The 125,420-nt window shown below is 43.8% G+C and overlaps 13 protein-coding genes across 18 annotated transcripts; 11 read left to right on the forward strand and 2 right to left on the reverse strand.

Moving 5' to 3' along the window:
• The first annotated feature begins 5,677 nt into the window (after positions 1-5,677).
• Positions 5,678-10,204, forward strand: matn1 (matrilin 1). Its single transcript, XM_069681437.1, has 10 exons — positions 5,678-5,804; positions 7,022-7,206; positions 7,292-7,456; positions 7,541-7,763; positions 8,598-8,720; positions 8,805-8,977; positions 9,060-9,291; positions 9,393-9,545; positions 9,655-9,735; positions 9,824-10,204. Exons 1-10 carry the CDS (start codon positions 5,717-5,719, stop codon positions 9,871-9,873), a joined length of 1,473 nt encoding a protein of 490 aa, XP_069537538.1. The 5' UTR covers positions 5,678-5,716; the 3' UTR covers positions 9,874-10,204.
• Positions 10,205-11,519: 1,315 nt separating this feature from the next.
• On the forward strand, positions 11,520-20,371 carry sesn2 (sestrin 2). Of its 2 annotated transcripts, none has more exons than XM_069681327.1 (11): positions 11,520-12,307; positions 13,310-13,375; positions 13,879-14,067; positions 16,997-17,179; positions 17,673-17,900; positions 18,010-18,151; positions 18,246-18,361; positions 18,954-19,037; positions 19,225-19,331; positions 19,420-19,564; positions 19,813-20,371. In XM_069681327.1, the coding sequence occupies exons 1-11, from the start codon at positions 11,966-11,968 to the stop codon at positions 19,897-19,899; spliced, it is 1,689 nt and encodes a 562-aa protein (XP_069537428.1). In that variant the 5' UTR covers positions 11,520-11,965; the 3' UTR covers positions 19,900-20,371. The 2 variants fall into 2 exon arrangements, with proteins under 2 accessions (XP_069537428.1, XP_069537429.1); XM_069681328.1 differs by lacking the exon at positions 11,520-12,307 and adding an exon at positions 12,690-12,774.
• Positions 20,372-20,950: 579 nt separating this feature from the next.
• On the forward strand, positions 20,951-41,598 carry yrk (Yes-related kinase). Of its 4 annotated transcripts, XM_069682002.1 has the most exons (14): positions 20,951-21,130; positions 29,805-29,848; positions 31,484-31,738; positions 33,168-33,270; positions 33,833-33,931; positions 34,122-34,225; positions 34,336-34,485; positions 35,444-35,608; positions 36,158-36,313; positions 37,476-37,655; positions 38,845-38,921; positions 39,009-39,162; positions 39,337-39,468; positions 40,479-41,598. In XM_069682002.1, exons 3-14 carry the CDS (start codon positions 31,507-31,509, stop codon positions 40,685-40,687), a joined length of 1,761 nt encoding a protein of 586 aa, XP_069538103.1. In that variant the 5' UTR covers positions 20,951-21,130; positions 29,805-29,848; positions 31,484-31,506; the 3' UTR covers positions 40,688-41,598. The 4 variants fall into 4 exon arrangements, with proteins under 4 accessions (XP_069538103.1, XP_069538100.1, XP_069538102.1 ...); XM_069681999.1 differs by lacking the exon at positions 36,158-36,313 and having other exon boundaries at positions 20,952-21,130; XM_069682001.1 differs by lacking the exon at positions 35,444-35,608 and having other exon boundaries at positions 20,953-21,130.
• An 11,150-nt stretch (positions 41,599-52,748) lies between these two features.
• Positions 52,749-61,117, forward strand: ahdc1 (AT hook, DNA binding motif, containing 1). The gene is made up of 5 exons (XM_069682143.1): positions 52,749-52,910; positions 53,171-54,504; positions 54,634-56,357; positions 56,505-58,230; positions 59,832-61,117. The coding sequence occupies exons 2-4, from the start codon at positions 53,296-53,298 to the stop codon at positions 58,222-58,224; spliced, it is 4,653 nt and encodes a 1,550-aa protein (XP_069538244.1). The 5' UTR covers positions 52,749-52,910; positions 53,171-53,295; the 3' UTR covers positions 58,225-58,230; positions 59,832-61,117.
• Positions 61,118-62,920: 1,803 nt separating this feature from the next.
• Positions 62,921-68,497, forward strand: LOC138609154 (probable methyltransferase-like protein 24). The gene is made up of 5 exons (XM_069681788.1): positions 62,921-63,374; positions 64,520-64,618; positions 66,441-66,577; positions 66,729-66,996; positions 67,378-68,497. Exons 1-5 carry the CDS (start codon positions 63,033-63,035, stop codon positions 67,681-67,683), a joined length of 1,152 nt encoding a protein of 383 aa, XP_069537889.1. The 5' UTR covers positions 62,921-63,032; the 3' UTR covers positions 67,684-68,497.
• A 726-nt stretch (positions 68,498-69,223) lies between these two features.
• wasf2 (WASP family member 2) lies at positions 69,224-79,057 on the forward strand. The gene is made up of 9 exons (XM_069682154.1): positions 69,224-69,318; positions 70,589-70,753; positions 70,961-71,095; positions 71,295-71,448; positions 72,945-73,062; positions 73,158-73,279; positions 75,123-75,281; positions 75,521-75,999; positions 77,696-79,057. Exons 2-9 carry the CDS (start codon positions 70,621-70,623, stop codon positions 77,851-77,853), a joined length of 1,458 nt encoding a protein of 485 aa, XP_069538255.1. The 5' UTR covers positions 69,224-69,318; positions 70,589-70,620; the 3' UTR covers positions 77,854-79,057.
• A 454-nt stretch (positions 79,058-79,511) lies between these two features.
• On the reverse strand, positions 79,512-82,517 carry gpr3 (G protein-coupled receptor 3). Its single transcript, XM_069681870.1, has 2 exons — positions 82,314-82,517; positions 79,512-81,119 (listed from the first exon to the last, which is right to left on the reverse strand). The coding sequence occupies exon 2, from the start codon at positions 81,089-81,091 to the stop codon at positions 80,099-80,101; it is 993 nt and encodes a 330-aa protein (XP_069537971.1). The 5' UTR covers positions 81,092-81,119; positions 82,314-82,517; the 3' UTR covers positions 79,512-80,098.
• A 3,936-nt stretch (positions 82,518-86,453) lies between these two features.
• On the forward strand, positions 86,454-88,939 carry cd164l2 (CD164 sialomucin-like 2). The gene is made up of 6 exons (XM_069682015.1): positions 86,454-86,532; positions 86,974-87,060; positions 87,234-87,326; positions 87,405-87,446; positions 87,651-87,804; positions 88,025-88,939. The coding sequence occupies exons 1-6, from the start codon at positions 86,454-86,456 to the stop codon at positions 88,041-88,043; spliced, it is 474 nt and encodes a 157-aa protein (XP_069538116.1). The 3' UTR covers positions 88,044-88,939.
• A 1,273-nt stretch (positions 88,940-90,212) lies between these two features.
• On the forward strand, positions 90,213-98,526 carry sytl1 (synaptotagmin-like 1). Of its 2 annotated transcripts, none has more exons than XM_069681577.1 (16): positions 90,213-90,298; positions 90,664-90,765; positions 91,233-91,382; positions 92,138-92,289; positions 92,401-92,518; positions 92,598-92,655; positions 92,737-92,773; positions 92,844-92,881; positions 93,458-93,568; positions 93,741-93,907; positions 93,998-94,100; positions 94,362-94,523; positions 94,845-94,923; positions 95,009-95,108; positions 96,282-96,487; positions 98,064-98,526. In XM_069681577.1, the coding sequence occupies exons 3-16, from the start codon at positions 91,258-91,260 to the stop codon at positions 98,204-98,206; spliced, it is 1,599 nt and encodes a 532-aa protein (XP_069537678.1). In that variant the 5' UTR covers positions 90,213-90,298; positions 90,664-90,765; positions 91,233-91,257; the 3' UTR covers positions 98,207-98,526. The 2 variants fall into 2 exon arrangements, with proteins under 2 accessions (XP_069537678.1, XP_069537679.1); XM_069681578.1 differs by having other exon boundaries at positions 91,256-91,382.
• Positions 98,527-99,629: 1,103 nt separating this feature from the next.
• LOC138609364 (zinc finger protein 8-like) lies at positions 99,630-101,270 on the forward strand. Its single transcript, XM_069682012.1, has 2 exons — positions 99,630-99,841; positions 100,300-101,270. Exons 1-2 carry the CDS (start codon positions 99,679-99,681, stop codon positions 101,103-101,105), a joined length of 969 nt encoding a protein of 322 aa, XP_069538113.1. The 5' UTR covers positions 99,630-99,678; the 3' UTR covers positions 101,106-101,270.
• Positions 101,271-102,025: 755 nt separating this feature from the next.
• On the forward strand, positions 102,026-103,311 carry clxn (calaxin). The gene is made up of 6 exons (XM_069681649.1): positions 102,026-102,101; positions 102,269-102,427; positions 102,605-102,709; positions 102,800-102,951; positions 103,044-103,148; positions 103,234-103,311. Exons 1-6 carry the CDS (start codon positions 102,026-102,028, stop codon positions 103,282-103,284), a joined length of 648 nt encoding a protein of 215 aa, XP_069537750.1. The 3' UTR covers positions 103,285-103,311.
• Positions 103,266-105,032, reverse strand: rbm48 (RNA binding motif protein 48). Its single transcript, XM_069681650.1, has 5 exons — positions 104,883-105,032; positions 104,512-104,702; positions 104,272-104,417; positions 103,559-104,112; positions 103,266-103,472 (listed from the first exon to the last, which is right to left on the reverse strand). Exons 1-5 carry the CDS (start codon positions 105,009-105,011, stop codon positions 103,410-103,412), a joined length of 1,083 nt encoding a protein of 360 aa, XP_069537751.1. The 5' UTR covers positions 105,012-105,032; the 3' UTR covers positions 103,266-103,409.
• Positions 105,033-105,186: 154 nt separating this feature from the next.
• On the forward strand, positions 105,187-114,769 carry pex1 (peroxisomal biogenesis factor 1). Its single transcript, XM_069681580.1, has 24 exons — positions 105,187-105,360; positions 106,242-106,388; positions 106,490-106,573; positions 106,678-106,792; positions 107,021-107,691; positions 107,779-107,898; positions 108,034-108,154; positions 108,290-108,396; positions 108,515-108,606; positions 108,688-108,820; positions 108,942-109,038; positions 109,120-109,290; positions 109,402-109,556; positions 109,642-109,828; positions 109,925-110,091; positions 111,542-111,676; positions 111,780-111,844; positions 111,974-112,116; positions 112,463-112,566; positions 112,699-112,875; positions 113,082-113,324; positions 113,541-113,735; positions 113,822-113,952; positions 114,565-114,769. The coding sequence occupies exons 1-24, from the start codon at positions 105,253-105,255 to the stop codon at positions 114,647-114,649; spliced, it is 3,753 nt and encodes a 1,250-aa protein (XP_069537681.1). The 5' UTR covers positions 105,187-105,252; the 3' UTR covers positions 114,650-114,769.
• The last annotated feature ends 10,651 nt before the right edge of the window (positions 114,770-125,420 follow it).

Raw genomic sequence — 125,420 nt, forward strand, 5'->3', positions numbered from 1 at the left:
GAGGTGGCAGGGACCGGGGGAGCAGATAAAGGAGAGGGGGGGGCGAAGGAGCGAGGCAGCGTGATGGTCTGGGAACGAGGGAGGAGAGCTGAGATGAGCTGTTGCTATGGGAGGAGGAGAGGATGATGGGTGGGCTCTGCCAGCAGGCGTGGGAGGGAGAAGGAGACGGGGATGAGGAGGGAGGAGGAGGAGTGTGATGGGAGCACAGGGGGTTCTGGGACGAACAGAACTGTTGGTTATGTAACTGCTGTATTCGGGTTTTAATGAACCTCTCTCTTCCTGCTCACTGGCTACTGAGCTGTTACTGTTGGCAGGAGCAGTGCAGCATAAACACACACGCACACACACAAAAAGTTCTTTTGCAGAGCAGAAATTTTTGTGAAACTCTCCTGCACACAAAACACATTCATCTCAGGAATAAAACCCCCAGTGTTCGGCTCTTTTCAAACTTAGTCTAGCAAAGTTTGTCTGCTCACTTTTAGTTTTATCCAGTTATAGTTGTGTGTTTGAAAAGCTGATTACTTTGTGTAAACGTCTCTCTGTGTCTCACGTTTCTACTTGCATGTGTGACTGAGGAGGGTTTCATGTAGGTTTAACTGTGTAATTAATTTTTCCAAGACTTCCCTGATGTGAACAGAGAGGGCTCAGAGCACAGCTGGAAGAGGTGTGTGTGTGTAGGCATATATACGTCTGTGTGTGTGTGTGTGTGTGGATGTATGTGCACATGTGAGAGGGTGTAAGTACAGGTATGGGATGCTTCAGTCCACCCCGATTCCACCGTGTCAATATTTGCTCAGTATTCTGAGATTTGAAGAAAGGGAACTTGTTTCAATATTTATGGATGTGGTCGAACACGAAATCCTCGCAGTCTTTCCGAGCAAGCACACACACACACTTCGAAAAGTGAAGGAACACCTCGCGCCGCTCGGACACAGTCAAGTCGCAGAGTTTATTGATATTAGTGGATCATGTTTATTGATGTAACTGATTGAGAGTAGTGATGTTTGTTGTTTAACAAAGCTGAGACACGGTTTGGAGATCCTCCAGTCCCTTTGGTTCTCTGGCTCTGAGGCCGTCAGGTTGTTGATCTTTGGTTTGTTTTGAAACGATACAACAAACAGACTTGTGTTGGGTTTGGAAAAACAGGGAACGCGGTGGAAAGTGGCTGTGGAAAACAACTTTATGGATCGATTTACAAACAGTTGAAGATAAAATATCTCACCTCACCATGTGTACAGTAAACATTCTCTGGACGGCGTGTTGTTTGAATGTGGCCCGGATAAAAATGCCTAATAATATGCATTGTGGCTAATGTGGAGGTATTTGTTTGTTTTAGACGTGTTTTCATTTACTTTTTGGTTCTGGCAGAACAATTGTGATGAATAGTTTCTAAATTGAGCCCCCTGAGGTGGCTCTGCTGTTGGCAGTGACGGAGCATTTACAGGAACATTTCCATTTTCAGTAGAAGAGCAAATATGCCGTCTTCATATCAGATGTATGTTTAGCGTCTGGAAAAGGAAACGGACAGAGAAAAGAGAAAGTAAAAGATGGCAAATCTTTGTGGCTAGAGTAGATTTTCTACTGGTTTGTGAAGGACACTATTGATGCTATTGATGAGTATTGAGTAGTAAAAAAATCATTGAATAAGTGTCGAAAAATGATATGAATCAACAATTTTGATGAGCAATGCATCTCGGGCCGCAATTCATACTTTTTTCATTATTATTGATTAAATATGTATTTTTTTTTCTGAATTGATAGTTTGTTTGGTTTGTAGAACATCAGTAAAACATTTTCTCAGAGCTCATATTCATGTCATTAAATTCTCCAACCAATTATCTAAACACAAATGCATCTAAATAACTAATCTCATCTCAATAAAGAAGAATACCAGTAGAAAATTCACGTGTGACATAGGGATGCATGATATCAACGCGTTATCGGTTATCGGTGCAGATTATATCTTGAAAATGACATATCAGCATCGACAGATATATCATTTTTCTGACGATATATTCAGCTGATAAAACAACACTTTAATTCTGCAGTGCTCGTTGATTCCCTAAAAAAGCTTGACGTAATGCTACAACATGAACTCGGCGCGAGTGTGCGCGCAATGCCTCCACCTCGCCTCTTCTGTCAAGCGTGAAGAAGGGTGCAAGATGTCTGATTTATGGCAGGCTTTGGCCACTACAATAAGAGCTCCACTGCAGCAATTCCACTGCAGGGGATACTTGATGTCCTCTGCAATTATGTGCCTAACAAATTGGTGTCCCAATTGGCAAAAAGGGTTGGAAAATATCGGCATATTGGATATTGGCAAATAATCCAATATCGTGCATCTCTACTTTGAGAAGCTCTAACCAGTAAAGTTCTGGTATTTTCTTGTGGTATGATAAAGTTTCATTTTTAAATGATTGCTTGTGCCAATAATGACAAACAGTCACTATTTTAAGATTCTCAGATGAGAGCAGTTGCTGCTTTCTCTGTTTTACGTGACTGTAAATGAAACCTGTTTCATTATTGGGCTGTTGCCAGTGAAATCGTCTGTGTGTCTGCTGTGTGATCAGAGGTACCAGCTTAATTAATGTCGACATACACCGTCTGCTGTAATGTTAATTAACAGTATTCAGAACACCTGGCTGAGGCGGAGTGATACACAGAGTGAAAAGTCCCAGTGATGTCATGGAATGCCTCTTATCCAATCAGATTACTTGGTCGGAACGAACTGTTGTATTTATAAATCATTTATAGAAACATTTTGTAGACTAAATACATAATTAAAAAATGAGTTGTAGCTTTAACATATGAACTGAACAATAGTGATTTTGGGAGCTCCACCTGTCTTATAGGATTTGGCCGTTCATCGTTTAGCTTCCACTGTTTCCACCTTCTTTTTAAATTTCAGAGTCACATTACACACCTGTATCAGCCTACCTGAGTGTAATGTTTTACACATAGACCAAACTGCTGGAGTAGTTAGGTCGATGTTTTTAATATATAACGTTTAACCGGATGAAGAGAGTTTGTCGTTGACCGTCTGGATCTTATGTTATCAGAAAAACAAGCTGAGCTAAAGCTAGCGGCAATTCAGCCAACAGGCACCAAAGCTTCGCCAAAAAGCATTAGAGAGGCTCTGAATTTTAGTGTGAATTTCCTTCATTACGTGTTTTATATTGCCAATTATTTTGCAGAGCAGTAGACCAATTAATTGGCTCCTGGTTACCTGGTGAATGACGTACACTGAAGGCTCATTTTGAGAATGTTTTTGTGAAGTTTACAGCCAGCCGTGCTGCTGCTGCTCTGTTACTCTGTACAATGACGCAGCTACGACACAAAAGTGCAGAAATTCAACTGTCAACGTTTAGGATGCCACCCTAAATATTTTATACGCACAGACTCTCTAGTATTGTAACAGCATGTTGAATTCACAGAGCAGCTTGTGATTCGTATCAGTTTCGACACATTCGGGCCTTTTTTCTGAACACTCACACCTCAACAGTCGTCGTCTATCACTCTGACACTCTCATCGAAAGTAAACACAGGATGAGAAATTAGTGAATTTATATGAAACAGTCGCCCAAATGCTGATGGATGTAGGGAAAGCTCATCCAGCTCCCCGCTTATGTTTGTGTTTGTCCTGCCTGCCAAGCAGACGAGGTTGCATAACCTGTGTGTGTATGTTTGTGAATGTGCTGTATATGCTTGTGCGTGGATGTGTGTGTGTGTGTACGTGTCTCCTCTTATAAGCCAAATGGCCCACTCCCAGAGATGACACGCTGTCCAGGAATAACATCTCCAAACTTTCATCTTCACCCCATCAACAACATAACGCACACACACACACACACATACTGTTGATTTTACAGCTTGTTCAGTTCAGTAGGAAATCTGTCTGGTTAGTTACTGTACAGCCCGAGCCCCAACTCCTCCCCCCTCCCTCCCAGACTGCCCCCTCAATTGCGGCTTGTTCAGGTCGTGTGTGGACGGAGGTGTGTGTGTGTGGAGGAGGAGGAGGAAGGGGAGGTGTAGAGGAATGCAGGGTTGGGTCGGGTGGAGCGGGATGTTGGAGGGAAAAAGAGGGGTCTCTATGCGGGTCTGTATGTGGACCCTTTACAGAGATTAAAGATGTGTATGTGAGCGTGTTGATGAAAGCGTGTTTACTCCGCTGGGGCCCGCTGCCTACCTGACAGCGGAGAAACAGGCGGGAAGAAGATCAGGGTGAAAGGAAATGGTTTCATTTTTGATCTGGTCGCAATTAAGGAATCTTAAGTTTTAATTTCAAGTTTTTATGATCTGTTCTTCGGAAAATTTGATCTAGACTATATAAAAGTCAAGTGTGAGGTTTAAAAAAATCTTTAAAAATGTTACATATAAGTAGAGTTGTTCCGATACAGATTCCAGTATTAGTATGAGTAGCGATATCGGTAACGGATACTGTCAACACAGTGATCCGATACCATTATTTATTATCCCTACAATAAATCAACTGGTTTCAGGTAAATTATCATGTGACGATAACAAACAACAACATACCGATGCTAACAGAGAGTATAATGTCAGTCAGAGCTAGCTAAATGTTAGCAAACACTGTTTTTCCGTCAATTAAATGGATATTTTTTTATCACACTCCTATCAGGTGTCGGCCAATAGTCATGTCTCGGTATCGGGATCGTAACATATCTACTCAAACTATATATTGAGTTGTGGTACCGGTTTAGCTGAGCGGCTAAGGCATGTACCCCATGTACATAGGCTTAGTCCTCGATGCAGCGGCTTTGGACCAACTCTGACCCTTGGCTGAATGCCATCCCCACTCTCTTCCTGTTTCCACTCTACTCATGTCCTATCTAATAAAGGCAAAAAAAGCCAAAAAAATATCTAAAATAAAAATACTTAAATAAACGTTAGGTTTTAAAAATCTACTAAATGGAGTTGACAAAGTTTTAGATTTGGGATTGGACTGATAAATGTTTCATATAATTCAGGAGCACTGAACTGAGCTGAACTTCAGAATCCAGGAATTGGCTTGTATACTTTCAGGTTATACAGAAATGCATGCTTATGCAAAAACACACACGCACACATCCCAACGTGCAGAGCAGCAGGAACACTGCGGGCTGTGTACGGCAGCCCTCCTTCACTTCCGCACCATAAATGTGTGTTTGCTATACGAGGGAACACGGAGGAGAAAAGAGGAATTCATGTTGGTGTTTATTTGAGCTTTGGCCAAATCCAACCTGGGGCGGCTGCGTTGGCGCGCACTCTGCACCAAACCCCAGCCGCTCCTGTACCCCCAGCCAGACACACACATACTGTACACACTCAGGTACTGGAGCGCACACACATCTTACTTCTCTCTCTTACACACACACTCATACCTGTCCATCCTAGCCATATCAAGGTGTGTTTGTCTTTCCCTGCCCACCATTTTAGGTCCTCCCAGAGCAGGTATTTCCCTCTCTTTCCCACAGACACACACACATTTACACACACACTGCAGCTACAGAGGGGGGCTGTCTGTGGGCCGAGTGTGTGAAGCAGTTGCATTGATAACCTGCAGCTCAGAGTCACTCAGTCTCACTTTGTGGCTGTACCCCTCGCGTGGAACTCCCTTCGCCTCTGCTCTGTCTCCCCTCCGGCTTCTCACTCTAGGACCGTCTGCGGACGCGCTTGGACCCCCGTGTGCACTCGTCACCCCTCTGTCGCCGTCGCCATGACGCCCTCCCCGCTGTTGTTCCTGCTGCTGCTCGGCCTTGTAGGTGCTCAAGCCCCCGTGGACCTCCGCACGGCCGCCGCCATGGGTGAGAATGATGACCTTTAACCCTTAAAGCTGATCCTAACTCCAGTGTCTGATGATTTTGAGTTTTTACTCCTTATACTCTGAACACATGATCAAAATGATGAGTACTTGACTACATGCAGCAGTAACAAAATTCAAGAGACATATTCCTCTAAATGTCTAAATGAAAAGTCAAATATTTCTTTAGTGTAATAAACTTTTAATTTGAAATTGGTTTCAAATCTGTGATTATTTTGTTTAACATGAAAGAATATAATCCTGCAATTAAATCGATTCCTATATTTTTTGGCGTCTTTGGGTATTTAATAATTAGAGGTAATGATTAGAAGTTATTAGTCAGGCAGTTTGAAAGGCAGCAGAAGTTTTTTGTGTTGCTTTGTGGTCGTTGGATGTTGGTGTACGTGCACAGTCACAGGCAGTTGGTACTCTCTGTGTGTGTAATGTGTGTGTGTTTGTGTGTGTGTGTGATGGAGAAGTTAGTTGAAGGGAGGGAGAGAGGTGAAGGGTGAGAAGGGAGAACAAGGATGTTATAATGAAATGTTATGACTGTAACTTCTGTTCCGTGAAGGAGAGGAAGGAGGCACGACACATAAAGTAAGGGTGTGATATCCCGTACTTAACGTGTTGTACTGAGCGACTGAAAGGGAACATTTGAAGTTTAAACATTTACAAGGCCACAGATGCCTGGACCATCACTGATAATTCAAAACATCCTCTCTCTTACAAACTGTCGATCTTTATTATTAATATTATTAGTATTGATACCAGATTCTAACACAGACTCTTCTACATACATTAAACCCATCAGATGAACAGTTGTTCAGCAAAAACATTTGAATCAAGATGATAATAGTCGCCATTCTAATAATAGCATATTAATATTATGATGTGAAGTGTTTTTCTCAGTTGGCGACTTCTCATTTGATCTCTCTGCCCTTCATCTTTGTTTTTCTGGCCAAGCATTTCTCCATCTCTCTGAGCCCTGCATCCTGTTTTTCAGTTGCCTCCCACTTTCTCAGCAGCCTCCATCCTCTCCGCCCTCCCTCTTTCTCTCAATACCTCCGTTCACCCCGTGCTCCTCCCACCCTCCCCCTTTCTCCCCCGTCTTCATCAACGTTATCCATCTGCATTTCCTGATAATTTTATGGATGTGCATTTGTTATGAAAACTGTTAGGCATGATTACATAATAATCCACTTCCTGTCTCTTCATGTGCAGCGGCTGGTTTGTGCAAAACACGTCCCACAGACATTGTGTTCATCATCGACAGCAGCCGGAGCGTTCGCCCTTCAGAGTTCGAGCAGGTCAAGGTCTTCCTCGCTAAGGTCATTGAGGGGCTGGACGTCGGACCCAATGCCACCCGTGTGGGTGTCGTCAACTACGCCAGCCGCGTCAAGAACGAGGTATGTGGCCCGGACATTCTGCAACAGCACTGAGTTAAGTTTGTCAGACTTCAATATCACTAACGATGCTATTATGCAACTGCAGGTGTCTCTGAAGACGCACCGCACCAAAGCTGGACTGGTGAAGGCTGTGACAAAGATCGAGCCCCTGTCCACTGGAACCATGACCGGTCTGGCCATCCAGTTTGCCCTCAATGTGGCGTTCAGCGAGGGCGAGGGTGCTCGCGTAAAATCTCCTGACATCAGCAAGGTCAAACACTTCAAACACACAATTCAACATGCTTTATAATTCTGATGAGGATTTTTCACTAACTTTCCTCCCTTTCCTTCACAGGTTGCCATTATTGTGACAGACGGGCGTCCCCAAGACAACGTGAAGGAAGTGGCTCAGCGCGCTCGGGATGCTGGTATTGAGATCTTTGCCATCGGTGTGGGCCGCGTGGACATGAGCACCCTGCGGCAGATGGCCAGTGATCCTCTGGACGACCACGTGGACTACGTAGAGAGCTACAGCGTCATCGAGAAGCTCACCAAGAAGTTCCAGGAGGCCTTCTGTGGTAAGATAGGAGGGTAGAGGAAGGAAAAAGGTTTATTTTAATAAAATTAGAGGGAGAGATGAATAAAACATGGGTTAGTCGGTGGTTATGGAAATTTTTGTCATCATAATCCGTCATCCCTGTGGAGAAAGCCGTCTGCTGCCCCCCTATACCGAGGGTAAGGTGTCAGGACTGTCATCTTTTCATTCCAACACAGTTTCCTCCCTTTTGTCCTCAACAATACGACAATATGTTCACTCATTCAAACATTCATTAAATATCCCCAGAGCACGAGGACATCAGGGCAGGAACAACCTCTTGGAAGGAAATTCGCTCCTGTTCTTGAGTCGGGAGGCGAGACTGATCTCTGTGTAATTACCGATCCATTAGTGACAATCATTAAACTTCTAATTAGCGACGCCCTTTGGCTCTCCCGGTCTGCGGCAGTTTGTGACTGCTGTCTGCCACGCGCTTTCAGCAGCCAATCACGCTGCAGATGTGTTCTCTGAGGGCAGAGCTGCATGATGGCAGTGTTGGATTGTTATTGGACGAGCCTGTGCCTCACTTTTAAAACCAGACAAAGGGACGTTGCTTATCGAGGCTTCTCCAATCTTTTCCACCTGTTTGTTTTAAGGATCCACTGGATTCATGCATCATACACACATAAAAACAAGTTTAAAGTGCAGGTCACAGTGGATCATTAAAAAATAATGCTAGTTCATCCCATATTAAACTGACATAGATTTATTCTCTCCTCCTAACCCCAACCACCCTCCCCCCTTCTGTGCGTGTGTGTGCCTCTACATATAATCTACTGTGTGCACGTGTGTGTTCTGCATGCACACACACACACAGTGTCGGACCTGTGTGCCACTGGGGATCACGACTGTGAGCAGGTATGCATCAGCAGCCCCGGATCATACAAGTGTGCCTGCAAAGAAGGCTTTACCCTCATGGACAATGGTCGCAGCTGCAGTGGTGAGTGTGTGTGTAGGTGTTAGTTCATGTGTGGTCACCGTGCTCTCAAAGTAACACACTCCGTTGTGCATCTGACAAAACCAGCTTGCAGCAACTCTGCGACAGACGTGGTGTTCCTGATCGATGGCTCTAAGAGCGTCCGTCCTGAGAACTTCGAGCTGGTCAAGAAGTGGATTAACCAGATCGTCGACAAACTGGACGTATCTGACAGCAAGGCCCACGTGGGACTGGTGCAGTACTCCAGCTCAGTCAGACAGGTACGAGTCTGTGAAGTCTCACCCGATAATCACTTTCCTCCTCTTCCACATCAAACATAATCTTCCAATCTCCCTCCTGCAGGAGTTCCCCCTGGGTCGCTTCAACAACAAGAAGGACCTGAAGGACGCTGTGAAAAAGATGGCCTACATGGAGAGGGGAACCATGACAGGTCAGGCTCTGCGCTACCTGTCAGACAGCAGCTTCAGCCCCGGTCACGGCGCACGACCTGGAGTCACCAAGGTGGGCATCGTCTTCACTGACGGACGCAGCCAGGACTACATTGGAGATGCTGCCAAGAAGGCAAAGGAGAACGGTAAGACAAAGACTGATAACTTCTTAAAGCATGTGTGTAGTAGATACAATAAATAGACTACTTCTACCAGTCAGATGAACCTGCGAGCGTTTGTGTTACAGGTTTCAAGATGTACGCTGTGGGAGTTGGCAACGCAGTGGAGGATGAGCTGAAAGAGATTGCCTCCGAGCCGACTGGAGAGCACTACTTCTACACTGCCGACTTCAAGGCGATGACCCAGATCGCCAAGAAGCTGCAGATTAACATCTGTCAAGGTCACACATGATGATTAGACACGTTTATATTATGTGATATAACTGTTTATTATTCCTTGTATACTGGTACAAAAACTCAAACATGAACTTGTGCTTTCTGTTCCCACAGAGGAGGATCCTTGTGAATGCGACTCCCTTGTAAAGTTCCAAAAGAAAGTAGAAGATGCCCTCCAGGCGCTAACAAAAAAATATATCCTTTACAACACGTGAATCTTTGATGTTTTAATGTTTTTGTTGTGTTTTCTGTCTCATTGTTGCTGTCCTTGACAAACTCTTACTAGATAGTATGTCAAAGAGGATCGCCTTGCTGGAGAACAAAATCGTCTGAGGACTCACATCCCACTCCTCACTAAACATCTACACACACACCCATGTACACACACAAACACACACACACACAAACACTCTTTTTACTTCCTGCAAAATATTGAAGAGGAACCTCGGTTGTGCGTGTGTGTGTGACCCCTGACCTCTGCTTGCATCTTGGGCTCCGCCCCCCTCCTCACTCTAACCCGGCTCCTCCACCCTTGGGTCTCCTGGGACACGAAGCGCTGGTTGCCATGGGGACCACGCCTTTGTGTGTGCGCGCTCCGAAGGTCATCCTCCATAGCCAGCCTGTGTGTTTGTTAATAAAAGTCTTCCCTCATAGGGAAACGGTACGCTGAAGGGTTTTTTCTTTGTTGCTGCCAGTGTGTGTCTGTGTCTCGTCATGTCTAACGGAGCAGCACATCATCCTCACTTTGTCTGTTTATATCTGTCATCTTTTTTTCTCTCATCACATATCTGAAGACTCTCTTCTTTAACCCCCACACAAAGGTATCTAATATTTTATATGGTATATATTTAAATATATACAGTTAATTTAACATGAGATATATGTTTGATCAGGGTACACCATTGATGTTTTTATTTTCCTAAATAAAGGTGATTCAGGAAGTACAATTTAAACATTGTGAAACAATTGTATGCCAAATTAACATCACAGACACAAATGAACATAAGGAAATTCTTACTTTTACACTGTTAGTCAATAATTAAAGACAAATAAATATAAAAAGTATATAGAATATTCCTGTGGCCTTCACTTCAAAATGTGGGCTCAAAGGACCACAAGGCCTTCACAGGTGATTGCAGCAAAATGGTAAACAGTTTCAGTTCATTGTCATAGCTATCAACAGGGGTAGTCCTTTTACCTTTCAACTGTATCCTCAATCTGCATACAGTCTGTTAAGTAGTAACATTTATGGAGAGCAGTGAAAAGAACTATCAGAACTGGATTCATACTCGAGTGGATTTGTGAGCTACCTTGTCAAGGAAAAGTGTACACTTGCTTCAGATAGCAGAGAAAGAACAGTAATAATTTATTTGACTGAAACAAAATGAATAAGTTATCCCTTAATGTTGGTGATTTTTTTTCTAAGCAGACAAAAACAAAAGTCTGCTGTTAAAAGCATTATAAATGCTCAATATGCAGCTGTGCTGCTGTTTCGTATTGAAAAATGAAGGCCGGAGTAAGTTTAATTGCCTTGGGCTCTGGTAAGTGTTGACATTTTCACACTAAAATTAATTGATTAAAGAATAGATTAATGGGCTTTAGAAGTAAACACCATAGCTAATGTCATCTGAACCAGAAGGCTGTTTTTGATAAATATTGTAGACATCCAAGTATATGTACAGTTTATACATTAAATTACCAAGTTTTTATAGCCGAAGTTTTAACATGACATTTACATACAACTTAATGCTGAAGGCGATAACAAAGTAAAATATAAGTAAGTCCGAAAATTAACACTCTTACTATATTTTTCAAATAAGTAATTTTAATGCTGCTAATGTGTATTATTTACTGTTTAAATAGAAATGAATGAATGCACCCTGCGTTGCAGCAGCTCGAGCTCGTTAGTGAAAAGTTTTATATACGTCACGTTACGTCATACAGGAAGCGAAAATGCTGCCCAATTCAGAACAGCTGAACGAAACCAGTGTGTCTAGCTGTATTCTTGTCGCAGTAGCTCATGAAAGCTGGTTTTGAACTTGAAATAGGTTGTCCTCTAGTCTGGGAGTCCAGTCAAAACACAAACCACTGGCTTACAGTGTTTTTTGAACCGAGCCATCGTCTAAATACGCTGCTAGAACAGTTTGCAGCATCTGCTAACAGCAGCTAAGCTAACTCTCTCGCTACCCGGCAGACTTTCTTTCTATCAGGAAGCCGGAGTGAGAAGGCTTTGAAGGTGGTCCGACGGTGTTAATGATTAGCGGAACCGATAACTGCGCAGTGAATGAAGACAGGCAACAGACACCTCCAGTGTTTGGCAGTTGAGAAACCCAACGTTCACATCAAGCTAACGGTTACGTTAATTCGGCTAACAGGAGTTAGCAGAAGATAATTCAATCCAGGTGCTTCGGGACCAGAGCAAGAGATGGCGAATAATCCCCCGGCAAGTGTTACCCGCAAGGCTAATGGAGAAAACACTCCGGGACGAGTGTCCGGTTCTGGCCGAGCGGGACGGCACCAGTCCGAGTCAGAATCCGAGCTGAACCCGGCTGTTAAAAGTTTAGCTCGGCTGTGCAGCAGGGACGAAGAGGAGCGAGCAGCGGCTCTGGAGGAGCTGAGCCAAGAAGTCCGGATGTGCTTACAACTGGACCGACCCGGTTCGGCACGGCTGAGTAAACAAACACTCCTACATCTGCTTCGCCTGTCACGGTCGTGTCCGCTGCAGGAGGTGCGAGGGAGAGCAACCGAGCTGCTGCGAACCGCACAGGTAATCTTTAAAGATTCATGGTCCTCTCTGTTTCATAATGTCTGCAGACCACCGAGTAAAGATCACGCTATCTCTACTATAATGGTTAAACTTAATATATATTTAGTGGGTGAATGATTGATTATTTATATTGATAACCCTGTAGCATATCAGCCGTGGCTATCGGCTGATTACTTTTTCTGTCAGATTGCTGGATGTTTCATCAGACGTTGAACTGTCGGAGGTGATGCAAGACTCCGCTGCGGTGTGCACAAAAACAAGCAGGCCGGACACGCCCCCTCCCGGCGCTGTGAAAAACACACGGGGACACACCCCCGGGTCTTCATTTCACTGCCCACTGTAGCTTCTAGAAACAAATAACAGTCAGGCTACGAGTGGCGCATATTCAGTTTATTTTTCTGATCTGTTGGAAATATAAAGCGGTGACTTGGTGGTGGTGTTGTGCTGCCGGCCTGCCGATGATGTCGGTGAGTTTCTACGCACGGCTTGGTTACAGATTTTATGGGCTGCAAGTTATGAAACGGGTCTCTCCTGTTACAGTACAGCTGCTACACTAAGTAGGTCTGGTCAAGTTCAAGGAGGTTGAAGCTGGCTGCAGATATCCCTAATTTTGCTCCTAATAATCATTCTGATCATCTGAGGTTTAAAGAGAAATACATGGTTGAATAATTGATACTAACCATTAAGTGTGTTTCTGAAAGCATTTTTAAAAAATTGGGTCAAAGGTCATGTGTTTTATCTAAAAAAAGTTAGGCCTTTTTAAAAGAGGTTGGCATTTTAGTGCCAAACGTGTTAGTTGTCATCACTCAGTTGTGAGAATTCGCTGCTGTTTGTTGTTACGATTTTGAATGTTGATCAGAGAATACAAGCTATTTAATGACTAATGTGATGAGCATGTTTCACAATTTTTGCACGTTTAATAGATTGAATCATTTGAATCATCAAGTAAGGAAATGTATGTTATGTCACTGTATCATAATGTGTCCTTCTTGTTTACACTAGGAACAGGGAGTTCAAGTCCCTCGGGCTCTGGCCTTAGGTCCAAGTGGCTTCATCCATGCAAAAGAGGTGTGTACGTCTTGTTTTTAAAGTCTATTTATTCACAAATAGTAAAGGGGCTCAATCATTAAATATATTAACTGCTATATTTGATTAACAATAAGAATCTACTCAATTTAGCATCACAAATCTGGCCTCTATGTCTAATCCCAAGATATTACTGGGCTTGTTGCAGTGTCGCTCACTTTTCTGCTGCAATACTGAGGTGCCTTTGCTTCATTATATGAAGAGAAGCAACAGCAGACATGTGTTGCCAAAGCTGATGGCTGAAAATGCCGATTTAATTTGTGACTCACTCCAAGATTTCCACTGGAGAAATTGGGAGTGTTAAGTCAACTCTTCAAGCCTGATTATATGAGGCAATAAGTGAAATATTTTTAAGTGAATCCTGGCCAATGTGTCCTCAAGCCCACTAAAAATATGTTTGTAGTTCAGTTGTATGAATAATATTTGACTTGAGCTGACCGGGTTGCTTGGTTTTGAACCTGTGCTGTCTCACTCTTCCTCTTTAGATGTTGAAAGAAGGCCCGGACAAGGACATCCTCATCGAATCTTTTCTTTCATCCGGTCGCGTGGACCACATCACCACGGTGATGGCGCTGCACCCTGCTTACCTCAGCTGCTTCCTGAGGACCCAGCATGCTTTGCTGGAGCTGGACGGCCCCTTGCCTCGTCACTGGAGGCATTACATTGCTGTTATGGTAAGAAACCTTTATATACAGTGTCATCAATCAAAACCTGTTCCTCTTTTAAGTATACGTTAACACGTTTTTAAATAGAAGGTCTGTGAAAGTTCTGTAGACGATTTTGGAATCAAGTGTATATAAGATAGAGTCAGCAGTTTCCAAAACACGACCAATGTGCAGCATCTGCAGGAACAATGAACCCTGTGTCTGTGTCGAGGCTACATAACATTCTTTGATTACTTACTTAAGTTTTCTTTCGTCTCTCTGCAAACATTATACAAGACAAAAGTAGAGTACAGCACAAATTACTAAACGGCAACAAAACAAATTTGCAAACAATCCAAAAAGACAGCTTATATAGAGACATGATTGTGTGGTTTTGAGCCATTTCACACAGTTTTTGTAATCCTGAGGTTTTCTATTTTTAGTATCAGTAGATGATGAATTCCATTGTCTGAATGTTTGTGCAAAGGGAGGTTAGTCTCAGCATGTTTTCCTAACTGTAGCCACACAATAACCTCCCAATGAGGCTGTCGTCCTTTTATCACTAACTGTAGCTGCATAGCTTGTAACAAATCGGTGTTGACTAAGCGGTTAGTCAACATAAAACCTGGACAGAACTTTATGTGATGCAGCTATTGGATGTTTTTGCGTTGATTGGTGTATTGTTCTGCAAAGTCTTTTTTAACACGTTTATTTCCTCATATTTACATTTAACATTATGTGGGAGTAAATTATATAACGCATACTAGTGTTACCTTAACAGTGGCCTTTTTGATTTGCAGTGAAGACTAAAACACTTTTTCTTAAGTAAGTACTATAACGTCAAAGTATTTTATTAAACAGGTGATGTTGTTGGTCATGTAGGAATTAACATTGCACGGCTTTCTGATCTAATTTGTAAGCCTGTGAGTAAAGTGTGTAAGTATTACTAATATATTAAGTGTTAAGTATAAAGTGAGGCATTCAAAATAATGGCAGATTAGGCATTTATTAGTTCCTGTTTTTGTGACCAATTATGAGTGCCAAAGTGTTTTTATGATTTCTTTTTATACACACATCTAATCATTTTGGCTTTAAACGGTAGCAGTGTTCCTGGCTCCATTTTAAGTTGGACAAAACCAATATTACAGATTTAAACTTATATTAATATTGACATAATGCTGTTTCCACTGCAGCTAAAAGCCTTTACAGCCGGAGTCAGTTCAACTTCTCTGAACAATAAATCATTGGCCAAAACATCTCAGAGTGAGGTGATTCCAAAATAACTTCGCAGTGTCACAGCTGGGTGAGCACAGCTGCAGCTCTTACACACTGCCCGGCCCAAAAAAAAGTCACACACTCTAATGTTTCATTGAACCGCCGCTGGTCGGTCATTCAGTATATTCAGGTAGTCAGTTGACCTCATTTTTTTGGGCACATAACGTTGAAGCAACTGAAGCAACCCCAGATCATAACACTGCCCCCACAGGCGTGTACGGTAGGCACTAGGAATGATGGGTGCGTCACATCCGCCTCTCTTCTTACCCTGATGCGCCCATCACTCTGGAACAGGGTAAATCTGGCCTCATCAGATCAGATGACCTTTACCTTTGCTCCAGAGTCCAAACTTTATGCTCCCTAGCAAATTGAAGCCTTCTCTTCGCATTGTGCTTGTTGAAATGCTCTTACTTTCACTATTAAACACAGCCGTGAGTTCTACTGTTGATTTTTTTACCATTTGATTTCTCCAAACGTTTGTTCGATCATTCAAGATTTTTTTTGAAGATGATGGTTCACCACTGTCCTTCCAGGTTTTAATAATGCGTTGGACAGTTCTTAACGCAGTGTTAGTCATTTCAGCATCTCCTTAGTTTTTTTCTTTGCTTGGTACAGGCCAACAATTTCACCCCTCTGAAACAGAGTCACATCTTTTCCACGACCTCAGGATATGTCTTCTGACATGGTTGTTTAAGAAATGAGAAGCTGCTCACTGCATCAGTCAGGGTTAGATAACTTGTTGCCAGCTGAAACATATTCATCACTGCAGTAAATTTCCAAAGGAAGGCTCTTACCTATTTGCTTAGTTAAATTCAGGTGGTGACTTTTTTTGTATAAGTTGTATGAGGTACTTATCAAAAGTGAATGTCCTCCGTAATTTAGATAACAGTCAGCACGGCCCCTGTTTGGAGAAGCCGGCCAGAGTTCCTACACAGAAGCTAAGCTAAGCACCGCTGCAGATTGTATCAGGAGTACCACGTGCTTTAGCCACTTAAAAGAGTCCTACTTAGAAACAAACATTTTCAGTTTCAGTGTACGCAGTATTTTTATTTTGGTCACTGCTTCACCTAGGTGTCAGACAGCCCTTTCCCTCAGCACTACTTCTTACTCCGCACAAAGGTCGTGTATATCTACAGGTGAAGCGCACGGTATCAGAGCATTTAAGAGTCTTGTATGTATCAATAATAATTCTGTAGATACCCCTTTTAATAGTTGTAACTGCATATAAGGATACTACAGTGGTTAAAGTTAAGTTATGCACATAAGAGTAAATTTTTACTACATTAGAAAAGTCACACCTTAATATTGTATTTTTAGGTTTTAAGTCGTAGAACTTGTGCAAATGTTGTTGTAAAGAGAAAAGAGACGGATGCAAACGGCACTTGGCAGGTCATTCTGTTCTTGAGGGTCGTCCAGCTCCTGAGAGCTTCTAACAGTTCTGCCAAAGACTGTGGTCCTCTCATTAACATTTAACGACTCATCGCTCGTATAACGACTCATTAGCCTTCAGTTTTACTTCAGAAATGCCAACATTAGACTAATTGAGTTGCTTTAACCTCTAACCCCTTTATATTAATAAGTACAGACAGGTGTATTATATAGTTGAGCATTGATTGAGCTGTTATTTCTGTTCAGTGCTGCCGTGTTTGTTTCCTCTCGTTGACCCTTCCCGATGTTTCCGCAGGCTGCGGCTCGGCACCACTGCCCGTACCTGGTGCAGCAGCACAGCGCGGGCTTCCTGGAGGCCGGAGGAGAGGAGAGCTGGCTGAGCGACCTCGAGCGCGCTCCCACCAAACTCCGCAGCCTGCAGACACTCAACAAGCTGCTGGCACACAGACCCTGGCTCATCACACAGCAGCACATCCAGGTCAGACACACCACCCACGCACTCCCTGTCTCTTACTCTGCTGCTCTCTTTAAGAAAAACGATTCAATACACTGGATTTAGACTCACTGATTGACTCACTCACTACTCCCCATGTAATAGTTTAATCTTTATTTAGCAATACATTAATATTTGGGAATCAGCGTCAGCATGTGCGTCACCACTTACAGGTTTAGGTTTGCCTTTATTAGAGGCTATTGTTTGCACTATTCTAATGTTATTTAAGTGGACTGTGAAGGCCTTGAGGGCATTTTAAAGTGGAATAATTTACATACTCAGATTGTGGACATGGTTGGTGAACAACACTTAAAAAAATTTTAAAAAATGATTATAGAACCTGTTGTTTTTTACAGCAATCCATCCTTTAATTGTCGAGGTATTTCAGTCTGAATGAAAGTGGTGACCTCCAAATATTTAACTGGCATCACCATCAAACAAGCCCCACTTACCCAGCCCCCTCCCCTCTGCCCTGCAGGAGCTGGTGTACCCCGGAGCTGATCCTCGCTGGTCGCTGGCTGAACTCATACACGCTGTGGTCCTGATGGCACACGCTCACTCGCTCTGCTCGTTTGTGTGGGCCTGCGGCTTAAACCCCGAACCCGACCACATCGGAGGTTACACCTTCCAACCTCCGTCACCCGGGCACCTTCCTTGCAGCCCTCACAGCCCTCACAGCCCCGCTCATGAGGACGGCAGGCAAGAGGTGGGTCCAACAGTCATTTCTTTCACCTCAGGTCCAAACTTAACAATGTGACACAGGAATGAAGAGTTTGTCACGTGGTTTAAAAGACCCTCTCTCTTTTGTTCTGTAGCTGGTTGATGGAGCGATGGAGGTGGAGGTGTTAATGAAGAGGATGGCGGAGCTGCAGCAGCAGCAGCAGGAGGAGGAGGAGTGCACGCAGGAGGAGATGGTTACTCGCTTTGAGAGGGAGAGGAGCGAGAGCATACCAACCGGTGCGAACACGCCTCATTACATCACCTTTGGCTCGAATCATGCTCCTGGCTGCCATTTCCTTATTCACTACTTCCTGTTTATTGTTTTGTTTAGCTGTGGTTCGAGGAGCACCACCTGACCTGGTGCTGCATCTGGTGGAGGATCCAGAGTTCAGATATGAAGACTTTGCTCCCAGAGGAGAGCAGTCACCGCCCACCATGAGAGCCCAGGTAGAGCCTTTCAACCGTATTCATATTTTACAGACAGAGTTCCAGAGTTAGTTCTTCATGCTTCTTTACGGATTGATACAGGGACCAGTACTTAATTAGAACTGGTTCCTGACTGGTAATACTCAAACGGTGCTGCTATCGTTATTTCTGTAACATTCAAATGCAGCCAAATGTCGCTGACAAATATTCCTTACAGCCTGCCATGCACTTGCTCCTGTATTTCTGTGTGCATAGACGAAGATAAACAGTTCATAGATTTAAGTGACTGCAGTTATTAACTCAGGACACAGTTTGCATCGGGTTAAGCTCTCCTCATTTATCTTCCTAAATGATTCCAACAAAGTCAGTCGAGCAGCACAGCCACTGCTAAATTAACTTTTGTCGTGAGTGAAATTTCATCAATTAACTTTTCATAATTTTTCATATCATGACTTTCTAATTATAAATGTATCATTAAGAGTATAGATAATTATCAAAGCGATAAGAAGTATTGATATTATCCAAATGATACCTATATCTATATTTTTTTTTTACAGTGCGTGTACATTGATTCATCGTGCTCTTTGTTTATGTCTGTGTGTCACCTGTGCAGGACTACTCATGGGAGGACCACGGCTACTCTCTGGTCAACAGACTACTGCCAGACATGGGCCAGCTCCTGGATGAAAAATTTCAGGTACCCTCAACTTTTAAACAAGAACAAGTAAACTCATAATCAACAACTAATGTACATGTTGCACATGTTTGTAGCTTAAACTAGGATCTGCAGAAGATAACGTGGGCCTACATATCTCATTAGTGGTTGGTGACTATAAACTATTTTTTGTGCTACATATGTGTGAGATTAAATGTTGTCTCTGCAGGTTGTCAGCAACTTGACGTACCACAGGATGGCCATGCACGAAGGTGTGGACACTCACACTCTGAGAAAAGCTCTGTGGAACTACATCCACTGTCTGTACGGGATCCGGTCAGTGTAACTCGCTGATACACATCTGTTCAAAGTGTTTCCTGTCGTCTCTGTGGTCTCTAACCTTTTTAATCTGGTTCCTGTGTAGATACGATGATTACGACTACGGTGGCGTGAATGTGCTGCTGGAGCGCTCTCTGAAGGTGTTTGTCAAAACCATGGCCTGTCACCCCGAGCAGACCACCGCACGCATTTACCACGCCTTCTGGAGACACTTCAGACACTCTGAAAAGGTAAGAGCGAGTTCAAACAGCACCTGACCTGGCCTTTTGAAGCCACGGTGAATGAAACATTTGACATTTTGACATGTCGCGTTCTTAAGCAGCTTCCAGAAAGGGAAATAATCCTTTGACATTTGAGCGTGTCCTCTGGTTTCCTTCCTTTTTAAATGCCTTTAAAAAGAAATCATTACAGACAGGACTTAAAAGTGTGTCATCTAGTAACCTGAAAGTAGTGACATCCCTTTTTTCTTTTCTTGCAGGTTCATGCAAACCTAATAGTGATGGAAGCCCGCCTACAAGCAGCTCTCCTTTACACCTTACGAGCCATCACTCACTACATGAGATGACTCACTCACTCCCACGTTTTTTGCAGATGCTGAGCCAGCTGTGATGCACCACAGCCCAATGCACAACAACATGGATAGACAATCTTGCACACACATACACATACACACAAATACACACGCACACACACTACAGTGAATGTTTGTATATGCATCTCTTATGTTTCAGTGTTAACGTTTCTTGATGCTGCTTTGCACCTGGTATATCTGATATTTAGAATTTGTTACTTATTTTGCACTGAAGTTTATCAGATTTATTTTGCCCACTTGAGCCTCAAGTGTTCTGAATATCTTGCACACGTTATCAGTCCCACGCAGACATATCTCCATGCCAGGTATGCAGGTCAAATTACACCTGGCATGGCTAGCTAATCATCATGATTCAAGTGTTTCCTTTGCAGTTTTTAGCTGTTCACACCGTGACTACTCTTGCCTCAGTCCTCTGTGTCTGCAGCACACAGAGGCTGAGATCAATAAAGACAAATTAACTTGTATTTTTATATACAATAAAAAGTTACTTTGTTATCTAAACTAAACAACGTGTTGAGAATGTTTTGTTGTCTTTAGATGTTGCCATACAGTCCTAGCTCTAAGACTGATTTTAGAGAGGGGAGCCCAGACCTTTGGATGTGTTGCTGCAGGAAGTGCACTGACTCGCCGCTAGATGGAGACAAAGACCCGAAGAAAATGCGAAGTGACGCCACAGATCTCTCCATCAAGTCAACTTAGTCATCAAGGGGAAGTGTGAACTGTGAGACGACTAGTTTCTCCTCTCTCTTGATCTACAGCTGGTCCATGTTATTTTACTGATGCTAACTTTGATTAAATTGTTTTTTTAAAACGGTAGAAAGCGACATGTCGTGTCATCACCGAGTAGTGACATGTCTCCTCATGTTCGGCTCGTACACTTCTAACTGAACGCGGATGTCACACATTTCATTCAGTCTTCCTGTAGTTCACACCAGGGGAGGGATTGTGTCACAGTTGCACTTGCAACAGAAACACGGGCTTGTCTGATAATATTACCAACAGGTCCTTTTTCAGCTGTCCACTGCACGCGCGCGTTCCTCTTGGGTGGACACCTCTTTGAGCGCGTGAAGTCCGTTCCTCAAGCCTTCAGGGCGAGGCGCGCGCTCTCTTCTTCTCACTTGCTCTTTGCAGTAGCGCCCCGCGAGTCACCGGACACTCAGCTCTGCTCCAGGATTCCCCGGGATAACTTCGGACTTTGTGTCAGGTATGTCCGCTCAGTTCATTACATAATGTCTGAAGTGTAATTTACTTTAAAGGTAGTTTAAGTTTTTATGTTTGAAGAACTTTTTATGGGAGTTTAACGTCAATTAAAATACATACGGACGTACTGCGTTTCTGAATAAGTGAGTTTAGTCAGAACTTTTTCATTGTTTAATTCGCATTTAGTTGACACCTCTTTAAAATCAACTCTGTCCTATGTAACCAGGTGCTTTTTAGTTGTTTCTGCTTCTTTAATAGTTTTAATAATGTAAAGTGACTTTGAGTGCCATGAAAAGTGCTATATAAATAAAAAGTATTATTATTATTATTTTTTATTATTATTATTATTATTATGTAAAAGGACACTAAAGTAGCCAACCAAACAAACTTAGCTATGTACCAAATTTTCAGCAGCCCACCACCAAAGAGCCATCTCTTCCTTCTCATATTAATACAGTCTGCACTCTGTAGACTGTTTGTGAAATTGGGTAACTTTGGAGTGCGTACTGTAAGATAAAAGGAAGTATATCTGAGAAGTTAATAAAGTGCACTTCCACTCTTAATGCTAGTCGATACCACAGAGGATGATATTTAGAAATCAAACAGCTGACATTGCAACACTGAAAGAGAGGAATTTATAGAGAATGTAGTCAGCGTCTTTAAAAGTAGGGCGTCTTCCTATCATATACTTATTAATTATAGACAAAGAAGAGCAGTTATTGATAAAACAAATAGGTCAGAGGGTCAAACAACACCTTATCATGGCAAAAAAACTGACTGCATCGTCTGGGATCAACTGGATGTCTTCTAGTGTATCAAAATCCCTGTTTCACTGATTTCTAAACTTCATTTAGACTCAAGGATGTTTGTTAAATGTGCTCCAGAGACAGCTTATTCCTTAATTAAAAGTGACAGTGATTTATTTTGAAATCCACATACAGGAAACCAGCTTGAGGAAAAGGCAGGGCTAGATGTTTCCTTTACACGTCCATCTATCTGAGGTGCTTCTGTGATGAAGGTGTTTATTCCTCCATCGCGTGGCGGGCAGAATGGCCGTTGCATTATCACACCTCCACCTTCCTTTTACCTAATCAACATCTTTCATAATAGTTTCATTTCTGATTTGAACGCATGGTGGAGTTTTCGTGGAATTTTGAGGTGAAAAAACGCGATTAGGCTGTCCAAGGCCGGACTTCGTCATCACTTCCTGTTTCTTTACGAGGTCAGTTCCTGTCTTTAGCCTCGGGGTTAGGCAGGCAGGAAGGAAGGGGGCGTGGAGATGTTGTTGAGTTTGGGGGGTTACAAATGGACATCGTCATGCAGCTTTCCCATCAAACAGGGACAGTTAGATGTTTGTCTGCCATGCATGATTTGAGCACCCTTGGACATCCCGCCGTGGAGGGTGCTGAATTTGTCATTTCAAGGACAGGTTTTGGACTGTTGAGCAACTGGAACAACCTGATTAAGACTTCCCCCCCCCACCCCAAACTCTTAAAAAAACAGGAACACTGTTTAACTTCACTCAAATCATGTAAATGTTCACGTACGCCCTCCTCCAAGCCACCTCAGTCCCTCTGTATCTGGAGGATATGGTGACTTCATGTGGAAACAGGACGTCCCGATGACCGAGACACCTTACTTTTCCATTGCCTCTCCCCCTCCCCTTCAGTCGCTCTCCCGCTCCTTTCACACTGTGTTCGTACTACTATGAGTGTGTGTGTGTTGTGCATGTGTAGGTTCGGTGACAGCTTGCTTCCCATTGTCCTATCATTCCTGCTGCACTCACACTCTGCATCCTGTGGGGCTTCCTGCTAACGAGGGAGAGGAGAAGGCAAAGGTAAGAGAAGAGATGGAGGTTGGAGAAAGCTGGTGTAAAAGTACAGAAAGTCAGATTTCAGCAACTTTATATGTGTGTGTGCGAGTGTGTGCGTGTCGCCCTGTGTTCCCTGTGCAATGAGTTTTCCCGCTGGGAGCAGCTTATCTGCAGTCCGCTGTGCAGGAAAGGGTGTGTCATTTGGATTTGGATGTTTGCGGGCTTGACGATGGAGGGTGAGGTTATTGTGATTTTATAAGAGTGCACTGGATGCGTGCTAATGCTTTGTAGGTCAGAATATTTCTACTTCCCAATATTGATATGAAGTAAAGACCTGCACTTAACCTTACTGTTCTGCTGTTCTGCACATGTGGAAAGTATATACAATTTAAACTGACTAAACTACATCTTGAGTATTTTCTATTTTATGCTCCCACATTGAGATATATTGTGCTTCTTTCTACATTCATGTCACAATTAATGGTATAGGTGGCCTTTCAAAGTAAGATTTTACATCTAAACCAATGAACGGTACATGTAATATGATGAATGTTATAGAATAAAGCCGTAATATTAATGCATCAGTTATAACCGTCCTATAATGATACAATACTGAAAGAGGCGGTTTACTTTCACATATTAGCAATTTTAAAGATAGTATCTGTTTCATAAGATGGTTGCGAAACTGACATTAATTATTTATCGTGCCTCTATATGACCTACTAAAGCAAACTAGATCAACAGGAAGGGCCATTTCTATATATTTATTTTTAATATCAGTCACTGTCGGTAACAGACGCGGCCGTTTAAAGTCTGCTGCTTAAAGGGCGTTTGTTTACACTTTCAGCTGCAAAGTTTCACTCTGAGTTGTAACAAGTAACAAGGAGAAAGGATGAGAGTTTTCAATAGAGGATACAAAACCAATGTATGATCAGCAGAGAGAGATGTGCAGCTTCGACACATTGAAGTTTATCACAGTTGCTTTAAGTTAGAGCCCGACCGATACTGGATTTTTGGGGCCGATACTGACATATGATCTGCATATGGCATATGTTGGTAATTGTCATTTTTGTGCTGGTTTATAGTTGTAACCACGAGTGAGGTGAGTGTTACATTTCTTACACAGCTGTATTTGTATGAAGACCTATGGGTCGGGCCCACATGTGGAAAAATTAATATAGCGGCCACTGTTTGTTAACAGATATAATGACAGTACCTTATTGTCCAGGCATCTGTTTACATTTTATATTCTGCAATCATATATTAATATCGCTATATCTGTGATATGCTAATATCGGCTGATAAAATCGGCTGACCGATATATATCGGTCAGGCTCTACTTAAAGTTAAATTTTGAATGCACAACTTGTAATAGAGGCATTAAAGCCCAAACAGTATGGGATTCTTGAGACTGATATAATAAATAGCCAATCACCAATATGGTGACCGATATCATCAATTAGAGATTTAATTGAAATGTGACTCTAAGCAATTAAATGTTAGTATGCAAAGTTAAGTTAAGAAACTTTATGAAACAAAAAAAAATTATTCAATATAGTGATGAATTGTCCACCAGTCGTATAGTACAGACCACCGTCTGATTAGTTTGAATCTCTACTACATGTGCTGCAGACTGTGTGGAGAATATAATCAGTCAGAGAGCGCTCTGCTGCTACGTGATGACACCATTTCTAAATCACCCCTTGCATTGTTTTCCGCAATACATGCTATGTTAAAATAAAGTTGGAAGATAATTCTTATCTTTAATAACTTTGGCCGATAATATCCATCCATTATTTATACCGCTGATCCTGTTCAGGGTAGCAGGGGGGCTGGGGCCTATCCCAGCTGTCAGTGGGCGAGAGGCGGGGTTACACCCTGGACTGATCGCCAGTCAATCACAGGGCTGCCACATGAAGACAGACCAACTTTCACACTTTATAGCAATTTAGAGTCACCATTGAAGCTAACGAGCACGTCTTTGGACTGTGGGAGGAAGTACCCGGAGAGAACCCACGCATGCACAGGGAGAACATGCAGACTCCACACAGAAAGGCGCCCTACGTCCGAACCAAGAAACATCTAGCTGTGAGGCGACAGCGCTAACCACTGCACCAGCAGGCAGCCCCATTGGAACATTGGAAAATTAATATTTTCTTAATTTTGGTGAAACAAAACGACACAAACACAGCGGCTTAATATCTACTAAATATAAAGTATAAGTCTGAGCAGTAAAGGGCCTCTTGTTACTGACAGACTCATCAGAAACCACACTTCTCCAAACCAGAGGAAGCGGCTTCTGTTTCACAGTTTAATTCTAATTACAGAATTTCTTCTGTGTTTAACAGCGGCTATAAAAAAATCTGATGTGAAACTGTCAGTAAAGTGAAGTTTCGACACAGCAAACAGAATTAATGCACGTGTTTTTCGGGAATGAATATGATTAAAAAGTAGTTGTTTTGGGCTGAACTGTGGCTGGAGGCGAGCTGTAATGTTCGTTGCATCATGTAGAAACAATGACTGTTTTTTTTGTTACACCATATGCAGGTTTTGCAACTGGCAGCTGAAGGTAAAACTGTGTCAGTTTGAACTCATTATGTTGAAAACGTACATAATACAAAGTGTGGATCCTTTCACAGCTGAATTCTTGGTTTCAAGAAGCAATGAGGAACTCAAACTGTTCTTAAATTACTGTGGCATGCTCTTGTTACACATACACACACTTTCAAGGCAGCAAGGTGCAATCAAACATACCACCCACTGCGACGATGCACCCACAGACCTACACACTTTACTCCAGTACCTTACTCGTCTGTGACTGGTTGAAAGACACACAGAAAAAAGGAAGAAATGAACGCATCTATGTTCTTTTTCTGCGTGCACTGTTGCATGTTCTAACTCTACGTGCATGCTTGACTGGTGAAGCCTTGGTCCTGTTTATCTGCTGCGTGACTTTCTGTTTTCATCCTAGAGCTTCCTTTTTGTATAAACACCTCGGATTAACTGAATTATCAGGTGGCCTTTCTGAATGATCCCAGCTTGTGTGCAGAGAGGAAGAGAGCGAGAAAAATTTGGACAAACAGGAACCCCAGCGGAGAACAATGACTGTCCGGCAAACAGTCCTCTGTGTGTGCGTGTTTGTGTGAGAATATACACACACACACATTGTTATCTTCCTCAAACTGTCTGTGGCAGAAACAGAAGAGATGAGAGACAGGGCAGAGGAGAGATAAAGATGAAAGGGAGGAGGCTTCTTCTTCTTCTTCTTCTACTTCCCCTTTTTGAGCTGGAGGGAATATGAAAGGTTATTGTTGGAGGGGTGTGGGCACAGAGCAGAGAATAACAGTAACAGAGAGGAAGGTGTGTGTGTGTGTGTGTTTGCGGCCCTGCAGCTGCTTTGTGTGTGTGTGTGTGTGTGTGTGTGTGTACGGACTGTGTCCTGAGTTTCCAGGAAAAGGGGGGAGCCATCAGAGGGGTGGACAGGAAACTCAAACAGGGCTAACTTCCTTTAGCTCTCCTGATGGCCGGCCTGATAGTGTGTGTGTGTGTTTGCGTGTGTGCATGATTGAGCGCACGTTAAATTTCTGCATATTTTGTCTCCTCTGGATGTAGCCTGTAATATCTTTTGTTTGTTTAAAGCCTGAGAGGAATTTCTGGGAGTTTGTGCTGTGATGGGACGAACCTGACACTGATCACTGGGAGCTCTGGTGGGTTTTTTTTATAATGAAAGTGAGTCACCTTCGTTGGGTTTTGTTGTCGCTCCCTACCATAACCTGTACTGTTCTTCCTGTGTGTGACTTCCCTCACATTCCTCCGTAGGTGGGACGTGCGGCAGGAGAGTTTAGACGACTTGAAGGTTGCCACTTTGAATCCCAGGGCCTCTTTACACTCAGTTGCCAGTTTGTTCTTCTATAGTGTTATGCAACGGCCCTGCACTAAATCCTTCAGGCATAATAGTAAAAGCTTCATCGGAGTCATCAGGTGGGCACCCTCCTTCCCTGGTGTTTCAATGATAGGTGCCACCCTCTGCTTTTACCCCTCTATCCCTGATGCCAAAGGTGTTATTTCGGGGCAGGAGGTGTCTTTCCTCTTAACCCAGAGCCACCGACTTGCCTGTTCGGCTGCACTGGAGATGGCTTACCGTTGGGCTTGGCCTTGGATTCCCATGTCCTTAAACAACCTTGTAGTTGACTTACCCACGAAGCCTCTGCAGCCGACTTCGACTGGGCAGGCCTTAGCTTTCCAGTCGCTTTGTTCAGCGTGAGCTGCCAGCTTGCGTTCATAGGCCTACTCAACAGCATCCTCCCAGGGCACAGTAAGCTCAATGATGTAAACGGTTTGATGTGAGGAGGACGAAAGCACGAGATCCAGTCTGAGGTTAGTAGTGGCGATGTCAGATGGAAAGCAGGGCCTTTGATTCAGATCCACCAATAACCTCCAGCCTCGTGCCCCTCCCAGCTGGCCAGATTCTGCTGTATAGACCGTGGGTTGCTTCGCTCCCTCGCGGACAAACTCTCTTGCAGATGTGGGATGAAATAATGGAGGAGGTAGGGCATTGATGGATACCCGACTGGTCTCCAGAGCAGCTGCTAGGCAATTCAACAGCTGCTTGTACCGCCAGGTGTAACGGCCTCGTGTCAGGCTCGTCTTGCAGCCAACCAGAATGTGTTTCAGATTTGCTGGAGATGGACAGACGGGGCACGTAGGGTAGGTTCCTTGGAGATGGCAGGATGTCATAGGTGGCTTCCATGCCCCACATCTCCCTCCAAGAGAAGAGTATATCATTGACTTTAAACTAAATATTAGACCCCAAATTTAATATGAAGTTTAAAGTAGAGCTGCATTAGAAGATTAGTGTGATAACTGACATTTAAACAAATGTTTACATTTAGTTTAAAAAATCGATTTTTTGTATTTCAATCAAATTAGCAACCAACCTATTGTTTTAGCTGAAGTTGAATCTGAACATTTTAGCATTCATGTCTTGCGCACTTACATTATCCCATTTCAACAATGTTTGAACCCATAAAAATCTGATATTGTATTCAAGGGAATGTCACGTTTTATTTGGTCACCTGTCTTCTGGAGAAACAGAGAAAACTTTGTTAGGCCTCACAGAGTGGGAATGGAAGCTAGCTAACTGTTAGCTAACTCTGCTTGTGGCTACTTCATTTGAATGATTTTGATCGAAAGACCTCTGGTGGCAGAAAACTGTGCATTTAGATAGTTAGCCAGTTCGTGTCCACAAAGGCTTAACAACAACCACCAGGAATGAAACAACTGCCCATCCCTCCATTGCCAAACGGCTTATACTACAAAGGCCGTTAAATGGAAGCAGTCGGGCTAACGTTAGCTTGTTCTCAATGCGGCTGCTGTTCAGCGTTTCATAGCTGTGTGGCTGAAAATATCTCTGTGAAGTGCCCAGGCAGTGTTACTGTCTCGGACTTTCTCCTGATAGTTCTGCGTGCCTGTGCTCTCACGGCTAAATGTTCACAGCATCAGTGTGTTACTGCTTGGTTGGCACACCAGCAACAAGTGCTGGTGGTTTTGCCACTGGTTTGATGTGCATCTGTTTCTATAGTGTTGCTGATGTAATACGTTTGCGGTTGTTGTCATTTCTTGTTTTTACCGGAGTGTCTGAGATGTATATCTGGCTCCTTAAGTTGCTGTGGTTAATAGCCTGCACACTCATGATAGCCTCCTCTGCAGGGAGGGCTTTGGAGGCAGGACTGAGCGCCGCAGAGAGAGGGGGACCTGGATGTTGTAATCTTCCATGTTTTGAAGCAAAGACCACTCTCTTCTCCATCTTACCTACTGCAGCTTTAAAGGTGCTGGGAGCTGGCTTTTGTTGCAGTTGACAGCAGCCCAGATAGCTGTTTCCCCTGCCTTCAAGTGTTGGTGCTAAGCTAGGCTAATTGGCTTTAGCTTAACATTTTTATAATTATTTTTTGGGCCGGTTTTTGCCTTAAGGACAGCTGAAGAGAGGCAGGAAATGTTGGGAGAAGAGAGTGGGGGATGACATACAGCAAGGTACCAAGGACAGGAGTCCCTGTGGCCGCTGCATCGAGGACTGTTACCTCTACACATGGTGCGCCTTTAGCTCTACTGAGCTAAGCCAGCGCCCCGCTTTGGCTTCATATTTACTGTACAGACAAAAGAGTGTTATCACTTTTCTCAGAGAGCAAATAGAAGTATATCCCAAAATGTTAGACTTTTGTTTAAGCTTGATACAACTTCCTGATGTTGATGACTACGTGCAGGCGTCTGTTCACACCATTAAAATGTTTTACAGTGCTCTCTGTGTGTTATTTCCTCTCGATACTGGCTCAAGCTTTCACTTTGTCAACGTGCGTTCTGTTCAAACAAAGCAGCTCACTCAAAACTGGAAGTCAGGATTGCGTTTACATGTTCACTTTGTGAAACACATTTCACGTTGTCAGTGGCTGTCACTGTGTATCTGTTGGGCCTGTTTAATGATGACATTTACAGGTAGCTTTCACCACTAACCCAACTGACACGCACATGCACACACACACACACACACGCACGCACACACACATACACACACACACAGCTGTTGACCGGAGCAGACTGGGTACTCTCTCGAAACTGCAAAGCAGAAAGGGAAGTGGCTAACCTCACATCTCTCTTTGTCTTTCCCTGTCTCGAGCGGTCTGTGTTTTCTAACTTCTCTGTCTCCTCGCGTCTCCCCTCACGCGTCTCTTTATTCACGCTTTACTGCTCCTCAGCCTTTCTCTCACACTCTCTATCACCTCCTCCGTCTCCAGTTCCCTGCCACTCATCCTCTCTCGCCCCGCTCTCTCATTCCTCCCCTTGTCACTCACCTCTTCCCTCTTTTTTTCAGTGGCGATGGTGATTGACAGATGATCTGACAGAGGAAGACATCAGGTGAGAAAAAAGTTAGCTTCTTCCCGCCTTAACTTCAACCCCCCCACCACCCCCCTGCCTCTCCCTCCTCCCTCCTCCCCTTCCTCCTCCTCCTCCTCTTCTTGTCAAGGGAAGTGAAGTTTTTTTTATTTAAAGTTAGTAACTTCTCTCTTCACAGTTCATTTTTTTTCACCGGGGTGACCTCATGTATGTTGTCGATGTGTTTCTTTCAGTTTCTGCAAGCTTATGTTTCAAGTGTCAGACTGCTTAGACAGTAATTAGGGGACATTTATTACTATAGTGTCTATATTAGGGCTCTTTGAGAGAGGTTAAACTGTTGTCATTAAGAAGTGGGTAATTGCTTTAGCCAAATTAAGAAGACACAGATTTTGTGATTTGTGATTTTACACGTAAAAGTTAGCAGAAATGACCCTGATGATGTTGTTGTGATGTCATCAGGGTTATCCCTTTTATGACTTAAAGAAGACATTTCAACAAACTTGACATGCGGACTTTAAAAGGCGATTTTGTAGATTTTCAACCTCGGTCCTATCATGCTATCATGGGGAGCTGATGCCAGTATGGTAGAAAAAGAAATAGCTCTGTGCCTTTGGAGGACGATATCCGCTTCTCCAATGGGCCCTGGAAAACCTCCACCAGACTGCGTAAAACGGGTGATCTGGCAGAGGCCAGGGAGCTCGCTAAACTACACTTCCTCAATCTAGGACGCCCGCCTCCGATGTCACGTCTCGTTCAAAATCGTCAGGTTTGAAATGTAGACTGCAGACCTGAAGACTTTTTAGACGATCCACCGGTATATTCTTGTTGTATTTCGGATTCTGTACCGCTCTGAGCCGTTGCCTGCAGTTAAAAACGGTAGTATTTTACTCCAGCGTCTCTCGCTGGGCTGTTCCTTTCAGAAGGCGGGGTGCAATGCACGCTGGGTGTTGTAGGAATGTAGAATGGGCAAAACAACGAGCTGTTTGTACAACTTTCTCCACAGCTATGGTGCTAGGTTAAAATATTATTGCTTCAATCGATTACAGAGAACACCAACTTTGACTAAGAGTGGCTTTTTCCAGGGGTGAACTGCTCCTTTAAAATAAATTGCAATTAATTAGGACTTTATAACACGTTAACTAACACAATATATTATAATAATAATTAATCTAATATTATAATAACCAGCAATTTTACACACAAAGCTCAGTTTACTTGGAATGAACAGTATTGCTTAGCTTGAAAAACCGTTGATGAACGTCTTCTGTGACGGGAGGAGCTTGATGATGTCATAGTGGTGTCATCAGAGTTATCAACGCTAGGTCTTGGGACTTAAGAATTATTAAATGTTTGGTGTGGAGTTAGAAAGATGTGGCTGTTTGTCAGGCAGTAATAAGGAAAGATGTTGTCGAGTTGCATTGTGGGAAATGTAGGATCTGGCCTTCCTGCGGTGTGGCTCAACTTTTTGACAATATACCTCATTTATTTCTTTAAACTAACCTTTGTTGTCATGCCTGTGAACTAACACATTCATAGCATACATTCTGACACTGTACAGCTAATATAACATCCTGTAGAAAAAAAGAGAAGTAAAATAGACAGTGACACATTGAAAAAAAAGGGGAAATGTCTCTTTAACTCTGCCTGCTTTCACAGACGTCGTCTCCGCGCTGGTTATTATGGGGTGTGTCTGTTGCAAGCAGAAAAAGTCCGCCAAAGAAGCTGCAACATCCTTAGCAGCAGACATCGCCGATCTGTCTCCTAGCAACATAGATGGGTCGTCCACGGGCTTGACTCAGGGCCGTTACTGCCCCGACCCCACTCAGACCATCCCCGACTTCAACAAGGGCTTCTCATCGAGTGCCATCTTCCACAACAGCAACACACACCAGCGGCCCGGAGGCATAATAAGTAGGACTCTGCGTGTGTGTGTGTGTGTGTGTGTGTGTGTGTGTGTGTGTGTGAAATGGTGTGATATTATTACTTGTTATTTATAATTAGAAAATCAATAAACCTCTATCCAACTACAGTTTGCCATAAACTAAGAATAGAGCAAAGTAAACCCACATTTGAAGTGATGGTGTCTGTTGAAGCTCTTTCTCAGGCCTGGACCTGCCCTCAAAGCTTCTCTCTTGTCAAGGTGAGAGATTGGAGACAAAATCTTTCACTGGAATAAATACACAAAAATCCATTACTATGCAAGGTGGTAACATATTTGTATTAAGGAAATATCAGCAGGATTACACACGAGAGCTTTGAGGAACTCTTATTTTGAAAGGGACAGAATTGGACCCTGATAATCCAAACCAGGATACTCACCCATGAAATATACATATATTATCTTTTTTAAAAGGTCTGATCTTTTCATATTTTAAGTGCATCTTTGATGTACTTCTATGATTATGTTTGAAGGATCCAATAGAAGCCTATACCTAACCTTGCGTTCTTGCATTTCGACAGATTAGGCTCCAAACAAACAAACACATTAGCATCTTTGTCAAACAGATTGAATTGAAAATGCTTCCCCTTAGCATAAATATCTGTGTTATCCCCTTTATATTTTAATTTCTTATATCAGCTGATGCCATTTGCCAGATTCCAGAAGTGAAATGCTTCAGAAATCATATGTGGACAATATCATATTAAGCATCTGTGTCCTTTAAAGGTTCTAGATATCTGACAAAAAGACAAACGTATATACCATTAGCATACAATTTTTTCGGGTGTTTAGAGCTTGTTTTGTGCAAAAAAGCTTTTAAAATTCAGTTGAGGGTAATATGATGTTTCAGCTGTCTCATAGCTGTCTAGACAAGTCTAATGGGTGATCTTTTAATATGAGCATAAGATTCTTTTTCACCTGTATTTGAGAGAGAGGACAGCGCACAGTGTCAGAAACAGGGGAAGAGAGAGTGGGGATGACAAGTGACAGAGGGCCGAGGGTGGGAGTCGAACCCATCGAGGACTGTGGCTTTTGTGGATGGGACGTGCGACTACACCTTTGAGCTAAACCGACGCCCCATAAGATTCTTTATAGCACAAGATTGTCTCTTTGTTTCCTTATTGAGATGCAGTAAAGGGCCTTATACATGCCCTTACGCTGGGATTATGTCTGTTAGTATGAATGAGAGGAATACATACTGCAGTAGCTTTACATTACACACATTACATTACACATGAGTATTTGAGTAATGACAGACTTGTAAAAATGTCAGCCTTTCTTTTACATCTTTTCTAACGGTAAAAATAACCCTACGTGATGGTAACAGGAAACATATAACACATCTATTATCTTTTGATGTGTGCGTGTATTTATGTTACCTCTGTGTGAACACATATGCAGGTGGCGGAGTGACCCTCTTTATAGCTCTGTATGACTACGACGCTCGCACTGAAGATGACCTCACCTTTCAGAAAGGAGAGAAATTCCAGATCATCAACAACACGTATGTACAAATGGACTTGAACGCACCTTTCTGAAAATGATTCCAGTTATATTAAGGGGGAGATATAAATGTTAACGACATGTGATCAGAGTTAAATGTGTTAAATGAGATGAGTTAAGACTCTCAAAGGATAATTTATTTTGTTTGCATACTTTGAATGCCATAGGCTGCAATTAAATGCCTCCCATTAACACTGTGAACCCCCGCTGATGATTTTTAACAACTAATTTTCTCGAACAATGAGTTTTTCCATTTTTAAAATCTATAATCAGTTTAAACGATGAGTTTTAAATTTTGCTTTCCTGCCTCCTGAGGTGTTCGGAGCTACTTTACTCCTGCCAGGTGCACACTTTTGATTTGGATCTTGTTTGTCATCATGACAACTTTTATTTCTGGCATACTTTAATGCAGATAAAGGGCATTTTGCACTTGAATATTAATAAGCACAATATTTTTTTATATTTTAAACAAAGTAGGAGGAATAAAGAAGTAGTTTTGAATAGTTTAAATTACAAATATCAGAGTACTGGACTGTGAACACATCTCTGTGTGTTTTTTGCAGAGAGGGTGACTGGTGGGAGGCTCGCTCTTTGGACACAGGCAACTCAGGTTACATCCCCTCCAATTACGTAGCTCCTGTCGACTCCATACAGGCTGAAGAGTGAGTACAAGCACACACACACACACACACACAGGATAACACACAGCGGTGAAGCTATCTACGTTACAATATAAGCACCCCAGGCTAACTATAAAAGATTTCCTCAATAACTGACACGAAGTTTGAGGGTTGAGGTCAAATGATGGGGGATGTTGCTGTGGTGACCTCTGTGTTGTCGTCATGGCGACAGGTGGTATTTTGGGAAGATGGGGAGGAAGGATGCGGAGAGACAGCTGCTGGGCCAGGGCAACCAGAGGGGAACTTTCCTCATACGAGAGAGCGAGACCACCAAGGGTGAGAAGGAAACGCACGCAACACCTCTTATAGAGCGTATTGCTCTAAATATTTGAAAGCTTTTTGTTTTCCTCCCCTTTCTGTTCATCCTCCTCAAATTCTCTGTTCAGGTGCTTACTCTCTGTCTATCCGCGACTGGGACGACAACAAGGGCGACCACGTCAAGCATTATAAGATCCGCAAACTAGACAACGGTGGCTACTACATCACCACAAGATCTCAGTTTGACACTGTGCAGCAGCTGGTGGAGCACTACACAGGTAACACACACTCAGACACAATCACGTGGACTCTGACTCGTCCTCTTTTTTTCTGTGTGACCTTTCTCTGTTCGGCCTTCAAGCGCCTGCTTGCTTTGACTTGCTCTGTAAAGCTGCAAGAGATAATGTAATCATGTCTCTACTCTATTCATGTTATGACTCTTTATAATAAGTACTTTTACTGTACATAAGTGCAATTTTGAGGTACTTTGGGTATTTCCATTTGATACTACTGTCTTTTTTGTTAAATTTCAGGAATAGATTTGTACATTCATATTTTACTTTAAAAAAAGTATATGATCAGCTTATAAAATATGATGCATTGCTATTAAACTATCCAACTACCCAGCTTCAACTTTAAAATAAGGCTCACATATCAATGCACCAAAATGAAACCTCTGAGAGCGGCCTTTCTTCTTCATAAATATTTTCACTTTTGATATTCTGCGTACATTTTTATTGTACACATACCTTTACTTGAGTGAGGCTTAACACTGACTGTGTGAAAGTGTGAAACTTTTGAAGCCTGATTTAGAGTCGTTATAAAAAGTTGGGTTCACACCCTTCACTTCCTCTGCTCTCTGCCGGTGTGACTCTGCCCCCTAGTGGCCTGTGTTGAAATAACACACACCCTGCAGTTTGTGACTTTGCATGACACAATAAGTAAAAGCGGCCTCATTGACTTCTCTTTGCTTGTGTTTCTGTTTTCCCTGTGTTGTATTTTTATGTGTCTGTAGATGAAGCTGCTGCTCATTGTGTATTTTTGTCTGTTTCTCTGAATTTCCTTTGTGCTTTTGTTTTGCAGTTTTTGGTTAACTTGTCAGTTGCACAGGCGCATAAGCAACCTTGTCTTGTTCTTTCTTTATCTCTGCGTTTGCTACTTCTGCTCTGTTTTCCCTCTCTCTCTCTTGTTTCCCTTTTTCTTCGCCTGTCTGTTCGTCTCTCCTCTCTCTCTTAGAGAGAGCGGCGGGACTGTGCTGCCGTTTGATTGGCAGCTGTAAGCGGGGCATGCCTAAGCTGGCTGACTTATCAGTGAAGACCAAGGATATGTGGGAGATTCCCCGCGAATCCCTGCAGCTGATTAAGAAACTTGGCAACGGGCAGTTTGGAGAAGTCTGGATGGGTAGGAACGGTGGGACTGTGTTAGAGGGTGGGGAGGTGACATCTGGAGCACACCTGGATGAAATGAAGTATTAAAAGATGAGCAGGTGCTTTTAAGTTTCTGTGTACAAGAACGTCAGTGAATGCTTTCGGTGTAAAGACGCACAAACATCACACAAACACACAGTAAAGCCCTGTTTATCTTCCTGAGTCTGCCTACCTGCAAGAAATACACCTAAAGGATTTTTACACACACACACAAACACACACACAGCTGATAGATGGACCAGTTGTAAATGCTGTGTGTGGAATAGAAACAAATCCTTAATAAATCCCTGTATGTGATAACAATTACACAGAGGCAGCAGCTTATGAATAAAAATGCGTCTTTATTTTACCTCCAGGTGTGCCGAGTTTTGCACCTCCTCCCCTGTTGTTGCATGTGCATGTTTCATCATCTCACCTCACCTCTTTTTCATCCCCCTCACCCATCTTTTCACCATCTATTACACCCTTTTCTCCCATTCTTCATCACCCATTTCCTCCGCTATGACTCACCCCCCACCAATAGGCAGCAATGACGGGCTGTGTTATTACCTGACCAAGGCCTGTATCAACAACACCCCGCTCACCATGGGCCTCGGGCGGGACGCCTGGGAGGTGTCCAGGGAGACGCTGTCCATGCAAACCAAGCTGGGACAGGGCTGCTTCGGGGACGTATGGATGGGTGAGGATGACGCCCTCTGGTGCCCTCTACGGGCTCGGAGGGAGAACTGTGTGTCCAGTTTCGTCCTGCGCAGTGTTTGTTACCGTCCTGTAGCAAAGACATTTGTTATACCTGTATTTCTGGCTGTGGCTGAACATTTATGTCAGTGTGTTAAAGAGGGGGTATTATGCTGTGTCACATTATAAGACATATATATAATGTTACAATGTTGGATGTCCAGACTAAACGTGGGTGAAGTTTCAAATCTGTAGGTTAAAGTATGTTGAAGTAATCCCCGGGCTTCTCAGCTCAGTCTGCAGGCTGCTGTGAACGCTTGCTTTCAGACAGACTCCCCCAGACGCTTAACTTTGTGATGTCACAAAGTGGAGGCATCTGCCGGAGACACAGCAGAACTTCCTACCCCTGGCACAGTTCAAGGACATGCCCACCCAGCAACTCAGTCTGCCTTTCATTCCACCGCTCTGCTCATCATGTTGGCCAATCAGAAGAAAGCGGGTTTGTAGGGGCGGGGTTTCTTAAAGGGACAGAGCTGACTGAGTTGTTTCAGGCAGAGGCTGTATGAGGGCCTGCACAGAGCACCAGTGTGAGAAACTGTAAATTATGCTAAGCTACTCCACAGGTATCACAGAGTAAAATATGAAGCTTGAAATTAGCATAATACCCCCCCTTTAAAGTTTGATGTTTTCCCGACGCCATTCAGTATATGACCAAATAATGTTTACAAGAGAAAATAAGAGTGGGTTTCTTCCACCAAAATATAGATTCTTGGTCTTATTTTCTTTGACAGTTTCAGTTTCAAGAAATGGCTCCTGAGACGAGCCCGTCAAGCTTTGTGTGTGTCCGTGTAATTCAGGTGCTGCAGGGGTTAACGTAAGACCTGTAAACCTCCCCCTCCCTCCCTCCCTCCGAACATCACCCATCTCACGTCATGCATGCTCTCAAAAATAACATATGCATGCACCAGAAGTTTGACCCCACATGTGTTACCGCCTACATATTGTGTGCCTCCTTTCTTTGATATATATGTGTGTGGGTGTTCGTGTTCGGTACGTACATGCATGTATATATAGCATTTAACTTGTCAGTGTGTAAGAGAATATGTCTCTGTGTGCGTCCATGCTCTTTGCGTGTGTGCATTCACACCCTCTTGTCTGTATGCCAGGCATGTGGAACGGTACCACCAAGGTAGCGGTGAAGACTCTGAAGCCGGGCACCATGTCCCCCGAGGCCTTCCTGGAGGAGGCTCAGATCATGAAGAGACTCCGCCATGACAAGCTGGTGCAGCTTTACGCCGTCGTGTCTGAGGAGCCGATCTACATCATCACAGAGTTCATGAGCCAAGGTATCAGGCTGAGTACACTGTCATGGATGTGAGGTACCGCAGATACAGTATGAATCAGAGGATTAAAATAAAAATAGAATTTTCCCATTTTTAATTTGCATCTGGATTATATTTAAATACAAACTAATAATAAATTCAGAGTTTTGACCCACAGTAAACATTTTTACTCGGCTCCTGTCCAAACTTTCAGTCATTCTTTGAAACTACAAACTTTCACGATATCCCTCTCAGGACCAAACACACAAACAAACAATCAAACTCCACAACTTCAACATTCAAGACATTTACCCGACATTTAAATTTGGCAGCAGGATGGTGCAGTGATCAGGGAGACTTCTCATAATTTGGTAGAGCAGAGTTCAGGCCCTCTCGCCTCCCTGTTGGGCAAAACTCTGACTTCCTTCCAAATCTGGGGATTCTTTTCCTTCCACTGAGCGTGACCTTTGACCTGCCTGTGGAGGTGGCCCGAGGGCAGGTGAAACACTCCCTCAATATCCACTACAATCTAAACAGAAGGAGAATAAAGTTGGCATCAAGATGTATATTTAAAAAAAATTAAAATGTATCCATCTTTATTTGAAGATATAATAAGTAGGATTTTTCCTGCATTTAGTCAACAACACATTCAAACTGGGCCCCTCCTCCTGGGCTCTTCGTCACCAGAAGCTTACTCTCTCGTGCGAGAACACGCCCACCCCGCCAAGCTAACACCGACAGCATCATGGTTACCATTGCGCTAGCATGCTAACCGCCGGTTAGCTTATCTTACCCGGTTTGAGGCGCCTACCTGTCCAACAGAAAGAAGGCCAACTCTGCGTCGCTCTTTCGCCGTGTTCGCCGGTCTGAATGGGGCCCAGTTGCTAATTTGAACCACTCCCACACTCATTTGTACGCTGTGATTGGCTCAGGGAACCACAACAGCGCCCCTCCTGAACGTACCGTGCAAAGCAACAGAATAGATGCAAAGGGAAGGGTCTCACAAGGGTCTGCACACACACTCACCAACACACACGTATAGAGGCCCATAAGTGATGATTTATATTATATTACATTTGTAAAAGTCTGTATTTTAATTTCCAAGAAAATTCTTCTTATTATACCTTTAAGATGCGAATGATGCACAGCAGATGTGAGTTAACTACAGGAAGCATGAAGGGCCAATCATGATGCATCCATCTTGACTTTTCAGGGAGTTTGTTGGACTTCCTAAAAGACGGTGAGGGTCAGAACCTGAAGCTGCCTCAGCTGGTGGACATGGCTGCACAGGTGAGTCAAACACAAGCACACAGACACACAATGACACACTTTCACTTTCTACCTGACCTCTTGTGTTTTGCCTCTTTGTGTTCACAGATCGCATCAGGAATGGCGTACATCGAGAGGATGAACTACATCCATCGAGACCTGCGAGCGGCTAACATCCTCGTTGGAGACAATCTGGTGTGCAAGATCGCTGACTTTGGCCTGGCTCGGCTCATCGAGGACAACGAGTACACAGCCAGACAAGGTAACAGCATGTTATATTAAGAAAGTGTGCCTGTGTATGTGAGCGCGGAGGAGAGGCACGCTTGCACAATGCGATGATTAAGAGCGTCTGCCTCTGCCTCCATGCCTATATTTTTATCCATAACCTCTCCTAATTATATGATTATGCGTCTTCACCGTGTTGCCTTGGTTTCAGGGGCGAAGTTCCCCATCAAGTGGACGGCTCCAGAAGCGGCGCTGTACGGACGCTTTACCATCAAGTCTGACGTCTGGAGCTTTGGCATCCTGCTAACTGAGCTCATCACTAAGGGACGGGTGCCATACCCAGGTACTTACTGCTGATACCTTTAGATATTTCTCAGGTAATCGTTGTCAAAACCTGGACAAGACCAAATGTTGGCTGTTGAATATAATAACAGAAGTTTAACTTTAGGGTCTTGCTGCCTGGATGAAAAGTATATGTGTAGGAAGAAGAGCTGTTCTTAAGCAACTGCTGCCATTCTGTGCAAATTGTAATTCAGGTCATGCTGTTCCCTGAATGTATCCTTTCTTTACAACATGCATTTTAAATGTAGGACTGTTGTCATGTAATTATAAAACCCTACAAGGAAATTAAATGACTTTAACAGTAGTTTCGTGTCTCAGCCAGCAGCACCCGTATACGACAAAAGGAACAGAGGATAAAACAAGACAGACTCACAATGAATGAGATAATAAATAAAACGAACAATAAAGGAGCAAAAATCACATGAAGTCAGGATAATGCAAGAATGACTAGATAACAGCAATGAATATAACGTAACAAATAATAAAAAACACTCGCATGTACAGGATGTACAGTACAGCTTTAAAGACATAATCTCAAACTTTTTCGTGTATATAAATGTCTGTTAAGACACCATCTATCGCCGAATGAGGTAACACAATGGTGATTGAGCCTGTGGCCCACTGATGAAAGCCTTTGCATTTGCAGTATTACAGACTGGGTGTCTGTGGCGAATTCCGTGGGAAAAAAATCACAAGCGGTGCCCAGATAGTGACGCGTTTTCCATCAGCCAGCAGTGGTTGGTCTGCCAGAGAGGGTAGGCGGAGCTTAGCGGCTGCTTTTCCGCTCTCTGCAAGTGCTGCGAGTAAACAGTAATCTACTATGGCTGAACAAACAAAGAAAAGATCGATGACTACAGATACAACACTTTAGATTAGCACTTTAAAAGACTTTTAATGCATACTAGCCAGATCCTGTTTGACCCTTTCTCTTTTCCCCTTTTCTCCATATCCAATATTGGTGTTTTTTATTGTGTTTTTAATCCTTTCCCCCACCCTCCTCCCTCCCTCTAGGCATGAACAACCGTGAAGTTCTGGAGCAGGTGGAGAGGGGCTACAGGATGCCCTGCGCCCCAGGGTGCCCCGCCTCGCTCCATGAACTGATGGTGCAGTGCTGGAGGCGGGAGGCCGACGAGAGGCACACCTTTGAGTACCTGCAGTCCTTCCTGGAGGATTACTTCACCGCCACAGAGCCGCAGTATCAGCCCGGAGAAAACCTGTGACCACACAAACACACACATGTGGGACAGAAAGCACACACACACACACACACACATACACACACACACACACACACACAAGCGAACATTACACACATATTAAAATACATATCATTGCCTTGTTTAATCTTTACAACAGTTTCCTCCTTTTGGTCATCATCCACTGCAGCCCGTTCAGGACACATCACTCAACCATGTTGCAGAGTCGGAGCTCTGCTCGTCAGGCCTTGCAGTAATGTTGCTTTCCTCTGTAACCATGACAACAAGGAACTGAAAGAAGATGTAGATGGTGGTGTTGAGGTGGGGGAAGTGGGATTGGTACATGATGTGTTCAGCTGCCATATATGTTCAGATCCTTTGATTTCTGTGTCCGAGGGGAGCGATTAGATACGCAGGGTGTTCACCTGAGATAAAAATGTCGGTTAAGAAATGATAAAAGGTGCAACAAGTTTCAGGCAACAAACTACAGAACTGTCTTTGAAAAAAATGTCACAATAAACCTGGTGAACCTGCGTGGTAACCGAGCAGAATATCCTCACAGACACATGCATCACCTGAGAGGGGGAACTGATTCAAACAAAGCACCAACATGTGCCTTAAAGAGGTCAAATAAAGGGCTGTTTTAGATTTAAAGTAACATTTAATACTGTGTCTCAGAGATGGTTAGCAGTGCCTTTTGTTTGACAATTTTGTATGAACTGTCTCTTTTGTTTTTAATTTAACTCAGACATATCTGTGCATCACAAAGACTTCTATATCTAGTTAGCATGTAAACAGTTTTCATCCGTTGGGAGGGGAGAAAATGTTGCACACAAAGGAAAAGATCAGTGTCTTTGAAAGGAGAGTGTTTTAAATATATGTGTAACCTTTACGTTGAGATTCCCCTGTCATATAATTGTAATAAAGATATCTTTTCTGGGTATAGACATGTCTCTTTTTTTATGTGTCACTGGGCATCTACGGTTTGTTTGGTGCTTCATAGGTAATATCCAAGGCAGGTGTCGCATGCAAAATAATCAAATATACAGGCAAGGATGAGAATTTCTTTTGGTCTGACTTTAAAATCTAATTCATTTTCCTGAAGTTAACTCTTAAGACTCAGACAGATTTCTGTATTTTACAGCAAAATTATTTTACAGACAAATTAGCTGATTAAAAAACAATTCGGTAAAGCTATGAGAGGAACACTGGCTTAAATAAATCTAAAATGAAATTGCCTTAGAGCAGGCCTGCAGTATTGCCAAGTAAACTGAGCTTTAGGTTTTATTATAAAATATCATACGCTATTTTTTTGTGTTATTGGCATTCCTAGCACTAGCAACTATTGTCACACCTCTAAAATTCCTTCCTTTCTTGTCTGTCTCTCTCTTTCATCCTCACTCACGATCGAGCTCTCAGTCTCTAGTAAACTACTGTTCCCATAGTTCCAGAGGTGTGAAGTGAGGCCAACTACGGGTGCCTGAACGGCTTTGACAGTCAGGCACGTTGGAGAGGCACAGCGGAGACTGGGGCGCACGAGAGACAGAGAGCTGGAATTGCAGAGGCAGAGACGCACGGGCGCACGGTCGATTTTCGCCTCCCGCATACTGGGGAGTCCCGTGCCTGTCACCAAAACCTGAGCACAGGGCTCGAGCGCGGTTGTGTCAGCACCTTATTTGGGGACAAGACTTTGAAGCAACATTCCTCATCCCTATTTTTATTTTTTTTTTCTCTTTCTTTTGTGTTTTTGCTTCCCATCTCTGTGGGTGCAGATATTGCTGTGAGCCAGAGGAGCGGTTTTTCCGTTGAGCGGCACGAGACGGTGGCGCGCGACGGCAGGAGGAGACAGCGTTTACATTGATGTGGGAGGACTGTCTCCCTCCGACGCGGGGAGCCCAGATGAACGGGAAATGCTGCTCGCTGACGGCTGCAGCCGACGAGGCAACTGCTCCGTGACCCGCGCGAGAAGAGGAGCAAAGCACCGCCACCGACAGCCGCGCGAGCCAGCGTTGACACCGCAACAGCTCCAGCTGCCAGCGCGAGCCCCCAGACTCTCTCTCTCTCTCCCTTGGTGAGTGCGCGTGCAGCGTCTTGTGTACACAACACCAAAAATTTGCTTAGGCTACTGTCCGCGCAGCCAGTTGTGCTGCGCACCTCTGGCTACGTTTCTTTCTGAGTGTTTTACATTAACCTCATCGCTGCCAATGACGGATCCAGCTCTGCATTCGTGCTGCTGGTGCTGCTGGGTCAATTGGGCTTCACTGTTGGTATGCAGCGTGTGTGGTGAGATCTTTAATGATGATGTTCAGACACACACAAACATGTCGTAAATGTGGTTGAATGTGCGCACATTGAACTCTGCGTTCCCACCTGTTTTTACCACCTTCTCACCTATTAGCCTCATTATCTATACATTTATATACAGTGTAGGCAGGGCAACAGTATCGCCCCAGGCATTGTCACACACACACACACTTATAGTGTTGTCTTGTTTATTTGCTGCCTCCATAGACTGTGGGTGAGTTTGACTGGACTTTTCTGATACTGAATTCTCATGCCAGGGACACATACCAGAGGTTTGACTGCGAGCCCAGCTCCTGATGATGGACAGATGTTTGCTTTACATATAAACAGGAGACACAGAGAGTCCTGGAGAGCATCCGTCCAGCCTCCCCCCCTCCCCCCGGGGTTTCCATCCCGGCAGGCAGCCCCCCTGAGTTGTCAGGGCAGTTGTAGGCAGGACACAGCAGCAGCAGCAGCTCATCCTGCAGTGGCAGCAGGCCCGGTGTGCTGAGGAGACACGGCGTACTCATGGTGGTGATTATCAGCTCTTGTCTGTGCTTAGTGAGGGAGGAAGAAGGGGGGAGGAAGAATGGGGGAGGGAGGGGTACAAAGGAAGAAAGAGGAAGAAAGAGTGCATGAGACGGAGAGAGTATGAGAGGGAGCGGGGAGTCAATGTCGATGTCTGGGAAGTGACAGTTCGTTATTTAAGGGCCCCTCAGAGACGTGCACAGGCTGCCCTGGTGCAGGTGCAGTTAGTATGCAGAGGGATGCTCTGTCTGTCTGTCTGACTGTCTGTCTGTCTGTCTCCCACTCACTCCGTCTCACTCCCTCAGTCGCTCCTCAAAGAGTGAGTTCTCTCGTTTGACATAATGAATAATTTCCACCCTCTGAATACTGGAATGAAAAGGAAATGGCGTTACCTTGGCACGCAGCCGCTGTCTGTCAGACTTGTCTTGAGTGTGTGTGTGTTCTTGTGTGTGTGTGTCTGTGTGACAAACAGAGAATGTGAACATATAACAGCTTAGGCCCATTGTGCTTCCTACCTGTGTGAGCGGGGCTAGTTGTCATGGCAACGGCCTTGTAGCTCCGTTGATGTTCCTCCTGTCCTCATTGGCGGGGTCAGTGCACCTAACACACCACATCTCGTCTCAAAGCCTTGTGTGTGAGTGTGTGTGCGTGTGTGTGTGTGTGTATGCATGCACATGTGTACTTCCAAGTGTGTGTGTGTGTGTACCTTTTGTTTGCACCTTGCTGCAGTTCGTAGGCGTGTGGGTTGATGGCACACACAAGCATCTGTGTGTGTGTGTGTGTGCGTGCGTGTTTGTGTGTTGCAGTGTCACAAAGATACACCCTGCTGATGTGACAGCCGACAGCTCAACCAATCACCTGTTTCCTCTCTCGGCCTATCAGCATGTGAGGTTGCCATAGTCAGACGTCCTCTTGATATGGAGGTCGTCATGGAGATGGAGAAGGAATGGACACACACATATATGTATGCGTGCACACACATGCTCAATCACACATAGAATATTGAAACATGAAGCAGATCAGTGTAATTATCTTTCAGTGATTTCCTCGTGTTTCTGGGAAGTTTTGACGGCGGTGCAACCTGTTGAATGGATCAGTGTAGGTGTAGAGGAGTGGCAGTTTATTTTGAAAGAGGTTCAAACAGGAAGTAGTCTTATAGCCCTGTTATTAATATTTTCACTCTAAGCTACAGACCAGTGAAGTTTTCCCACCAGACAGAGCTTCAGTGACTGAATCAGAAAGAAAATCCTACCAGAGATCGAGTCTGTTCCAGAAACAATCACGACTACAAAGTGTCTCATTCCATGAATCCGGCTTCTCGCTGTGCGCAGGATTAATCAAACACCACAAATACATTTTTTTTTTCATACAGATGTTTCTGTAAAAGTCATCTGAAGATCATTCCTGCACGTCCCTTTAAACTCTTCACAATAAAACTGCCATGCATTACGAGGGAATTTACAGCAGCATCATGAATGAGTCAGGCCATTATTAATCAGCACTTGAAATCCCTCCCAAAATACACGAGACGTTAATTTCAGGGCTCAGAGTCACATGAACAATTCTTTTCACTGTGACAGAATCCAGTTGGAAAGAGCTCGGAGCGTTTTTCTGTAACATTTAGATGCAAATTATAAGAATGTTTCTTCTGCTGTTCTTTCAAAATAAGAGCGTTTACTCTGCAGTGCAATGTTTCCCATGCCTGTTTTTAAAATCTATTTTCCACAAGAAGTCTATACAATACACGTCTTATTTTAATATTGAGTAATAGAATTTTTTACAACTTTTAACATTTCCCACTTTCCAATGAGCTACTGGCCAAAAAAATAATTAGTCATCACTTTGTCCTTGGAGTGAAGGGTCCTGTCTTTTATGACTCCTATTAATCTAATCGTCACCTGAAGTGAAATAGCTTTTGCCACAGGCAGGTGAATGTGGTTCAACTCCCACACACACACACACACACACGCGCACAGAGAGGCATACACACACACACAGTTGCACCCACACACACAGCAACCATTTAACATTAGTGTAAGCAGTGTTTGTATGCTCCATTCTGTCACCTCCCACACAATACATTCATAAAAGCTCCTCCGCGCCAAAGCCACTGACTCAATACAAGACATCTCCCCTTCTCTTTTCTCCCCCCCCCCATGTATCTGTCTCTCCTCTCCTCCCTTCCCTCCTTTCCTCTCAGTCCATCCTCACCTACCTTCCTCATTCTCCTCGTCTCCCTTACACCACCTCCACCCCCCTCGCAGGGCTGGTTGCAGCCGGTTTGAGTCTGACAGTAGAGAGGAAGCGTCGACCTCTCACCTCCGGAGGATAGAGGGAGGGAGAGGAGAGGGATGATGGAGGGCAGCGGGGTTGAGGGGGGTGTGTGTGGGGGGGGTGAAACTGCAAGAGAGGCGAGGGAGAGGTCAAAGAACAGGAGGGATTTACGAAGAAGGGGGAGAGGAGGAGGAGAGCTGGGGGTGGGGGGGAAGGGGCCGAGAGACGAGAGGGAAGGAGAAAGGACGGAGGGGTCAGGGAGGAGAAGATGTGATAAATGAAGGGGAGAGCGGCAAGATGGATGGATGAAGGAGGGAGAGATGGAGCGCATGAGAGGATGAGGAGGAGAGGAAGACAGAGTGTGAAGCTGCTGTGTACCTCCCTAACAAGCTGGACAGAATCAGCTCAATTATTAAAGAGGAGCGAGAGATGGGGAAAACACGCAGACGTGCACACACACACACAACAGCATCTCTCTGTCTGGCACACAACACACACGCACACACGCATTATCTGTAGATCGACATACTAACACATGTACAGTATGTCTGATTCTCTCATCCTCGTGCGTCAGCGTGTTGTTTTTAGCCGCGTGTGCGTGTGTATACATGTGTCTGGGTTTGTGTGTTAAAAACAGTGAGTCAGAGGATAAGCAGAGACTTGTTAGTGATTCTCCTCAACACCCCCCCACCTCCCCCACCCCCACTCCTCAATTTGGCTTCGTCTCAATGTTCCACCAGCGTGGCTTCAATGTCGTCCCATCAATATGAACAGATAATCAGAGCACTGAGGGGTCTGTCTATAAATCCCCGCCGCAAATATAGTTCTCACCTTCTTCCCTTCCTTTCTTCTCTCCCTCCTCTCCTCCCTCCTCTTCCTCTCCTGCCCGTTCCACCCTTGTTTCTAGTTCTCTTTCTTCTTCCCTTTTTTCCCTCCTTCTCTGAGGAAGTGTATGCCCCCAAGGGACGAAAAGATTCGCTACCTTCCAGGAGAGAAAGAGATTGTGCGTGTGCCTGAGTGAGTGTGTGCGTGCCAGGATGATAGTGTGTGTGCGTGAGAGTGAGAACACACACTTCCTGAGACAGGGAGGGAAAAGAGAGAGAGAGAGAAGCAGGGATGAGCAAGTGAAGAGCGAGTGAGAGAGTGAAATCAGGAGGCTGTGGAGGGGGAGGAGAGAGGAAGAGATAAGAGAGAAAGACAGAGAGGAGTCGGGAAGAAGGGGGAAGATGGATGAATGCACTGCGCACGAAGTGTGTGCGTGTCTGAGTGTGTGAAGAGAGAGAGAAAGGGGGAGATGGAGAGAAGCAGGTAGACAGAGAGGGACGGAAGGGTTTCTTATCCTCTCAGCAGAAGTCATAATTTCTTAGAGCGTGCACAGATGTGTGTGTGTCTGTGTGTGTGCGTGTGAGAGTGTTACCTCGCTCAGGCTCCAGGCCAAGACTCTGAGAGGTACAGCGGTGTATCGTCGGTGTGTAGTGTGAGCAGCATGTGTGTGTATGTTGAGCGAGGCTATGGCTGATGAGCTGTCAGTACCTACAGTTGAAATGTTCACAAGGCGGCCATTGTTGTTCAAACAGCCAGCAGCCTTCTCCTTGGCAACGGGCGCTGCAGCAGCGTCTCCCACAGCAACTGTGGAGCAGGAGTATGGAGGGAGGAAGAGGAGGAGGAGTCAGGAAGTCAGGGCCGCAGCACGGAGGCCCCTCTCCAAAACACTGGCCTCAAGGTCTGAGAGTGTGCCGGGGTCCAAGCATCTGGTTTGTGTGTCTTCTGAGTGTGAGCTATAAGAGCCTGACTGCGTTTAAGTGTGTCGGTATGTGTGCTTTTAAAGTGTGCTGAGTGCGAGCGTGCATCTTTGCTCGAACTTTCTCCCAGCATGTGTGTACATGTCATCTTTGTGTGTGCGTGAATCTGCGTGACGAGTATGTGGGAGCATTTCTGTGTTTGCACCTAAGTGGTGGGTTTCATCCTCCTGTATTTGCATGTGTTCTTGTGTGTGCTTCCAGACGTTTCCAAGTGTGTCCTTGTTTGTGTGTAACATGTGCACACTCCTAGCTGTTCCCAGCTGGCGTGGTTGGTCACATGACCCGAGTGAGGGGCGGCCATCAGCAGCGCCAGGAAAGTGCCTGCAGGAGAGAGAGAGAGAGAGAGTGTCAGGCTGAGTTGAGGATGAGGGAGGGGTGTTGGGGAGTGGGAGCGTGTGTGTTGTGGGAGAGAGAGTGGGAGATCAGAGAGGGAACAGTGAGGAGAAGCGAGGAGGGGAGTGATGGAGGAAGAGGAAGGGGTAATACAGTCCTCCTCGTCTTAAAATAACTTCAACAGTCAGATCAGGAGACAGTCAGATGGGGGTGGGGGGTCCTGGTTTTTGTGTCGACTAACGTTTCCAGCGACTTCTCCCTCAGTCCCGTGTGTGCATCCTTGGCTGAGCCGCCACTGTATCTGCTCTGTGTGAAGTCTGTTTACGTTAGATGTGTGTCTGTCTGCCTTTTTGTTTGTCTGCACATATGGTTTATGCGTTACTCTCTCTGTTCATTTGTATGCTTTGTGTGCCTGTTTGCTGTGTGTGTGTGTGTGTGTTTGCGTGCGTGTGCTCGCTCTTGGCAGGAGATACAGCACGCACTCTGATGATGGAGATCATTAGGAATTTCCTGCAGCTGGGGAGGAGGTGGTGGTGGTGGGGTTTTTTTTTTTTTGGAGGGAGGCGGGCAGGACGGGTGGGATGTGAGTGGGTGAGAAAGAGAGGAGAGGTCAGAGTGAAGGAGAGTGTGAGTGGGAGGGAGGGAGGGTCAGCATGTGAGTGTGTTTGACTGACATGTGTGCAAAGCCTAAAGTTTTGAGGGTCTTTGGTGTTAGTTTGTGCGCAACATGTTGGCCCCAGTGATGCGATATGAGTGTCTAACATTCCTCGGCCTCTTTGGCAAACTAACACACACCTCAAAGCCTCCGAAAAAGTTGTGTTGATTGATAAAGTTTGGAAGTGCTTAAATTTGACTCGTTTATTGTTACTGCCTATTGGGCCACAGTGCGCTGCAGTCAAGGCCAGACCTTACAACTTAAAGCTGTTTTTTCATTAGGTTGAACAGAAACTTTGTGCGAGTGTTGAAAACTTTTTTATCCCACAATGGGAAGAAAATTAAAGCCTTTAAATCCAACATGTCAATCGTTCAATTTAAGAGGATCTCTAGGATGTGCTCATCTTGTCCTCTGATACCCCTTTCCCACCGAAGTTAGTGCGATGACACAGGTTTTTTAGACCCTGCTTATAGATGCAGATTGTCTCTTTTCCCATTGCCAGTGAAGTATCCTGCTCTCTTTTCTGCTGTGTCACCGTCTGATGTCACAAAAGTGCCTGAAACAGGGTTAGTAAACAGTGAAGGTGTTACGGTGGTTAGGTCTTTGTTGTATGTATTACTCATTCAGTCTGTTTACGAAACTCGGCACCGACAAATTTGGAACGATGTTCAAGCGCTGCTCGGACAGAGATGGGCAGAATTTGTAGCTGAGATGACGAGGTGTTACAGAAGTTACAGATGGATCATAGCATCGCACCGAAAAGGGGGCGGAGATTAACGTGTCGACACAGGTTTTGTGTTTCCCATCAATGCCGATCGGAGCCGAGGCGATAATTACCCGGGTCTACTGGCGAGTCATTTGACCTGATTGTAGCCTTTACCATGAAGCAAAAAAGCCGTGTGTTAGCGTGTTTTTGACCAGTTGGAAACGGGCCTGATATTCTTCTGAAGTTGAATAAAGTTTCTTCCTGTCACCCTTTTATAAAATTACATCAATATGCATTTAAAATATTCATTTAAGTTTCCATTTAATCTATTTAAGCTCCAGATAATCTTTAATTAAGTGATTGATTTGATTACTTCATATAGTGCGAGTTTTACTACAGTTAATTGGCCACTTAAAATTGATGATGTGTAATGTCATGCAATATATAATGGTCTATAAATGAAGTCACACAGATGTTTATGATCTGGATTACAACATGACACACTAAAAACGTCTCATTGAGGACTTGATAATAGTTCGGCATCAAGTTGTGTAATAGTTTCATCGACTGCATCTCGATTCGATTGATGACTTTTGTGTAGAATAAGTTATTCATGTCCTGTTCTGTATGTAGGTCTGCGGCTGGTGGAGCTGCAGGTCGAGGTTGCGTCAGGGTTGAGGTTGTGAGGAGGAACGAGTGGCTGATGGTAGCTGAGTTTCTGCACGGTGTCACTCAGTCTCTGTGGACCCACTCCCCCCCCTCCCCCTCCTCTCTCTCTCTCCTGCCCTCACATACACTTTCTCCATCTTCCCCTCTCTGTGTTTTATCCCTCCTTCTTCTTATCTGTCTAAACCTCTCTGTGGAGCTCCCCCCTCCTCCTCCCCCTCACCACCTCTCTCTCTCACTACCTCTCTCCCTCCCCTCCATGCCCCCCCCCCCCCCCCCCCCCCATCCCTTTACACCCCCCCATGCTGTTTCGGTGCTGCTGCCTGTCTCTTAGCAACAACTGCACACCCGTTAGAGCTCAGTGAGTGCTTTTACAAACACACCCAGGAAGACACACTCATACACGCGCACGCTTGCAGGCACACACACACACATTTGTGCGAGCGCAAACACATCCACTTTCACACACACACACACACACACACACACACACACAAGGTCTAGTTCCTCATTGAGGGTTGCTGCTGGCAGGCCTGTGAGTCTGCAAGCCTTTGTGGCAGTGAGATAGATGGGAAGAGAATAGATATGCTGTACAGCTACCATGTACAGAATGATTGTTGCTCTCAGACTGTGCACAACAGGGCAACTGTCCAAACTGGAAAATGACAGGTTCTCATCTCACACTGGCATGTGTGCGCGTACTTCCTGTTGTTTTATTGCCTCTCTGTAAGCACACAAAAACTTTTATATGCAGATGAAAAACTGCACAGGATGAAACATTTCCAGACACCCATATGAGAGCTGCTCTTTGTGGAACAGATTCAACAGATCATCATGTGGGAGCAGCGCACGCCATCGGCTGTTTTCACCGAGACAATACTACGCCACTGTGTGTTGCAAAGCTCCAGAGCCATTCACACTAAAATGCACCAAAACGCCACGTATGACGATGAATATATTGAAACGGCGGCTGATAGATGCCAGGAATGTTTGCTTAAACAATGAATCATGGTGGGAGCGTTTGATTGGCTGGCATCTAAGCCCTGTCAGAATGCCCCCCGCAGAGCACAGTAGAGGGATATTTGCATGTGTGTCTTTGTTTTGTGTGTGAATGTGTATGTGCGTGTGAGTACCATGTATGTCTTTATGTGCAAATCGATGTGTGAGTGCGTGGGAGGATGAAGCTGTGGGGGCATATTTGACTGTGTCTTTGTGTGTTGGTATGTGTCGTGTCGCTGGGTGTGTGCGTCTGTGAGTGGCAGCACGTGTGTATGTGTGTTTGTGAGCACATGTGCAGCTATGTTTAATTAAAGCATGTGTTCGTCTCCTTCTCTCGCACACCGGTCAGATGGAGCCTTAATTAATGAATGCTGTTAATTAGACGACAGAGAAAGTGAGAATGGGAAAGAAGAGAAGGAGACAGGGAGGGAATGAGTGGGGGGGGTTAAGAAAGTATATGTGTGTGCTTGTGTTTGTGTTCATCTCAATATTTGTCTGTCCCAGTTGTGTCATTCCTCAGAGCCGCACAACATTGAGCCTGGTCTGCTCCATGTGTGCAGCCCCAAACTCTGCTACAGCAAAACTCTCCCCCTCCTTCTCTTCCTCCTCTCGCCTCCCTCAACTTTTTCTCCCTCCCTCTTTTTAATCTGCCTCTGTCTGTCTCTCCACGTACCACCCTTCCCCTGTCTCAATCATGTCTTTCACCTCCCCGTTCTTCTTCTGTCTCTCGCCCCGTGTCATACTTTCTCACCAATTCACGCACTCATTCTCGTGTCTTTCACCCCCTCCCTCCCTCCCTCTCTCTCTGTACTCCTCCTCCTCTCTCTGTCCTCTTCCTCTCTCCTAATCAAAGCCATATGTTGGAGAGGGAGGCAGGGAGATCTGAGGATGGATGGGATTGTATTGTATGAGGAGAGTGTGGTACAGTGTTGGAGCCAGCAGTGCCTGTATATGCGTGCAAGCTTGTTTTTGTGTTTGAATGTGTGCATGCATGGCGTCACGTGCGAGTCTGTTAGCACGTGTGGTCCAGATTTTGTAAGACTTGTTTGTGTTTCTGGCTGTCTTTACTCCCTTTTCTCCTCTGCTCTTGGGTTCTATAATCCCTCCATCGCTCCTGTCTTCCTGTCACCTTCATCTCTCCATCCTCTTAACACCTCTCTATTCATCACCTCTCTGCTTCCCCCTGGTGGCTGCGATTATTCACACATTCTCATTCTTGTTGCACCTTCCAAGTCTAGTGCTTTGTAATGCATTTGAATAGTTTTGGTGAAATGTGACAAGCAGTGTGAATGTGTGTGTGTGTGTGTGTGTGTGTTTCACTACTCAATTGTTTATTATAATTTATGGATTTTTACATCTACTCACTCAAATTTGGTGAGATGGAAAAATACGACACTCCATCCCATACACGATACACAATCCTGTGATTCTGCTCATCATCATGTGGTGTTGATCCTCAGTGTGTGTTAGAATTTAATAGAAAAAGTGGCACTGGCTTACATGCGTTCCCACAATCTGCTGCTGTGTATCGAAATGAAATATTAACTACAATTAGAGAGTTAAAAATTTATACTGCAAGTCATTCCACAATAATTGCGTCTGATGTGAGACGGTGCAGCCCCCACCAAAATACTGATTCTCGTCTGGTCTGATGCGTGCTCTGACATCATGTACTAATCTCTTATTCTCTTTTTCTTTCTGCTCCACCCTCCTCCACACTCATTTCTTTTTTCCCCCACCTTCTTCAACTCCCCGTCCCTTCTTCTGTCTGTCTCTCTGTCTGTCTCTCTCCTTCTCTCACTCCAGCAACCATGGGCAGAAGACAGGAGCAGAGGGGAGAGAGAGAAGTATGTGAGCTCTCCACTGCAGTATTGATGACCCAATGATCCCCTGCAGAACAGAGCCAGTCAGGCAGACAGAGTGAGGCTCAACTCAGAATCAAAATCAGAATCAGCGCCACAACCCTTCGGTAAAAGCAGCCAATTGAACAGGATATGAATGGTAAATGTAATTTAATGTTGTAATGCTGCTGTGTGGGCGGCACAGTTAATAGAGTAGAGTGCATTACGGATTAGGTTTGTGGCTCATTGCCAAAAATGTTGATTCTATCACATCTATCATTTTTACAGTGTTTGATGCCGAGCTATTACAAATATTTAGTGGCATGGAGTTTAGATTAAACTTCTTAAATGCAACAAGATGTTTACATTTTTGTGGACTTCCAATCAAGTAGATAATATTGTTTTTATTTCTGTCTGTAGGTCTTTGAATCTTCTTGCCAGCTGTTTCAGGAACCGAGCCACAAGGGGGAAAAAAACACTCACACCACTCACACGCAGCAAATGTCCTCTTGTCCTCCCTCAATACCCAGAAGACCGTCCACTGAATGAGTGGCTTGTCAGATCAACTACATTCAGGCCAAACTGGGGCTCCAGTGGGCTTTGCTAGGACTCAGGTAAAGGAAAAAGTGATTGTGGGGGGGCTGGAGGGGCTGGCAGGCCCAGAGCTCTGGACCAGGGAGCTCGGGCTCCAAGAGGGGTCCCAGGATCCCTCTAACGATGGACTGGCACCGGTGACCTCCGACCATTTCCCCTCCACTTCTCCTTCTGCCCTGGCAAACGGCCTCCACCTACAGAGGAGGCTGGGGCTCAACACCTGCCGGCGGAGTCATACGGAGACTCATTTTACCACAGAGACTTCATTTGCAGAGACATTTCGAAACATGCAAACGCACATAGAACCAGATGTGCACACACAGGCTGTTTCACATGCACACATAGATAATTGTGGACATGTGGATATCAACGCACAAATGGTATCTGTAGGAGCAGAATGCTCCAGAACTCTCACACCAGAGGCCATACACACAACCTCACCTCAACCTCTCTCTTTGGCACTTGGCAATCATCCTGCCTCCACCAATCAGCTGGCAGCCCCAGTCCTCACTGCAGAGACAGACATGCCTTCAACCTTTTGTCCAGTCTCTATTGGTTCAAACCCAAACACAGACTCCTCTGCTCTTCCTGTGGAGGCAGAGAAAAAGTATGCACTCCGCAGCTCTGGACGTCCCCGCTTTCCCTGTCACCTGCGCAAATCCTCCCGCCTCCGCCGAAGCATAGAGGATGGGGAGAAGAGAGCAGGGAGGGAAAGAGGAGGAGAGGAGGAGGATGAAATAATAGAGGAGAAGATCTGGAGGGTTAAAGAGGAGGAGGTAGCCGTTGGCGAGAAAGAACAGCATTCATCTGTGGAGGCTGTTCTCCCCACACTCCCCACAGCTTCCTGCCCTACAGACATTCCTCCTGCTCTAACTGTTCCCAAACCTGTCCCTAAAGCTATACCTAAACCTGGGCCCAGACTTGGGCATAGACCTGGACCTAAATCAAGATCTAGGCCTGCACCAAAATCTGTCAAAGCAGGTCCCAAAAGTGTCATGAAAAGGCGTCAGGCAGCACAGTCCTTAGCTCATCGTGTTACCCCTCATCTCCCCTTTACAAACACATCCACCGTCCCTCCATCTCTGCTAACTGTGAAGGGGGCAGCTGTTGCAGATTTGGGGGTAACTCCTTCAAATGGACGCCGGGGGCGTTTTGTTGGTGTAAGTTCATTTATAGTTAAATATCATTGCAGTTACACCTTGACATAATACACAATTTCATACCATGCATGAAAAAGATGCTAATACAATATGCCATTATTTATTTTTATGTTGTTCTCTGCTTTACAGGTGAGGAGAATTGTTGTCAAAGTGGCTCGCATTCCCGTCAGCCTTAGCCGCCGACAAAAGAGCTACAAGATTTCCAATTTGGAGACAGTTACAGGGACAGAAAAAGTCAATGACGGCCATCCAGAGGGCTCAGAGGTAGTTCGAGAGCCGACCGCACTTCTCCGTATGAAAAACAACGGGAAGAGTGTTATGGTGATGTTCCCTCCTGGAGAACTGCCTGTCATACTGAAACGTAGGCGGGGACGACCACCTAAACAACAAGCTCAGTCAGGACTACCAGGAGAGCCTCCGAATGTCGGGACTTCAGGTGTTACTGCAGATCAGCCCAAGAAGCCCCAGAGGCGACGTCGGACTAAATTGCCATCCCCCTATCCGTCCTATGTTAATGACACTAATGACGTGAAAACAGAGTATGGGGATGTTTTGTCCAAGCTGGCCTTTTTAAACCGCCAGCCCCCTGCCACTGGCCGCTGCTCTCCACCTCGCTGCTGGACACCCAGTGAACCAGAAAGCTTTCATACCCCCTTGGAAAACCCTGGAATATCCACCTTGCTTCATCGGCTCACTGGGTCTCGACGCCCTAGAGGGGGAAGAGGAGGGGGCAATGGAAGGGGTGGAGGAGCAGCAGGGGGAATTGGGGGCAGCGAGCGCAATAAGAGCACCTTCAGTGACTTCTTTGAATCAATTGGCAAGAAGCGGAAACTTAGCCCTATGTCTGAGTTTGGTTTACCAAGGAAAAGGGGGAAAGGGGCAGGTGGGGTTGGTAGGGGAGGGGGTATGGTAGGAACAGAGCCTGGGGGAGAGAAAGTAGTCAAGAAGAGACGTGCAAGAAAAAATGGTGCACTGAAAGGAGAGGGAGTTTCTATGGGGCAAGACTGGCACAATGGGGCTGGGGGCTGGGGGGAGGAGGGGGGAATGGTCAAGGAGAAAGGTTTTGGTGGGTATCAACTCTGTGGATCTCCAAGAGGGGGCTTTTCATCCTGTGAGGTTGGAAGGGGAGGAATTTACAACAGTCAAGGAGGCAGAGGTGTTGGGCCACCTGGGGACGACTCACAAGGTCTGTTTGCTGGATATTTTCGGTCACTTCTTGACTCGGATGATTCGTCTGACCTGTTGGACATAGCCTCATCACAGTCGGACCCCCGCAAAGCTTCATCCACCCCTGGGTATGAGCCATCCAGTCCAGCTACAGGTCATAGCTGGTCCCCTGCATTCCCAAAGTGGAGCAGCAAGGGTGCAACTTCTGGGGGGGAGGGTTCAACCCAGATAAATTGCCCCTCTGCCAGACCACCATACAGCTACGGCAACCTTGCCCAAACATCCCCCACCACTTCTACCTATCCCAAATCCACTCCTCCATCTCTCTCACACTCTCCCAGCTCCCCCCATCCGGGTTCTTTTGGCCACTACTCTCCTGGCTACTCTTCCTCTTCTCCTGCGGTGCCACAGAGATCCTCAGACTGCAGCTTTGCATATGGATCTGGACACAGCAGTGGTAAGGTCGGCACTGTTGGTCAACTGGGTTTTTCTAATTACCAGGCAGCAAGCAAGCGGGGCTATAGTGGATTTCCTGGAGCAGGTCATTCCTCCATGGTGCGGGGGGAGTCTACTGGACCCACGTCACCCGGAGGAGGGTACATGTCTGTTGCCAAAAGCAGCCCCTTCATCTCCTCCTCCTCTCTCGAAGGTTACAAAAATTACAGCTCCAATCAGTGGAGCTACAGGTAAATAACTCAGTAATTTGTCATCAAGATACACAAAAAGTAATGCAATAAATTGCAAGAGATTTTTTCATACAAATATCACGCTTGCCATGAAATTGTGTCAATTTGTGCTGATTTTCCTGTATTTATATATATTTTTCTTTTCAGACAGGGTTATGGTGGCTGGTCAACAGACAGCTTCGGGCATCAGTATCATGGCTTCAGTGAATATGGCTCCAATGAGTCCAAAGACATCTTGGATATCTCAAACTACACCCCCCAGAAGGCCAAACGACAACCTTTTCCTGAAAGTCTATCAGAGTCCTCCTCTGACTCTTCACATCTCGGCTCTGTGGCCACTATAAGTGGACATGGCTCCACAGGTGGCATGTACAAACACAATGAGGCTGCTTCAGTTGGTGGAGAAGGGGGTCAATCAAGTCTGTCCAGCCTGGAGAAGTTGATGATGGATTGGCATGAGAGTGCTTCGGGGCCCTCGTATAACTGGAGCCAGAATGTCCTCTTTCAGGGTGGGGGAACCAGCAAACCTGGCCGAGGTCGCAGGAAACGGACTGAACAAGAAAAAGAAGGGGGCTCTGGTTTACACTCTGATTCCCCATCAAGTCCCTCACCAACTCCTGCTCCTGGACCTAAGCGGGGCGGAAGAGGTAGAGGGTCTAGAGGAGGCAGGGGAGGTTTGTCTCCATGTCAGAGGGAGCGGCCATCAGGGGCTAAAGGCAGGGGCAAGGCTGCTTCAACAGCTGGAGCAGGAGGAACAGTAACAGCTGGGGGTCCAGAGGGGTCTGGGCTGTTCCAGGAGGGGCTGGACTATTACAGTGGAGACAGCAGTAGCCTCTCTCCCCTGGCCACTCCCAATCCTGCACCACATTCCACCTACCTCCAGGATCCCTGTGAGTACCCTTCCCCATATTCTGCCCATCCCTCCACACCTTCCTCAGAGGAGCGATATCCAGCCTTATACCCTGGAGAGTCCTCCTCTTCCCTTTCACCCAGTGTCTCATCTCCCCCTTACCCCCCCAAACCAACCCCTCCCCCGCCCCAGTCCTACCACCCTGTCGCCTCCAGGACCTTCTCCCCCTCTTGTTCTCCTTCACCGCGTGTAACACCCCTCTGTGGCACTGCACTGAGTCCCCCCCACCGTCCCCCTCCAAAAGACCCGCAGTTCTCGCAGTATGACTCTCCCAGCTATTGCAGCTCCCCCTTCTGGTACGGACAGACGTCTCACAGTGGCAGCCCAAGTCCACACTCACACAGCACACACTCAAATACAGCCATACACACACAACACAGCAACCCCCACACAAGTCCTCATGGAAATAATCAGCTTGCCAGCCCAAATGCCAACGCACACACACATATCAACCAGACAACCCATGACACACACCATCACAATACACAGCCACAGGCAAGCCTGAGTTCACACACCAACATCCATCCCACCTCACTCCACCAGAGCAACCCCCTCTCACACTCAAACCCCCACACCAACAACACACACAGCAACCCCATCTCTAACCTCGCCTCCCATACACACTCCAACCCCAGTCCCAGCCTCCAGTCCCACTCAAATCCTGTGCTTTATGAGGAGTGCAGCCCTCCCTCTACTGTGCCCCCCCACAAGCGGGATCTGACTCCGCATCCCATGAGCACAGGCCATCGCCAGGGCCCCATGCCTCACTCCCCATACCCCAAACCTCCACTGGACTCCTCGCCACATCCGGAGAACACTAGCGACTTCTCCTTGTCCCACCAATCCTACCAGGCTATGGGACAGCGCTACCCCTCCCAGGCAGCTCAGGGAGGTGGTGTGCTGTGCCAGCTCCTGGACCCGACCAATGATGACAGCTTCAGCGTCACCAGCCTGTAACAGCAGGTGAGTCTGATCTGTCATAGAAACATGGCCATCCTTAAACTTAGATCCACCCTTTGAACTTCTACAGACATTTCAACATATGAAATCTAAACAATGACCTGACAATCAGTTCCACACATTGTCCAGACTTTAGTTTTCACACATGTCGCACACAGCAGGAGATTGTTCATGTCGAAGCGTTCTCAACTAGAAATAGTCAGCTTTGTTTAGGCAAAGGATGGCACCTGGGTAGAGCTTGCAGGAGAAAGGGGAGGAGGGGAAGGACTCTTCCATAATGGTGACTGTGTTTGCATCAGTATCAATACAACATGTAAAAGGACGTATAAGCAAAACAAACACAAGAGTTGAAGTCGATATACAGACAACCGGGCAGGACAGAGTATAAAGCAGAGAAACTCGGTGCTACCTAAATGGCGCTATCAACACGCCTACTTGCTCACTGTGAACGCTCTGGACAATTATCTCCTCAGTCCAAACATCAGCTTACTCAGACACTAAATGAACTTAACACAAGGGGGGTGGCAGGTTCAAGCCCATCTAGCGTCCAGGTCGAATGATTCATAAATTTGTGTTTTCACATCCGAGTAACATTTTCAAAAGTGCAGTGCATGTGTGAAAGGGGCTTAACTGTGTCAGATGGGTTTTTAACTACTGGAAAGACTGTTTAGAGGCTGTAACTGGGTACACTTGTCCTTAATAATGACTTTTTTGCATTGTTATCATTACATGATGTAGTCGGGGGTATCTGCAATATCTTTGGATTAGTGAAAAGCAATATCAAGGCAAGCAGAAAAGACATGGCCATTCACATGAAGTTAACACTCTAGACTCCATTTACACAGGAGCTCAATTGGACATTATAAGGACTTCGTGCTAGAGGGCTGGGAGTGTAAAGTTCATTTAACGTTTGATTCAACTAATTTTGACAGTTTTGCTCTAAGATGCAGCTCCTCCGAGTAAAGTTCAGGAGTGCAGTGCATGTATGAAAGGGACTTCACAAACATTAACAGATGAGTTTTTGATAACTGAGTTTGGCCATCAGAATTTAGATACATATTAAAATGTGGTTAAATGACAGTTTATTCATTGATTTCCCAAGATACCTCTTGTTCCACGTGTGCAGTAGGTCCATGTTTGCTCACAGTATTTTCTAGGCTTAATCCAAAAGGCAACTGGACTTGTTTGAAGTTGAAGAATTTCAACCAAGTCTAGTTGCCTTTTGGATTAAGCTTAGAATGACCATGGCCTGGATGACTGAGAACCTTCACTGACATTTGCTAACTATTGCTCATTTAATGGAAGTTATAGGCATGTTGGAGTATGTTTTTTGGTAGCCTGTGCCATAAACATGTTCAGGCCAAAAGTCAATGTAAATACTTGAGTTGAAAAACAAAAATATGTAAATCAATATAATTTATTACAACAGCAACAATATCGCAGTTAGCTTTAGTTACAGTAAATTCTGTTTACAAAGACCTTTTAAATTGTGCCAAGGCTAAGTTAATTGAATTCAAAGAATGCTTTTAATTTAACCATCGTGAAAATCACTATCTCATTACTCCATCACTCTTCAACTCTTTCTCTTTTTCTTTTTCTTTCAGGTGCATTCAAGCTTTTACAGATTTGCAAACATTTTCTTTTCTTTTCTTTTTTTTCGTAAGGAGACTTTTTGTGAGAGACTGTGAAATGAAGGGTGAGAATTTAGCTGCCAGCTTTGGACAGTAAAGCTTTAATTCTCCAGCACTGACAATCAAGATCAACCGCAACCTAAACACCTGAGCATGGACACACACAAACGCACACACACACAAACACAGACACGCATGTGCAGATTAATTCACTACCAACATGAAAAAATAAAATCATACATGTGGACACTCACTCGCACTCTCTACTGGAATGAGGAAATGGCCGAGAGGAGCTGACAGATGAATACCAGACGCTGACTGACAAGAGTGTAAACCTGTTTCCTCACCCCTATGAGTCGTGCTGTGATACAAAAGGACTCAATTTCCCAGAAGTCTGTATCTCAAAAAATGTTTCTGGTCCTGTTCTGTACATCTGCAATATTGACAAGCTAGGATCACACTGCTCTATCTCTTTATGTGTCTTTCCTCTGTTCTCTCTCAACCTCCCCTCCTCTGCTAAACCAGCAAATGTGGTCTGCACTTGACCTACACAAAACTTGCATCTCTGTCTTTGTGCCCTAACCTGCACCGCATCTGAGCCCAAATCAACTTTTTAAATACCATGAGCCTAGCAAACGTCCTGCTCTGTGCACTCCTTGTGTTGTGTACCATAAGAGAAAAGTGGACTTAACCAGTTTCTGCTCTCGAAAATACCAGCATCTGTACATACGACTTCAGCTCCAAGCCAGGGGCCCCCCCTCTTCACTCTGAAGATCCGTCATCTACACGCCCTCCTCAGCGCTCTGCCATGGTTTCTCTGCTCTGTGGGGGGGAGACAGAGGACTGCAGCATGGAGACCCAACATCCTGTGTTTTGCTGTTTTAACTACAAGGGAAAGAGACATTGAAATCACACAACGGCCCCAAAGAGACTCTTGTTTTCTGTGTGGGAATGTGAGACAGAGAAGGGCGTGCTTGCGTGACTGCAGAAATGCATGTATTTGTGTGTATGTGTGCAATTATGTGTGTGTGTGAGAGTGTGTGTACGTGCCTGTGGGGTCAAAAGGAGTGAAACACCCCAGACACCAAAGTCTTGGCGGGGCCTCATTCTTTCTTTCACTCTCTCCCTTCTTTTTTCTGTGGTCTTGTGTTGTTTGGTGGTTTTTGTGATGAAAAAATTGTATATCTGTCTGTTACATATCATGTATGTATCTGAGGTGCAAAATATTTAAATACACATTCTGTTCTTGCCATTGGTAATCTTGTCTATAGCATACTGCTTCTTTAAGGGATTAAGGGAGGTGTGAGCGTAATTGTGTGTGTGTGCGTGCGCGCGGGCGTGTGTATGTGTTTTAGAGTCTCCCTGAGTATTGGGCTTTGCCCAGGCTGTCTGGGACTGTGAGGGAGAGAGTTCAGTCAAGGACACAATTCGACAGGGAGTCAGAGGGAGGGGAGTAGAGGAATGGATGGTGGGGAGGGGAGGATGTGTTGGAGGGAATAGAAAGGAACCAGACTGAGGAAATCAGAAAAGAGTGTCGGAGATGTTTTAAAGCCACTGCAACAAAATGCAAAAAATGTTCTGTTTTAAATTTCCTCTTCCAAATAAGGAAATGTATTAAGCACTGTGTAAAAGCTGGTGGTACCAGCGAGCTGACAGTAAGAGACCCTATGTTTAATTCAATTCCTCACAGGGAAACTTGCTATATAATAGAGCAAACATTGTACATCTGCAGCTTGTGTGTATGCGTGTTTGTGCCAGACAGACAGAGGGACTGAGAGAGAAAGAAAGCAGATGGGGGGAGTTTACTGGCTGCATGTTGTGTACAGTTTGTCAACAGGCTGACTAAATAGACTCAGACATGGCCGGAGGAAATGTGTTTGCTGTGACATTCCACTGTATGGTGGAAGAGGACACGCACTGTCAACATCACTACATGACAGGCGGAGAGGGAGGGGTTGTGTAGCCACAGCTCTGTCAGTCATTTCCTTTGTACTACATTAATACAGAATGACAGCATTTAAAATACAAATTAATAATTTCTGTGCTGAATTTAAACAAAACCACAGCCAAGCAAAACACATACGCTCAGCAAGCTGTTAAATCTCAACAATCAGTGGCTGGACAATTAGGCCCTATTCATGTTTAAACTTTAATAACTTAAAGTAGAAACCACAATGTAAGACTTAATTACAATTATTAGCCCAACATTTTCTTATGTATATGTATGTAACTATAGCTAAATATACATTACACAACAGAGCACTTCCTGCCAGTATACTTTTCAGACATATCTATGTAAGCAACAAGCTGGTCAGGAAGTGGCTCTTTTAACAACTTTAAACACTACATACACAATAGAGTGGGTTAAAAAGAAGTCCTACAATATTTCCCTCTGGTGGCCAATGTAGATGATTGTAAATAAAAACTAAAAAACAATGCAAGTACCCAAGCAAAATACCCTACCTTTAAATTGTTGTCTAATTAAAATACAGCAGCTGTCTCGAGTAAAACTACTAAGTTAAATGCCACAAGCTGTGACTGAAGTCAGTTTTTGCTTGAACACTAAGTCTAATCAGGTTAAAATTTGGTCCCTGCATCGCTTATAAATGACAAAACTTGGGACAGGTTGTAAATAATTAATTAAAGTGATATTACAGGCAATGCCAATCCTGAGGAGAGTTGTGCGTTGCTTAGCAAAAATGTTAGCAACCGTCCTCACAGTGTTTGGCTAATTAGCAATTAACCACCTTTGGCTCCACTTTTAAAACTTTAGCTAAACTAAAATATATGTATTTACATTCATGTTTTATTTAAGTTTAGCATTTTGGTCAACAAAAGGCTCCCATTTCTGTGAAGTTTGTGCTCTGCTCCTCCATATTTAACCAAGTAGCCTAAAGGGGATTTTCCCCCAACAAAGAGGCTAACTGTAACTGTACGAGTTTGTTATGGGATAAATAAACTGGCAGCCACTGCCAATAAGGCCACCGTTGACCAAGGAATGCGCTTCGTCATCACAACTTTCCCCTGGGGGTAAGAAGGAGAAGAAGGAGGTCGCGGAGGAAAGAGGAGGAGGGGTGTACTCAGCTGGGACTTTCCTCTTTGCCCTCCAGAAACAGTTTAATCACAGGGCACTGAGCCGGAGATGTTCCCCGGTGCTGCCGCCACGGAGGAGGTATGCGGACCTGTGCGCGGTGGTGGGGCCACGGTGGTCTCCCCCTCCGCTCGGGAATTCTACTACTTTTAATCCCACCGTTTCTCCTCGGACTTCAGCTCCTCGTCGTCGGGCCACGGTTACCTCGAGCCGCTCGACTGGGGGTGGGAGAGAGGGAGGGCGCGGTTGCCTTCTCCGTTATTAGCATCGAACCGGAGCGAAACTCGCGCCACCGGGGATCCCCATCCCGACTACCGGGTCTCGAGGGGGAAGAGGAGGGGGAGCAAGAGGTGGAGGTCGAAGATGGGGAAAGGAGGGAGGGGGCACGAGCCTATGAGGATGAGAACGAGATGCTCTCGCGCCAGGTAAGCACGAGAGAAGTAGAACTGAAATGTGTTTCAGTGCAGCATTGTTGCTAAACAAAATGTAAAAAGGTATTTATTGAATCACGTGACAACTAGGCCAGGTTTTTTTTTTTTTGCATATGGGACATGTTAACAGTTTAATTTCTGTTAAAAATGTTAAGACTGCCAAACAATAATAGGCTACAGGCGGCAGTGGGAAACTATATAATAAGCAGTTATAAAATCTGAGATTAAATTAAAAAATAATGTTACACAATACAATGTTATAAAGGAATTAGGCATGTCCTCTATTTCTGGTAGACAAAATGTTCATCGTCTACTACAGTATTTAATAAGTAAATCAGTTAATTTAATGTTATATGTTGCATATTTATTGTATACTTTAAATGCAGGCTGAATAATCTGAACTGAGTGGAGACTTGGGGATAATGTCATTAGGTTTACTGTACATCAGTACAGCTTAGTACCTTACTGCTGTGGTTTCCTCATAGTTATTTATTATGCTGCTTCTGTGCACAGCTCTGTGAATTATTACAGACATGATGGAACAGGTGAGGGCAGGGGGTGAGCACAACACTGACCCCAGATCAGAGAGAGGTGACAGCTGTTCTCTCTTTCTCCCTTTAACCTTCAGCTGCACACAGCTTCAACCTTCAGTGTGTGTGTGTGTGTGTGTGTGTGTGTGTGTGTGAGTGGGTGCATGTGTCCTCCCTTCACCTCAACCTCCGTCCCCTCATTCCTCACCCCCTCTCTCTCTCTTTCATTCTTCTTTTCTCTCACTGTCTCTTTTTCTGCTCAAGGCTAAACTCTCTGACTCATTCAAGTGAATCATCAACCCCCCTACCCACCGAGGTTGCCATGGAGACCAAAGGGTTCAGGATGAGTGGGGGGGGCTCTTGTGTGTGTGTGTGTGTGTGTGTGTGTGTGTGTGTTACAGTGCCTCAGGCTCGTATGTTGCCAGCAGGACAGAGGTCAGAGCTCGTGACCTGCCTCCTCAGTGCTCATACCTGGGGCAGGGGGTGCACACTCACACACATTACTGTCATTCCTATGCATTATTCAGACCCCTCCTCATTCCCATGACTCACTTCCTTTCACTGTAGTATTAATATACTGATATTTACTGTATGTGTGCATGTTACCAGGTGGGACCCAGAACACTGGAGGTGCAGTCGTGGGCGGAAGAAGAGCCGTCCTTCACGGCAGAACTCAATCGGATCATAACATATATCACAAATCCACAGGTAAATAAAAAGTCTTTCCTCTGAAGAGTTTCATTAAATAAACAGAATAAACTAATTTAATAAAAAAGTGTTCTCTTATTAGACTTTTACTTATGACCCATCACAGGTTCTATATAACAGTGGGCAGTGATCAATTCAACCATAATGTCCCTGATTAATATCCTATATAGTGGAAATGGTGATGAATATTTAGTATTTCATGGGTACAAGAAAAGAAAAGTCAGAGACTTCAGTAAAAAACTTCAAAGCAACTCAGAGCAACTTTTGTTTTACAGCTAAGCTAGCTAGCTAAGATATCTCTCACTTTGAAACTTTGCCATGGAAAATGTGAGCAAAGGCTCTTTCAGCAGCGCGCTTGGTTGGACACCTACCCCGTGGCAGCACTTACAAGCTTTAAAAATAACTATATAGAAATAGTCGATCTTCTGTCTGATGGTGTAGTTTACTTAAATAGGTCAAACAAAGGCATCAGTATTCTTTCATAACCAGTTAAAAACTCCTCACAGTATGTTTAAGTAGCAGAGATGTTTGTTCTGTGACCTCTCAGGTTTTAAGGCGCCCCGCTCATCAGGTTAGAAACCACTGGTCTAATATTTGAGGCCCTTCCTGAAGGTCTCAAGCTACATTCCGATACATGAGGGGCGAACATTGACTGCAGCCAGGAGTTAAATCTTGCCAGGCTTTAAGAGTAATCAATAAAAACTTCCCTTTTTTTAACTACTTTACTTCAACTGCAGATCCAGTGTGGGGGTTAACGTAGCAGTAATCTGATCAGTCAGCACTGTCTGTGTCCTGGCAGACAAATTCAGCAAAATCTGGAGCCAGTGAGGACTTCCAGTTCCAGCCTGGAAACTCCCATACAAGAGTTAAAACTTGTAGATAGTGCCAAGTACAGGGGGAACTGGGAGGGAAAATTATAAGTATATTATGCTGATTTTGTTCTGTAAGTATTCTAGTTTAATCAACTCAATCTCACATTGAGGAGTCAATTTTACCAGGAAAGTATTTGCCTTACTTGAAGCTAGGTCTTCAGTACAGTTCTTTATATGTGCCAAAAATTCAAAATAAATAAAACGAAAAAGTATGACTTTTTAAAAATGCACGTGCGATGTAAAAGAAACGCCACCATTGAAATTAAAGCAGCTGCAAAGTCTTGCCACAAATTTACAGATTTAGGTCATTTTTGAACGTCTAAAGAGGAAAGAAGAAAACAATTTAGCTTCTGTAGTGGTGATTTGTCCTCATATCAAAATCAAACCGGCTACTGAGGCACACGGGAAGCGGATCTAACGCAGGAATCAAATTGTCAGTGTCCAAGCAAAATGAAGTTATTTGGCTTATTTTTGAACAATTTCTCGGCAAACAAGACAAGATCAGTGACGTCTTTATATTTCCTTATCTTGGTAAAAAACAAACACCCTCCCCGCTGCCCCTCTATCCTATTTCAACCTCATCAGCTGGTCCCCAAACTGCTCAGTTCTTTCAAAACAAAAGCATAAAAAATACTAAATAACTGAATTCTAAATACTAAAAACTTAATCACATAACATTCTAACTTAAATGACTAATCGTGAAATAAACAAATATTACAAAAAGAATAGCTCCATCATCTCCCATACACTGCAAAATACCTTATTCACATGCTACTGTACTCTTTCAAGAGAACATGTTTCAGATCTTCCTGTCTGAAATGTTCTCACAAGTTTCACAAGACAAACTTTTACACTTCTTCTATTTTAACTTCCTCTTACTTAAGTTGTGGGCTACTATTCTCAGAACTATCTCACCCTCATGTGTGCTCTCCTCCCCTGTCCATCCGCAGCTCAACTGCTCCAGGGTTTTGTCTCCCGGTCAGACTCAGGCATCCCAGCCTCCTGCAGGTCCCCCCCACTGGCTGCTGTGTGCGGAGGACTGGCTCCTTCCTGCGGCTGATGCACCGTGTGTTGCTTACTCCTTTAGGTGTGCACATACATCTCTTTATGATCTGCATGTGTCTGTGCATGTGCTGTGATGCTTATGCATTCATGTCGCTGGCACAGTTGGAGTAAACAATGCATATTTAATCATGCATGCAATAATCTTCAAACCTCCTCTATCTCTGCCTCTCTAGCATGGATGGGGGAGACGCAGAGTTTCTAAAGACCGTGTCAGCGCTGGGATGTGAAGTCCACTGTTTTGATCCCAGCAACTCTGATGCATCTGGCCGTCACCTTGGCAACAGTTTGGCAAGTAACCATGGGGATGGAGGCGGGGTCAGCCAGCACAAGATGTGGCTGGAGTGGCGAGTGGCGAGGAAGCGCACGCACAAGACGAGAGGCAGCCCGGGCTCAGTTTCTCAAACACTGGCAGACATCATGGCTGCTCTGGGACATCACACAGTAAGACACACATATGCACATACACACACACACACACACACATACACACACACACACACACACACACACACACACACACACACACACACACAAATCTGGAGAAACAGTGCCAAACAAACATACCTCAGAGTCTTTTCGACCCGACATACCCAGAAAGCTCTCTTACTTCTACGTTCCCATAGCAACAGGGCTCTGCGCCATCCCTAGCTGCCATGGCAACAATTTAAGTGAGTGAATCAGACTAGCCGAGTTACATCCTGCAGCCACCAGAGGGAGCTACATGCATACAGTTTGAATATGTGTTGTTAACATGATTACAAGTGGTACAGTTTATTTGTATGGTCTCCTTTATCTCTATGCTCTTCTGTTTATTCTCTTTAGGTTCACTTCCTGTATGCTGACCTGCTCAGCGCTGAGTGGCGGGTTTTCCAGAACTGGATTGAGTCGGGAACTCTGCAGAGCATCCATCACCTGGTAGCCACAGTGCACCTGCAATGGGCAGGGTTTGAGGTGGGTGGGACTGATGAGGAGGTGCTCCGCTATTGGTTCAGCGTCCTACAGGGTCTCCGAGCTTCTGGACTCAAGCTGATCCACGGCTCTGCAGGGGAGGGTCACAGTGTCCTAAAACAGACAGTAGCAAGTGCTCACAGCTCCTACACGCTCAGCTGGGTCAACACGAGACGCTGACACTCACACATGAATTGCCACAGGTGTACACACATGACCAGGCATGCCTCAAAAACAAGAAGAAGGTCACAGTTGAAATAGTTGGAGTTCCACTTTTCTTACTATGAACTTTTTCCCCTGTCTTTTCAGGCTCACACAGTTCTTAACATGACATCTCCCTCTAGTGGAGATGAAAGGATCTGCCTTTATATGACATCACTCTCAAAGGGAAATACCGCTGTGTCTGAAAATGGCACTGGCTAACTTAAGAAAATAATTAGGTCTACGGGTTTCATTCTGTCTCACTTGAAACATAAAAAACAGCTGATAGATTTTGCAGATAGTTACAGCAACAGCTTGATGGTTTCCTGATTTACTATGATTTTACTGAAATAATATCCCACAGTGCAACCCCTTTTACATGAGTTTGATGCATCCTACAGTATGCAGATCCATCCATTATTATATGTGTACATCTCTGTAGCTCAAAAAATGTTTTTTTTTGCAATTATTCTTTACATTGAAGAGAAGCTTAAATTATGTTTAGATTAACAGTGCCTTCTGTGATACATATCTAAATTTGTCCCATACGATAATGCGTTTTTGCACACTACTGTGTACTGTAACAAAGAAGAAAGAATGAAACCTTTTATAACAAAATAAAATGCCAAATAAGACAGAAATGTCTCTTGTTATATTGTCTCTCCAGTTAGAACCATGATCATATCTGGAAACATTATTCTAAAAGACAACAGGTTGCATGTCTTGGGTTTTGGGTATAACAGGTTGACATTTGTTGCACCTGGCAGTCAGTGTTTTAAAGTTTCTTTCACATGTAAACTTAAAAAGGAATAAAGGAACATGACCCTATTAATTGTCCCTTATTTTTTGCAGATTTACCTTACATCCAAATGCTAATCTTATATTTGATATAGTGTATATACAGTTAACCTCACTCCATAGTAGAAGTTTATTGTTTCTTACTGGAAAGAGAAACAAAGCTGGACTTATATGAAAGAGGGGGCTGTACAGCAGATGCAAACTATTATATATAATTTGGATTTTATGTGATTTCAAGTGTATCTACGGGCTAACACAAATGTCATGTTCCTATACTTTGATAAATGATTAAACCTTTCCAGGAATATGGCTTTCCACGACTACCGTGAAGCCTGTGTACTTCCAGTTTGGTCAGGCTGATTTGAAGTGATGCACATAACACTCACCCGGCGAGGCTCACAGGACAGTAATTTATCATCATAAGTGCTTTTCTCCACATTGAGCTCTTATACTTAATGCCAGTCATTCCTCGGACGCGTTCCAACTCGCTGGAGCATACGTTGGAATGTGCTCCGGCCTCCACCCTCCGTTACGCAAATTACGGACAGATGTTTGCCACTAGTCAGGGCGGAGTTGCGCATTTTAAGTTGAAATTTCCACATCCTGTTCTCGGCAAAAAAAACTGTTGACAAGCGCAGAAGCCAATCAGCTTTCGGGAACTCAATCGCTCGACCAATCAGAAGTTCACAATCCCGGGACTTTTGTGCTGCGTTTAGCTCGTTCGTATAGTGTACCGCTGAACATTTCTTCTGGAAATCTTGAGACAGGACAACAACAAGTGTGTATAGAGACAGCCAACAGTTGCACATTTTGACGGTAAGTAAAGTATATTTAATCAGAAGTCTTTCCATAAAGAAAAGGGTGTAGACATACTTTTGTTCGGCTTATCCTTCGAGATATGAGGCGCCTACAAGTTACTTCCTGCTCTGACAAGGCCGAGATCCCAAGTTACATTGTAGCTCATTGAGGCTAATGTCGCGGGCGTCAAAGTCTAACATTTTCGACTTATTTGTTCTCTTGTTGTTACTTTTGTTAAGAAAAGTTCAGTTTATCCTAAAGACAAACGCTTATGTAGAACATTTCCAGTTTTGGTTTGTCAATTTGACAAAGAGTGGTTGACTTTACTGCCGAACGTACCATTAACCACACAGTGCGGAGCTGTACTTAATGTAGATACAGCTGTCGACTTTTTATGAAGGAATGAATAAACATGACACACTAACTGTATGCTTATTCTGAAATTACGCTTAAATGATATATCTGCCAACCCAAGGAGAAGTCCAAACACTTGAATCCACCCATTAACATTTGTATGATGACCTCACCATTTTCCGAAGCCTCAACGTTTACATGAAAAACTTGTAATTAGGCAACCAAAATGGGGAATAGGAAGCACTGCAGGGTATACTTACAGTAAGCTAAATTCTGCCTGTCTGCACCGTCTTTGTAGGAGGGAGAGTCTGCTGTCTCTGCAGATCTCTGTGCCTATGGGAGTTATCACTTTTTGAACATATTCTATATGGCATGCACACACACCACACTGACTGTGATTTATGCATTATATTTTGAATAATTTACACCACTCTAAATGTAATGGTGCAGATACAATTACTCCCAACATATCCTTTCCTGTGTTTTATGTTGAATTGTCCAGTTTCACATCAACTGGGCGGATGCTGGATGTTTGCTGAGTGGACCTTTAGGCTTTAGTTTTGCTTCTGCTTCTGGCCCAGTGTTTATTTATACATGCCTGTCTGGGTGTCACATGAGCTGGAGACCAATTTAGGGGTGGAAGTAACTACAAAAAGTCATAAACCAGTAAAGAGTACACACTATAATAATTTCCCAGAACTCACAGTGACGTCCAAAATCCAAAAAAGAGAAGCAGAATTTTTTTTTGCAAGAACAAATTACACAAAAAATTATCAATACATCATCAAAGTGGTTATTGATTAAGTTATAGCCAGTGGAGAAATTGAATTCTCAGTTATTTCTTATTAGCATCATACATCTCTTTGCTGTCTTTCAATCCTTTTTTTGTCTGAATGTCTTTGCCTCAAATGACCCACCTCCTCTTCCCCATCAGGGCCGGGCCCCCCTCACCCACAGCACCCCACCATGCCTCTGGTTACGAGGAATATAGAGCCCCGGCACGTGTGTCGCCAAACCATTCCTTCCAACATCCGCAGTGAGCTGGAATGTGTCACCAATATCAGCCTGGCAAACATCATCCGCCAGCTGGGCAGCCTCAGTGAGTGTCTGGGTGTCATCACAGTAGATCTGTCATTAGAATATGGTGTGAAAGGGTTATAACACCCGCCAAATGTGCTCTATGTAACATGGAACTGCACATGTTTATGCAAAGTTTTATATGAATGTAGTTGTGGCTATGTGTTTATTGTACATGCATTAGACAAATTGGTAAATGCATATCATCAACCTGTGTGTGTTTTTGTAGGTAAGTATGCAGAGGATGTGTTTGGGGAGCTCTTTGTCCAGGCGGGAGCGTTTGCAATCAGGGTAAACACACTGGGAGAGAGAGTGGATCGTCTGCAGGTCAAAGTCACCCAGCTGGATCCCAAAGAAGAGGAGGGTAAGTACTCCCAAGTTTTCCTGTAACTAGTACTACTACTACCTTAGAAAATAGAGTAGCTCATTAGCTTGAATATGAAAAATACAACATAACATTAGAACCACTTTTAAGACTCCATATAAGCTTCTTAATAAAATAATCTCTTTCCCTTGAGCACACAAGTATTCAATAACACTCTCTCTGTCCGTTCCTCTCTCAGTCTCTCTGCAGGCCATCACTACCCGTAAGGCTTTCCGCAGCAGTGTGACCCAGGACCAGCAGCTCTTCACCCGGCCGTCTCTGCCAATGCCTGTGCAGGACACCTACATGGTCTGCAATCCGCCCCCACCGCTCAACTACCTCAGCCAATACCGGTACGGCTGAGCAGACATTAGACACACACACATGGCTCATATTCATTCACTGGAGCATAACACGGCGCAATAATAAGAACACGTGCATGCTCATGTGGGCACATGCAAGCTATTTTTTTTCTCTTCACTTTACATTATTTAAACCTGCCTCTTGGATGCACGTGCTTTCGAGGCTCATCAAGGATTTGTTTCCTATAAGTGACTGTGTGGCTGAATGCAGTTCAACCCCTAATAAAAGCACAAACAAAATTAGGATTACAATTTAGGATGGGAATAGGATGACTGCTGGAATGCTAATCCTAATTCATTGACATCATTGGATCATGCAGATCCAGTATCCCTTGCTATTTTTCTAAGTGTGTACTCTTTTTTTTATTTTGCTTTGTTGACCAACACCGACCTGTTTTTTCTGGTCTAGAAGGCAAAAAGCAGTAACCAATAACACCACACATAGAAAAACTTAAAGGCAGAAGGGCAGGATTATTTACATAAAATGTAAATGGCACTTTTTCTTAGCACGCTCTTCAACTGAATTAAAGCAGCGCTGTGGAAAATTGGTCTGGAAAACAATGTGTCATAACCATGCTGACACATAGTGAGATCACGAGGCGTGACATGTCACCATACGTTAGATTCATTAAAAACGGAACAGAAAGGTGTGAGGATGGTGGAGGCGTGTGTGAAATCAGTAACCACAGCAGTGCCATCGATGGTGAGCAAAATTTACTGGTAACCTGAAGACTTCTAAGATTGTTTTTAAAGACTCCTGGTGTGATGGGTGTGAATGTAAAAGTGTTATTAAAACCACTGTGACAGATCTTTGCAGAACATAGAAAATGTGTTTTTGCACACTAGGAAGTGTGCGAGTGAAGTCTTTCATAGACTGAAAAGGGAAGTTTAATGGCTTCTTAGTATATTGGTACACAGTAAGGCAGATGGAGATCTGTCTGCAGGCACTTACTTACCGTAAAGTCTGCAATATAAGTCGCACCAGAATTTAAAACGCAGTCTATTTATGGGGGTATCCCAGAAGGAAACGGTTTTCTTTAGCCATTTATTTATAAAAACGTGTATACAAGTAATTTCAACACTAATTCAATTTATTTTTATTTGAAACACATTAAAAACACACAAATTATAGCCTACCATCTGTTTTTTCGCCATATCCAGTTTGCAATCATGCTAGCTACCGGTGCGGTAGTTGAGCTCAGCCTATGGTAAAGTTGATTGTTGTGAGGATGGAGGCTGCACTGGTGATCATGACGGTGCATGAAGAAGCTTTAGCTAGAGTATAGCTAAATCTCTCTGCATTGGTATATTACTGGTTTATTGGTTGCAACGGTATATAGGACGCAGCACACCTTTTAGATGGGGAAAAAAAAAGTACTAAAAGTGCATCTTATGCACCAAATTTTAGGGTATGTCTAAGGACAAAAAGAAACAAAGTGAGCGGATAACCAACTGTTATCATAATTTTTGCAAATGTTTCTCTTCAGGGACGATGGAAAGGAGGCCTTGAAGTTTTACACTGATCCTTCCTACTTCTTTGACCTGTGGAAGGAGAAGATGCTGCAGGACACCAAGGACATCATGAAGGAGAGACGCAAGCACAGAGTGAGAACCAGAAAACATGCTCGCACACCCAGAACGAATTAATGACTTCAAACAAGTGAAAGCCTACAATTTTGTCTCTGTTTACTTTCGAGCAGAAGGAGAAGAAAGATCATCTGAACCAACGGACGCTCAACCCAAGAAAGATCAAGACCAGGAAGGAGGAATGGGAACGCCGTAAGATGGGGGAGGAGTTTGTGGTGCCGAAGCCTGACATGATGTAAGTTGAGAGATTGACTGTGGAAGTGCAGAGTTGATTGTATCCACAATGCAGATAGGCTTTTTAATGCATCTCAGTAATAAGGACATAATAATGATGTCATGAAATCTGTCTCTAACCCACACTGTCAAAGTAAAGAATGAGCTATTACATATAAACACAGCTCTCCCCTGTCTTATCACCCAATCTGAGCACAGTTAGGGGGGGTACATCCTGTCTAGAAATGCTCTCAGGAAGTTGGGTGTGGTACTGGCTGTTGCGTGTGACCAAAAAAAATCACTGTAAACATCTAAGATTAGAAGGGCACTCTGAGAGCACGGACCCCCAGCACATCCAATTTCTTAGATTCACACAGTCGCTATTTTCCTTTGATGTCACAGTCATGATGGGAAGCTGACAGGCTGCAATAATGCCATACTGCTGTTTTATAGGTATATTAACATAGGAAATCTAACAAATAGTTTTCATGTCACTGCTTACTGGTGGATCAGCAACCAGAAAGAAAATGAGACACAGAGACATATTTCAAGCTAGAACAACATACATGATAACCCACTAGCTTCTGTTATACAACAGATAACATTAGCAATAAGCAACGTTCAAGCTAACATTGCCATTAGATTGGAATTGTTTATACTATTATATCAGGTAACAATATAGACTGTATAAAAAGATGGGCGACATGGCTGCTCCCTAAAAGTGAAGCTTAAACATCTCTATCGCCCCTTGCTGGCTGGCTGCAGTATAGGTCATAAAGCCCGCCTCCTCCATGTTAACAGATGGGACATGAGTCAAACTATAAAATCAAAATACACGCCACATAAATGTTTCTCAAACATGGTTTCTGTCATTATAGTTAGTTCTTATCATGCTGATTTACGTCCAAGTGTTTACGTCCATTTTTCTGACAAGTTTATTTTTAGAGTTATTTGATGCTGTAAAAAGGATGATTGACAGCTCTGTTGACAAAAACGGCTCCTGCAGTTGATCTGTTCTGGATTATCAGAGTAGAGGAGGAACGGTGAGAGGAGACGTAACTAAAACAATCACTACAGTTATTGAAGTTTACATATCTGTGAACGTCTTCTTCAGACCAACACAAGAAGCTGCTCTGCTGTTAAATACGCGGACGTGCTGGATCTTTGCTGTTTGTTTTCAGCAATGTAAGTGTGTGTTCTGGTTAGCGGAAGTGGCTACGGCGGCTCCGCCCGCCATCACAACACGTCGTCCATCTATATATACAGTCTATGCACTATCAAACAGTAATGTAAACTAAGACGTGGCTGAATGCTAACAATAGCTGTTGGCTAACTGTAGCTAATGGGTAATCAAACATGTTGTTTTATCAAGAAATATGAGATTATGATCACTAGATTTTCACTATTCATTGTCTCTGCGGTTGCTCCTTAAATGTTAATAAGTTATATGAAGTTGCTGTAACAGCTGCGGTTGTTAAATCTATTTGCCAGCTTGTTTATAAGTCGAAAGCCAGACTTGAGAAGCCAGACCTGATGAGGAGAAAAAGATAAATGTTCCAAGTCAAGTTGTTAATCTGAAGGACAAGCTATTCTTTCACTGTTGTGAGAGATGCTGCACTCTGTGTTGTGTTAATAGCTGTGTGAACCGGTCACCACAAGTGTTCCTGTCACCAGATGCGTCTGCTGCTTGAAATACATCTGTCAAACGTCTCTTTAATCTATTCAGGGTTATTTCTCATTAAGCAAACAGTGCATGACTCACAACTGTTGATGCAAGATGTTTCATCATTTGCATATTAAAGTTTCAGAGAATGGAGATGACACGCTGTATTTTGGCCTGACTGTGTGTTTAAATTTGCTTACAGGAATTCCTCAGAGGGTCTGAACGGCAGTATTGGATCTGGAGAAGGCTTCACTTCTGATGGCCTCGAGCTGAGTACTGGCTCCTACGCTTACGATCCTGGCTCCCCTCTCTCTCCGCCTGGCAACGATGACTTCCTGCCTCCTCCACCTCCAGACTTGGCGTAAGTAGAGTCTTAAAGTAGCATATAAGCCCACGCGTGCTGCCGACACGTGCCGAAAGTACAGCTACATGTGTACTGTCCTCTTTAACAGGACATAACTTTCATCCTGTGATTTTCTAGCGAGCATGAGCCTCTTAGATTGAAGCTGAAGATGCATTAAAGGTTGATGGAGGCAAAAGAAGGCTTCATGTAGTCATTTACCTTCTCCTGAGCTGTAGTTGTATCTGTGTCGTTCACAGGTCAGACGGACAGTACGGAGCACCAGCCACGAAGCGTGTCAGCGTTCTGAGTCCAAACCACCCACCTCCTGCTCCACCCATGACCTCCCCAGCCAGCTCTCGCCCCAACCTTGCCCCTCCCCCCGCTCCCCCTCCCCCTCCTCCACCCTCTGGCTTCGGAGCTCCACCACCTCCCCCTGGCTTCGACTCCCCACCTCCCCCTCCCCCTGCTCCCTCTGCCTATCCCTCCCCACCTGCACCTCCTCCTCCACCGCCTATGTCTACAGGTGGCGGTCCACCACCTCCACCGCCTATGTCTATGGGTGGTGGTCCACCACCTCCTCCACCACCTCCACCTCCCCCTGGTCCTCCTCCCTCATCCTTTGGAAACTCTGCTCCCCCTCCTCCCTCTGGTGGCGCTGCACCCAGCTCTGCTCCCAAACCTCAGCCGGAGCCTGAGGACGACCCTCGCAGTGACCTGCTGCAGGCCATCCGACAAGGTGAGACACTTCTTCTATCTGTCACTGTCAGGTAAAGACATTTGAAAAAGTAAATGTGTGAAGTACATAAAACAATAGCATTGAAAATACTACATCAGTATTTAATTTTTATTGTGCTTTATACACCTGATCAACATTGTTGCCAATATCAGGAGAAGCAGAAGCAAAGTTTCTGGGGTTTTTTTGCTAATACTAATCAATTATTTTTCATGGAGTAAAATGATCATTACAAAACTTTTATTTATAATGAAGATTTTGTTCTTCCTGGTACGAGTAATATCTCACTTTAAGGAAATTAAGTTTTAATCTTGAAGATCTCAGTTTTCATTCTCTTTGGCGGCACCTATGGCGATAAACAGAGCACATTCCCAGATATCCAGACAGTGTTGCATGTGTGACGTCCACGGTTGGCTCCGGTTGACGGTCGCTTTCCTTTTTAGACTGTTTGCCTTCATCTGAGCGTCGAATTTGTTTCTTCTTCTTTGTATTTTCACTTATTTTTGAAGTTGTATCTGTAGTCATCGATCTTTTCTTTGTTTGTTCAGCCATAGTAGATTACTGTTTACTCGCAACACTTGAGCTTTCTTCCCACTGGTCAAAAAACCTGCTAACACCCGGCTTTTTCTTTATGGGAAAGGTTACAGTCAGCATTCAGACCCGGGTCAAATGACTCTGCAGTAGACCCGGGTAATTATCGCCTCAGCTCCGATCAGTATTGATGGGAGCAATAACCTGTGTTGACACGCTAATCTCTGCCCCCTTTCCGACACAATGCTATGCTCCGTCGGTAACTTCTGCGACTCCTTGTCCCAGCAGCGCTTGAACATCGTTCCACATTTGTCTGTGCCGAGTTTGATAAAGAGACTGAATGAGTAATAGACACAATACAGACCTAATCACCGTAACATCTTCACTGTTTACTAACCCTGTTTCCGGCACATTTGTGACGTCAAGACGGTGACGCAGCAGAAAAGAGGCCGACAGGAGTATAATTCACTGGCAATAGGAAAAGAGACAATCGGCATCTATAAGCAGGTCTTCCTGGGTCTGAAAGACCCGCGTCAACAAGCTAATTTTGGTGGGAAAGCAGATTGCAGAGACTGGAAAAGCAGCCGATTAGCTCCGCCTACCCTCTCTGGCAGACATAGCACTGCTGGGTGATGGAAAACGTGTCACTAACTGGGCGCCACTTGTGATTCTTTCAGTGAAAGTCGCACCAGACACCGAGTCCATAATTCTACTATATACTGCAAATGCAAAGGCTTTCATCAGTGGGCCATAGGCTCAATCACCATTGTGTTACCTCATTCAGCGATAGATAGTGACTTAACAGACATTTATTTAAATGTAAATCTCCAAGATTATGTTTTTAAGTACACTTTCCACCTGGTTAGGTATGAAACAAACCCTTATCTTGTATTACAGCTTTTAATGCTCATTAGTTTTTCTGGCAAACATACAATTAGAGTAAAAACAGGAAGAAGAAGAGGCAACATCCATCTGCTAGCTCCCCAATTACCACGATATGTAGCATTGTTAGAACTGATTACAATACCATTAACTGAACGGATGGCTTTGCTTAAAACTCCTTTGTATATTGTTTCAGTATTGAAAGGTTACAAAAGTGTTTCCATAGCTACAGTGACAGAATCCGGCACGCACACACTCACTGTAACCGTCTCTTACTCCCTTTCAGGTTTCAACCTGCGTAAGGTGGAGGCACAGCGGGAGCAGGAGAAGAGGGATCACACTGGCGACGATGTGGCCGCCATCCTGTCCCGTCGTATCGCCGTGGAGTGCAGCGACAGCGAGGACGACTCTTCGGAGTTTGACGATGACGAATGGTCCGATTGATCGTCGTCCTTTGTCACCTTCACTACCACCTCTGTATCTTTCCTAAGCTGTAAATACCATCAGTGTATTTCCATTCAGATCACGTTCTTTAGTACCCGTAAAGCAGAGGTGCACGGTGTGTGTGTAATAGTATGTAAATGTGGCCTTTTACTAATCACATTCCTTGACCCATATCTGAATTTGTAAAGATCAAAAGTCCAAAGAGTGTGCGTGTGCCTGGTTGTGCCCCAATTTGGAGCTTCTTTCATTGATGACACATCGCTGTTATTGATGTGCGAGTGTTGTGTGATGTGATACACGTCTCTTTGCTGGGTCTGTGCGTAAGCAAAGCACCTCTGTCTATATATAAGTCACTGTTAGACTCAGATGCCCCCTACCTGCAGGCCGAACTTTATCTGATTTAGTTTATTATATCAAAGGATATTAGAGAGGGAAAGCACACAACCTCCTTCAGACACATGTTATATGTACTCAAACCTTCCTGCGCATTCATTGATTATATGATGTAGATGTAAAGTTTATATTCCATATTAAATATCATCTTAAGATAATTAACAAAACCCTTTTATATCCCTTTTAAGCACAATTTTTTATCACTTTTTCCTCCTTTTGCTTTTGTCTTGTTTTCTGTGGTGGTCGTGGGAACAATTGACTTGTGGGTGAGACACTGTCGTAGCTTGTAAACAAATTCACGGATGAATTATTCAGCGTGATAGGGGGACGTATTGGTTTGGTGTTTGACGAGATAACCACACTGAACATATGTAGACATTTAACACAAATATGATTCATTTTGTACTGGGTTTTGTATTCCTTCCTGCTGTTATTATGTTTGACCTTCACCGGGGATGAACTTAGCTCTGATGCTTTAATCTCTCTGTGTTATCAGGCAGCTTTTTGCCTTATCCCGCTGCCTGATAAGTGCCTTTTTTATACTGCATTTCAGTGTTAGTGCAGGTTTATTATGGTTACCCACACTGGTCATCGATCAGCTTCTTCCAAAAATATTAACAGCTGCCATTGATGAGTCAGATGTAGAGGTGACTGATGTGTAGTGTGGACCACGTAATTTCCAAGTGCCTTTTTGTTTTATATCTGTGTAAGAGCACAATCACACAGCATGCTTAGCCAAAGTTCTGCTTCTCCTGCCTTCAATTTCCAAATGTTTTTAGTAATTTCAATAAAGAGAGCGAATTAAAGAGACCATCTTCTGTGAGTTTTGTGTTGCTGAGATGTGAGGAATAACAAGTTCTCAAGAATGTCAGGCCTTGGCTTAAGACTCCTCGTGCTTTATCCGTGACTCATCCTCCTTTATGTCAGTGCAGCAGACCTGCTCACGGCGCCCGGTGCTGACTGCGTAGGGAGTGTGAAAACGAGTCGACTGGATAAAAAAGTTCAGAAAATGAGTGGGAGTGTGAGAAAAACCTCTTGCATAATCAGTGAATCCTCATACCAAGGCTTTTCGAAAGGCCGCAGTGGATGCACGATTACCGCACTGAAGGTTGCTTTAACCACCAAATAATTTAGGATACAAGAATAGAAAGCAGCAGTCTGTGCCTAATTGAGTTAAAGAGAGAGAGAGACACTAAAAGCCTTCGCAGCAGAGAAGAGAAGAGAAGAGTGCTGACGTCGCTCAGTAGAAAAAAGCATATTTATTATTCATCTGTATAAAATATTCATTCATTTCAAAAAGGCTGTGCAACATGAACACACGGTCAGTACCTTTCAAAGTGCCTTCAATAGCATGTGCAAAATAGAATCTCAAAGGTCTAGAACAATGTGTTTTCTAGAGATTCAAGTAAATAAAATTGGGCTTTGGATCACATTTATCATCAAACTGTGATTTACATCTAAAACACATCGTTTCCTCTCGTCTTAAAGTGCCGATGGTCATTAAAGCCACTCTCAGCGAGTGGTGATACATACAGTGTCCCTGTGATTGTTTCAGGTTGGGGATCCAGTGGATCTACAATTGGCTGAGGATGAGGCACAAAGTACACACAATACAGTACGTTTAGTTCAGTCCCAAGATGGCCGCCTGCCAGGACGGTTCAGGACGTTCTGATTTGCACAAGGCCTTCATCTCTCCAAGAAGTGCTGCTCGCGCGTGTGGGAGTATGTGAGTGTGGGACTTCATGTTCTGAACCTGGATGATAGTCAATGCAGCTATGTGTGTATCTTGGCACACAAACAGTGATATGTCTGGCATAGATCGTGTGTGGTTGGTTTGGCGAGGTTTGGCAGTCTACACGTCGACGGGGTAGTGTATGTGTGTGTTGTTTGTGTATCTGTGGGGGCAGCAGGCCTGGAGCAGCACCTTGCGAATGTCTTTGTGTCTTAGGCTGTACAGGATGGGGTTCAACAGCGAGCTGCCCGCCGCCGGCACCAAGGTGGCGTAGGTGTACAGAGGAGGGCTGGAGGCGTCTCCCAGCAGCCCCCAGAGGGAGAAAGGCATCCAGCAGCCCACAAACACGCTGAGCACCAGGATCAGCCGAGAGAAGCCCCGCCCACTGCTGTGTTTGCTTGCATATGATTGGTTAGCAGGGAGGAAGTGCCTCTGGGTAGCGATAGCGTGTGCATGCCGCCTTGCTACGCGGCAGATCCCAGCATACAATTGAAGGGTTACCATGACGACCACCAGGAAGCCGCCACACAGCAGCGATAGGTATGTCCGGGTCAAAGGTCGTGCTACAGAACAGGAGTTTGGTTCTCCCAGACAGTGCCATCCCATTGCAGGCCCCGCTCCGATGATGCATGCGCCCAACCAAACCAGCAGCAGGAGGAGGGCGGCTCTGTGACGTGATTGGCTTGACCCATAGGTGAGGGCGTGGCTTAAGGACAGGTATCGGTCCAAAGCGACACCCATCAGGCTACAGAGTGAGGCAGTGAGTGACGTCACCAGCAGTCCCGAGGTCAGCAGTTCTGACCAATCACTGGGCTCCACGCAGAACAAGAAGAGGAAGTGCAGGATCAGAGCCACCCCCGCCAGGAGGTCGGCCAGTCCGAGGCTCGCCAACAGCAGGAACACAGGGGCGCGGAGAGAAGGCGTGGCCAAGATGGTGGTGACCACTATTGCATTTTCAGCGGCGATGAGAGTTCCTGAAACACACAAGGCCACGCCCCACACTGTGAGGGGCGGGACTTCATACTTGGGGGACCCATCCAGCAGGTCCAGAGGGAAGAAGGGTTCTGCGCCTGAGGACTCATCTAATCCCAGATCAGAGGCGTTCAGTATCATGGCTGATCAGCAGTCACACAAACACAACCTAAAAGAGAGAAAAACAAGAAGAAACATGTTGAGATTATAGCTCAAATGTCTTATTAGCATCTCCATCTGTCCATTAAACGACCTTTAGCAGCAGCTGTGGATTCAGTCTGTGGAGCTGCACGAGGACGGATGTGGCAGAGGGTGACTAAATGTGGTGATGTTTTACTCTTGTTATATAAAGCACTCTTGCTATAGAGAAATACATGATCACTGTGGGTGTATTAATTTTTTTTTACTAAACAAAGGGACAAAAAATGTATTTATTCACTTAGTAGGTATTTGAATAGAGACACAAGCATACAGTGTTAATTGATTATACTAATACAGATTTACTTATATTTAGCCAGCTGGTCCCTGAGCTTGAGTTTATAATAAAACATGTCCTTTAAAGTGCAATAAAAATGCACTTAAATAAAAAGGCTGAAATACAGATTACAAGCATCATGATATCAGTGATGTCATCAACTTGTAGTCTTGCGGGAAATCACACAAATCATAAGCAATATGTAAACTTGAGTTACTAGAGGGTGTATGCATCATTTGGCTATCATTTATTTATATACTAAACTAAAATAATTATTCTATAACTAAATCATTAATATAGAATTTCAAGCACTTTAAGATCCCTGGATTGGTTCCCTGTCCACCTTTGATTTAATCCTGCACAAAATCGTTCATGTAATTTATTGTGTGGCTGATTGAATCTTTAAACTACCAGATTAAGTTAGGGAGCTCCAGTCCCTTTTGTTAGTGTCCAGATGTTAACTACAGGAAAGCCTTGTAAAAGATTCTCCTTGCAGTGTCTTATAAATGAAAGAGAAAGCCTGTGCTGTTAATCAGGTCTGATATCTAAGGAATGCGCTGTTAAAAGGTTAAGATGTCTGTGCTCTGTGATATGTTGTCTCCTTCTTCTTACGTGTCGGAATGTGCTGCAAATAAATCATCGCTACATTAAGTACACTACAACAATGTTTTTTTGCCCTTTGGGGAAGGTTATATTTTGAGACACCTCGCAGTCTTTCTTCCTCCTCCCCGTCACGTCTCAGAGTGAGGAGGTATATCCCACCTCCTGTTGTATAACAGTTGCAGGTTCACTGCACCACAGAGGATGTCCCCAACACATGCACGCACACATGATCACGCACGAATCGCACAGACACATTTAAAGCCTTTAATAGTCTATTCATCTTACCGTATTAAAGCGATTCCAGGTTCCAGATTTGTTCTCTCCTCTCTGAAGATCAAATCCAAAAGATGGAGATGGGGTAATGCTGCCTGCAGTTACGCTCTGTTTAAAAAAAGAGGACGGTTCCTGTGTTTGGCTCCGCTCGTGCTCCTCTATCTGTGCTGTCTTCATCAAAGTTGCTCCAAACTCTAACTTATAGAGCCGCTTGCATCTCTCTCTTCTTCAGTCTCTCCGGAGCGCTGATGGCTTGCAGAATGGATGCTCTTGCGCGCGAACACATCCACAAGAGAGCCTGCCTGACGTCAGTGACTGGGAGGCTCGACCAATGAGGAGCCGGCGTTTGGGATGCGGGGAGAGCAGAGGAGGGGGGAGTATGAGGAGTAATTTCATTCAGAAAAATGCGGCATCCGTGTAGCCCCTCCCATTGCGGTTCACTCTCGCTCTCATTTCTTGTAAATAATCACCACCAATAGACCCCCCCTCCCTAAAACACACGTTTTCTCAATCAGACCCGGAGGCCTGGTTGAACGGATGAATGGGAGGACTTTGTTTTGTGTTGGGCTGGGCTCACAGATGTCGAGCTGCGAGACAGAGCTCAGGGATGGAGCTGTCCGCGGTGCTGAAGCGCATCAGGATGACTCATAGGGAGATGTCCTGCAGAGGAACAATAATCCCTGTGAGAAGATAGACTCTTAAGGCAAACTAGTCACCTAAATGAAGACAGGACAGATTTTTACACGAAATATGTTGATAAATGATGATTATGATTATTATTATTATTATTGGATATATTCGTTATTAGCTGGGAGTTAATTAGTGTTTGTACAGGGATGGGCACAATAAAAAGCCTATGCATCAAATAGCCCTAAAATCACTATAAATTGAATGAGGATGATATGATGTGCACGGGGAGGGGTTTCCTGGAATCAAACCAAAGCAGGAGTAGAATTTCTTCTGCTTCTTATCTAATGTATTGATTGTCCTTGTGCTTTAACAGTCCAAACACAGGGCCCTTCCACCTGCAGTATCACAATAGCAGCAGGGGATCCATGGCTTCCCCGGTTTGATAGTGAGCGTGGGTGCCGCAGATGGTCTACGTGGTCGCGCATATCAATGCGCTAACCAGAGGAGGGGATTCTCGTCCTGCTCGAGCCATATTAGGACTCACTTCCTGCCCCTCCTACGTCACACAGAGGAACTGAGGTGCAACATGTGTCACCTTCACAAATTTCGACTGTATTATCGAGCTTGTCCTAATTTATGCAAAATCACAGCGATTGTTCTTTCCGGACGACCTATTTTTTGTGACACATTTGTTAATATTACAACAACAACCTTAAACGTAAAGTAAAATGAAGGAATGGCATTTCAGGTTATTTTAAATGTCTAATACACTATACTATACATTGTGTTTGGTCCCATTACAGCGTGTTTCTACTAATACTAACAAATCGTCTCGCCGCTGTGGGATGTAAATTGCAGCGAGGTGCACTATTTCGTCGCCGGTGCATCGAGCTTTGCAGCAGTGGGAGCCTCGGTGGAGGAGGCAATCGTGTTCGCCAGTCCAGAATATCCCTTCGTGTTTTATAGCACGACACACAGGGTAGCCATGCTATGGAGCTGCACACATGACAACGTGTGAGAGAGCATGAGATGTAGGTGTGCATGAGCCACGTTGGTGTGAGTGAAGAAGAAGAAGGAGGAGGAGGAGGAGGGTGAGGATGGTGATGGTGGTGGAATTGAGTGCATGCAGATAAAAAGTGTGTCGTGATTCTCGACTCAATGCAGCCTGATTTTGAGGGCCTGGCCCCGGTCTATGACTCATCTACATCACACTTTGAAGGTCAGAGCGTTTGAACGTTTTGTGCCGGTGCATTTACATGTTTAAGTGCAGGGGTGTAGCCGACAGTTATGGAACCTTCGGGCACCCTTAGCCCACCTTTACTGCTTTCTAATGTCCACGTCACCACTCCACACAGTGGTGAAGCAGAGGTGTAGACATCAATCATCTTCAATTCAACTGACAATAGAACCACAGAACTCATTTTGATAAATATACTGCCATTATTAATGATAATTTTCTATCTTTATAGATACTTTATACATTATATATTTAAAAAAAACTATATAATGCCAAATACTGAGACATTAAAACAAATGTAATGTTGTCAAGGATGAACCGGATTGTTAATCTATTTTACCATTGTTCAACTACTTTTTGGACTTGAATGAAAGATTTAGAACTGAGGAATTTAATGTTTCTTTCTCTTTAACATAACTTTATATTTTTCTATTCTATATTAACAAAGTTAGCTTGTCTCTGTTTTTCCCTTAATTCATTCTGTTCTCAATTTATCTATAAAAACATAGATAGACAGGGAGACAGATATCAATAATTTTACTTACCTTTATGTTGAACACTTTTTTGGCAATTTGAATGTTTTCAAAAAAGATAAAGGGGGAAAATAGACTTCCAGACACCAGTTAACTTTGCTTGTTATCTTGTAAAACTTAATTTTTTACATTTGCTGTTATCTAATTCACTTGGCTGTACAGCTAGTGATAAGTGCTGCAGTCATTAACTTACACTTGCTTCATACATGGACTTTAAAACCTCGTCTGACATGTTTGTCATAGGCAAATCAATCATGTTTGACAGGTTTGAAAAGTGACCGCGCAGCACCTCATCACAGACAGGCACATTAGCGATGATAATAGAGTACTGACGTACAGACAGTCTAGCACGTAGTTACAGGGGTTCTGACCGCCTCACGCTATCGTCATTGTATTTTCACACTAAATGTATATTTAGATCTGTCTCCATATGATTGGATAACACAAGACACACATTAACAGATGGATCCGTCACTTCCTTGTTATAATGAGCACAAGTGCTGGTGAACTGTCTTCATCTGGCTCTTATACGTCTGTTATAAAATGAGCCTCCACTGGAGAAAGGGGGCAAATAGATTTCCAGTGGTTTCTTTTTGATTTCTTATGTCTGCCACCTTTTATTGGCTCTTGAAGAGTGATTTTTCCTTCTCATGCTTGATTTCAAGGATTTTGAGAGGCCTTGATCGGTGAAAATATCCATAATAAAAAATAAATGTTGTGTAATTGGGATGTATTTTTAGCCGTGTTAGCAGTGGTGCCCTGGGGATGTTGTCGTCTATCAGCCTGTCAGTCCAACCTCTTCGGTCCACACTGAAATATCTCAACATCTGTTGGATGGATTACATAAAGTTTGGCTCTGACATTCATGGCTTCGAGAGGACAGTGAGCAGAAATAATTGATCCCCTTTCTACAATACTTTTGACCACACATGTCTACCTGAAAGACTAATAACACTCCCATCTGCTTAGCTTTGTGTTAAATGCTAATAAGCAAACGTTAGCATGCTAACTTACTAAGCTAAAATGGTGGACATTTATACATCTGCTTAGCATTAGCATATAATGGTACAATGTTACAATTTCATTTGGCAGACACTTTTGTCCTTAGCAAACGTACATCTGAGAGTTAGCATATAAGCATTGTAGTCCATGTTCGCCTGCTGTTGATAGCATGTAGCTTAAAGCTACTAGCTGCTAGCAAAGCTTCCGACTCCTACTCAGTCTTGTTTTCTGTCTTATGCTTTAAATAATCTTATCACCCCACTGATTTTTGATGAAACATAAAACAGTCACCAAGTTTAAACATCTGATACTGTACATTTTGGGCAACAAAAGCTTGTTGATTAATTAAATTAAACTACATGAGTTCTCCTGTGATTTGGGACCCTTTGCACTTAGTCCTCAATTTAACCCACTGCTGTTTATGCTGTTTTTAAGGACTTGTCTGAATGCAGGTTTGTGTGCATGCACTGCCTGCTGAAGTGAACAGGTGTCATTCTGTCCAAACCGGTGTTTATTTCAGCAGGGTTGAGTAGGGCCAGTTGGTTGCCAGGACACTGAGTTTGGGTGTCGCTCATGTTACACAGATCTCCGTGTCTGCTGTCTTTCTCTCTGCGTCCCAGCCAGAAGCCATTTCTGTGTTTGCAACTATCAGATACCCTTTAAGGAAAACTTTTTTTTTTTGCCATTAATTCTTCTATAAGAAGTGAAGTTCCCAGCTGTTACAGGTGTTGGTGCTCTGTGGCTGTCAGGATGCAGCAGCTGGTGTTGAAGGTCTTCTGCTCCACACTGCTGCTGCTAGCAGTGATGCCCTCTGTGGACTCACAGTCAGGTATGGATCCTTTCACTGTGTTTTACATTCGTGTATCATTGTGTAACCATTTCAGCTTTTTTTCTATTGTTAGAAATATGTTGGTGTTGTCTTCCTACACATGCATCTGATGCCTCCTTTCCTTGACTCCTAGTTTCGTGTATAATTTGATTTCCTTCAAGAGTCTTCCCTGTGCTTTTATGAACTTGTGACTTGCTGTTTAGTGTTTATTTCAAGCAGACAAACATTGATACACAGAGTGAATCAGCGATCTTTTCTTTGGCATTACTCTTGATTTTTCCCCCCACACTTTTGTCTGTTTTGACGCCGTCCAAACTCGTGGGACGCCTTGCAATAATTGAGAAGTAAAAATGTTTCTGTGGGAAGAAAACTGAGCATCAGCCAACAATTTTTTTTGATTGACATCTCACATTGACTGCCTGTCTATTGTCCCTCCTACAGATTGTTCTCAGGCCCAGTCATGTGACCTGTGCGTTGGAGACTCCATGCTCAACCTGACAGGCTGCGTCTGGAGGCTTTGTCCAAATGGTGACACGCATGCGCACACACAAACACACACCTCTGACCTCTGATCGTAATTCTATCATCATAGCTGCTGTAACATAAGCTTCCCTGGTTTGTACAAGATGACTGAATTATTCAGTATGCCAGGAATGCACACACACACACACACACGCTTAATAGCTTGTTCTCTGTCTCAGGTAATGATACGGGCATGTGTGTGACTGATCAGGGCGACTCAGCAGACATCGCCATGAACTGCAGCTGGACCCGAGTGTCTGAATTGTGCACAGGTAGAAAACATTTCACTCCAGAATGAGAAGATATTTTTCCCAGCAATATCATTAAGTCTGCTCTTATTTGCGTTTCAGTTGTAGAGACGGTGGCAGACGGAGGAGGTGGAGGTGACTCAGGTAAATTGTATCAGCTACTCAAGCGTCCTCTTCCGCCCCCTCCTTTCTCTCTCTTGCGTCAGACGTTCATTATTCCCATAAGAGCTGAGTAAAAACTGCCACTCAGTCGTTTCCAGTAAAAACCTATTAAAAAACACTCTTTTCTATCCCCACCGCACACGTGCATTTGTATAATTTAAATAACTCTTCCTGTCTTTCTTTCAGGTGATGGAGGTAACTCATCCCCCGAGTTCTCCCAGGCCAAGTTCGACATGTCCAGCTTCATCGGGGGCATCATACTGGTGCTGTGCCTGCAGGCGGGCGGCTTCCTCGCCATGCGCTTCCTCAAATCCAAAGAGCAGAGCAGCTATGACCCCATGTGAGTTTTCATGCACGTAGGTGTTAGAGGACAGGGAATTTAGCGGGACTGCATCAGTTTAAGTATGTGCGTGTTAATGTGATTATCTGTCGGTGCAACAGCGGCCTCTGCTGGCAGGAGCAGCCAATAAACAATCTGATACCACTTTATCATGCATCTAGATTGTATTTTGATTTAATCTCATGCTTCTATATTGAAATTGTGTCTGTCTCCTTCTCAGTGATCAGCCGGCGCAGTGAAGACAGGATGTGTGAAGGACACAGGCGAGCCAGGAGGACAGCAGAGCAGTGACTCATCGATTTGTGACGACAAGAGTTTTTTTTTTTCCCTGAGCCCCTGTCATTCTTAGTTTGCTCCCTATAATGTGTACCCCTGGGGGATGGGTGTGTGTATTAGGACGACGTTTTTTTCCAGATTACTGTATTGCGTAACGAGTGCCTGCATGTGTTTGTATAGTACTTATAATTCAGAGACATTTTGGCTGTTGGCATTCAAACAATCTGACACAAAAGTGCGCTAATGTTCAGATTTGTGATGTGTTTAGTGTCCTCTTACAAACAAAAAGCATCTGTATCAAATGAGCTGTTTTAACTGTGGAAATAGTGCAGTGCTGTTGTGGGAAAGGGTGATATAATCCCCTGAAGACAAAAGGTCAGACAAGGTCATAAAAGGCATTTATTTTAAGATGCTAAACATAGACCAAAATACCCTGAAATATGTTGTCCACAATTTAAGAAGCTGTCTGTGTTAAATGCAACATTGTATTACTTGTTAACTTGCAGTGAGTTTGATTGTTAAACTGAGGACCCTGAGGAGTTTTCTCATCAACTCCTGGAAGTCTTTTTTTTGGGGGGGGGTATTGAAAATGACACTTTATAATCCAGCCTCTGGTTTTACTGTCAGTGTGGATGTAGCAACACTCCTCTAATCTCTGTGTGTTTTGGTTTTGATTTGTCAGAGGTTGTTTTTGTTAATTCAGTTTCACAGGGGAGATTTCTGTTTAGACTGCTCATATTTTATACACATAGCACCTTTAACCCTTTAAGAACAGTCCAAAGAGATGTGACCGTGTTGGATCATGCTCATGCTTTTGATCATTATTAATAGTTTAGATTTTTTGGAATTGGCTGACACAATAAACGAAAGGTTAACACCTGTTTCTCTCTCTTCTTATGTCTGTATGTTATGGCTGCTTTACGTACAAATGAGGAGAAGCTAATAATAGCATGATGTTGTTCAGTATGTGCAACAAAACAGCACAGTGAGTGACGTGATTCCACTGGGTGCGACCAGAGACACACTCCTAGTACCTACCTCCTATTAATCGTTACATTTGAAGCTTTTCAGCCTGCATCCCAGCATGCAGCAGGGACAGATCACTGATGGAGGCCTTTAGGGGAGCAGCAGGACGGCTGCTTGGATGCACCGCTCGCTGTCTGAGCCAGGACCTACAGGCATGAAAGAGCCCAAACAAAAAAGTTCCCCAACTGGGCAGAGTGTGGCTGTCGTCCAAATCTGTTGACAAAGGACAGGGCTGAATACAGCTCCTTTTCACTCTGAATGCACCCTCTCCCAATACACACAAACGCAAGCACACGCACAAGCACACACATTTCCAATAAGGAAGGGGGAAGTGTAGCACACACTGTTTAAATCCACAGTAAAGTTGAAGCAGGTTTCATGTGCTTCTGGCTATATTTCATCTGCTTTAAAACAAGTATAAAGCTGATTTTCACAAAAAGTACCAAGAACTTTTAGTGTCAGGACCTACTAACCTTAAAGGTTCCTCCAGCCCATTGTTGTCTGCATTTCCACTGAGGTCTAAAGACAAGTAAAGAGAGAATACACTGCTGACATGTGACAGACTTCTGAATGTTTCGAGTTCTCGACCAATCAGAAATGGGAAGCAAGAAAAGACAAAGTCCCTGTACTTTCATAAAAGTACTACTCCCCTCGCAGGAACCTTTTTGGGTGTTTAAGACCCTGATCTCCTGGTGGAAACACACAGAGTACCCCCTAAAGGCCCTAGTCCCTGTGGAAATTTCTAGCAGTGGAAACACAGCTTTACACTCTGTATGTGTGTGCATAGTATGTGTCAGTGTGTGTGTACAGTAGCGTAGGTGCTGCAGCAGCTTCAGTGTGAGGCCAAGTGTGTTTAGCAGGTGTGGACAGCTCTAAGGAGAAAAGTTAACATCCCACCTTCACCCTGCTGCCTTTTAGTAAAACATCCGTGTGTGTGTTAGTCATGTCACACAGTCAAACAAATACACACAGTCAGTTACACACTTTTTCTTCTGTTTGTTCCGCCTCGCGCTCGGCTCCAAGCTGACCCTGTGCGGACTAACTCTGGAGGGCGTGTTCTCGGCGTTTACTGAGCACACAGACCTCGACACACGCACACACACACTCATACCAAACGCACACTCACAGCGCGCTCAGGGCAACTTAGCACCAAACTTTTCACAGATGGAACTTGCGGAAGCTGTCAAGTAAGGTAAGGCAGTTTTTGCTGCTTGGGATTATATGTGTCTCAGTGTGTGTTTTTTTAATGTGAAGAGAGCGTTCAAACTTTGTCCAAAAGAAGAAAGTAGCGACAGGTGTGCTCTCTCTCGCGGTGTTCGTGATGAGGACAGAGCTGCATGGGGACTATGTTTCCTAACAGTAAAGTTCATTTGTGTTTTCATGAGTGGACACTTAAATAACCTTTTAAAATATAGGATGTAATATTGTATTGATTAAGAAATGTCTGTTGAGTACGTCACAAGCTAACTGCAGGAATATTTTAATATAATTTTATTACTCATTTTTATGTCATCTTCCGCGCTCTACATTATTATGATTATTTCTGTGTTGGTTTAGGTGTCAGGTTGTGAAAGCTGTGGAGCTCTCGTTGCACGATATCCTGTTTGCCAAACTGCTTTGACAGGAGAAACGCTTTGCGCATGCGTACATTACTCTAAGGTAACTAGCCTCTGGGCAGTGGGGGGACTTGATTTCAAATATGTTAAATTGGTTAACAAGGTTGTTTGATAACTTGGGGCTTAGGTCAACATAAAACTGAGGGATCTCAGGAGAATAGAAGACAAAAACATAAGTTTGCAGAACAACACTGTTTTCTTGTGAAAAACTGAATTATTTGACCTCCTCAGGCCTCATAAATTATACAGATACAATAATCTAAGAAGGACAGTGCTTCATTTTAAGAGGACATGATGTGAAAGGTTTGGGAAGCACTACTTCTATTAACGTACTACTTTATTTACTGTTATGTGAATAATTAAAATCTGTAAAGATACAAAGTGAGTCCCTACAATAAGAGCAGTCATACCCTGAACACTGTTTACTCTTTTTAAATGTCTTTGTTAATTATTTTATATAACAGGCTAAATTGTAAATAGAGAGTAATAGGAGCTCTCTGTTTGTTTAAGATTGTGGTTTGGCCTCCTCTCAGGGATGGAGGGGGAGCAGGCCGACTCCTCTCTAGACCTGAGCCACCTGACAGAAGAGGAGCAGTCCAGGATCCTGCAGGTCCTGCAGCGGGACCAGGAGCTGCGTCAGCTGGATGAAGGACGTGTAAGGTCAGAGGTGACTGTTGAATCAAATGTGCTGTAGTTATGGTTATACACTCCTTACACAAAACTATAACTGAGTGTAGGTTTGCTGTGTAGTAGTTGAAATGATGCAATATGAACCATAAAAGCTTAATATCAGCTGAAATAAAGCAGGGTCTGATACAAGTACGCTCACCACAACACAGGGGACGCAGACTGACCCATCTTAAGGCCCTCTTGATGCAGTGAACTGCTTTGCCTTGTGTTGATGAAATAAGCTAGCCTCAGTGGGGGAAGTCAAAGAAGTACAAAGTAAAATGATGTTGGCCTACAGAGCAGAACAGTTCCTGCAATGTCAATGTTATTTACTGCTGCCTACATGGCCTGAGTGCCCCATTAAACCTCTGATTTAATATCCTCACAGTCAACCTGTTGTGTCGACTAATTTAAGTTGGGGCCTCGGCTAAAAAGTAAACATGTTTAATTGATCATTTTCCACTAAAGAAACACTATATTGTTGGGTCCATGAAACAGGAAGTAGTAAAAAAGGGCCACCCCAGGTTTCCAACCAGACTGGTGCATGTATCAAAGAGTAAAATGTGTGAAACATCACTCTGTGCTTTTTAATGGAAAATTAACTCGTGTCTTTGTCTTTTTACGCTCAGTGAGTTATATAACAGAAGCGACAACACTGACTGTTTGCTCTGAGTCCTGGGCTGACATCAGCTGACTTTGCGGTTGTGATTGTTTGCTGTGTAACTCGCCCTGTGTCGACACTGCAGGATCCTCGAGCAGACAGAGACAGACCCGACGCGTCTGCGCTCCCTGACGGGGGTGTGGTTCAGCGAGGAGCGCAGCAAACGCCACCACAACCGGACGTCGGTCTGCACCCTGGTCCACGCCACGCTGCGTCACAGGAAGTCCAGGAGCAGAGGTCAGGTTTCAGTCAATGCAGTCGTATCATAACCAGCTTGTGGGGCTGTTTTTTTCTAACCGTGATGGGGATATCCCGGTGATGGCTCTGTGCTTGTTGTCATGGCAACAGATGTGTCCCTGACTGAACTGTTCAATGGCGAGAGAGAGGAAACCTCGCACAACAACAACAACTCCTCTCCGGAGGCCAACAAACGACTGAAGGACAGAAGAGAAGAGCAGAGTGGAGGGTCAGTGAAGAAGTCAGACACAGAAAAAATATCAGTCTGTAGACGCCTTTTTTTTCACATATCTACTTTATGTTTTCAGAAGTCAAGAGAGTTTGCAAACTTCTCCCATATCCAGAACAAAAAGCCCCATAACAAAGGTCTGTGTGTGCAGGTTTCTCTTTTTTTCTAAGGTTGAAAAATTATATAATCTAAATCTAAATAATCGTCTTTAATTCCAGGGCCTCCCGTACAGAAATAGTTCCTCCTCATCCAAAGGTATGAAAGCTTCCCTCTCATTCCCTCCCTCTGTCTTGGTGTTCTTATTAACTCATTCTTCTTCTTATAGAGTATGAAAGAAGTAACGGCCACTCAGAGGAACTTGAGGTGAGTATAAAACACACACGCACATTTGCAGGTTACACTGACTAACAGTGACTAACGCTGATTTGAAATGGCAAATCACCTCCGATATTAATGACACAGTCCCTGACTCAATATTAAACCCTGCATTTACGTGCATACTCATCAGATGGTCCCGTTTCCTGTGTTGGGAAGTGGTTCTTCCGTCTTGGGAATATGAAGCCTTAACTCATAATGTGGAAACAACATGGAAGCTCCAAAAACATATGTTATATTTCATTGCTCTACATGGACAGCAACTAACAGTTACAACCAAATTTGATATAAAAAAAGTGCATAAGCAAAAAATATACATGCATATATTACATATATATTACAATAAGCCTTTCAACTCTGCAAGTTATATCCCAAAGTTTTTTTTTTCCCAGTTGAATTATTTTAACGATTTTTTTGACATGAAATGAATGCATCGTAAATATTTGTAGATTTGTAGATTGGATAAAATAAAGTAGTTGGAGGACAAGATGTATAAAGCTGTGGTAGAACTGACAGATGTTGTATCTGACTTTTTTTTATGTGTGTGTGTGTGTGCGCATTCAGGAAGACTACGACTATCACAACGGGGACACTGAGTCTCTGAGCAGCAGCCTGATAGAGCGAGTTTCTCTGCAAAACAGCAGCTCCACCGGCAGCCTTCAGTCTGGCTACACGGTACACGCACACACACACACACACACTCATACGTGCATGCACAGACGGACTTTTGATTAATTTGCTATCCAGCGACGCAAGATGACTCAGCTCAGGACAATGACGTCGGGGCTGATTTCTGTTCTGCGTGTCTCTTTCTGTGTGTGTGTGCATGCGCGTGTGTGTGTTGCAGCTCAGTGGGAGCATGATGAGTCTGTTCAGCTCGGGGGACTTCGGAGCGGTGGAGGTGAGGGGCCGTATCCAGTTCTCATTGGTTTACGACACCCAGAAGGAGGAGCTGCAGGTTAGAGTGAATCGCTGCGAGGACATCGCTTCGGCACGCAAGAATCGCTCTGACCCGTGAGTGACGGTGCAGGTGTGTGCGCAGTTTGCAGCAGCATAATCGCACACAAAATCTGTCAAAAAAATCTGTGTGTGTGTTTTTCACAGATATGTTAAATCCTACCTCCTGCCCGACAAGTCGAGTCACAGTAAGAAGAAAACCTCAGTGAAGAAGAAGACACTAAACCCGGTGTATGATCAGACACTCAGAGTGAGACACTGTTTCATTTACATATTATATAAAGTGGCAGCCTTAGCAGAAATCCCCCATCTGCTATTCTGCCCTCAGCTCTCTTTAAATTGCCCTGCAACTTGCACTGCAATCACTTTCCTCTAGTCTTTTGGATAGCCTCCAAAACATTCCAAAATAAAAGCCTCTTGTAGCGTATGGTTGCAGAAAGCATGTTATTCTATGTCCTGCACTGATCCTTCCATCCTCTCATGTGCTCTCTGTCTGATTCTCATCTTGCAGTATAAAGTGCGGATGGCAGAGATACGCAGCCGGACCTTGAACCTGTCGGTGTGGCACGCCGAGCCCCTCGGAAGGAACGTGTTTCTGGGGGAGGTGGAGGTGGCACTGGGCCTGTGGGACTGGACCTTCAGTGAGCCGCTGTGGCAGGACCTGCAGCCCCGGGTATGAAAGACTCACGCCCGTGTAATGTTGAATACTCAGACACAAATATTTACCGAAACACCACAGAGCCTGTGTCTACTTTTGTCTACTATCTGAGTGTGTGTGTAGCAGCAGATTTAGCAGCTTTGTTGCAGACACTGAAAACAGGGAGGGGTGTCTCTGGTGTCTGGGAGAGCTGTGAAGGGAGAGGAAGACATGCTGTGAATTTCAACTAAGGTTTTATGTAACCATAAAATCTTCCCGCTTCCACACTCCTGCCTCCCTTCGCCTGTCTTCTCCTTTTTCCTGTCATTATCTTTTTTTTCACTCCCCTCATCACAGGTTTATTTGAATCCAGACTCCATTAGCAGTCGTGGGACCATCATTCTCTCTGTTAAGTTCGTCCCTGATGGATACGAGGGTGAGCAGAGCACACTATGCGGCTGCAAGATTATGTCTTACTGTAATCCCCTGTATCTTATACATGTGTGTATGTGTGTGTGAAGGTGGTGGTCTGCCTCTGACCGGAGAGCTTCACATCTGGCTTCGGGAGGCTCAAGGTCTCCTGTCCAACAAAGGGGGCGCTATAGACTCCTTTGTTAGAAGGTTTGTCGGCTCTGCAACATATTTCATAACATTTAGTCATCAGTTATATAAAGTTATATAACCTGGAAGCAGTTTATTAGTACAACATTATTACAAGAACAGGGCGTAAGTTATCATAACTCTACACCGACACAGACACGATCTCTCATTTAAAGCAGCTATAATCAAGACTTTACACTGCAACAGGTTAAAGTACTGAGCGTTGTGATAGAGGTGAGTTGGGCCTGCACGGTGGTTAGCGCCGTCGCCTCACAGCTAGAGGGTTCCTGGTTCGAATCCCAATTCAGACGAAGTGGGCCCTTCTGTGTTGAGTTTGCATGTTCTCCCCGTGAATGCGTGGGTTACCTCCGGGTACTCCGGCTTCCTCCCACAGTCCAAAGACATGCTCAGTAAGTTCACTGGTGACTCTAAAATTGCCCATAGGTGTGAGTGTGAGCGTGAAAGGTTGTCTGCCCCTTTTACACTGCCAGTGCAAGGCGGGATTATTACGCCTCTGTTACGTTTCGCCTTCTATGTTAAACGCATGCCGGCTTAATGGTGGGGTGAAGTCGTTCCGCCTCTGTGCCGGCATCGGAGGTAGTAGCGGAGGCGAAACGGCGTCAGTGTAAACAGTGGAGCCGGTTGGGCAGAACTGCGCCGTGTGTATGTGAAGCATGCGCGGTTTGTTTACACCTCGGACACGTTATGCTTCTGCAACGCCGGAACGCTATTTAAAAACACACACTGGGGCGGGTTTATGTGGGGTTTGCGTGGTTCATGGTGAAAGGACAAAGGCGGCATGATGGCGGAGCTTTGTTACAGCGCTGAGTGTAAAAAGGGTTTATGTGTCAGCCCTGTGATTGAATAGATCTGCAGGGTGTACCCCGCCTCTTGCCCACTGACAGCTGGGATAGGCTCCAGCCCGACCATGACCCTGAACAGGATAAATGGTATAGATAATGGATGGATGTCAGAGTTATACTTAAAGCTTGCTGTGCTGCCCCCAATTGGCCAAAAATCAATGAATCCACTTTAAAATGGACTTGAGTACACAGAAAGAGAAAAACAACTTATACTTATCCCCATGAAATCTTGTAAATATATATTTAATTAAAACATCTAATCGATTAATAAACATCCACAATTTCAAAACTGAATTCTAGTTCATAACTATAATAATCTATTCCCCACAAGCTACATCCTCCCAGATGCTAGTCGGCAGAGTGGTCAGAAGACACGGTTGGCGAAGCGCTCCATCAGCCCGACCTACAACCACACCATGGTGTACGACGGCTTCCAGACCAGCGACCTGAGAGAGGCCTGCGCCGAGCTGACCGTGTGGCACCGCGAAGGGTTAAAAACGCACGTCCTGGGAGGGATCAGACTGAGCTGTGGAACGGGTGAGTGTCTCTCTATGTTGCTGTTCATGCCCACTTTAAGGAGACTAGCCACTTTGTAGTAACCATTTAGCTCTTATTAAGTTTACACACAAACTGACCTTCAGGAAATTCTGTACGGGATTATTTTGCGACAGATTCTTGTTTGTTTGGCTTTGGTGGCCGATTAGACTCAGTAATACTACACAGAATGCAGCTTTTCTTACGTTGTTGTTGTTGCACACACATAGCTGCCTTTTTTCTGGATTAGAGACCCACAAGGATTAAAAGCACACTGGACTTTATGATCATATGTGGATGTTTGTTTTAAACACCCACACTGCAATAGGAACTTAATGATATGCACAGTGATGCTGATTTTACCAAATATATGCGTTTAAGTTGTTTCTTTTTATTCATTAAAACTTAATAAATGAAAAGATTGATCATTTATTGGGTTTCTTTTTCTTCTTAGTGAAGCTCTTCGTAACAGAGGATATAAAAAATGAACAGAAAAGGGAACAACACACCTATATTTACCTTGTCCTTAAAGCAGCAGACAGTATTGGTTAACAGGGAAGGGATTTGTCCTGTGCTGCAGTCATTACAGGTATGAGGAAGTTCAGCGAACTCACTCTCTTGTTTGTTTGGGCTTCTATAAGTCATTCGTCGTCTGGTAAAATGACTTGATACGACTAAAAGTTTGTTTTAAATTCTGCTTCTCTGACATCTCCACCCTCTCCCTGAGCTGAGATTAGAGATTCAGTGCCATCTCCTGAGCCCCCTGATACTTCGCAGGCTTGGGTGAGGGCAGCAGATTCTGCGTCTGGGGGATGTCACATTAAAGAGGACGTTTGACTGGCTGGTTTATTTTAAGGTCAGCTTTGTAGACGGAGCCATAAAAGCAGTTTTAAGCTTCATCTGCAGGGTGTTTTGAAGTTGTGACAGTGTTTCAGTCCGGTGCTTCACTTTGCATTCTGTCCTGTTGGCGTTTCAGGCATTTCAGAAGGTCCTGTCATCAGAGCGAGGTCGTCTCAGGGTTACCAGAGAGCGTCTCAGTGGGACTGCACTCTGCTAAATATCCCATGTTGGGCTGGTGGCACGGTGGAGCTAATTTGTACATGTGACCCACTTGGAAAACAATTTTGATTTCAGATCTTTGTGAAGCTGTTTGCCTCATTATTTATGGTGTTGTTTTGCTCATAGTTAGACAGGGAGGGTGAAGCACTCATGATCAAACCACTGATGGAACAGCGGCGTCTGTGTTATTGTGCGTTTCCCAAAGGAAGATGAAGTTAGAAGAATGGTGCGAAGTGACAACTTTGATGATGTTTTGCTTGTTGTACACAGATTTTTAACATCGAATTTACATAAAGTTTTTATATTCAGAGGTTAGGACCTACTTCTGCAGACTTTTGGGATTGTTTGTTACTCCTGCTTTCAGCTTAAAGGGCTGTGATTGTGTACAAACAGGAGAAGAGGTCAGATGGCCTCAGCTATAAAAACATCATTCTTCATTGTGTGATTTGCTGTTAAGATTTTAATGGTAATGTCACCAACAGATATATTGAACATTTGTGTGTGTGTTTCGTGTTGTCAGGTAAGAGTTACGGAGAGGCCGTCAGCTGGATGGACTCCACAGAAGACGAGGTGGCAGTGTGGACCTCCATGATCACAAACCCAAACCACTGGATCGACGCAACACTGCCAATCAGAACTAACCTCGCACACCGGTCCGACTGACGCGCACACACTTTGTACAAATACACACATGTTCTTACGATGACTGACCTGGAAGTAAAGTTTCAGCAAATCAACACATTTAACCTCCCTGTCACAGTGATACACGCTGTAAATGTTGTTTTCATACACACACACACACACACTCACACAAAGGAGGCAGTTGTGGTGCAATATTGTGAATTAATGACATAGATTAGAAACAAAATATTTTTAAAATCAAATCACTGCATTTCAAATGTCTGCTTGTATGTTTTGGTTCAGTTTGTGTCTAATCTGACAGAAGTGTATTTGTATGTAATCAACTGTAGTTTATTAATTAAATAACAAACCTCAACTGAAGAATCATCCTGTGTTCGTCTTTTAAATATAAACATTGAGGAGACAAAGGTGGAGAAATAATTTCAATACATTTTTATGTATTTCCTAAGTTTTTCCCCAGATGCCCTCTTAAACTCTAAAACATAAAGCTTAACACTCAAGACAATTAAGTGTTTCATTATGGGATAGAAAAGGCCTGCTGCTGAATGTATTTATTCATTCATTTTGATGTAATAGCTGACTACCACCTTGTGGTCAGACTTTATACTTCTTCTGTATACTTTTTATGAAAACTACAGCTGGTACAGAGAAGGATACTTTGGGCACAAGAAGAGAGGAGAGGGTCCTGTTATTTGTAACCAACGATATTTTATCAGCTTTTTTTCATCAGAAGAAACTATTGTAGAAGAAACTACCCATCTCCCGTTTATCACCGCTTGAATGTCACATATTTATGTGAGTCCGGGCTCCAGTCCAGCAGATGGCGATATTTAGATTCCTGCCTTAAATGTAATACGGCCGGAAGTACGGCTATTTCCCTTCCAAAATAAAGTATTAAAAGGGCAATGTTGGTTTTGTTAATATTAGTAATTCAAGAATTTTCTTAATAGCAATCATTTTCACTTGACACCAGAAACTGGGGCTACACCATCATTGATATCTTGAGTTTATTTATGGTAATATCCTTTTTTTTTTTAAAAAACATACAAGATGCTCAGTATGTACTGGATATGTTATATTATTGTTTTTGAGCTTTTTTGACATAGATTTGTATGTTTTTTAAAAAAAAACAAACAAACATACAAGTCTTTTTTCAACAGTCTTCCGGGTAAACAAAATGACACTGCTTACTGTAAAGGGACATGTCAATTGGGAAACTGATTAGATAAAGGGTCATTTCAAGGATCTTGTCTTAAAATATGATCATGTTGTTTTCTTAATTGAAGTTACCAGTTATGCATATATCCTGTAAAATGACTCTTTTTAGCTTGCTTCACAGAATTTCTTCACTTACTCGTGAATCAATGCTTTTATTTTGATGGTTATAGCCGGATGTAGCTACCTTATTTTGTAAGTGGCTTGGCACACTGACATCGATGGACTGTGCGCGGTACATCAGAGTCCACCGTAGTTTGAAGGCCACATAAAGACGGATGTTGAAGATGTCCCAGATGCAGCTGCTGCGGCTGTTCATCAGTGAGCGGCTCAGTGTGGCCGCAGAGGAGATCTTTGCTGCGGTGCTCAGGACGACAACAGAGTACGAGCAGGAAAGTGACCAGCATGGACTGAAACAGGAAGTGCATTCACACAGTGAAGGTTTGTTTTGTTTTTATGTTTTGTTACGTCCTATAGAGAGCGACCCCACCGATTTCAGACACGATATGTTTACAGGTCTACTGCGCATGTGAAAAGTTGTATTAAAGTGCTACGTTTCAACTATGTGAAATGTGTCTTTTATTTTCTTTACACCCCGTCATATCAGTAAAAGTTGGGTTTCTTTCTTACTTTAATTGGATTTTAAAAGATGTATTATTTCCTATTTGTTTCCCTAAATTTTATTGATATGTATTTTCTTAAAAAACTGAGGATTTAATAAGTGTGCTCTATAAATAAAGGTTAGTTATTGTGAAAACAAACAGATTAAAATTGTTTGTGTTCAATGTGTAAAGAGTGAAGTAGATTTGTCATTAGACAGAACATAGACAGAAGGAAGGTGGAGAACTAATGTGATACAGTATTATAACAAGCTAATATTTCACCTTTTCTCTTAACAGACGAGCCACAGGTCTTCCTCTGTGCACATGAGCAGGAACACTGGCAGGAGTGGAGTCCTGAGAGCTGCCACAGCAACCCCAGAGATGACCAGGAGGACTGTGGTCTCCCGGTCCAAGAGCCTGCAGCGATCAAACAGGAAGAGCAGGAGCCATGGAGCAGTCCAAAAAGACAACAGTTACCAGATATGGGCGACTCTGAAATCAGCACTTTGAAAACAATGATAAACAGAAAGCCTTACACTTCACCTGTCCACATAAAGGTTGAGGGAAAATCTCATTCAAGCAGTGAATGTTTGACACTTTTGCCAGATTGTTCTAAAACTCTGAATAACATGGAGCCTGAGTCTGGTCTAGAAACACAGACAGGCTACAGAATCAGTAAAGACATTAATGTGAACCACACAGGGAGAAACCAAAGGACTGAAAGTTTAAAGCCACACAGCCGAACTCCACCAAATAATGTGACAAACAGGGGAGGTAAATCCTATTTCTCTGGCGAAGAATTCAGCCACAGTGAACATCTAGCCAAACACACTCAAATCCACACCAGTGAGAAGCTGTTTATCTGTGAAGTTTGTGGGAAAACGTTCAGACATGGCAACAGTGTGGCTGCTCACATGAGGATCCACTCGGAGGAGAAACGGTACCGCTGCAGGATTTGTGGAAAAGACTTCCGGCATGTGGGCAACTTGAACGTTCATACGAGAATCCACACAGGAGAAAAACCCTACAGCTGCCCGGTGTGCGGGAAGAAGTTCAGTCGGAATTATTTAATGACAAAGCACATGGCTGTACATACAGGCTGAATGAATTTAATTATAAAGTGTGTGTTAAGAAAAAAGGTTAAATTGGCTTGACTTCATAAGAGTTCAGTTCTGTTGATCAAAAATGGTTGCTGATGTAAAAGTATGTGATTAGACAATTAAATTGTGATCATTGTAATAACTTGTTTGTAAATTCATAATCATAAATTAATTTAGATTTTTTAAGATCAAATTGTTTTTAAAAGTATAATGCGTAATACGTAAAATCTTGCATTTTAATACAATAAAAGTAAACTTTTTTCCCTGTGATGTATTTGTCTTCACTTCATCTGACCAGTAATGTGGACGCTAAACTGCTTACAATTCAGATCTGTCCAGTTAGTTTAGTTCCTGAGATATAACTGATCAGACCTTGTTAATAAACTCCATTTCCATTCAGAATTAAGAATATATACAATATCCTGCCACTGCAACATTTTGTATTATCCCCCACAAACGACTTTTCCTATGCTCTGTAGTTTGAATAGGTGAAATAAATAAATATAACATCAAGAGCATATTTGGCAAAGAGATTTGTAAGTATTATTTTATATTTTCTTTAATCATGAAAAGAGAGGGAATCACTAGTTGGTAAAAAAAAATATGTTTCTGGTTTGAAATATGTAGAACCTAAGCAGAGGTAAAAATTAATAATAAAATTAATTTATTACAAAAAAGTAATATTAAATTATTAAATAAAATGTTTCTCTTTGAGCACCAGTGAAAATAAGAAACTAGATTTACCTACATTCTTACAAAAGAGTTTTTTCTCAGTTTCTACAAACTGTATTTTACAGTCCATTTCCTGCAGCTACTCGAAGCATAAAATGCTACCCTACGCGGTTGTCATGGCGACGGAATATCAACATCCCTCCTGTCGAAGGACTCGTGCTTCTCCTTTCCGGCGTCCTGACTCTTAAAAAATGTCACAAATGTCTGCTGTTAACAGAAAGCATATACAAGCTCTCGTTGAAACAATATCTAAACAAGTGGAGCACTGTGAGTATTCATAATATTCATAGTAACTAATACGTTAGCTTATGGTAAGCTAGTATGAGCAACTTCCGGTAAGCCTTATCTACGTTTAATTGTTTCTAATTAACTACACTAGCATTCATGCACCTAAAAATGTCAAATGACTAATTAAAACACTTTGATAACCCCAGTCAATAAAACAGAAATTGAGTGCCTCATTCGAGGGTTTAACGGTCTTCTGAGGGAGCCGACCGTCCTTGAAAACGCATGTAGCGGACTGGACAGAGGGAGGTTCAGGAGCATACTGCACAACATGTTTGGGATGACCGACGACATGATCATGGATGGAGGTATTCAGTATATTTTGCATTCATATTTAAAAGAAAAAACAACAACATATGCTTGTGACACTTTTTTGCCGTAGCCAAATATGCAGAATGACAAAATATTCTTTATTTAAAATTCACACATAACTACTAGAATATTGATGCTGAGTATTGAATTGTTACTGATTAAATGTCCTCCAGTCTTCAGGACATTTGACAAAGACAATGACGGCTTGGTCAGTATGAAAGAATGGATCGGGGGACTCTCCATTTTCCTTCGAGGGAGCTTGGATGAAAAAATTAAATGTAAACTCTCAACCTTACTTTCAGACCAACTCATTAAACTCACTTGTAAGCTGCTATCCATTTAATAACTCTTCTCTTTGCACGGCTCAGACTGCTTTCATGTGTATGACCTGAACGGGGACAACTACATCTCCAGAGAGGAGATGTTTCATATGCTGAAGAACAGCCTCATCATGCAGCCCACAGAGGAGGACCCTGACGAAGGAATCAAAGACCTAGTGGAGATCACACTTAAGAAGATGGTGAGCAGAGATGGATACTGATGGCCTTTTGATTTAAATGTCTGTACCTTTAAACACTTATACTATTTCTCTCTGCACATTTGTTTTTGTAGGACCATGACCACGATTGCAGACTTTCTTTTGCTGATTTTGAAAAGGCAGTGAGAGAAGAGAATCTGTTACTTGAGGCTTTTGGAACCTGCCTACCTGACGCCACGGTAATCAAAAATGAAAAACTGTAATAACTTGAAAATCTAAGGGAGAAAGAATGAATCTTAAATTGTATTTCTCCTTTGTTTTCAGAGCATTGAGTCATTTGAGCGGCATGTCTTTGAGGAGCAACGGGAATATTAAAGAAACCATATCCATGTTCATTTTTCAGCTATGTACTCTTTAATAAAAATTTTGAAAAAAAACCTGTCTGTATTGTGATGCCAAAGTTGTAAATTAGAACAAGCTACCAAAAGAATCTTGATCGGTCATATCCGACGACGTGGTTTCACCTTTTTCTCCACTGGTTTGAGATCTGGAACTGATCCCACCTGAGAAAAAAGAGAAATACAATCTTTTACCAAAATAAAAAAAAATATGACTACGATTTATTTTAAAACATCAGATTGTAGCATACCTGTTTCATTGTGTTCCTGATCAGGCTTACAGTTGTGTTCAGTGACTCATCCTCCATATCCGCTTTAGGTGGTTCAGGCAGCTTTGGCCCTATAAGTGGCTCATTATTTCTGGTGTCATTAGTCAGTAAGTGCTCTGTAGCCTCTTCCATTTTGCGTTTCCTGTTCTCCAAATGTGTAGTCCTTGGGAGAAATCTGACCGCAGAACACTGATTAGCGATAAGTCTGTGTTCTGGCTCTCTGTCTGAAGAGGTTTGGCTGGAGCTTGAAGTCTCTGCTGGCTGCTGTTTTGTGTCAATGATGGCATTATGTAATGTCCCCATTTTGTCTTCTGTCACTATAGGCCCATATTGATTTTTATGTCCGTAGTAATGATGCTCCTGGGGAGGTAATGGCAGTAGAGGAAAGCCTGGATAATGGCTGATGTTTGAAGTCTCACCCATCATATAATTTTCAGAGGACTTGTCATGTCTGCTGATGATTGTCTCTGATGTGGTGGCCGTGTCTGATGACGTAGGCTCCTCCTTTATGGCCTCCTTCTGTTGCTTTTCTCTTGCTGTGTAACAACAGTGTTAAAGAAAAAAGTTTAAACAAATTGTTCAAGTTCAGACTAATTAGATTAGATTAAGTGAAATGTTTCTTTAGGAATGGTTGTTAAATATAGACAGATAGTGATTTCTCTGAGAGTTAGTCTATACTTGATATCAATGTGTACCTTTATATCGAACAGCCCTTATTACATATCCCCTCCTGTCCTGCAGCTTTAGCCTGGTGTCCTCCACAGTCTCATATTCTGGGACGTAGCACACATGCAGCACACCACCATAGAAACTCTTCTCATCCATGTTTCGCTTGGCTGCTCTGCAACAAAAAAAACCAACATATGCTAAATTATTTAGCAATTCTTTTCAACGACGTCATTGCAGTGTAATATACAGGGAAAGCCATCCTGAACCTGGCACTGGTGAGTTTCTGGAACTTGACCAGGTAAACCTCCGTGAACTCCTCAGCAGGGTACTCGTCCAGTGGTCTGTACTCCTCCACAGCTCCGTACAGTGCGCACAGCTGGATCAGCTCTGCCATCACTCCAATGGCTGGGACCCCTTGGACCATTAGGTAACGAGACTCTAAATTGATGGTGTACACCTGATGATGCACAAAACAAATTCGATGAAATTTGTTTTATCATGTTAATGAAGCTTTAGGTTATTTGTGTTATTTTTGTCTAGGTAAATCATATGATACGTTTATCAACACTAGCTAGTTGTCCCATTGACTCATAGCTCATAACACAGTTTTTCTTACTGATACTGCGCACATTCTTACCTTAACAGCTTTCGCTTTCCTTCCCTCCCTATATTTTGGTCGAGAAATACACACTTTCCGCTGTTCGTGGTGTTTATAAACCTCTGGGACGCCCCAACAGCCTGAACTATTGTTGACAGGTGCCGCCATGTTTCAGGAAGTAATTTTCCGGTTGATTCACTTCAAAATAAGAGCATATTCTCTCTCGAATGCCGTCCATGTATTGCATGTCCGTGTGTAATATCTTATTTTGAAAAGTAGTTCAGCTCGATGTCAACTGCTTTGGTCTAGGTGTGTACACACAGAGCACGTCGATCGACTATGAGTTTGTTGCACATTTCACGTTAGCAAAGCAACCTGCCTTGCAATTACAGAACTTGTCCTTGAAATTATGTTTAGTAATCAGGGCATTCAACATGTTACTGTTGTTTTTAACAACACAAAGAACTGCTTTCTTCACCTCCCATCGAAGTTGATATCGCACCTTTCCCTAAACGAGGTAAGTTAGCTTAGCTAGCAATGCAACTGTCAGTGTCAGCTAATGTCAGTCAATAATGTTAATATAAACGTTAATATTTTCAACCTTCTTGCGTTTGCTGAAACATGTATTTGTAGTTTTGGGATCAGTGTTGCTGGTTGGTTAGCTTCTTAGACTTTCAAATCAAAGTTACCTCCTATTGTTTACATTACTACATTTCAGTATTATGTTATTAAAGACACATTACGGGCTCCATTACATTTCCAGCTGAAGACATATGCTGAGAGGCTGATCTGATGATTTGATATACAAAGTTAACTGCATATATCACACAATTGAATTGTGTCATCAGTAGCTGGTATGTTTAATAAGTGTGTTTTCTCGATGGTCTTAATAACATTTTCAGGAAATTGTAACTAATAACAGATATCAGTAAGCTCATATTGTCTTAACAAAGATGCCAGTGGTTATCAGCATTATCACTTGTACTCCATTCTGACTTCATCGTATTCGAAGTAGTTCCTATGAAGTCTCACTTGGTGGAGACAACACTTTACATTTTAGATGGAACAGGAGACTGAATAAATGCCAGTGCATTCATGAAAATCGCTACATTGTCAAGTACCACCGACCGACCCACTGACCCATTCATTCATTCATTCAAAGATTATAATAATTAGATACAAAACAATGTAAATCCCTTTCCTAGATAAGAGACATAGATACCTACTTCCAGCGCCAGTGCAGACTTGTGGGTCCTCTAGTACTCATTGTTAGGATAAGATGTCAAAATGACTTGGAGGAGAACTTTTAGATGATAAATGCAGAAAAGGGGGGGAACTTTAAAACACAAATTTAATAGATTAAGCACTGTGGCAGCAAATATGTGTGTCTGTGTTCAGAACCAGGCTTTGGAGTTGTCCTGGGGCCATGGATCCCCAGTATTCCTCAGCTGGACTCCAAACAGAACCTCCTCCAACCTGGACAGCCATAAAGTGGAGCTATGTCGACAACTGGGAGAAAAACTGGGCCTGAGGGATGGAGAGCAGGTACAGCTCCCACAGAGATCACTTTGTTCTGTGCTCAGTTTCCCACCTGAATAATCTATATGTCATATCCTGAGTGTGTTTGTGTTGTTTGTTTCTCTCAGGGCTTCCTGAGACCATGTCAGCAGGTCTCATCGGTGCAGCAAGTGTTTGTGGAGCCTTTGTCATCTGATGACTGGGAAATCCTGGTGGGTGTTGTTGGAGTATTGTGACCAACAGTAATTTGTTGCAAGGGATGGAAAGAGCATAAGAATACACTACTCTCTTTTGTTTCCTGTGACTTACACCGTAGGAGCTTCACAGCGCCGCACTGGAGCAGCAGCTGTTGGATCAGATCAGAGTGGTTTTCCAAGACGCTGTGTTTCCTGTGTGGGTGGACAGCCACACAGCCATCTACATCCGAATAGGTAGGTTATAGGAGTTAATACAATAATCCATATCTTTCCACTGTAGCAAATAGACTGTTAAAACTCCTTTGCCTTCTTGCTAAGAAAGACATTCATGGAGTGAAAGATACAGAACCTGCTTGTATAGTGTGTCATGTGAAAGATGAATGTATAAAGACCAACATTTGATGTTTGATTGTTGGTTTCAACACAGCATGAACACAGTACAATTTATTTCTAACTGTGCAGGATCGCTTCTGCCGTCTGTCCTCTACGGTCGCTTGGAGCAGTTCACAGAACTTGTCGTCTCTCCTAAGAGCCGCGATGGAACAGAAAACCTCAGTGGTTCTCCAGTGAGAAGTAGCGAGAAGCAGCAAAATATGGATCCGTACTCCCCCTCAGGACCGTCTTTACAAAGTATCTCCCCTGTTCCTCAAAGCCACCAGTGGGGCGGCATAGCTGACATGAAGAGCCTGCTACGCTACATGATAAAGGGAACTTATGACCCTGTTAAAGAGCTACCACCCGTACCTGACGTCCCTCCCCTCCTCGCTGACTCTATCTACAGAGTCTGCGGCTCACCTCCAGACTCTCTTTGCACTATAAACCATGCTGTAACAGGTGTTATTCATTTATTTCCATGGAGCAAGGGCTCGGATGCTGGACTAACAGGAGGTCAGTTTCCTGTCACTTATGGCCTGCTCTCCACAGTTCCCTCGCCTAAAGAGTCGAGGGAGAAAGCCAAGCATGCCATGGAGAAGAAGAGGAATGCAGGAGGAGCTAAAGCTGCTGCAGAAGGAGGAGAGGAGAGGAAAGAGGAGGAAGCCATGGTGGTCAGGGTGGTGTGCCATGGTGTTGAGAAGCTGACAGGCAAGGAAGGAAGTCACAATAAGGGAGAGATCCATAGTGGAAGAGTTTGGGTGAGTATGCTGTCTTTACTATTGCTCAGCCCTCTGTTTAGTTTTTGGGCTGTCATACCTCTCATAAAAAATGTGATTTCTTTTTAGATCTCACAGCCGCTGGCCCTCAGGTTAAATATTCTCCCACATTCAACAGTAAGAATTAAGCCGGTCAAATCAACCATCAAGGTAGCATCCTCTATCCGCCTACAGCCGCTCAAACAGCTGGTGAGTGCTGGAGTATAACGTGGTTAAACTGCACTTGTGTCTTCAACTATCAGTCTTAAAGTTGATTAATTTTCAAAACTGCTTAATGTTAAATCTCACCCTTCTGCCCATGTGATCTTTGACCTTTAATTCCAGCCTGAGGAGGATGACGAGGAGATCCAGACGGCTTTCCTCGGCTGGCTGCACACTCAGAGTCATGAACCTTTAGCCTGTGTCACTGCACGGTCCGGCAACATCCTGCTACATGGAAATGATGGTGATTCATTTGTTACTCCCTGTGATAATGTCCAAACAGACTAAACATCACATTATGCGCACTTTAAAATCTGTTTAATAAGCTACAAACAACAAAAAACATCACTTTTCTCTGTTGTTTTTTCCAAATTTATAGCAAAGTTAGAGTTTGCTTTAACTGTGCTGAAACCGGAACCAGAGAGCGACCCTCCAGACCAGCTGTTTTTACTCGCACCGGCTGTTCTCCAGAAGGCGGATATACAGGTACAAGCACGCATGTTACGTAAACAGATTGCTGCATGCATTGTTTCATGCAGATAAGGGATAAAACAGGAGCTGTGCTTTAACAAATCTCACACTTTCCACTATTTGTCACCTGCAGGTAGACAGAGAACCAGTGACCGTGCCAGCTGTGAAATCTCAAGCTGAAAGGCTCAACCTTTCCTCAGAGCTTCCTTCCCTCAGCCTTCTTGGGTAAGCGAGTAGCTTTTTATAAGCATATAATATTTAGCATGTAATTCTCTCTATAACACGTCCTCCTTCACCTGTCTGCAGTGGGATCGATGAGCTGAGCAGAACTGGATTTGAGTTCATCTCCCACAGCCTTCTGGGTAGTCCCCTCTCACGAGAGCTTGGTACCACCGGGCGGGGACTCAAAGGAGGAGCTCTGCTCATCACTGGTGCTAAGGTATGTATTTCCATTTCCATTCCATGTTGCAGAGCATGTATTTTAATGCATTTTTATCCTTACATCCTTAACAATATTGGTGTAAATACTCTGCTGCTTACTGTTTAATTTGTCATCACAGGGAGGTGGAAAGAGTACCCTGTCCCGAGCCCTCTGTGGAAAAGCCAGAGCAGATCTGGATGCACACGTGGAGGTGGTGGACTGCAAAAAACTACAAGGTTAACAGATTCTCCAACGTTCTCGGTGTCAAAGAAAACCAGCTGGATGTATTTATTGTAGGAATTGTTTTTCTTTTTCAGGCAAAAGGGCAGAAACAGTGAGACAGATGCTGCAGGATGTTTTTGAGCAGGCAGAGTGGAGGCAGCCTTCAGTTGTTTTACTCGATGACCTTGATCATGTGACCGGGGCGCCAACTTCACCAGAGCACGAGCACGGTCCTGAGGCTCTGCTGCAGCTGCACATAGCCCAGAGTAAACCCATGATTCTTTATTAGTTACATGTGTAGAGGAGTTAATGTATGTTCACAGACAGGATGTTCACACGCCTTGATGCTGATTCCTCTCGTCTGTCTGTGGCTGCAGGTCTGAAGGATGTGGTGGATGAAACGGTGGGTCACTCCAGCCTGGTGTGTCTGATCGTCACCAGCCAGAGCGAGCACTCCCTCCATCCCTCCCTGACCGAGGTGCAGGGGTCGCACTTTATCCAGGGCTTTGCACACATCCAGCCACCGGACCAGGTCAGCACACACGTAGATATGAACACAGACATGAACACACAGTTAAACACACAGAGTTAAATGTTGTGTTTTCTTTTGTTTGTAGGTTCAAAGAGCAGAAATCCTGCGCCGTCTTATAATCAGAAAAAGCAGCCTATCTGAGGAGAGCTTACAGACTCTAGATCTGGCCGCTATCGCCAAGGAGACGGAGGGGTACACACCCCAAGACCTGGTGCTACTGTTGGAGCGGGCTGTCCATGCCAGCACTGCACAGAGAACACACAATGACCAAGGTACCACTGATAGTCAAGATTCAAGTTGTCTAGACTTCCACATGTTCTTGCAGTCTTTCTTTTTGTCTCTAACTGTTTGCGCTGCGTATCTCTCAGGTGTGTGTCTGTCGATTAGGGACTTCACGCAGGCTCTGAAGGGATTCACGCCGCCCTCGCTGTGGGGAGCAGACCTCCACACCCCAAGTGGAGTAGGGCTGGAGAGAGTGGGGGGGCTGAGGGAGGTGCGACAGCAGCTGATGGACACCATCCTGCTTCCTGCTAAGGTCAGTGTGACTAATCATAAAGTATATAGTGTGTTTGCATTCAGATGGAGGCACCAGTGTGGATGTGGAGTAGTTATATAAATAATAAAAATTAATCTGAAGAAGGTGCATCTATCACAAATGGTTTCTAACACCTTCACTGATATTGATTGTCGAATAAGCAGGAAATTAAGTCCCAGCAGAAGTTGTTGTGAAAGCAGTGAAGCGAGGAATGAAAATAAACAATCACTTATTGAAATCAATCTCAAACCAGTTTATTCAATTAAAGTCAATTTCACACAGTGTCTCATCACTTTAATTCAATCTACCTTTAATTTCAAAGCCTCTGAATTTATCACTTTCACTTCCAGCCAGAACATTCGGTGTGTAAACGGATTCTTTGTTTATATGATGTATGATAGAAAGAGGTGACTAATGGTTTGTCTTTTTGTCCTGAGTTTCAGCAGATTATATTCCAGTTTACAACCTAGTTTTCAAGGACCAACCAGATTTCATATTTTTTAATTATGACACACTAGGTTTTTTGGTGATCGCATTGTACATGCACTGATCTTCTCACACATCTCATAAAGTATCATTAGCTGGTCACAAGCTGGAGAAGACTTGCTCCACTGCAAACACTTTACAAACCAACACTCAAGGCACTGAGAAAGCCTTCTCACATCATTCAGAAGTGTAATCTCCTGACCTATGACAACCTTGTTTTGCTGATTATTAGTTTAGTGTACAAAGTGATCAATAATTTGGCTCCTCCCCCACTCAAAGAGTTCATATCACCCTGCTCAAAATACAGGGGGGACAACTAGGAAGACCTACAGAGGTGACTTTTCTCTATCAGAGCTACAAAGTTTTTAACCTCAGTACCAAGTTATGACAAGAGTGCTGCAGTCTGAATGATTTTAAATGCAAGATGAAATCATGGCTCAAATCAATGTTGTGAAATCTTGTTGTTGTATAGTGAATATGAACTGTCTGGTATTTGTGTTTTTTTTACTTGTAATTGTGTTTTATTCTCTGTTTCCTGCCCAGGGACTACAGGTGCAATTTAGCTTATAGCTAACTCTTAACTAATAGCTAAGAAGCTTTGCTTTGTCCCTGTAAAATAAACAAACAAATAAATAAATTGTTCAGTCTGGATGCTGCCAACCCTCCTAGTCTTCACATTTTCTGTGCTGCTAATGTTTGGTGCCAAACTCGCCCCTTTAACAGGTGGAGGCCTTCAGCTCAGAGGAAACAAACGCTGTCTTGCTTTTTGAGGGTTTTTTTACAAGCACCATATTGGCCAAGTTAAACTTAGCCTTAATTAAAATCATATTAGCTTGAATAATATAATAATGATATAAAACTGACTTTTTTATATTAAATCTCAGTCAAAAAAAGGACCTTTTTTATAAAGATGAGATTAATGCTAATGCTTAATAACTGATTCTGGGTCTTTGCTTTGTTGCAGTATCCTATCCTGTTCTCCAATCTTCCTATCCGCCACCGCTCGGGAATACTGCTGTACGGAGCTCCTGGTACAGGGAAGACCCTGCTGGCCAGAGCTGTGGCCAAAGACAGTGGTATGAACTACATCAGCATTAAGGTAGGCGGGGCATTGGCTGTGTCAGTCAGAAAATGAGGACTATATCTTCCGAAATCAGAGCAGTGTGAATCTTTACTGACGCAGGATGTTAATCTCTCTCTAGGGACCTGAACTTCTGAGTAAGTACATCGGAGCGAGTGAGCAGGGGGTCCGAGATGTCTTCCAGAGGTTTGTGAACATTTTAAACTCTTTAGTTTCTAGTTATAATGACTACTATCAAAAATGTGTGGTGATTGAAGGCTCTGCTAAAAACAATCTGTGCAGATGAAATAATTTAATTTCCTCTATTTGCTGCAGGGCGCAAGCTGCCAAGCCGTGCATCCTGTTCTTCGATGAGTTTGACTCCCTGGCTCCCAGGAGGGGCCACGACAGCACAGGTGTAACTGACCGTGTGGTCAACCAGCTCCTCACACAGCTGGACGGGGTGGAGGGACTGCAGGGTAGGTCTTACAGTAGTATACCTTCATACTATGTGTGTTTGTTATACATATGAAGCTACTGCTAGCAGCTGGTAAGCTTAGCATAACAGAAAACAGCTAGTCTGTCTCTGTCCAAGGTACTTAATGAGCTTTCAAGGTGTTGGTAGAACAGAGACAGGCTAGCTGTTTCCCCCTGTCTTTATGCTAAGCTAAGCTAAGCTAAGCACCTCCTGTCTCCAGCTTCATATTCATTGGACACACATGAGAGTGGTATCTCTCTTCTCATCCAGAGAACATGTGTACAGGTAAAATGAAAAGCTATACCTTTAACTAAAGTTATTGAAGTCCTGCATGTTTGCATTTGTAGGTGTGTACGTCCTCGCAGCCACCAGCCGTCCCGACCTGATCGACCCCGCCCTGCTGAGACCTGGGCGACTGGACAAGTCGCTCTACTGCCCGCCTCCTGACCTGGTCTGTTGAGTCACTTCTAATCATCATTTAAAACTATTTAAATAACACTGTACTTACTGATAATCAGATTTATCTCTTAACTTAAGTTCAGTGATGATTCAAGACACTCCTCCTCTTGTGTCACACTTCCAGGAAGCACGTGTGGAGATCCTGAGGGCTCTGAGTGCTGGTGTTTCACTGGCTGCGGATGTGGACCTGGAGCAGCTGGCAGCAGCAACAGAGCAGTTCACAGGGGCAGACCTGAAGGCCCTGCTGTACAACGCCCAGCTGGAGGCCGTCCACAACAGCCTGGCCTCCAGCGCACTGCATGTACGTGTGTTGTACTTAGAGGACGAGCCACTGAAGAGCTCATTGTGTTGAATGGCGTTGCTTTTGGGCTTATAAAGCAGGGAGAAGCTAATTATATTTCTAGAATTAGCTTTAATGCTAAGCTTTGTTTAACTGCAGTAACACAGTTATAAGCCTGTTTTTAAGCCACTGCTGTGTGTCTGAACTTTGCCCTTTGTCTGTTTCAGGAGCTGACCTCCGGCTCAGAAAGCGACATGAGCCTCTCCTCCATGATCTTCCCGAACAACAGCAGCGGCTCAGATGACTCGGTCGGGGAAGTGGACCCAGGCACGGGTCTGGACCAGTCCATGGTTCTTCTGGAGTCCAGTGAGCTTCAAACAGAAGGCGAACAATATTGCGGCAACGTCTGGAGACTCTACTTTGGAAGCTCCTATGAGTCAGAGTCGAGGAATTCACCAATTTCAGGACTGGTTAGTTGTTAAGCAAAATACCAAGAAGTAAATTGTATTATTTTATTCACAGTTAGTTCAACATTTTGGAAAATATGCATAAATGTTTGTATTAAGTTCCCCAAACATTCTGCCCTGATTTCATAAAGATACACTTACAATCCCCGGTGCAGTGATGCAGTTCAGTGGTTTAGAAACTCTTCTTCTATTTGCTCTCTCCTCTGCCTCCCGTGTCAGAACTCTCAGTGCCTCTCTGGACCCAACTCCATGATCACTGACTGTACTCGGGTGGGGGTTCGTGACCCTGGCGGCTCTTTTCCACCTGCGTTCATGTCCTCCCTCCAGAGTGGGTATGAAGAGCTCGGGCCGGAGCAGCTGGAGCGCCTGCAACAAGACGTTAATAACATCAAGAACAACTACAGGAGAGGCAACGTAAGTGACAATGAAGGAGAGAAAAATATCTAACTTTTTAACGAGCTTAATATATTAAAAACTATGCTACTCATACTCGTGTGTAGGAGGATGGTGTCCGCGTGCGTGCAGCCTCCAGCCAGCCCGGCCTGCTGCTGTGTCAGACTCACATAAACTCCGCCCTCACTACGACCAAACCGTCTCTAAGCAGAGCCGACTGGAACAGATACACAAAGCTGTGAGTACGAGGGCACCTCAGTGGACTGCACTGCAAAGGTCGCAGCGAGACAAATAACAATAATGCTGATTTATGAAACCTTCGTAACAAAAACTGTTTGCTCTACAGGAAGGAAAGAAACACTTCCACAGTTGTCGATATATTTTTGAAGAAGTGTGTTTCATAGGTTCAATTGGCAAATTTATCAAGCATATAATGAGCCTTTAGAGTCTCGGCTGCAGGAGGAAATGGAAACATTTGACAAATTGGTGTTTCAGAGCCGTTGCCAAGAAACAGCGATAGAGGAATATGAATCATTATTATAATCGTTCTCTCAGTGTTCGGCATTTTTTCATCAAGTTGAATGACTTTGTTTTGCATTTTGTGAATCACTGAGAGTCATGGCTGAACGGAAAGATCGCACAGTCATCTATATAAAGCTTTTGACTCATCTGTCATGTGTCAAATGAGGGAATGAATATTAGAAATACTGCAGATTCATGATCATTCATTGTGTTGGATTACTTTATCAAATCTCGTCTTTGGTATTAAATGCTGACTTTGAACTCATTTAAACTTAATGTATTTATTAAAAATAAACTGATTCTTTCTTCTTTTTTCTCTTCTTTGAAGGTATGAATCCTTCGGCGGTGCAGGAGACGGAAAAGCTCCTCAGTCAGTCCTGTTCACACCTGGACAACGTGTGACTTTGGCTTAATCAGACATGTTAGTTTGACACTACTAATGCCATGATGTTAATTAATAATTTCCAAAGCCTAAAAAAACATGTACATTATTAATATAATGTTTCAATGTTTCCTACTGACTTAATTTTGAATGAGACGTTAATGTACTTAAACTGTAATTAGTGTACATATGTATAATGTGTATAAATGATGTAATTGTTCAAATTAAAAAGGAAATCTTTCTACAAATCTCTCCTGTCTTACTTCATTAGCACTTAGCTTCTGTATTGTTTTGATTTGCTAGCATAGCATGCTATGATGTTGCTTCAGTAATTAAAGGTCCTGCACGCCCCGACAGGTGTTTTCACTCAAGCTAATTAGTCTTCTGCTCAGTTTTAATTGGGCGAAGCTCAGGTGAGGTCACCAAACCTCAGTGACTAATGAGAATGATGATGCTGAGGTTAAGCTAATCACGTTACATCACAGTGTGCACACGCCTCCTTCGGCACGGACAGGAGGATAATTAGGACAAGTGGAAACACCTGTGTGGGTGTATGAAGGGTGTGAGGAAGAGCCTTTATAATCACTCAAATACAAACAAGAGGCAGGTTGAAACCCTCTAAATTATGTTAGTTATTAAATTACTTCAGTTGAGTGTTATTCCATCATTAAAACACTCAGGACTTATAGGCAGTAATCCACGATACAGTTTGGCAAACATTGTACATTTAAAGAGCCGCATTAATCTAATTTAACAGCTTAACATATAAATATAAACTGAGGAGGATCAAAAACGATTAACGTGGTTGTAAATAGAGAAGCCAATTTTAAACTTCATATAATAAAACCAGATTTTAAGGTCCATCATTTTCACTAACCTAACACCCACTCAAGGTTTTCAAACACTGTTAATAACTTTCATGTTTGCATAAAATCTAGTCCCTTTTTACATCTATACATACACTACTACATCAGAATCACAATCAAGTTTATTGCCAAGTAGGTTTACACAAACATGGAATGTGACTTGTTGAATGTCACAATAAACACAGAAGTAAAAAGCTATTTAACAGTAGTACTCCTGCTGTCAGTGAACTAAAGATTTATTGCATACCGTGTATTGCGAGCCTCTGTGTTGCATGTTTAAAATTACATTTTTAATAACTTTCTAATTTAATGTTTTTAAAACGATCCGTCCAGGGACTACAGAAAAAATAGCCTCTTGGCTAACTCTGGCACATGTACAGCAATGTTCCTGAATGTGCACTGTCCCTGTTAAATAAACTAATAAACAAGTAGAATAAGATAAAAAAAAAACAGACTATAAGAATAAGATTTCAGGTTGTATCGTGCACTAGGCATGTTATTTTGTATATGAACTAATTGTCTTTTTAATATTTTATTTAACTTTAAAAATAAATTCAGGTCCAGACAACCTGCCGTATTTAAAGTCACAGAGAAAAAATAACCTTCATTTTTAAATCATTAACTGATGTTTTACCTTCGAAACTATTTTACTAACACAGCAAACTATAACTTTTTTTTTCCAGTGCTACATCAACGGGCATAACTAATAATGATAAAGCTCTTCACAGACTTTAAAGGCAGGATTGTACATAAGTCATTAAATGTTGCTCAGAGCCCTGATCACCACACTCATCTAGAAGTCTGTGTGAACCTCAGCCTCTGTGTTGATACTTTCACTTTTGTTACAGTTGAAGCAGCGGAGATTTAAATCAAGAATAAGCACCAGGCAATCAAAAGAAACTTCAAAGAGGACATGTGATGAGCCCTCAGCCGGAATTAAGTGGAACATTTTACTGATGCGGTGAATCAAAAGAATCAAACAGACGTAAAGCCTACAATCTGTCCTGGTGTTAGACTGTCTGCAGGTCCAGTATACACCTGACTTAAGGGTCCTCTGGTGTCTCGAACAACAGACAGACTGAGAGTCTTACCTCAGATTGCAACAGCAGTCCTCAGCTGGTTCCTAAGCCGTTGCAGTCTTCACAATATTTTCCTGTTGAAGTGCTATGTCTGCTGTCATCCTACACACACAGGCTGTGGCAGGTTCTGCGGGGGTAAATATAGACACACGCAGGGCTGCATTTGGCTCGTCTTAGTCTCGTGTCAGTCCCACACAATGCAGCATGAAAAAAAGAAAAGGGCCCAATGGGAGACAGATTTGTATCTCCCAATCTCTTGCTGCTGATGCGTTTTCATCACACAACTGTGACGAGACTAATATGGAAATGGAGAATTGCTCAAGGACTTTATTTTAAAACAGAAAACAGAGGAAGAACAAACCACAGTGACATCTAGGACTTTGATGAGAGCCGTTTCTGTTCAGACTCTGTCGGGTGGATGTGTCTGGCGCCTGACTATGGGCCAGGAAGACTGGGTCATCATCAGTGGTCACACATGGACATGAAAAAGCCAAAGCTAGAGCACTTTTCTTTCTGTGTTGTCTAAAACCTGGAAATGAGTTAGCATGTTCCCCCTTCCAGTCCTATCCATCCATCCATTATCTATGCCTATCCCAGCTGTCTTTGGCCAAGAGGCGGGGTACACCCTGGTCAATCACAGGGCTGACACATAGACCCCTTTCCCACCCAAATTAGCATGCTGACGCGGGGTTTTCAGACCCAGGATGACCTTCATATAGATGCCGATTGTCTCTGTTCCCATTGTCAGTGAAGTATACTCCTGTTGGTCTCTTTTCTGCTGCGTCACTATTTATTTATTTACACATTACCCGGGGTCTACTGCAGAGTCATAAGACCCGGGTCTCCATTCCGATTGTAGCCTTTCCCATTAAGCAAAAAAGCTGTGTGTTAGCAGGTTTTTTGACCAGTGGGAAAGCAGCTATAGAGACAGACCACTTTTCACACTCACACCTACAGGCAATTTAGAGTCATCAATCAACCTAACAGAGAAAGGCCCCCTGCGTGCGAACCAGCATCCTTCTAGCTGTAAGGCAGCAGCCCTAACCACTGCACCACCATGCAGCCCCTTCTCATCCACTTATCTTTAAGTCAAAGGGTTTTTGAATGGATGTTTGGTTTATGCCTGAAATTAGGTACAACAGCGGTTACCACAAGAGATTTTCAGGTTTTTTCCTACAACATAAAACACGTCATTCACCGCTCCACTGGTGAATTTTTTGAACAATTCGCTATCTTTTAAAGCTCCTGTGAGGAGGTTTTAGCTGGTTATTAAAGGGACTGAAATAATGAGGCCTCTTTATGAGTCACTAAAGCAAACCAGACCATCAGCCACTAGACTGAATATATCTTTATAGTTATTTTTAATGCACGCAACCACTGCCGGGGGGTAGGTGTCAGACGAGGCGATAAACTTAGCGCTGCCAAATCAGACTTCTTTCAATTTTTTCCATGGCAAAGATTCACAGCGGGTGATATGTTTGAATGTTAGAGGAAAGTAGAATGACAATGCTTATACATGTTGGGACAAGTTCAGCAAAGAGATAAGAGGGACCACCTTTTCCACAGGCGGCGCAAGCTGCTAATTTGAGAGCACAGGGGTTGTCGGGAACATTAAATGTCATCACGCCAAACAAGACAAGTTGACAGATTAGCGCTGGTGACAATAAAGTCGTGTGACTGTGGCGTGGTTCCTTAAAAGCCCGTTCAGATGTGAAGATTATCCTGCGAAACAAAACGTCAGGTATCCTAAACTTTTGTTTACCACAGAGCTTATTTTCTGCAGTAATCCAAAATCCAATTTTTGTTGGAGGGAACCAGACAAAAAGAGTCAGTAACACCATCAATAGGTGCTGTACCTGTATACCTGCATGTTAACAGTACACAGTAAGAGGTCCTCCCTGAATAAGCAGATGAGCAGTGACTGTGCCTCCTCTCCCAGCGGCAGCACCTGGGGCCCTGGGCCAGGATTAGCAGAGCGGAATGATTGCATTATCCCAGACAGAGATCATCCCAGCAGAGTGAGAAACTGGGATTTAGATAAATGGATACAACTCTGAAATTGATTCCCATGTCCACCCTAACAGTTGCTTAATCTCAGCAATCTCAGCGCAGAGTCTGAGAGTCCGATCCTCCCTGACGGGGACGCTCTGATTGATCGAAGAGACTGCTGCAGTCAGCCGGTGTTTACATGCGTTATACAAGCACACCAGGACTAATGCATTTCTAATGGGCTGCAGGAGGAGCAGCCTGCCAAGTGCAGTCACTCTGCATGACTGAGGAACTGTTGTAGATTACGGGCGATCAGTTTTATTTGTATTGCCAGAAGCTCCGAGGAGACAAAACCGTGGAGCTTGACCTTGCAAACAGCAGTTGAGAAAACATCTTAGCAGCAGGTCTGTTCAGTGGCTGCTTCTCAGATCGACTTCAGTTTGCTGTTTGACACTCCCTGCTGCGCAACAAGGACCCGAGGAGCTCAGGCCTTTGTTAAAGAGCCTTTGTGGAAGCGTCTGTAGTCTGGAAAAGAAAGAACCAGCGGCATCAGAAGGCAGTGATAATAAGTGAGGACTGTGGGATGCTTTGAGGGTCTGATGTCTGTGGAGGGAGGATTACATCTTTGTGGCCTTTATTACTTGAATAATTGATAAAGATAGTAACCAAGATCCCTCCTAATTGAAGTGATATTCGCGACATTACATCTGAATCTGAAACCTGAATAAGAAGTGGACGGGGGGATTCTTCATCCAGATCTTGTGTTTGTCTTTTCTAATTCTTGCAGCTCGAGTAGCTAAAGAACAGCGAGTTCCTAAAATGCCTCACTTCCTTTTGCAGCTTCTGTCATTCTCCTGCAGGCAGGGAAACATACCTGTCGAGTTAAAACGCAACCTAACGGAGCTAAAACGGTCCCACAGTTACCTGCCGTCTCTGCCTCTCTCCTTTTTTAAATATATACGTTTTAGTCAAACCCCAGCACGGCTCTTTCTTTCATGATGTCTTTAGATCACTTTAACTGCCTCCACCTCTCTACACGCACACACACGCACACGCACACACACACACACGCACTCTTTTGTTCTATTTTGGTGAAAAGCCGTCTCAGCAAGCGAACATGTCATACGCAGGTCTTTTGTTCTCCTCCGCGTCGCTCAGGATCTAATTCTGGTGAAGGCTGACACTTCTTGATGTTGAGAAATGGACGGCTGCTTTGCTGCTAAGCACAGCCCATGAATCACAGGGGAGGGAGTTTTTTGAAGAGTAAGAGCGACACTGAGGAGAGGGGAGGGGGTGATAACAAATAATCTGAACTCTGCCTCGGGTGTCTGTTTTTGGACCATAAGGTTTGCTCCTCTAATTTCCCCTGAATGTTCAAGTCACCATATGTTTGGCGGTGTTGGGCTTTGATAAATGATGATGTACTGAGGACCACGGGGGATATCTGTGTGAGCATCAATAAATCTTTCAGATTTCCTTACCACAGGCCGCACCAAATAAAAAAAGCCTGGTGGGGATAAAGGGACCGTCCTCCAGCAAGGGTACCTGATGCGTTCAAGACCAAGTGAGTGTTAGCAAGACTCGTCTTTTCTTTGAAGATTATTTTTTGGGCCTTTAAGCCTTTATTTATAGAGCGGACTGTGGATAGTGTTGGGAACAGAGGAAGAGAGAGTGGGGGGTGACACGCAGCAGGGGGGGCGAGGGTGGAGGTTGGCCACCGCGTCGAGGACTGTGGCCTCTGTACTTGGGCCGCTGATTAAACCGCTGAGCTAACCCAACGCCCCAGAATCATCTTCTCTAAAGGAACATTTACCAGCCGTAAACAGGCTGGGATCTAAAAGGGCCCTGCTTTCGCAACAGACAGGCACTTTTTTCAAACCCCACCAAAATGTTAAAAACTAGAAGGTGGAAACAAACAGCAGAATCTATGTCCCCACAGTTCAACAATTCAACACAATCTGAGGACACCTGGCAGCCAGGTGTTACAAAAGAACCTGCTCCAATAGGCAGGTATTCACACCAATCAGCCATAACATTTTGACCACTGACAGGTCGAGTGAATAACATTGATTATCTCACAGTGGCACCTGTCAGTGGGTGGGATATGTTCAGCAGCAAGTGAACATTTAGTCCTCAAAGTTGACGTGTTGGAAGCAGGAAAAATGTGTAAGGATGTGAGCGACTTTGACAAGGGCCAAATTGTGCTGGCTGGGTCAGAGCATCTCCAGCTCCTGTGGGGTGTTCCCGGTCTACCGTGGTCAGTACCTCCCAAAAGTGGTCCAAGGAAGGAAAACCTGTGGAGCGGAGACAGGTTCATGGGTGGCCAAGGCTTGAGAAGGCAAGAGGCAGTGTGATGCTTTGGGCAATGTTCTGCTGGGAAACCTTGGGTCCTGCCATTCACGTGGATGTTGCTTTGACACGTGCCACCTACCTAAACATTGTTGCAGACCGAGTACACCCCTTCACGGAAACAGTATTCCCTAATGGCAGTGGCCTCTTCCAGCAGGATGACGCGCCCTGACACACTGCTAACACGGTTCAGGAATGGTTTGAGGAACATGACAACGAGTTCAAGGTGTTGACTCGGCCTCCAAAGTCCCCAGATCTCAATCCAATCGAGCATTTGTGGGATGTGCTGAACAAATAAGTCCGATCTATGGAGGCCCCACCTCGTAACTGTAACGTCTTGGTGCCAGATACCTCAGCACACCTTCAGAGGTCTGGTGGAGTCTGTGCCTCGACGGGTAAGGGCTGTTTTGGCGGCAGAAGGGGACCTACACAATATTAGGCATGTTAAGGCTGATCGTTGTTATAATACAACAGCTCCACAGAGCATGAAAAGATCACTGCACTACAATATATTATGATATATACAAGTGTCTTACCTTCATGTAGGTAACAAGGTGATATTAGCGCTAACATTAGCACTGCTAGCTAAATGAGCTCTGTTTGAGATGCTAGTAGCTACACCTAGCCACAGGACTCAGCTGTAGCAACAGAGCCTGACAATCCTGGCATTATTGTTAAAATATATATTTTGATCAATTTGTGGAGAGAATCTGACGAGGACATTAAGTTTTAAGGACCTTTTAGATTGAAACAGAAGTTTTTGTATCCAAGAACCTGAAGGTGTTCAGTCATTGTTCTAATTGTTTATGAAGATTGTCGTCTCGGGTCAGCTGAATAATAATGTACAGGGAATATGGATCTGTCTCTCCACTAATCAATACCATCTATGTAGCAAAGCTCCTCTCTGGTCAGAGACGCGTCCACATCGGCCCAATGTCTCCAGTAATGAGAGGCTCTGAGAGAACAAGCTGAGAAAACAGGTCAATACAAACGACGAGCAGAAAACTTCGAACAGCTCTCACACATCGTTTTTCCCCCTCTCGGCCCCTTAAGCTGCTCTTTTGGCACCATTACACTTGTGATTTACTTGAGGAAGAGGACATTTTGTCGATAACACCCTCAGGGAACGACTGAACTATGGCCCCACATCCGATAACAGAAGAGGAGAAATACAAGAATAGTTTCTTTGGTTTTGACCTTAATCCTTCCCTTCTCTGAAGACCTTTTGATGATGTAGCATAAAATCTTTAAATGTTCGGATGCTACGATACAAACAAGACAACAGCAAACCATTAAAACATCTATTCCAACTTGAAGAAGTGGAAATCTGATTTAATTTGCTGAGATTTCCATATATTTACTGCAGCCAAGCTGCTTCCATCTAATTATAGAGGTTAATAAAATTAAAAACGAGGTGATGCCCTGATTAATCCAAAAACCTTGACGGCGATTCAAGTGTTTTAATTAAACTATTGGCTTGTTACAAAGTGTTTTTATGTTTGGGCTGAAGTGTCCTAAAAACACTCTCAAGTGGACACTAACATGGGCAGAAGGCAGCAAAGTCTGGGTGCCATGAATACTTGTCTGCGAGAATGCGTGACTGTAATATAATCAGCTGCAGCCTTAATCTGATTTGATTAGTGTGTCCTGCTGGATGAGGACAGGAGCTGCACCCTGCTGGCTGCAGCCCTCCGGCGGCTGTCACACACGCTGTGTGAAGTCTCTGAAAACTTGTAATGAGGCCAACCAAGTGCTTCTCTCTCCTGTCTTTCACAGGCAAGTGTGTATGAAACATTCAGACACGCAATGGCACTGAACACCTCAGGGATTCAAGACGAGGTGAGCTCATAAAAGAAGCTACTTTGCAGTATTGTTTTCTTATCTTGAAATATGCACATTCACAAACCTGAACACAAACACACACTTCTTTCTTTACCCTGAAATATAAAGATTTATGTGATGAAGACTTGGTGGAGTGGGTCGTCTCCCAATCGGAAGGTTTGCGGTTCAATCCCTGACGGCTACATTCTACATGTTAAAGCATCTTGGGCGAGACACTAAACCACAAATTGCTCCCGAAGGTACAGCCTTCAGTGTATGAAAGTAACTAGTTCCTGTTTTAGATTGGCACTTTGCATGTAAACCTCAGCTATCAGTGTGTGATTGTGAGAGTGAAAGGGTGAATGTGACATGTTCTGAGTGGTCAGAAGATTAGAAAAGCTCTGTATAAGTGCAGTCCATTTACCATTCACCATCCACCATCAGTTTTGTCCTCACAATGTGCCTGTGTAAACAGTGTCCCCACAACGTCTGTAAGACATGTCCACACACAAACACACGTGTGTAATTTTAGGTGACCTTTGGGGTCATTACGTAGAGTGGAGACTTGGCTTTCAAACCGCTGACCTTTTGTCCTCAATTGAACAAAATGAACCGGAGGTTCATCTGAAATGTGTCCCCAAAAGTAAGCTTGGTCAGAACACACAAACACACTGTGTAGATAATGTTGTGAAAACTGACAGGCATTAATAAAGTCATAGATTCCAACCATAGACTGTATAAAAAGATGGACAACATAACAGCTCCCTAAAAGTAAAGCCAAACCCTCTCTATCGCCCCCTGCTGACTGGCTGCAGTATAGGTCATAAAGCCCGCCTCCTCCATGTTAACAGATGGGACATGAGTCAAACTATAAAATCAAAATACGCACCAAACACATGTTTCTCAAACATGGTTTCTGTCATTATAGTTAGTTCTTATCACGCTAAATAATGTCCAAGTGTTCATTTTCCTGACAAGTTTAGTTTTAATGAGTTATTTGATGCTGTAAAAAGGATGATTGACAGCTCTGTCGACAAATACGGCTCCTGCAGCCGATCTGTTCCTGATTAGCAGAGTAGAGGAGGAACGATGAAAGGAGACGTAACTCGAACAATCACTACGGTCATTGAAGTTTACATATCTGTGAACGTCTGCTTCGGACAAATACAAGAAGCTGTAATGATGTTAAACACGCCGACATGCTTGGCTTCAATTTCATACAATGGGAGCAGATGGAGAGGCGTTGTCCATCTATATAGACAGTCATTGATTCCAACAGGGTGTAGTAGTTGGAGTTAAAGTAACTTTGCATTAAAGAAGTCTTGCATAAAATATCTGTTTAGCTGAGCCTGTATGAGATTTTGACAAAACTGTATGTTTTTTTTATGGCCTGAATTTCTTTGAGATTATTTTGTTACATGTGAGATTTTTTCTCTTTTCATATGAAGTTGAAAAACTGAAGGCAGGTTTTTTTTGCGTCTGAAAATGTCATGTTCAATGTTATTATTCAGGTGGGAATTTAAATGTAGTTCACATTCCTTTTCATCTGTTGTGTTTTAGTGCACTTTGCACTACTTTATATCAAAAAAACTGTGTGTGCATAAAACCCCAGTCCCTATATTAATAATGTAAGGCTTTGGCCTCATTTATCACCATGTTTACTGATCAAAGCAGAGTCTTTCTGCCATGATCGAACGCTGAAGTTTATATTGATTGAAGACAGGAGATAATGAGGTTAAACTTGTTTGTTGTGTTCTTTGATATGTTTGTTGTTACGTTCATATTTTGGGGGTTTACATGATTATATATGTAGAACTTAAAAAAATATATATACTGGTTTATATTTTGTGCATATTGCAGTTTAACTGATCCGCTTTCTTTTTCTGTCCCTTTTCCCCCTCTTAAATCCTTCTCTAACGAGTGTTTAATAGAGTTCCGGTGAGTAATCCACTTCACAGACCGGCTCTACTCGGCCGTTCTGCAGCCATTAAACTGTGACTGTTGAAACACCCGCATGCTGTGTGTGAGCAAGAATCAGGGTGAAAGCATGAAAGACCGGATAGTCCGCAAGAGAGCGGGAGGGTTTTCTCTTTTTTTTGCCCAGGAGAGTGTGAGACAGATGCTGTTAGTCTCTGACTTACATTGCTAATGAGCACAGGGGGGCATCAGCACCCATTGGTGAGCGAACAATGTTCCCCTGAAGACGAGGCTCAGTGAAGGCTCCGGCGCTGGGTGGTAGATAAAGCCGTCAGGCAGGAAATGGTGTCACACACCGAGGAGTAAGGGACTGCTGCGACCTGTGTGCAGGGGAATAAATATCCTGAGACACAGCCAGGCATGTAATGGGAAAACCAAGACAGCAAAACCAAGGACACACACACACACACACACACGCGCGCGCACACGTAGCAAACTTCGCTAAAATATTCACCTCTAAAACAAGGCAGATCTTCAATAATCCTGGGTCGTAAATCAAACAGTGTTGGGCAGTGTTTGTCACGTTAATATTTAAAGATGTTGACAGATTTTGCAGTTATAATAATTCGAGTTTTAGCATCTAAGTTCAGCCCCGTCTACTATTAAAAAAACTATTACCATCTTTAAAAAATAGCATTTTCTGCCCACTTTAACATGTAGAAAACATAACTTCAGCTTAAAGGGGAATGTTTGAGGTTGAAGCCTGAATACATCAAAGATT

This window comes from Semicossyphus pulcher, unplaced genomic scaffold, assembly GCF_022749685.1.
Source record: "Semicossyphus pulcher isolate SPU_LCO1_2020_fin unplaced genomic scaffold, fSemPul1.0.p SCAF_5, whole genome shotgun sequence".
Taxonomy (NCBI): domain Eukaryota; kingdom Metazoa; phylum Chordata; class Actinopteri; order Labriformes; family Labridae; genus Semicossyphus; species Semicossyphus pulcher.

What these genes read in the sequence shown, in the direction of transcription:
- matn1 (XM_069681437.1), top strand. Translation starts at nt 5,717, where the DNA reads ATGACGCCCTCCCCGCTGTTGTTCCTGCTGCTGCTCGGCCTTGTAGGT. An exon ending in CAAGAAGGCAAAGGAGAACG is followed by an intron (nt 9,292 to 9,392) that starts GTAAGACAAAGA and finishes TTTGTGTTACAG; the next exon opens with GTTTCAAGATGTACGCTGTG. An exon ending in GCAGATTAACATCTGTCAAG is followed by an intron (nt 9,546 to 9,654) that starts GTCACACATGAT and finishes CTGTTCCCACAG; the next exon opens with AGGAGGATCCTTGTGAATGC.
- sesn2 (XM_069681327.1), top strand. Translation starts at nt 11,966, where the DNA reads ATGGCGAATAATCCCCCGGCAAGTGTTACCCGCAAGGCTAATGGAGAA. An exon ending in CGCCCACCATGAGAGCCCAG is followed by an intron (nt 18,362 to 18,953) that starts GTAGAGCCTTTC and finishes TCACCTGTGCAG; the next exon opens with GACTACTCATGGGAGGACCA. An exon ending in ACTTCAGACACTCTGAAAAG is followed by an intron (nt 19,565 to 19,812) that starts GTAAGAGCGAGT and finishes CTTTTCTTGCAG; the next exon opens with GTTCATGCAAACCTAATAGT.
- yrk (XM_069682002.1), top strand. Translation starts at nt 31,507, where the DNA reads ATGGGGTGTGTCTGTTGCAAGCAGAAAAAGTCCGCCAAAGAAGCTGCA. An exon ending in GCTGGTGGAGCACTACACAG is followed by an intron (nt 34,486 to 35,443) that starts GTAACACACACT and finishes TCTCTCTCTTAG; the next exon opens with AGAGAGCGGCGGGACTGTGC. An exon ending in TGGTGGACATGGCTGCACAG is followed by an intron (nt 38,922 to 39,008) that starts GTGAGTCAAACA and finishes TTGTGTTCACAG; the next exon opens with ATCGCATCAGGAATGGCGTA.
- ahdc1 (XM_069682143.1), top strand. Translation starts at nt 53,296, where the DNA reads ATGAGTGGCTTGTCAGATCAACTACATTCAGGCCAAACTGGGGCTCCA. An exon ending in GCCGGGGGCGTTTTGTTGGT is followed by an intron (nt 54,505 to 54,633) that starts GTAAGTTCATTT and finishes TCTGCTTTACAG; the next exon opens with GTGAGGAGAATTGTTGTCAA. An exon ending in TCCAATCAGTGGAGCTACAG is followed by an intron (nt 56,358 to 56,504) that starts GTAAATAACTCA and finishes TTTTCTTTTCAG; the next exon opens with ACAGGGTTATGGTGGCTGGT.
- LOC138609154 (XM_069681788.1), top strand. Translation starts at nt 63,033, where the DNA reads ATGCGGACCTGTGCGCGGTGGTGGGGCCACGGTGGTCTCCCCCTCCGC. An exon ending in CATATATCACAAATCCACAG is followed by an intron (nt 64,619 to 66,440) that starts GTAAATAAAAAG and finishes GTCCATCCGCAG; the next exon opens with CTCAACTGCTCCAGGGTTTT. An exon ending in CTGCTCTGGGACATCACACA is followed by an intron (nt 66,997 to 67,377) that starts GTAAGACACACA and finishes TATTCTCTTTAG; the next exon opens with GTTCACTTCCTGTATGCTGA.
- wasf2 (XM_069682154.1), top strand. Translation starts at nt 70,621, where the DNA reads ATGCCTCTGGTTACGAGGAATATAGAGCCCCGGCACGTGTGTCGCCAA. An exon ending in AACTACCTCAGCCAATACCG is followed by an intron (nt 71,449 to 72,944) that starts GTACGGCTGAGC and finishes GTTTCTCTTCAG; the next exon opens with GGACGATGGAAAGGAGGCCT. An exon ending in GTGCCGAAGCCTGACATGAT is followed by an intron (nt 73,280 to 75,122) that starts GTAAGTTGAGAG and finishes ATTTGCTTACAG; the next exon opens with GAATTCCTCAGAGGGTCTGA.
- gpr3 (XM_069681870.1), bottom strand. Translation starts at nt 81,091, where the DNA reads ATGATACTGAACGCCTCTGATCTGGGATTAGATGAGTCCTCAGGCGCA.
- cd164l2 (XM_069682015.1), top strand. Translation starts at nt 86,454, where the DNA reads ATGCAGCAGCTGGTGTTGAAGGTCTTCTGCTCCACACTGCTGCTGCTA. An exon ending in CTGGAGGCTTTGTCCAAATG is followed by an intron (nt 87,061 to 87,233) that starts GTGACACGCATG and finishes TCTCTGTCTCAG; the next exon opens with GTAATGATACGGGCATGTGT. An exon ending in AGTGTCTGAATTGTGCACAG is followed by an intron (nt 87,327 to 87,404) that starts GTAGAAAACATT and finishes TTTGCGTTTCAG; the next exon opens with TTGTAGAGACGGTGGCAGAC.
- sytl1 (XM_069681577.1), top strand. Translation starts at nt 91,258, where the DNA reads ATGGAGGGGGAGCAGGCCGACTCCTCTCTAGACCTGAGCCACCTGACA. An exon ending in CAGGAAGTCCAGGAGCAGAG is followed by an intron (nt 92,290 to 92,400) that starts GTCAGGTTTCAG and finishes TCATGGCAACAG; the next exon opens with ATGTGTCCCTGACTGAACTG. An exon ending in ATAGACTCCTTTGTTAGAAG is followed by an intron (nt 95,109 to 96,281) that starts GTTTGTCGGCTC and finishes ATTCCCCACAAG; the next exon opens with CTACATCCTCCCAGATGCTA.
- LOC138609364 (XM_069682012.1), top strand. Translation starts at nt 99,679, where the DNA reads ATGTTGAAGATGTCCCAGATGCAGCTGCTGCGGCTGTTCATCAGTGAG. An exon ending in AGTGCATTCACACAGTGAAG is followed by an intron (nt 99,842 to 100,299) that starts GTTTGTTTTGTT and finishes TTCTCTTAACAG; the next exon opens with ACGAGCCACAGGTCTTCCTC.
- clxn (XM_069681649.1), top strand. Translation starts at nt 102,026, where the DNA reads ATGTCACAAATGTCTGCTGTTAACAGAAAGCATATACAAGCTCTCGTT. An exon ending in ATCTAAACAAGTGGAGCACT is followed by an intron (nt 102,102 to 102,268) that starts GTGAGTATTCAT and finishes TGATAACCCCAG; the next exon opens with TCAATAAAACAGAAATTGAG. An exon ending in AGATCACACTTAAGAAGATG is followed by an intron (nt 102,952 to 103,043) that starts GTGAGCAGAGAT and finishes TTGTTTTTGTAG; the next exon opens with GACCATGACCACGATTGCAG.
- rbm48 (XM_069681650.1), bottom strand. Translation starts at nt 105,011, where the DNA reads ATGGCGGCACCTGTCAACAATAGTTCAGGCTGTTGGGGCGTCCCAGAG. An exon ending in GGAAAGCGAAAGCTGTTAAG is followed by an intron (nt 104,703 to 104,882) that starts GTAAGAATGTGC and finishes GTGCATCATCAG; the next exon opens with GTGTACACCATCAATTTAGA. An exon ending in CAGAAACTCACCAGTGCCAG is followed by an intron (nt 104,418 to 104,511) that starts GTTCAGGATGGC and finishes TTTTTGTTGCAG; the next exon opens with AGCAGCCAAGCGAAACATGG.
- pex1 (XM_069681580.1), top strand. Translation starts at nt 105,253, where the DNA reads ATGTTTAGTAATCAGGGCATTCAACATGTTACTGTTGTTTTTAACAAC. An exon ending in AGCCATCTACATCCGAATAG is followed by an intron (nt 106,793 to 107,020) that starts GTAGGTTATAGG and finishes CTAACTGTGCAG; the next exon opens with GATCGCTTCTGCCGTCTGTC. An exon ending in GCAGCTGCACATAGCCCAGA is followed by an intron (nt 109,291 to 109,401) that starts GTAAACCCATGA and finishes CTGTGGCTGCAG; the next exon opens with GTCTGAAGGATGTGGTGGAT.